Source organism: Aquarana catesbeiana, linkage group LG01, assembly GCF_042186555.1.
Source record: "Aquarana catesbeiana isolate 2022-GZ linkage group LG01, ASM4218655v1, whole genome shotgun sequence".
Lineage (NCBI taxonomy): Eukaryota > Metazoa > Chordata > Amphibia > Anura > Ranidae > Aquarana > Aquarana catesbeiana.
Genome location: NC_133324.1, coordinates 628615336 through 628746090, shown reverse-complemented (window position 1 = coordinate 628746090; position 130755 = coordinate 628615336). Strand labels below are relative to the sequence as shown.

The 130755-nt window shown below is 42.4% G+C and overlaps 1 protein-coding gene across 2 annotated transcripts; it reads left to right on the top strand.

Annotated features, from left to right (window-relative positions):
- Nucleotides 1–38801: 38801 nt before the first annotated feature.
- Nucleotides 38802–109792, top strand: PPEF2 (protein phosphatase with EF-hand domain 2). 2 transcript variants are annotated; one of them, XM_073600965.1, is made up of 19 exons: nt 38802–38984; nt 41415–41486; nt 45293–45310; nt 52170–52193; nt 54433–54560; nt 55654–55708; nt 56753–56928; nt 59191–59305; nt 66319–66365; nt 71811–71977; nt 72065–72101; nt 78937–79086; nt 80721–81122; nt 83066–83251; nt 90355–90497; nt 90633–90739; nt 92921–93084; nt 102393–102480; nt 109334–109792. In XM_073600965.1, exons 2-19 carry the CDS (start codon nt 41423–41425, stop codon nt 109534–109536), a joined length of 2274 nt encoding a protein of 757 aa, XP_073457066.1. In that variant the 5' UTR covers nt 38802–38984; nt 41415–41422; the 3' UTR covers nt 109537–109792. The 2 variants fall into 2 exon arrangements, with proteins under 2 accessions (XP_073457066.1, XP_073457071.1); XM_073600970.1 differs by lacking the exon at nt 45293–45310.
- The last annotated feature ends 20963 nt before the right edge of the window (nt 109793–130755 follow it).

The following is a 130755-nucleotide window of genomic DNA, read 5'->3' as shown; positions in this document are numbered from 1 at the left end:
TGCTTTCCTATTAAAAACTGACCACACTAAGCAGGAGAGCACAGCATGGTCGGTTCTCTAGCTATGCTGGGAACTCAGCCTGCTCTCCTCCAATATTCAGACTTGTCCTGACACGCCCCCACTGCATAGCCATTCACTGGGAATCTCAGTGTGCTACTGCTTCTCCTCCCCCACTTTTTTATGCAGCTGAGAACAGAGGTAATGTGATAACTTATTAAAAAAAAGGGAAAAAAAGTATTTATAATTTTTTTTTATATCTATAGAAAAATGTTTGGCCTTTCATTTCTATTTTAAACTGAATGTGTTGTTCTACAAGATGAACGTTTACAATCACTTTCACTGCTCTGTAGGGGACATTGCGGTGTTTAACCACTTGCCGATCGCTTCACGACGATATACATCGGCAGAATGGCACGGGCAGGCAGAATCACGTACCCCCCCCCCCCCGGGGCCAGAGGCGGACGGCATTTGTTCCCGGGCAATCAGAGGTGAGGGGGAGGCCATCCATTCGTGGCCACCCCCTCGCGATCGCTCCCGGCCATTGAGCTCATTCCTCTGCCTCTGTAATGTAAACAGAGGCAGAGGAAGTGATGTCATCTCTCCTCGAGCCGGTCTTTTGGTTCGCGCCGAGGAGAGAAGACATCAATGTGAGTTTGCACAACACTACACTAACAGTAGAACACGCCAGGCACACTTTTCACCCCCCAGTCACCCCCCGATCACCCCCCTGTACCCCCTGTCACAGTGACACCAATAGCAGTTTTTTTTTTTTTTTTTGCATTAGTGTCAGTTTGTGACAGTTATAAGTGTTAGGGCAGTTAGGGTTAGCCCCTTTAGGTCTGGGGTAACCCCCTTTAGGTCTGGGGTACCCCCCTAACCCCCCCTAATAAAGGTTAACCCCTTGATCACCCCCCCGTCGCCAGTGTCACTAAGCAATCGTTTTTCTGATCGCTGTATTAGTGACACAGGTGACGCTAGTTAGGGAGGTAAGTATATAGGTTCGCCATCAGTGTTTTATAGTGACAGGGACCCCCACATACTACCTACTAAAGGTTTTAATCCCCTGATTGCCCCCTAGTTAACCCTTTCACCAGTGAACACCGTATAACTGTTACGGGTGACGCTGGTTAGTTAGTTTGTTTTTTTATAGTTTATTATAGTTTTAGGGCACCCGCCGTTTATTACCTTATAAAGGTTTAACCCTCTAATTGCCAGGCAGTGTGATATAAGTTAAGTTTTTAGGGTCAGATAAGGTCTGCGTCACCCCAGGCAGCGCCAGGTTAGCGCCAGTACCGCTAACACCCACGCACGCAGCATACACCTCCCTTAGTGCTATAGTATCTGAATGGATCAATATCTGATCCGATCAGATCAGATCTATACTAGCGTCCCCAGTAGTTTAGGGTTCCCATAAACACAGTGTTAGCGGGATCAGCCCAGATACCTGCTAGCACCTGCGTTTTGCCCCTCGGCCCAGCCCTGCCCAGCCCACCCAAGTGCGGTATCGATCGATCACTGACACTTACAAAACACTAAGCACACATAACTGCAGCGTTCGCAGAGTCAGGCCTGACCCCTGCGATCGCTAACAGTTTTTTGGTAGCGTTTTGAATCAGTCGCTAACAGTCAGGAGCTTTTTTGCCTGTGAGTCTCACTAGTGTACCCCTAAATTTAGAGCCCAAAATGGCAAATCGAAGGTACACTAGTGAAGAGGCCTACACGTTTCTGAGCATGACAGATAGTGAAGAAGAAGTCACTCATCTGTCAGATTCAGGCTCAGAATACAATCCTGTAGAGGACAGCGGCTCCATGGCAGATAGCTCTGATGACGGAGTTGTGGTCCCTGCCAAGGTCAGGCGTACCAGACCCCAAACTTCTTCTTCTGTCCTTGATGTGCAAGAACCGCAGGTCCCTCATATGGAGCAGAGCAGTACTAGCGCCGCTATTCCTTCTGGTGAACTGGCAAGCACCAGCGGCCTAGTACACCCTGGTCGTACATCCAGCACTGCAGTAGCACTTGGTGACGTGGTGAGTCCCATAAGTGCAGTTCAAGCTGGCGAGGTGGCAAGCACTAGTAGTGTCTCGCTGCCACCAAGAAGACGAACACAGGCCCATTGTGCCCATAGTGCCCTTCCTGCTGCATTCGCCAATCCCAATTGGGAACCCACCACTTCTGCAGCACCCGTACTTCCCCCATTCACTGGCCAACCCGGAATTCAGGTGGAAACAGTTGATTTTACGCCACTGGATTTTTATTCACTGTTTTTCACCGAAGATCTCTATAGATCTATTGTGGAGAAAAGCAATTTATACGCTGGTCAACACATCTCCACTATTTCCCAGTCCTCCCTTGCCAGAGATTGGAGACCAATTACGGTCTCCGAATTTAAGATCTTTCTGGGCCTTTCCCTCAACATGGGCATAACCAAAAAGAGTGAGTTGCGGTCATATTGGTCCACTGACCCAATTCACCATATGCCCATGTTCTCTGCCTCCATGACCAGGGCACGATACAAGCAGATTTTGCGGTTCATGCACTTCAACAACAATGAACTCTGTCGTCCTCGTGGAGACCCTGAATACGATCGGCTCTACAAAATTCGGCCCCTCGTAAACCACTTCAACCAACGTTTTGCAGACTTGTTTACTCTCCCTCAAGTTGTCTGCGTTGATTACATTTTCTGGCCGCTTGTCATTCAAACAGTACCTTCCCAGCAAGCGTGCCAGATACGGGGTCAAGATGTATAAGCTCTGTGACAGGGCCACAGGCTATACATGTAGTTTTATGGTTTACGAGGGCAAAGATAGTCACGTAGAGCCAACAAACTGCCCTGACTACATAGGAAGCGCTGGCAAGATTGTGTGGGACTTGGTGTCACCCTTATTCGGAAAGGGGTACCACTTGTACGTGGACAATTATTACACGAGCGTGCCACTTTTTACTCACCTTTTTGATCAACAGATTGGAGCATGTGGTACCGTGTGACCTAATCGCCGGGGCTTTCCTCAGCGGCTTGTAGATTCCCGTCTTAGGCTGGGGGAGAGAGCCTGCTTGCAGTGTAATAACTTGCTCGCTATGAAGTGGAGGGATAATAAGAATGTTTTCGTTCTTACCTCCCTTCATGCAGACACGACGGTCCAAATTTCTATGGCGACTGGTGTTGTGGAGAAACCCCTCTGTGTCCACGAATATAACCAAAATATGGGAGGGGTGGACCTCAACGACCAGTTGTTGGCGCCGTACCTAGTTGCTCATAAGGCCAGACGCTGGTACAAAAAAGTGTCTGTTTATTTATTTCAATTGGCTTTGCTGAACGCTCATGTGCTATACATAGGGATGAGCCGAACACCCCCCTGTTCGGTTCGCACCAGAACATGCGAACAGGAAAAAAGTTCGCTCGAACACGCGAACACTGTTAAAGTCTATGGGACACGAACATGAATAATCAAAAGTGCTAATTTTAAAGGCTTATATGCAAGTTATTGTCATAAAAAGTGTTTGGGGACCCGGGTCCTGCCCAAGGGAACATGGATCAATGCAAAAAAAAGTTTTAAAAACGGCCGTTTTTTCAGGAGCAGTGATTTTAATAATGCTTAAAGTCAAACAATAAAAGTGTAATATCCCTTTAAATTTCGTACCTGGGGGGGTGTCTATAGTATGCCTGTAAAGGGGCGCATGTTTCCCGTGTTTAGAACAGTCTGACAGCAAAATGACATTTCGAAGGAAAAATTTCATTTAAAACTACCCGCGGCTATTGCATTGCCGACAATACACATAGAAGTTCATTGATAAAAACGGCATGGGAATTCAACACAGGGAAACCCCGAACCAAAATAAAAAAAAAAAATGACGTGGGAGTCCCCCTAAATTCCATACCAGGCCCTTCAGGTCTGGTATGGATATTAAGGGGAACCCCGGCCAAAATTTAAAAAAAAAATGACGTGGGGTTCCCCCTAAATTCTCTGGTATGGATTTTAAGGGGAACCCCGCGCCAAAAAAAAAAAAAAAAAACGGCGTGGGGTCCCCCCAAAAATCCATACCAGACCCTTATCCGAGCACGCAACCTGGCAGGCCGCAGGAAAGGAGGGGGGGGACAAGAGTGCGCCCCCCCTCCTGAACCGTACCAGGCCACATGCCCTCAACATTGGGAGGGTGCTTTGGGGTAGCCCCCCAAAACACCTTGTCCCCATGTTGATGAGGACAAGGGCCTCATCCCCACAACCCTGGCCGGTGGTTGTGGGGGTCTGCGGGCGGGGGGGCTTATCGGAATCTGGAAGCCCCCTTTAACAAGGGGACCCCCAGATCCCGCCCCCCCTGTGTGAAATGGTAAGGGGGTACTTACCCCTACCATTTCACAAAAAAACTGTCAAAAATGTTAAAAATGACAAGAGACAGTTTTTGACAACTCCTTTATTTAAATGCTTCTTCTTTCTTCTGTCTTCCTTCATCTTCTTCTTCTTCTGGTTCTTCTGGCTCTTCTGGTTCTTCCTCCGACGTTCTTGTCCAGCATCTCCTCCGCGGCGTCTTCTATCTTCTTCTCCTCGGGCCGCTCCGCACCCATGGCATGGGGGGAGGCTCCCGCTCTTCTCTTCATCTTCTTCTTCATCCTCTTCTCTTCTTCCTTCTTCTCTTCTTCATTTTCTTCTCCGGGCCGCTCCGCACCCATGCTGGCATGGAGGGAGGCTCCCGCTGTGTGACTGAGTCTCCTCGTCTGACGGTTCTTAAATAACGGGGGGCGGGGCCACCCAGTGACCCCGCCCCCTCTGACGCATGGTGACTTGACGGGACTTCCCTGTGACGTCACGGGGAATGCCACAGGGAAGTCCCGTCATGTCCCGTGCGTCAGAGGGGGCGGGGTCACCGGGTGGCCCCGCCCCCCATTATTTAAGAACCATCAGCTGAGGAGACGCCGTCACACAGCGGGAGCCTCCCTCCATGCCAGCATGGGTGCGGAGCGGCCCGGAGAAGAAAATGAAGAAGAGAAGAAGAGAAGAAGGAAGAAGAAAAGAGGATGAAGAAGAAGATGAAGAGAAGAGCGGGAGCCTCCCCCCATGCCATGGGTACGGAGCGGCCCGAGGAGAAGAAGATAGAAGACGCCGCGGAGGAGATGCTGGATGAGAACGCCGGAGGAAGAACCAGAAGAGCCAGAAGAACCAGAAGAAGATGAAGGAAGATAGAAGAAAGAAGAAGCATTTAAATAAAGGAATTGTCAAAAACTGTCTCTTGTCATTTTTAACATTTTTGACAGTTTTTTAGTGAAATGGTAGGGGTAAGTACCCCCTTACCATTTCACACAGGGGGGGGCCGGGATCTGGGGTTCCCTTGTTAAAGGGGGCTTCCAGATTCCGATAAGCCCCCCGCCCGCAGACCCCCACAACCACCGGCCAGGGTTGTGGGGATGAGGCCCTTGTCCTCATCAACATGGGGACAAGGTGTTTTGGGGGGCTACCCCAAAGCACCCTCCCAATGTTGAGGGCATGTGGCCTGGTACGGTTCAGGAGGGGGGGCCGCACTCTCGTCCCCCCCTCTTTTCCTGCGGCCTGACAGGTTGCGTGCTCGGATAAGGGTCTGGTATGGATTTTTGGGGGGACCCCACGCCGTTTTTTTTTATTTTTTGGCGCGGGGTTCCCCTTAAAACCCATACCAGACCTGAAGGGTCTGGTATGGAATTTAGGGGGAACCCCACGTCATTTTTTTTTTAAATTTTGGCCGGGGTTCCCCTTAATATCCATACCAGACCTGAAGGGCCTGGTATGGAATTTAGGGGGACTCCCACGTCATTTTTTTTTTAAATTTTGGTTCGGGGTTTCCCTGTGGGGAATTCCCATGCCGTTTTTATCAATGAACTTTTATGTGTATTGTCGGCAATGCAATAGCCGCGGGTAGTTTTAAATGAAATTTTTCCTTCGAAATGTCATTTTGCTGTCAGACTGTTCTAAACACGGGAAACATGTGCCCCTTTACAGGTATACTATAGACACCCCCCAGGTACGAAATTTAAAGGGATATTACACTTTTATTGTTTGACTTTAAGCATTATTAAAATCACTGCTCCTGAAAAAACGGCCGTTTTTAAAACTTTTTTTTGCATTGATCCATGTCCCCTGGGGCAGGACCCAGGTCCCCAAACACTTTTTATGACAATAACTTGCATATAAGCCTTTAAAATTAGCACTTTTGATTTCTCCCATAGACTTTTAAAGGGTGTTCTGCGGCATTCGAATTTGCCACGAACACCCCAAATTGTTCGCTGTTCGGTGAACTTGCGAACAGCCAATGTTCGAGTCGAACATGAGTTCGACTCATCCCTAGCTATACAGAGCTTCAGGACGGACTGGATCCTTCCTTAAATTCCAGGAAGAGATCGTCAGAGCTCTTCTGTATCCAGACAGTGCTCCACCTCACCTTCCCCAACCAAATGCAGTAAGCTGGCTGCATGAGAGGCATTTTCCTTATGTCCTGCCGAGTACCCCTACCCAACGATCCCCCCAAAGAAGATGTTGTGTCTGCAGCAAGCGCGGATATAGGCGTGACACCCGGTATTATTGTCCCTCCTGTCCTGACAATCCTGGTCTATGCATTGGTGAATGTTTTGAACGCTACCATACACTAGTTGAGTTTTAGCGTAGGGTACAGCATTGCACAGACTAGGACACACTTTCACAGGGTCTCCCAAGATGCCATCGCATTTTGAGAGACCCAAACCTGGTACCAGTTACAAAAGTTAAAGTTACTAAAAAAAGTGTAAAAAAAATAAATAAATAAATAAAATAAAAAAAAAAATAAAAACACAAAAAAAATATAAAATAAAAAAAACAAAAATAGTTGTCGTTTTATTGTTCTCTCTCTCTCTATTCTCTCTCTATTGTTCTGCTCTTTTTTACTGTATTCTATTCTGCAATGATTTATTGTTATTATGTTTTACCATGTTTGCTTTTCAGATATGCAATTTTTTTATACTTTACTGTTTACTGTGTTTTGTTGGTAACCATTTTTTTGTTTTCAGGTACGCCATTCAGCTGCAGAGCGGATTTATTTATCTTGACAGCAACAGCGTTTGCTCCCACGATACATAAAGCCGTGACTCCAGCGCTGTCGGAGGTGATTTCACCACTACAGTTACATACTTCAGCATATATGCCGAAGCGTGGGGGCAGCAGTGGGTGGAGGAGCGATTTGCGTCTGCCTTTTGTGAGAGGATGCCCCCATGCTTCGGCATATATATATTTTAGGCACAGGTTGCGTTAAATGTTTTATTTTTTACTATGTTTTTTTTGTATTTGCTCTGCAGGTATGGTAAGTCTTACTGTTATACTGTAATGTTACTTTGTTTTATTGTTAACCATCATTTGCTTAGCAGGTACGCCATTCAGTTGCAGCGTGGATTTATTTATCCTGACAGCAACAGCGTTTGCTCCCACAATATATAAAGCCGTGACTCCAGCGCTGTCGGAGGTGATTTCACCACCACAGTTACATACTTCAGCATATATGCCGAAGCGTGGGGGCAGCGGAGGAGCGATTTGCTCCTAACTTTTGGGGGAGGATGCCCCCATGCTTCGGCATATATATACGGTGCATGTATGCCCATCATTAGAAGTGGGTGGATGAAGGGAGGTATTCTAATGGTGGGCATACCCACCGATCAATATCTTTTTTTTGTTCAGCCCACAGGCTGCATGAAAAAAAAGTTTACAATAAATGCCCAACAAGAACCAGCAACGTACTGGTATGTTGCTGGACTTTGAGTGGTTATACCAGAATGATGCCTGCAGGTTTAGGTATCATCTTGGTATCATTCTTTTCAGCCAGCGGTCGGCTTTCATGTAAAAGCAATTCTAGCAGCTAATTAGCCTCTAGACTGCTTTTACAAGCAGTGGGAGGGAATCCTCCCACCATGCATGTGAGGTATCACCGCGAAGGTCAGATCAAGGACAGTAATTTTGGCAGTAGACCTCCTCTGTAAATCTAAAGTGGTAACCTTTAAAGGCTTTTAAAAATGTATTTAGTTTGTCGCCACTGCACGTTTGTGCGCAATTTTAAAGCATGTCATGTTTGGTATCCATGTATTCGGCCTAAGATCATCTTTTTTATTTCATCAAACATTTGGGCAATATAGTGGGTTTTAGTGCATTAAAATTTTAAAAAGTGTGTTTTTTCCCAAAAAAATGCGTTTAAAAAATCGCTGCACTAATACTGTGTGAAAAAAAAATGAAACACCCACCATTTTAATCTGTAGGGCATTTGCTTTAAAAAAATATATAATGTTTGGCGGTTCAAAGTAATTTTCTTGCAAAAAAAATTATTTTTTCATGTAAACAAAAAGTGTCAGAAAGGGCTTTGTCTTCAAGTGGTTAGAAGAATGGGTGATGTGTGACATAAGCTTCTAAATGTTGTGCATAAAATGCCAGGACAGTTCAAACCCCCTCCAAATGACCCCATTTTGGAAAGTAGACACCCCAAGCTATTTTCTGAGAGGCATGTAGAGTCCATGGAATATTTTATATTGTGACACAAGTTGCGGGTAAAAGACAATTTTTTTTTTTTTTTTGGCACAAATTTGTCACTAAATGATATATTGCTCAAACATGCCATGGGAATATGTGAAATTACACCCCAAAATACATTCTGTTGCTTCTCCTGAGTATGGGGATACCACATGTGTGAGACTTTTTGGGAGCCTAGCCGCGTACGGGACCCCGAAAACCAAGCACCGCCTTCAGGCTCTCTAAGGGCGTACATTTTTGATTTCACTCTTCACTGCCTATCACAGTTTCGGTGGCCACGGAATGCCCAGGTGGCACAACCCCCCCCCCCCCAATGACCCTATTTTGAAAAGTAGACACCCCAAGCTATTTGCTGAGAGGTATAGTGAGTATTTTGCAGACCTCGCTTTTTGTCACAAAGTTTTGAAAATTGAAAAAAGAAAAAAAACATTTTTTTTCTTGTCTTTCTTCATTTTCAAAAACAAATGAGAGCTGCAAAATACTCACCATGCCTCTCGGCAAATAGCTTGGGGTGTCTACTTTCCAAAATGGGGTCATTTGGGGGGTTTTGGGCCATCTTGGCATTTTATGGCCTTCAAAACTGTGATAGGTAGTGAGGAGTGAAATCAAAAATTTACGCCCTTAGAAATCCTGAAGGCGGTACTTGGTTTCAGGGGCCCCGTACGCGGCTAGGCTCCCAAAAGGTCCCAAACATGTAGTATCCCCATACTCAGCAGAAGCAGCTAAATGTATTTTGGGGTGCAATTCCACATATGCCCATGGCCTGTGTGAGCAATATATCATTTAGTGACAACTTTGTGCAAAAAAAAAAAAATGTGTCACTTTCCCGCAACTCGTGTCACAATATAAAATATTCCATGGACTCAACATGCCTCTCAGCAAATAGCTTGGGGTGTCTACTTTCCAAAATGGGGTCATTTGGGGGGGGGTTTGTGCCATCTTGGTATTTTATGGCCTTCAAAACTGTGATAGGTAGTGAGGAGTGAAATCAAAAATTTACACCCTTAGAAATCCTGAAGGCAGTGCTTGGTTTTCGGGGCCCCCCGTACGCGGTTAGGCTCCCAAAAAGTCCCACACATGTGGTATCCCCATACTCAGGAGAAGCAGCTAAATGTATTTTGGGGTGCAATTCCACATATGCCCATGGCCTGTGTAAGCAATATATCATTTAGTAATAACGTTTTGTAAAAATTTTTTTTTGTCATTATTCAATCACTTGGGACAAAAAAATGAATATTCAATGGGCTCAACATGCCTCTCAGCAATTTCCTTGGGGTGTCTACTTTCCAAAATGGGATCATTTGGGGGGGTTTGTACTGCCCTGCCATTTTAGCACCTCAAGAAATGACATAGGCAGTCATTAAAAGCTGTGTAAATTCCAGAAAATGTACCCTAGTTTGTAGACACTGTAACTTTTGCGCAAACCAATAAATATACGCTTATTGACATTTTTTTTACCAAAGACATGTGGCCGAATACATTTTGGCTTAAATGTATGACTAAAATTGAGGTTTTTTTATAACAAAAAGTAGAAAATATCATTTTTTTTCAAAATATTCGGTCTTTTTCCGCAAAAAAATAAAAACGGCAGAGGTGATCAAATACCATCAAAAGAAAGCTCTATTTGTGGGAAGAAAAGGACGCAAATTTCGTTTGGGTAAAGCATTGCATGACCGCACAATTAGCAGTTAAAGCGACGCAGTGCCAAATTGTAAAAAGTGCTCTGGTCAGGAAGGGGGTAAATCCTTCCAGGGCAGGGCTGAAGTGGTTAAAGAGGAGTTCCACCCAGGGGGGCCGTCAAAAAAAAAAAAAAAATTAAAAGTCAGCAGCTACAAATACTGCAGCTGCTGACTTTTAATTGGACACTTACCTGTCCCTGGGTCCAGCGATGCGGGGGATCGAAGCCCCGCTCGTCCCCCCCCTCCGCTCGTCGGCGCCGGCATTTCAACTGTGGGCGCCGGTCTGTGGCTTCACAGCCTGGCACCCACTGCGCATGCGCGAGCGGCGCCGCGCGCCGTGATTGGCCGCTCAATCACCTGGGACCTGTAATGGGTCCCAGATGATTGACAGGAGGGAGGGAGCAGAGCGGAGCCCTTCCTGTGCCTGGGGGGAAGTGATGTCACCAGCCCAGGCAAAGGAACAGGCAGACTACGAGGGACCACCTAGTAACAGGCATTTAGAGGTAAGTGAAAAAAAAAAATATCCAAATGTTTTTTTGTTTTGTTTTTTAAAATTTTTACAGGTATTTTTGTTTTTTGGATGGAACCCCACTTTAAAGACTCTGTGGATAAAAGTCTGGAAGCCCTTTCTAAGGCCTTGTTCTCAATTGCCGGTGTCTTATCGAATTCAGTCCCCTATCATATAGTGTCCTCCCTGTACTGCGCAGGCGCAGTACGGAGGACAAAAGAGACGCCGAAAGTCTCCGAAGTTCAACAGCTGATCGTCAGCTGTACACGGCGCCTGCGCATTTATTCTTACCCTATGTCCAGGATCATTCCCTACTATCCAAGTGGACATAGAGTTAGAATAAATATTTGCCGAGCGCAGCGAGGCCGTGCCCGAAGCGTGGCGAGCGAAGCGAGCCCGCGAGGGGCCCTCTTACACAGCCATCGCTAACAGGTGCCCGAGCGCCGTGTACAGCTGATGGTCAGCTGATCAACTTCGGCCATTTTCGGCATCTCCTGCTCCTCCGTACTGCGCAGGCGCTGCGCCTGCGCAGTACGAGGCGGACACTATCTGATACGAGGACAGTATATGGCAGAACACCGGCCCTGCCCTGCAATCTACCGTTGTGACCATGTCCATCTGCCAAAAACATGTCACAGGATCCTGGTTCAATCCTGACATACCCTTCCCTTAAGGTAAAAAAACCTGTTATGTGCAGCTCCCCCCCGCAGCCACCCCTAAATACTTAACTGAACCCATTCTCTGTCCATCGCTGTGCACATCTGCAGCATCTCTTCTCCCCTCTCCCCCCTCTCACAGGCTTGAATGAAAGCAGTGGAAGCCATTGGCTCCTGCTGCTGTTTGTCAAAACCTGTGAGCAGAGAGGGGGGGGCAGGGCTGAGCTGGGCTGTGTGTCTGCATAGACACAATGAGCCCGGGTTTGGAGCGAGCCCACAGAATTGCCGCCATAGGAAGTGGGGGCATTCAGCAGAGCGGAGGAGCCAGGAGAAGAACCCGAGAAGAGGAGAGTCGGGGCTGCTCTGTGCAAAACCATTGCACAGAGCAGGTAAGTATAACATGTTTATTATTTTAAAGGAAAAAAGGAAGCTGTACAAACATTTCACACCTTTGTTGCTAATTATCAACCTGATGCACATCCTTCCTCCTTCCTCTAAAACTCCTTCCTCGCCTACTCCGCAGGAGATGGAGGCATTCTGGTGATTCTCATTGCACCAACTGGCCTAGGAGGATGTGGTATCTGGAACTCATCAGGCTCCTGGCTGACTCCCCGTGGGCCCTCCTGAAAAGTCCAGACTTTTTGTTTGCCACCTTGTTTCTCAGTGGCTGGCTTAAGGCCACGTTCACACCATATGTGCATAAAAACTGATGGAAAAAGACATGCAACTTGCAGATTTGACTTGCATAGAATAATATGGGTTTGTTCACACCATGTGCAGAGACATGTGTATTTCTAATGTAGGTCTCTGCAAGGGCACAAAGAAAACAATTGTTTTCTATGTATCCTGTTCACACTACAACACTGTTGACAAAATATGCACATGATTGCCAGTATTGTGAGTAGTGAACAAGGCACATAGAAAAAATTGTTTTCTTACATAAAAACCCACATTTCTGCACAAGGTGTAAATAAAATCTTGACCTGGCTGTTGAAGCCCAGGTCTTAAGGGACAGGGGCCTATCAGATTTAGTGATTTCTACAATCTTGAAGGCTAGGAAAATTACTTTTCCCAAAGTCTATTATTACATTTGAAAGGCATATTTCTCAGCTCAGCGAAGCTGCCTCCCTACAATCAGCACAAATAAAAACTCAAGTGTGTTTCTTTAGTGCTACGTTTGTGCTGTTTTGTGCGTAAAATTGTTTTTTCCAGACTATGACATCACCTAGCCCCTCTACAACAGCCAAAGGACACGAAACCGGGCTGGTTGGTTAGTGCCGCGTTTGTGCTAGTTTGTTGTTTAATTATCTGTTATTGTTTTTGCATTATTAATGATGTATTAAAGGTCACCAAAGGTCACTCAGCCCCCTTACAACACCCAAAAAACACAAAACCGGGCTTGTTGATTTGTGCTGGTTTGTCATATATGCTGTTATGTTTTTTTTAGTTATAAGTTTTTTTTTTATCAAGCCCCCCTACAATCAGCACAAATCAGCACAAATAAAAACTCAAGTGGGTTTCTTTAGTGCTATGTTTGTGCTGTTTTGTGCCGTAAAAATGTACATTTGTGCTGCTTTTATTTTTATGATATTAGCAATTGTTTTTTCCAGACTATGACATCACCCAGCCCCTCTACAACAGCCAAAGGGCACAAAACCAGACACATTGGTTAGTGCAGCGTTTGTACTGTTTACATTTCTATTCTATCTATTATAGTTTATGCGTTATTAATGATTTATTAAAGGTCACCTATTAAAGGTCACCTAAGGTCACTCAGCCCCCCTACAACACCCAAAAGACACAAAAACTGGCTCTTTTAGTTAGTGCTGCGTTTGTGCTGGTTTGCGCTGCTAAAATTTTCATTTGTGCTGCTATAATAATTTAGTTATAACAGTTTTTTTTATCAAACTCCGCCCACTTTGCCTCCCTACAATCAGCGCAAATAAAAACTCAAGTGTGTCTCTTTAGTGCTACGTTTGTGCTATTATGTGTTGCAAAATTTACATTTGTGCTGCTTTTATTTTTAAGATATTAGCAATATTTTTTTTGTAGATGATGACATCACCCAGCCCCCCTACAACAGCCAAAAGACATGAAACCGGGCTGGTTGGTTAGTGCTATTTAAATCTCCATTCTATCTCTTATCGGTTTTGTGCTGCATTTGTGCCTGTTTGTGCTGTTAAAATTATTATTTGTGCTGCTTTGATTTTTTAATTGTAACAGTTTTGCCCCGTACACACGGTCGGATTTTCCGATGGAAAATGTCCGATCGGAGCGTGTTGTCGGAAATTCCGACCGTGTGTGGGCTCCATCGGACATTTTCCATCGGATTTTCCGACACACAAAGTCTGAGAGCAGGCTTTAAAATTTTCCGACAACAAAATCCGATCGCGTCAATTCCGACCGTGTGTGGCCTGTTCCGACGCACAAAGTGCCACGCATGCTCAGAAGAAATTCCGACACGGAACAGCTCGGTCTGGTAAACTTAGCGTTCGCAATGGATACAGCACTTTCGTCACGCTGCAATGTAAAAAATGGTTTAATACAGCGCACTCTCTTCTTCTTTATAATGTGAGAAGAATTAAAGGGGTTGTAAAGATGTTTTTTTTTTTTTTTTAAAATAACAAACATGTTATACTTACCTTCACTGTGCAGCTCGTTCTGCACAGAGTGGCCCCGAACCTGGTCTTCTGGGGTCCCTCGGCGGCTGTTTCAGCTCCTCCCCGCAAGCATTTACCACCTTCATGCGAGCTCCCTCGCACGGTGGTGAGTGCTTGCGGGCGCGCTCCCGTGATACAGCCGGCGGCTATAGCCGCTCGCTGTATCACTCGGCCCCGCCCCCCGGCGCGCCGCGTCATCGGATGTGATTGACAGCAGCGCGAGCCAATGGCTGCGCTGCTTTCAATCCATCCACTGCAGCCAATCAGCGACCAGGCTGAGCTGCAATGAAGCTGACGAGGACGAGGAGCGAAGATTCGAGGCGTCAGGTAAGTAAAACAGGGGGGCTGGGGGCGGCGGTACTGTCAAAAGTTTTTTCACCTTAATGCATAGAATGCATTAAGGTGAAAAAATTTTTACCTTTACAACCCCTTTAAGTAGTTTTGCTGCTCATATTCACACAGACTTCTCACAAACTTCTTTCTTTATTATTTATCGGGATTCCCTCAATATATTTTGATTTGTCACATCTGACAACATTATTTTGGTGTTGTATTCTTTTTTTTTTTGGTTTTAAGGCAGATTAGTTATTTTTGGTTTGTATTTTTTTCAAGGCTGATTTTTGTTGTTTTGGATTTTTATTTGTACTCCAGAAAATTTTTGTGTGTGTTTTTTGTGTCAAGTTACCACAACACCATTGATATGTTGTTCTATTTAATCTGTAGGAGATTGTTTGGTGTTGTTGTCTCTTGTTAATTTCACATTGTATTTTAGAAATGTACCTGAATCCTCACCAACAAACTGTCCTTTTTGGATGAAAACACACATAGGAGGGTATACATTTTTTTAAAAAAAGCATTTATTAAGGGCTCACAACTAAACAAAGAGGGAGGCAACGCTGGAGAAACAGCAGAAATGGGTGAAGCCTTGGACCCCCAGGGCACACATCAACTATTTTGAAGCAAAATTGGTGGCCTGAGGAGTCCTTATCTAAGGGAGTGCAGTCTGGTCCAGAAGTCCCAGAGATCCGGAAAGCAGCAGATGACATCTGTGTCCCCAGGCTGTGGTCATACAAGAGACTGCATCTTTTGTCAGACCAGACTGAACCCAGGGCCATCACTCTCTGGTCTTCTTTCCACGCTTCCTTCCACGCGGTGGCTCTGGTGGTGGAGTTGTGGCAGCAGGAGGTGGAGGATGGTCCAACTCAATCACGTCGGTCTTGGGTGTTAGTTCCCCTCTCACCCCCTTAGTTAGGACTTTATAAAGCAGATCTTCACATAGCTTGCGTTGACCCTCCTGCATGCCCTGCAGTTTTGTGGCAGCCATGCAGGCAAAGGCCTCTTCAGGAGTGGGTAAGGCTCGGAGGGATGCAGAAGCCTCCTGAATGAGCCTGAGTGCTGAATCCTGCATGGGAGTCGTCTTCCTCGCTCTTTTGTATGGAAGGCGGAGGGAAGGAACCTGCGATTCAGTCAGGCTGTGACTGGTCCCAGGCTTCTCTTGGCTGACACTTAGCCCCGCCTCCTCCTGGCTGCAACTTAGCCCCGCCTCCTCCTAACTGCCACATTCCACAACCTCCTCCTGGCTGAGGTCTTCCTGTGTATGAAAAAGGGACATAGTTTTAGTTTTTTTATTCATCAATCACACACAATTGTCACCTCCTGACTGTTGCAAATTGTATGTTATCAAATATAACAGACTATCCTTCTGAGCCCAGGATTTTTCATTCTTGTCCCAATTTTGGGTGCCCACTACTGTCTATTGATATGTAAAACTATTTTTTCAATCAGCAATTAGTGATCAATAATTACATCTAGTAAAAATCATGTATTTATTGACCAGAAATCTGTAGAAGAATGCTATACCTGACTCCAGCTGGGCTCCTCCACTTCTTCCTGGCTGGAAGGCCCAGGTTGGACATTGGAAGCCTCATCTGGGGTGGAAGGAAGAGTGGAAGGAAGAGTGGAGAGGGATTCCCTGACTTCAGTGTGGTCTGACAGAAATCGCAGTCTCTCATAGTACCACAGCCTGGGGACATAAATGTCATCTGCTGCAGCTCCGGACCTCTGGGAATCTGTGACCTTCTTGCGCTTCCTAAGATAAGTGCTCCTCAGGCCACCAATTTTGGCTTTTAAATAGGGGATGGTTGCTGTGGGGACCACCGGCTTCACCAACTCCAGCAGTTTCCCCAGCGCTGCCTGCCTCTTTTGTTTATTATTGTAATGGGGATGTCTCACCTGCCACAGACAGGGCAGCTCCCTGTATTTGTCTATGAACAGGGGGAGGAAATTGTGGTCGTTGAACCCATCCATTTTCTCTGCAAGACACAACACAAGACAAACCCTAATGTCAGGCCAAACTCCCCTAATCTTGTTACAATATAGGCTTCCATTTCGAAGCAGCATAGGCCCAAGTTTAGATCTTACCTTCGTTATCACGATCGGCGCCTCCGATGCTCCTTCCTCCACTCACAGATTGTACGTAATACGCACGCGTGTTACGCTTTATACACACTGCGCATGCGTGTAACTCCGCCCGCCCCTGACATTCTTTCTAGTCTATTCCCCACCCCTTTTCGTTCAGCGCAGTGGGGGAAGAGCACATGGCGCAGGAACGAGGAGGAGGAAAGCCCGGAGCCGGAAACGTCCCGATCCAGAAGGAGATTTAAGGCCTCAAATATGTCCTTTGGGGAGATGTTGGAGATGGTGGACATCCTGAAGAAGGCCGACTATGATGGAAAGTATGGACCTTACCCCAACCCCAATGTCAGAAAGGCCAAGATCATGGCGAAAGTGGTCAGGAGTCTGCACCGGCATTTCGGGTACGACGATCGAAAGATCAGCTCAGGAAACGGTGGTCGGACCTGAAATTACGAGAACATGAGCAGTACAGAAAGATCCGGAGAGTGCTGAAAAAAAGTAAGTAGTTGTCCTGTGTTCCTATTCTTTATGTTTCTTACGTTCGTGCTGCTCCATGTGCTTTTCTTCCAAGTGTACATTTTTTAAATGGTTCATGGGCACATTATTCGTTCGTATCAAACATTTTTCTTTCGGCCTATAAAACACCATTATTTAGGCCATATGCATTTGGCCACAATTTTTACACCCTACGTGTCTGAAACTATTTTGGTTGTGTAGATGGCGTTGTTACTAGAATGAAATGCAAACTATATTCTGTGTAAGGAGAGGACACTGAGCAGCTGTTTTCACATCTGGACACTGGAGCACTAGTGTGGGACACCAGAACACCATTTTTATTAGGGGGCCCACACAGGTGCTCCAGTGTATACTATAGGGGGGTCTCCATCTGTGACGCTTGTACCAAACAGGTAAAGTATTGAAGCTTGACAAACGACACTAAAAAAGCTCCATTTTGGAACTCGGCCAAAATAGACAATTGACCCCACTTCCAAGCAATGTTTCAGATTTATAGTTCTGCCATCAAATATCTGTGTGCTAATTATACCATTTTTGTTTTACATAGGGGAGAAAAGACTCGGAGGACACCCCTCTTCCGAGGAGACCACAGACCCCCCACCTCTGGAAGAAGGGGAAATACCCCCAACCCAAGCAGAGCAGGAGGAAGAAGACGTGGTGGAAATTGTCACCACAACAGGTGAGTGTCTGCGACCACAGGCTCAGGTAAGAGATGGATGCCAGCATGTTTTTGATACCTTTTTTTTTGGTTTCTCTCTTTTTAGGTGATCGTGATGTTGTGGATCCAGATACTTTCACATCAGAAAGTGCCCAGATCCTGATCGGGGAGATCATGGGGTGTAATTTACAATTGGAAAACCTCAAGAAAAACATCAATGATGTTATTACAAAAAATAAAAACATCATTGATGTTTTGGGGCGAGTTTAAAACCCCTCCAAATCCCTTTGTTTTTTGGTGTGCTACAATGTTCTAAATGTTTTTGCGATTTTTCAAAAAGCCAAATTTGGAGGATGCACACAGTGTGCCAACATGTGCTATCTGCCATCACGGGAGATCAATGGACGCGTTTTGTGGGTGCAACCCCTTCCTCAACAATAAAGTAGCTGAGAGGAAGGGGTTGCTCCCCCAAAACACGTCCCTTGATCCCCCGTGATGGCAGGTCGCACATGTTGACATTCGTAAATTGGTGTGCATCTTCCAAATTTGGCTTTTCCTGGGGTGACTTCACCCCATCTGAACGCAATATCAAACACAGTTCCTAAATACTTATGTCTGATATTGCCTTCAAGTTTTACCATATGTGAACTTTGTAAGTTCAAGATTTGTGTCTTTCTTGTTGGTTTTACAAATGCCTGTTTTATCTTAAATGGACATTTATATTTTTTATAATGCCCCCCCCAAAAATTGTTATACAACAAACACGTTGGTTTTTTTAAAAACCTTTTCTAAATGCACATGTGACTGTGCAGGTATTAAAAAGATTGTTCATCAAAAATGTGTGGATTATTGTCTCAACGCTACAAGACTTTTGTGGGGCTCTAATTGCTGCTTTCTGTGAAAATGGGGGTTATTTCCTAAAGGCAAATCCTCTTTGCACTACAAGTGCAGTTTCAGTGCAGTTTCAAGTGCACTTGTAGTGCAAAGTGTCTTTGCCTTTAGTAAATAACACCCAACAGAGCTTTGTATAAGGTTACACAATCACGCCATTTTCTGGACTCACCACATTTCTGTCAGAGTCATCTAAAACAAACACAAGCAGTAAATGTCAACAAAGATTTTCTTTTTTTTGTTTTTTTATTTGATAAAGGCTTCACAAATTTGCTGGCATATTGATGGCTCCCCTACCCGCAAAGAACTCCAGGTATCGTAACCGGACATCACGGGCACTCAGGGAGGGCAAGCCAGGACGGCCACTTTCAAGCGCCGTCAGTGTTGTTTCATGTATCATTCCGGCCTCAGGCCCAACTGAGCCAGCATAGTTGGCCGAATGTTGGCGTAAAAAGTTATGGAGAATACAGCAGGCCAGGATTAGATGATTAAGTTTATACTCCGCCATATGGATGGGTGTCAGAAATAGGCGGAACCAGCTGGCCAGAATTCCAAATGTGTTCTCCACCACTCTTCTGGCTCTGGCCAGCCGGTAATTAAAAACCCTCTGTTCCGGGGTGAGGGTCCTCATCGGGAATGGCCGCATAAGATGGTCCCCCAGCGCAAATGCTTCATCCGCTACGAAGACGAATGGGAGTCCTTCCACATTGTCTTCTGGAGGTGGCAAGTCCAAGCTGCCATTCTGGAGATGCCTGTAAAACTCCGTCTGGGCGATGACTCCACCATCGGACATCCGGCCATTCTTCCCCACGTCCACATACAAGAAGTCGTAATTAGCCGACACCACCGCCAACATCACAATACTATGGAACCCCTTATAGTTGAAATAGTACAACCCCGAGTTGGGTGGTGGGACGATGTGGACGTGTTTCCCATCAATCCCCTCCGCAGTTAGGAAAGTCCAACCGCTGGGCAAAGTTGGAGGCCACAGTCTGCCATTCCTGTGGCGTAGAAGGAAACTGTTGAGGAAAACAAAAAAAAATTTTTGCACATAAACATGGAAAGCAGATTAGAGACACAAACATTCTTGGCCAACATCCAGATAACATTTATTAAGGGGAACTTTACAACACCAAAGTATAAGGTACACCTATCATATTCCCCCTCCCCCCCGCTCATGGGCCATTTCTAACATTATGCGGGGGGGGGATCTTGGACAGGTAACCCTCTCCACTTCATTGAGAGATGAATGCCTAAATACAGGGTATTACTTGGAACAGCCCCTCCTTAGTTACACTATTGGCAGCCCACTGGACAGGTAAGAAGTGTCATAATACAAAGATATAAATACACATTGTACACATTTGAGCACATTTGGACATTCTGCTATTACCTAGCAAGATAATAATAGGATAGAAAAACTTTAAACAGTACCATTTGAAAGTATACAGGCAGGCCCTTGCACTACATGCTTTGGGGAATTCATCCATAAATCTGACCACAAAAGAGGTAGGTATAGTGTGTATGGGTTTGGCAAAGTCAGCAGATAGATGATTGAGGATAGATAGAGAATTGGTATCAGCTGACTTAGCAGTTGGGGGGAGGGAGGGTTAATAAAAATGATTTGGGCACACTACAAAAAAAAGCCTCTGGCCCTCTGCCTGAATTTAAAGCACAAATCAGATTTCTGAACATTTTAGGGGGTGTTTGGGGTAAAGCACTACTATGGAGCTGATAAAATACATTGTTAAGTGACTACATGAGGTGAATATAGGGGCAGGAGAGCATGCTGGGGAGGTTAGTGAAGGCAAATATGTATGAAGGACATAAATTTCCAGCATGCATGAGGACAAAGGGGACATTCACAGCATATTACAATCATGGTAATTAGGGAATGAGGAAAGAAATACAATATATTAGCAAACATTCAATACAATAAAATGTGATATTAAAGGATAAAAATCTTACCTTCATATACTCCTTCTGCAGGACCTGGATGATGGCAGAACAGGTCTCTGGGATAATGATCCCCAGAGCCTGGGGGGAGATGCCTGTCGAGAACTTCAAGTCCTGCAGACTTCTCCCTGTCGACAAGTACCGCAGGGTAGCGACGAGCCTCTGCTCCGCAGTGATGGCTTGCCTCACACAGGTGTCCTGCCTGCTTATATAGGGGGTCAGCAAAGCCAGCAGACGGTGAAATATGGGGTCTGTCATCCTGAGAAAGTTCCTGAAATCATCAGGATTATTCTCACGGATCTCACGGAGCAAAGGCATATGAGAGAACTGGTCGCGCTGAAGCAACCAATTCTTGGTCCATGAACTCCTCCCCACCCTGTTCATGGACTGGACTTGTGTCAAGGTCAGGACCCCAACACCAAGCCCCCGCACAGCACGAACTCTACGAGGAGTACGTATACGCGACATGGCTAGAAAACGGTCGGCTGCTCAGAACGAAGTAACAGAACGCACTGAAGAACAGAAAGGCCTGTGAAGAGCGACCTGAAAAACAGCAACGAGCGGGCAAGATCGCACAGAAAACTCCAATACGAACTTACTGCACGCACTGAAGAGCAGATACAAACCCACAAGCACAAACTGAACCGCAGAAAACGATCTGAAAGCCACGAGTCTGAAAAAGCGTGAATTGTCTCTCACCAAACTTTTACTAACACAAGATTAGCAAAAGGAGCCCAAAGGGTGCCGTGCTTGGTTCTGAACTGGCCTTTTCTAGTCTCGTCGTACGTGGTGTACGTGACCGCGTGGTTGGCGATCGGACAACTTTGTGCGACCGTGTGTACGCAAAACAAGTTTGAGCCAACATCCGTCGGAAAAAATCCTAGGATTTTGTTGTCGGAATGTCCGATCAATGTCCGATTGTGTGTACGGGGCATTAGTGTTTATTTGATCAAACCCCACCCACTTTGCATCCCATGTTATTAAATACTATAACAAATACACTATTCTTTTGTGCTGCGTTTGTGTTCATTTGTACAAAAATTAACATTTGTGCCAGTTTGGTTTTGAAGATTCAGGCAGTCCCAAACACGAGTTACAAACAAGATAGGTTCTGTAGGTTTTTTCTTAAGTTGAATTTGTATGTAAGGTGGAACAGATTATTTTTTTAAGTGTAACTCAAGCCAAAATTTTCTTTATAAGTTTTGGATAGCAAAGAGAGGGGTTAACACCCCTGTTACATTTGTTTTGCTGTTTGTGCCCCGTTCAGAAGATATCCCCTCTCTTTCTGTCCCTGTGACAATGTTGTGGAAACAAGGTTTGGTGATAAAGCTTCAGGGAGACACCCTTTTCCCATAGGAACTCTCACAGGAGTGAATTCCCTTCCTAGAGGTAGATTTCCTCTCACTTCCTGGAGGACTGCATGTATTACACATTATATTTAATCAAACCCCGCCCACTTTGCACCCCATGTGATTAAATCTAAAACCAAATATAGCATTTGTTCTTGCTGATTTATGTTGCAAAAATAATAATAATAATTTGTGCTGGTTTGGTTTTGGAGATATTTTGCATTATATTTGATCAAACCCACTCCACATGTGAGAATCACGTGCTAACCATTTTTCCTTCTGCTAACCATTCCCACTTCTTCAACAGTCTAAAACCATTCTTTCAGATACAAAATGAGAGTGCTATGTAAAACAAATAACTTTTTTTCCATGAATGTTTGAATAAATGTAAATTCCAAGTTGTACTTTATATTTATTAGTTTGCTGAATACAATATATAGAGGGCAAAGGATATGATAATTGGTGTCTTGTTGTTTAACCACTTCAGCCCCGGAAGGATTTACCCCCTTCCTGACCAAGCCCTTCTTTGTGATACGGCACTGCGACGATTTAACTGACAATTGCGCGGTCGTGCGACGTTGTACCCAAACAAAATTGCCGTTCTTTTTTTCCCACAAATAGAGCTTCCTTTGGTGGTATTTGATCACCTCTGTGGTTTTTATTTTTTGCGCTGTAAACAAAAAAGTAGCGACAATTTTGAAAAGAAAGCAATATTTTTTACTTTTTGCTATAATAAATATCCCCAAAAAAATATAAAAAAAACATATTTTTTCCTCAATTTAGGCCAATATGTATTCTTCTACATAATTTTGGTAAAAAAAATCGCAATAAGCGTATATTGATTGGTTTGCACAATTTTTTTTTTATTAGTAATGGTGGCGGACAGATCGGACACTTTTCACACTTTTTTTGGGACCATTGACATTTATACAGCGATCAGTGCTATAAAAATGCACTGATTACTGTGTAAATGTCACTGGTAGGTAAGGGGTTAACACTAGGGGACAATTAAGGGGTTAAATGTGTTCCCTCATGTGTGTTTCTAACTGTGTTTACACACACACATCCCCGTTCAAGCTCTCGTGCCTGTGATCGCAGGTGGCCGGCGGACATCGCGGCCGCCGCCCACACGCATCGGGTCCCTCGCCGTGCATTCGGTGCACACCTGCTATCGCCCTTAGAGGTGCCAACGTTTACCTACGACGATTCGTGGGATTGTGCCAACCTGCCGCAGTATGATTGGTCGGCAAGCGGTTAAGGATGCATGCAAACACGTGAAAGAGGAATGCTAGTTACACAAACACTTTTTGCTAGTCAGGAATTTTTTTTTTCTATACTGTAATAGCCATATTGTTATAATAGCAAAAAATGTTTACTTAGCGTCTGATTTACTAAAGGGAAAAGGACTGTGCACTTTGGAAAGTGCAGTTGCACTCTACAAGTACAATTGTGCCAGAGCATAGTAAATGAGCAGAAAGTCTGCTGGCTTCAATCATTCAATCATGTACAAGCAAGAATGCACTTTTTTTATTTTCCTTGCACGTGATAGGGTATTCTTTGCAAAGTGAAGCCTTACCTTGTTTACTAAGCTCTGGAGCAACTGCACTGGCAGATTGCAACTGCACTTTGCAAAGTGCACAGTCTATTTGCCCTTAGTAAATCAACCTCCTTGTCCCTTGCTAGGCCCCATACTCAGCCTGGAGTTTATTTTTGTAATGCTTCTCCTCTAAAACGGGCTCTGTAAGCACTGCACACAGTACCCTGGGGGAAGGCACTAAAACAGCCTCAAGCGTTGCTAAACCCAGGAGCCTGCATTCACTACATCTGGTTTCCCACACGATAAAGATTACAACGGATATACATATATACAGCACAAAACAGCACAAACGCGGCACTAACCAACCAGTTTCGTGTCCTTTGGCTGTTGTAGAGGGGCTAGGTGATGTCATAGTCTGGTAAAAACAATTGCTAATATCTTAAAAATAAAAGCAGCACAAATGTAAATTTTTACGGCATAAAAAAGGACAAACGTAGCACTAAAGAAACACTTGAGTTTTTATTTGTGTTGATTGTAAGGGGGCCAGCTTCGTTGAGCTATGATTCTCCTGGTGTGAGGCAAGGAAGTTGTCAGACTTGCACGTACCTGACTTACGAACCCGATATAGCAGGGGAAGGCCTCCCATACGTATCTGTTTCCCGGCCCCTGGTAGTGTAAACAGAAGGCACAGGAGCGCAGAGTGGTAAGAGAGCCTGGCGGGTGACTTGCGGAGGTAAGGCCCAGGATCCTGATGCGAATGGTCTGGAAGTCCTTAGCAGGCTGGGGCATAGGCAGCCGGTGCAGAGCAGGAGCAGAAAGGGCAGGTCCGGTCACAGGCAGAGTTGGCAACAAACGGTCAGCAAAGTACAGAGGAACAGGCAGGCTCAATGTCCAGGTCACAGGCAGGGTTGGCGGCAAACGGGCAACGTGGTACAAAGGAGCAGGCAGATTTGTGGTCAAGGAAAGCCGGGGTCAGGTGCAGGCAGATAGCAGAGAAGAATCCAAAGACAGGCCGGGGTCACAAAGAGATCAAACAAGCAAACAGGTAACAGGAACTCAGGAACTGGGAGCTGCAGATCGGACAGCACCGAGCAGAAAGTTCCAGCAAGCTAAATAGGGCGATTGGCGCCAAGCGCCGTGCGCACACCCCCAAACCTGGTTGCCAGGCTCCAGAATGAGTTCTCCACGCTTCTTCCTATCGAACATCCTTTTATTATATTCTTGGGTTTTAGCCATGGTTTCACGTAGGAGTTTATTGTTGGTGAAGAAGAAGTCCATTGTTTCGGAAGCTGTGGGAATTGGACACTCGGGTAAGGATTCAGGCAGGAATGACGGGTGAAAGCCATAACTGGCGAAGAATGGTGTCTGTTTAATAGCTGAGTGCACAGAGTTGTAAACTCTGCATATATGCAAACTCAGCAATAGGCAGAAGGGAAACCCAATCGTCCTGTGAGAAGGTGGAAAAGCATCTGAGATGTTGCTCCAGAGTTTGATTAGTTCTCTCTGTCTGCCCATTTGTCTGGGGGTGGTAGGCAGAGAATGGCAATTCAATTTCAAGGTATTCCCGAGTCTGGCTCGGGGTGGAATTTCAGGACCAAAAGCGGTAACCCCGAGCCAGATTCGGGTTTGCTTTGCAGGATCCAGGAAGAGCTTACTTACCTTGTCCTGCGATTTCTCCCCGCAGTGTGAGCGGCTCATCGATTAATTACGGAGCTGAGCTCCGTTCCCTGCGAGCGTTGCGACGCCCAGGGATGGAGAACGGCGCCAAATTCAAAAAGTGAAACGCACACAATACATACAATATACTGTAATCTTACAGATTACATTACTGTATGAAATTATTTCACATCCCCTTTGTTCCCAGTGGTTTCTCCAGTGCCCTGCATGCAGTTTTATATTATAAAAACTTCTTTCTGCCTGGAAACTGGAGATTGTCCATAGCAACCAAAACCGTTCCTTTACATCAAAAGTGGTTTTAGACCAGCTAGAAAACAGCGATAATAAATTAGAATCACTTGCAGAACTGAGCGATAGTGATTTGTGGGGAGATCCGTCATCAAACACTGAAAGTAATGACAACGACAATTCTGCAACTGAGCAAATTTTAGTGTTTTTGATTTGATTACATTATTGAATAATTTATTATTATTATTATTATTATATTATTATTTGGTATAATTATTTATAGTTATTTATTATGATATAATTTATGATTTTGTGTTTCAAACTTTGTCATACCCGAGATGTCTACTACTCTGGTTTGGACAGATTTAAGTGAGTTATTCCTAAGAATTACAGGCCTACAATATAAAACGCCAAATTTCCATGCAAAATAATAGTACCGCTTTCAGCATCAATAATATGAAATAATCATACCGCCAGGGAGGTTAAAGTGGTTGTAAACCTTTTTGTATGAGTTTTACCTATAGGTAAGCCTAGAATAAGGCTTACCTATAGGTAGTGGAAATATTTCCTAAACGTGCGCCGTTTAGGATATTTTTTTATTGTAGTCCGCCGATGTTGTCATCGGCGCATGCGCTGTGAAGAAACGGACCTCCTTGTCACCCAGTCACAGAGTCGGAGTCCGCGGCCCCCGGAAGGAAGAGGGATGAAGATGGACGCAGCCTGCACAGGGGACAGCGATGGATTCATTTGCAGGTAAGTGTCACATAATGGGCTAGTATGTGATGCATACTAGCCCATTATGCTTTTATTTTGCAGGCTTTGCAGGGAGCAAAAGAGGAAGTAAACCCTAAGGGTCACATCTCAGCCTTAGTGGGGTTTTTTTTTAAGACACTGGTTCTCTCACTCCTTGAGGGCCTTCATACAGATTGTTCCTCCTGTGTGTTCTTTTTGAAAATTTTTGCTACCTCTGTAGACCATACAATGATATAATTCACACAGATAAACCTGGGAGAATAGGGAATATATCAACAGGCCGAAAAACGGAAAAAACTTTGCTCGGGAGAGGTCTTTCACCTTCTGTATTTTTTAATATATGCAGGTTCAGTAAGAAGAAATTAAATCCTCTTCAAATTTCCACCATCTCAAATGAAAGGAGTGTCCCTGTCTCCCCTTATTTTATTTTTTTTTTCTTTATTTAAGACAAAATAATATGACAACAGCAGCATATTCAAACATGTTGAAAAGCAAAAACATATAAACTTGTGCAAAGTACCACCATGTAGTATGCAACATCATGGGCGTCCACAGAACTTTTTTCAGGGGGGGGGGGCATCATTTTAAGGTCTGGTCATGTGATCTTACCTGTGTCAGTCAACAGTGGCTGTAGGGGTGGAAGCGCTTGGCAACGGCTGATAAAGCCTGATTAGGTGATGTCACCCATAGGTTCCCATGTCACAGTCGTTATTGGTGCTCCCTCCTCTCCCCTGCATACACTGCTGAATCACACAGGTGAGATAACATGACCAGATTGGAGCAGGTTAGTCAGCATAGGTGTTAGGGGTAAGGGGGCAGGGGGGGCAGATTTTAAGGCTAGCACAAGCTGGAATTCTACTTTCAAACTACCCTCCCTATTGGTGGCTTGTGGCAGTGTTAAAGCAGAGCTCCACCCAAAGGGGGAAGCTCCACTTGTTTGCACCCTCCCCCCTTTTACTGCCACATTTGGCATTTTTTTTTGGGGGGGGGGGTACCTGGTTTTGCTTTGGCGATCTGAGCCACATGCAAAACCATGCAAAATATGCTGCAAGCGACCACAGCAAGTGAAGGTATAAATAAATATGCAATTAGGCAATCGATCAATTACAAAAAAAATACACCTGCAAGGTGCAGCATTGGCTTAAGCCAGGGGAGATTTTAATTTCTATATGGGCAGCATGGGCTTCCGCATGGGGGGGCAAGGGGGCACGTGCCCCTCCCGGAGAAAGGTGTCCGCACACAGAGCACTGAGGGCCCGATCCTGGGCGGTTGCCCAGGGTGCACCTCGCCCAGGCAGCGGCGTCGCTATGGGGGCAGGGGGTGCGGCTCGCACCTGGGTGGCACCCGTCAGAGGGGTGACACCAGTGAAACGGTGACAGACAGCTCTTTTCCCCACTCAGTCCACCAGTGAACACAAGCAGCTGCACTGTGACAGGAGAGAGGTGAGCTGTGGGCTGTCAGCGCATCTCCTCCGCTCGCCCCCCACCCTTTCTCCTGTCAGCAGTGGAGAAGAGCGGCTCTTATCTGGTTCACTGCTCAGCTTGGTGTCCAGTTTGCTTTCCTCCCCATTGGCGACACTGAAGGGCCAATCAGAAGAGGCAAGGGGGCATCATGGGACATGTAGTCCCGGAAGATTAGCAGCCCCTTTGTTGTCCAGAGGCAGCAGACGTCAGCCCCCAACATGCACTCTGCTGGGGGGGGGGATTGAGAGCTTAGAACCCAGGAAAAAGCTGAGTGACTGCTACAGGAAAAAGAGAGGACTGTGCTGGGGGAAGCCAGAGAGAGAGCCACACTGTACCTGCACCACCAGAGAGAGAGGGTCACGCTGTACCCGCACCACCAGACAGAGAACCACGCTGCTTCCCAGCACTACCAGAGAGAGAGCCACACTCCTGCCCAGCACCACCAGAGAGAGAGATATACTGCTGCCCAGCAACACCAGAGACAGAGCCACACTGCTGCCCCGCACCCCCAGAGAGGGAGAGCCACACTGCCCAGCACCACCAGAGAGAGAGCCACACTGCTACCCAGCACCACCAGAGAGAGAGAGCGACACTGCCCAGCACCACCAGAGAGAGCCATGTTGCTGCCCAGCACTGCCAGAGAGAGAGACACACTGCCCAGCACCACCAGAGAGAGAACCACACTGCTGCCTGTTGTGATTTAATATATACTGGGTGATATGATGTAGAGTGGGTATGATAATTAATTAGTAAGTACTCTTCCGCAGCAACCCAATTCTTCCAGAGAGATGCACTTTATTGACTTCCAACACAGAACAAAGTCCAAAGTCCACAGATGACAAAAAAATCCGGCAGAGGAAATATAATTCAGAGCCCCATGTTCCTAGGTCTGTGTGTCCATACACAGACAAGCCTCACCTAAAAACTATTGACTGAATGCCGTGTTATATTCACTAGATATTGAATGGCTGAGCAATTTGATTGGCCGTCTCCATTCAGGTCTTTTATATACTTTAGTCTTTCAGGGAGACAACAACTCCCAGCTGTAAACAGCTGCAGTCATAAACCACCCCAATTTGTACTCCCGCATATCAACATCAACAAGTCCCCTTAGATATGTGTAATTAGATTAGATTAACAGATACTACCTGAACACCCTTTGAGATGTTCAAATAGACTTGCATAAGATTAACACATCAAAGGGTCTTCAGCTGTCCCCTTGCTATGTTAAAATTCAGTTGACTTGGACAATTCAACTGAATTTCTGGTCAACATGGCACTCCAATACAATATTATACATAAATTGGCCAACATATTACAACACTGCCCAGTACCACCAGAGAGCCACGCTGCTCAGCATCACCAGAGAGAGCCACGCTGCTGCCCAGTACCATCATAGAGAGAGACAAACTGCCCAGCACCACCAGAGAGAGATAACCACACTGCCCAGCACCACCAGAGAGAAAGCCACGCTGCTGCCCAGCACCACGAGAAAGAGAGCCACGCTGCCAGCACCACCAGAGAGAGAGACACGCTGCTGCCAGCACCACTAGAGAGAGAGCCACGCTGCCCAGCCCCACCAGGGAGAGAGCTACGCTGCTGCCAGCACCACCAGAGAGAGAGTCACACTGCTGCCCAGCACCACCAGAGAGGGAGCCACACTGCTCAGCACCACAAGAGAGAGAGCCATGCTGCTGCCCAGCACCACCAAAGAGGGAGCCACACTGCCCAGCACCACCAGAGAGGGAGTCACACTGCCCAGCACCAGCAGAGAAAGAGCCACGCTGCTGTCCAGGACCACCAGAGAGAGGGCCATGCTGCTACCAGCACCACCAGAGAGAGGGCCATGCTGCTGCCCAGAACCATCAGAGAGAGGGTTATGCTGCTGCTAGCACCACCAGAGAGAGAGAGAGCCACGCTGCTGCCCAGCACCACCAGAAAGAGAAAGACTGAGCCACTGCCAGGGTACAGACATGCTACACTACTAAGCAGATTCGGCCTGGGAACTCCAGAGTGAGCGAATGTCCAGCCGGAGGGTCACTGCTGCTGTTTTGCTAAGTCTGGTTAGAGGGCATGTCGGCCATTATCCATTACTGCTCTTAGGGACTGAACCATTGGAAAGTGCCTAACCTGCTATCCTCAAGGACATATTGACAGCCGCAACACACGTCAACAAGCTCCAATGCTGGACTTCTGGCTGTGCTGCTGGCCTAAAAATAGGAGGCGGGTTAACACCATCTTTTCCAGCATCAGGTGACACCAACCCTAGTGCCGCCACTGTGCCCAGGCGCAACAGGCTGCCGCAAAAGGGGGGAGCCGAAGCTGTGGCAGTCACTTACTGTTACATTCAGCAGCAGTGGCAATGCCCCAACTCCCTAGACTCTCTTATTGTACTGTCCGCTGACCTCTTTGCTGCCCGCTGAACTGGTTGCTAGACTCGCCTGCCGCCTTTGCATCTAGCAACCAGTGATGTCACGCCATGAGGCCAAGGCGAGGCACCAGCATTCAGAGCAGAGGAGGAACTTCTTCCTCCTTCACACCTTGTAAATTTTGGCTCCACCCACCTCCTCCATCTTCTCTGCACGGCTCAGAGCCTGAGGGAAGGAGGGAGCACACCTGAAGAGCTGAGTGTGAGCTGTCCACCTGCACCAGCACCTGCCTGAGGTGAGCCAGCCGGAGTCCATGTTCTGGAGCTCAACTAACAGCACTATTTGTATAATTACGGTCAAGGTGTTAAATTAATTATTTCATGACAGATGTGTGGGGATAGGAGTAGCATCTATAGCAGTAATGGTGATAAAGAGTATGTAGAAAATTGTACCATCATTCAGAAACTTAGAGATAAAGAAGTCGGGAGCTTGGTCCCCAACCAAGCCTCCTTTGAGAACAGGGGCAATTGGACTATCTCGGTACGATATAAACTAGAGTAAGTTCAAGTATGTAGGCAGATATGTAAAAAATTGATATAAAGGTTTATTAATACAAAATTAATAACACATAACGAATAATCAGATACAGATTAAAAGCATGGTAACAATCCATGTGTATCACCAAGATAATGATCCCCAAACGGGGAAGATCACAGTGGGATAGTTGATATCAGATAACATCTCAACTAGTTGCACGGTATAATGCCACTTCGTCAGGAGGATATATGTAATTTGATTGACAAATGATCAATAACAGTACAATTGACCAGAATAGTAACAACATTTAATACAATAATGTCAGTAACAATATATATGGGGGGAGGAGCAGAGCTGCTTACCCAAAACCCTGGCAGGCACAGAACGTCACCAAAGTATGCCCTGCAGCAACTAGGGGGGACTTACAAATCACTGGACTCTTTTCCTCCTCTTCCCTCCTCTCCCCTCATTCCCCCCTTCTTTTTCCCTTCCCCACAACCCCCCCCCCCCCCCACCTTCTTTCCCTTTCTCTTTCTTTTCCCTGCCTCCTGTTCTGCTTTCTGCTGTAATTATCTGATTATTCGTTATGTGTTTTTAATTTTGTATTATTAAACCTTTATATCAATCTTTTACATATCTGCCTACATAGTGAACTTACTCTAGTTTATACCGTACTAAGATAGTCTAATTGCCCCTGTTCTCTAAGGAGGCTTGTTTGGGGACCAAGCTCCCGACCTCTTTATCTCTATGATAGATATGCGGGCGATATTATTGCTAACCTTCTAAAAATGCTTTTTACCTGGCTGTAATGCTGACCCGTGGGTCTGAATGCTTTCTAAGCCAGAGCCTGTATGCACATCAGAAAAGTTTAAGGAAAGTTAAAAATTCTTATCTGCATACCTCCTCCGGGTTAATGAATATAAATATTGGAACAACAAAGTCATGGTGCTGGCATTTTCAGAAAGAAAAGTCAGTAGTGGAAACCTCTGTAAACATAAAACCAGCTTAGAAGTTGCTATCAGACATTGGCAGCTTGATCCTTCTATTAAGCTTTTGCATCAGGTTTCTCAAACTTTTGCATGCCTGTGCTTTACGTGATAATGACTAATCCCCCCCTTCATTAAGGGGCGCATGGGTGACCTTGAAATGATGCACCCTTTCCCCCCGAAAGAAGTTCAGCAGATGCCCATGGCAGTGCACGTTAGTTGTGGTCATGTGCACCGCTCTATGCACACTACAAATCCCATAATCCCAAGACTAGTCCCTAGTTAGTCCATCTTGAAAGCAGGAGGGTGGCTTTGTTCATTCATACAGTGGGACAATGGAGAACGAACATAGTTACCTACTAACTGGAAGTCAGATCACAGCAGCAAAAAATAAGGGGGGAATTTTGAGATGTGGAGGAGCCTGAGAGTATAGACAATAATTTTCAGAGTTAACAGGAAAGATCATTTTTTTTAAACCAGGGTTTAGTGTCACTTAAAATTGTCAGAGTCAACTTTCTGAATGCAATCAAGGTCAATTTTGGCTAGTTATATCAAAATTTATAATTTAATCTAGATTGCTATTATTGCATAACAAACAGTATCAAAATAAACAATGCCATATAAAAAGTTTTAATTAAAAAAAAGGACAGCTGTATTTATGAACCTGTAGGTACATTCGGTGCTTGACCTTTTAGTATTAATAGTGTCTTAAGCACGGTTACCTGCTTACTCACATGATTTGCTTCACATGGATAAACAGATATTAAGACTGCGACCTAATTTTTTTTTTGAACACGCATCATCAGACAAGTAAATATACACTGTGAAGTGAAAGTGAATACTTTTCTTTAACCCTAGGGGTTCAAGTTTTATAGGAACTGGGTTTGTAAAATAACAAATCAGAAAACAGTTTTTATGACATTTCGTATACGAATGTACAGTATGTATATTCAAAAGTATTGAAAATAAGCCTGTAGACTAATATTAAGGGACTGTAATATGTAACACATGCTGCAAACTGACCAGAAATTTAGGTACAGGCTGATGGGCACTGTGTGTAACAGAAAAAAATGCATGTAAAAGTGAGGCAAAAAGGTGCACCAAAACTTTGATGGTTATTAATATTTTAATTTGAATTTCTAATTTCATATACAGGTATATGTAAATACAGTAGTATATATTTAAATCAAAAGAGAGCATAAAGGAGGAATTTCAGGTAGTATGGTAGTTATATAAACATAAGATACTATTTTATTATTAATCAAATGTCACCCACAACAATAAAAAATGTTGCATGTGGATCCAAAAGGCTACATAATTATACAATCAAAGGAAATCTGAAATTTGCTGCTACACTTCATCTTTATTGATCCTTCATGCAAAAGACATCACAGATAGTGCCGGCTACAGTAAAAGTTGACACATTTTGCGCTGTGGCTATCGCTTACTCACAACCTCATACCAAACAACAATAAAAAATCTTGCTTGTGGATCCAAAAGTCTACATAATTACTGGTATATCCTTTTCCTAGGCTATACCCTGAAATCTGTAATTAGCTTTTTAATAAAGGTGGTAAAAAAAAAAAAACATCCGTCAGGTAACAAATATATTGCACAAAATATAGCCTAGCTTGAAATCATGCTTATATATTTTTGAGTCCAAGAACCACAGTAGAAGACTTGAAAAAAGGATAAATATATGTGCATAGAGTATGTGGATCAAGGCAGAAGATAGCAGGGGTCACACCCATATCCCTTCAACCTCCTCTCCTGAATCTGTCATTGACTTTGCCCTTGAGCCAGACATCTTACCTGAGGAGAAATGATATAGTTGTTGATGATGACCCCATCTTCTGGGGAACTGGATCAAGATGACACGCATATAGCTAAGATTTCATCCAATCTTAAGGATACCATAGCTACCCTTATTGACATTTTTTGCTCCTGCTTAGCATTAGAGCAGCATGGGTCTGCTCACCCCAAGGTATTCGCCCTTTAAATGCCTAAACCAAATATTACTTTATGGGTCCACTCTCTGGTTGAGCCTGTATGGGACTGGCCTTATCCAGAGAGGATTTTTACTCCTCCAAATTGTTTCGCTCAGCCATTGTCTTATTGAAGAATGTTTTTTGTGTTCCTGTGGTAGATATTGTCATTTCTGGTTTTAACAGGACCTTCACAGCCCTTGTGAAACATAATCCTGTGTTTAAGGACCCAGCAGACAAGAGATAAGTGGCCCCCTTTAAAGCTCTCTTTTCTTTGGAGGGCCCACCAATGCAACCTATAGTTGCTTCTATGGCAGTAAGCCAGACAATTTCTGGACTAAACTCATGGCCCAACATTCCTAGTTCCATCCGAATGAATGCCTAAGTCCACAATCAATTAGACCTTTTACTTATGGCCCAATGCTACTGAGTGAATGACTTGGCAGACACACTTTGCTGGATCTCCTGTATGATTCTTAACCCCATCCACATGTGTAGGATCCTTTGGCTTAAACGCTGGTCACCTGAACTCCCATGCAAGAAGTGCCTTGAGTGGTTACCTTTTGAAGGTGAAGTACTGTATCAAGGAGATTAAAGTGGGTAAAAATACAGAAAAAAGTTCTGTGCCTTTACCAATAGGATTTCCACACTGCTTAAAAAGGTTCTTTCCTTTACTGTTTGTATTCAAGTTCCAAAACTAAGACCGGGATGTGCAATCATAAGAAGATATGGCCCTTCAAAACAGCCAAGTCTGTTTCTGAGACTTCTTCCCAGTAATAGGGCACCCCACATCTCAGAGTGGGAAGATGTCTATTGACCCTCTGGACAATCTACGACACCTATATCCAGAGTGCCATTTCCGGGGGCTATAAACTGCAGTATCACACTCTGCCTCTCATTTTCTTTATGCTTTCAAACTCACCACTCTCCCTTTTGGTGGGTGGATCTGCCTGCTGCTGCACAGCAGCTCCTGTCTCAAGGAGTCATTACCCCTGCATCAGCAGAATAATGCTTCACAAGGCTTTTACTTGAACCTTGTCACAATTACTATACCAAATGGAGGAGTCAAGCCCATTCTGGATCTAAAGACTCTCAATTTGTTCCTTTTTTTTCACATGGAAACTTCCAGGTTAGTCAGTGCTTCCCTCTCTCCAGGGGATTTTCTAGTCTCCACAGACACCCAGGATCCTTACTTGTACATTCCTATCTTTCTGGCTTATCAGCTCTATCTGTGTTTTGCATTGGGCAACTTGAATTATTAATAATTTGTCACCTTCCCCTTTCCATGACCTCCTGAGTTTTTACCAAGGTGCTTGTTTTCATCATGACTCTGCTCCGTGCTTAGGAAATTCATGTTGTTGGTTACCTGGATGATCTCTTGTTAAAGGACCAGTCCTTACTGTCTCTGTAATCCCACATTCCTCAAACAGTGCAGATTCTGCAGAGCTTCAGTTGGATCCTTAGTCTGAGGGAGTCATTGCTGGACCAATCTCACAGATTGGAGTACCTGGGTCTGACTTTAGACACAGTCCTTTGCAGAATCTTCTTGCCCCCAGACAAAGCTCTGTCCCTCTACCCTCATGTCTAGGCTCTCCAGGCCCAAAAAAAGCCCTAGCTTCATGCCTGCATGAGAATCTTGGGCTTAATATCTCACTTTGAGTCTGTACGGTACTCCCAATTTTATGCCCTAGCATGGTGGATTTCCATCCTGGCGCTGAGTTAGGAAAGCCATGGGAAAGTTAGGAAAATGTGGAAAGTACCCAGAACAGATGCCAGCCTGTCAGTCAGAGGCACAGTCCTGGAAGCCAGTCCTGGAAGCCCTCTTGGTGTAAGGGACTTGGTAGTCATCGGAGGGCTGCTCCAAGCAATTCAAATGTCCCTTCAACAATGGATTCCTCTATTGCAAAGGCACCTAACAAGAATCCAGCCAGACAATGTCCATGGCCCAAATCAACCATCAAGAAGGCGCCAGAAGTCATACCACTCAAAAAGATGCTGACATTATTCTCACTTTGTAACACATTCTGTCCCTATCTGCCATTCACAATCCAGGCTTGAAAATGGTCAGGTGGACTTTCTCAGTTGTCATCGTCTGGATCTGAAGGAATGGACTCTCTGTACAGAGATATTTCAAGCTCTTTGCCACAGGTGGGGGATGCTGGGTGTAAATCAACACCAAACTTCGTCACTAGGTCCAGGGCCCCCTCAGGCCATTCTGGTGACCCCCTGGGAACAGTTCAACCTGATCTATGTCATTCCTTCTATCCAGATTCTTTCACATATACTCCACAGGATCAGGATGGAGATCATTCCTGTGATTATTATCACACTGAATTGGTCCAGAAGGACAGGCTACTCAGACATATTCAGATTCCTGGCAGGCTCCATGGGCCCATTCAGATCTTCAGTTCCAAGGACCAGTGTTCCACCCTGCTTCTCGGTCCTTGAGTTTAATGGCATGACTGTTGAAGCCATGGTCCTGAAAGACAGAGGCCTGTTGGACTTAACATGAAATTGACTTTTGCAAAGTTTACCATCTCAGCTGGAAGACCTATTTTATTGGTGTAAGTACTTAGTTAGACCTATTCTGTCCTTCCTCCAGTCTGGTCTGGATCAGCCTCTAGCTTTAAGTACCATCAAGTCTAGGCCTTGTTCGTTCTGTTTCAGAGACTCTTGGCCCTCTCACTAGCAAGTTAAGGCTTTTGTGTAGTGTGTCACACACATCTCTCCCTTTAAACAATCGACTATATCTCCTTTGGACCTTAATATGATTCTCTTGGTTCTTCCTTTTGAACCTCTGAAGGATATTTCTTTGTCTGGCCTTTCTCGCAAGGTGGCCTTTCTTGCTGCTATCACCTTTGCACAGAGGGTCTCTGAGTTAGTGGCCTTAGCCTGTGAGGAGCCCTTGCTAAGCGCAAGGTTGTCTTGAGGCCTAAACACATTGACAAGGTTGTCTTGAGGCCTAAATCCTATCTTCTCCCTAAAGTGGACACTTCTTTTACCTCAACCAGGATACTGTGTTTCCTTCTTTATGTCCTCCTCCAAAAAATCCAAAGTAAATTTCCTGCCACTGTCTTGACATCGCACAGGCTGTGAGAGTTTAACTCTCAGCTCTTGTCTCTTTTTGACAGTTGGATTCCCTCTTTGTACTTCCTGAGAGTTACTGCAAGGATCTCCCTGCTTCTCAATCCACAATTGCAAAATGGATCAGAAAAGTTATCATTCACACTTACTGTATAGTGTGAAGAATAGAGTTCCTCCCTTTTCTATTAAGGCACCCCCTATTCAATCTGTTCAAGCTTAATGGGCTTTTCAGCATCCGGCATCTGTTTCTCATATTTTCAGGACTGCAACCTTTGATTCTGTTCATGTTTGTTACATTCTACCAGGGAAATGTGTATGCCTCCTCTGATGCCAGCTTTGAGTTTCAGGTGTTACAAGCAGCTCTCTGTGTATGGGTATGATTTTTTTTAGTACCCAGTAAAAACACATTTCTTAGATTACAGTATGAGACTCAGGTCCCTCCCCTTTGTTCTTATGATCTCCCTATTGCTTGCTACAAAATGGAGGCTAACTGAGAATGGGAGGGGTTATATAAGAGGATGTCCCTGCAGCCATTTTTTATTGCCAGTGTCTAATCACCTGAAGGTTGCTACATATAATGCAATTACAATGACTATAGATCCTTTGTCCTGGACTGCACTCCAAGAAACATATTTTACTAGTAAGTCAAAAATCCTATTTCTAACTTTCTTTAAATGGTATACTTCTGAAATTTCTCCTGTATGCCCTCTTTTGATTGGGGGAAAAATATCTGTAATTTTTGTTTATACAGTAGGTCTTGCATTTAAAGTATATCAAAAGCCAAAAATGTGTTTTCCACTCTGGATAAAGTAGAGTATGGTTGAAACCCCTCTTATGTTTTATATTGTTATCTGTCTCCAACTTGGGATATTGTTCTTTGTTTTCTGTCCTGTGGAAGCAGCAGAAAGTGAGAAAATCTCTCCAAAGTGAGGGGAAATAAAAACTTCCCAATACTGGCATTTACTAATTATAGCAGAAAACATCTAGCCCTAAGATTCTCATGGCTTTTAAGTTACCAATGTTTTTTGTACTTAATATGCTTTTTTAAATCAAGCCTACTGTCAGGAAATCAAAGGTCAACTTATGGTTCTGTTCCCCATCTCTCAATCACTTCTTTTTTTTTTTACACTTACCTTTCCCAGAGGTCTTCATATCAGGAGGTGGTCCTCAGTGATCCAGAGAGTGGCAGTGATGTGATTATATCAGCACATTACACTGTGGGAAAATACACGGTGGTAACATCCTATCAGGGGGCAGGTTCACAATGCCCTGCACTGCCATTACATCATCACTCTTTTGGGTTGGATAATCTTGAGTGAAGACACAGAATTACCGTGGGGACAGTGCCAGAAAGGAGATGTTGAAGCTAGAGTTGCATTTTTAATTTTAGTCCAGCTGGGGCACCTTTTGTGATATAAGTAGGAGTCAGGCTTTAAGCTTAAAATCAGTACTGCAGAAGCTTGAATTTATTTAGGGTAATGCAGTTATATACAATGAACAGACAACAACTTTTGTGTGCTGCACTGCCCTTGTGGCTTTCTCAAAGAGGTTAGTGACCCAATCTGTAAGGTGTGAATGAGCAACGCCACTTTCTACTGACCAGCAACAGTGGCATCTGGGGTTTTTTTCGGGGGAGGGCGAACAATGCACCCACAGTCAGTCACCTCCCCTCAATGAGTTGGGTCACCTGCACTCCACCCCCCCCCCGTGGGTCGGTCGGCCCCGCACTTACCCCATCTACCCTCTGGCAACGGCTTCTCCTGCATCTCCTCACAGCGGCCATGCGTCTCCTCCCTCCTCCACTTAGGCCAATAGGATCGTTTCACCTTTCGGCCAATCAGGAAACGGGACGCTTCATTCGCTATTGTCACACAACTGAGTGGGATCAGGGCGCAGTGCTCTGCGCCCCGAGCCCCAAGCCCATCCTTTTTTAAAGCCTATTAGAGCCTTTGGCTCTAATCACGTGCTTTAAAAAAAAAAAAAAACACCATTGGAATCCATGCGTTCCGCATGTAGATTAGGGGCCAGATTCATGGATATGGGCGGTGCCCCTGCACCCTGCATTACGGGCCGCCACTGATCAGCAACTATACACTCTGCAACTCTGCTGCAAGACTTGCAAGGCGTTAAAAGCTTAATATGTCTCTTATCTGATACCATTTTTTGTTAAAACTGACCAGCCAAATGATGAATGTTATCGTATGCTGAAATTACAGTTTTCTTTTTCAGCCATGCTTTTCTTCCATTACCAGTAGAAGCAACGCTTACTCAGTGTGGCACTACATAGCTATTAGAGAAAAGTCTGCAGAGTATTTGTTTCAGAGCCCTGTATAATCCTAATCCATTACAGATCCTTTCAGTGTCTTAAGAGTCACGTGGGCTAACATAGCTCTGCAGTTTTGTAAATAAACCAAAGGTGCACTTTGCATAGCAGATGAAACCCATAGTCTCAATAATGATGACTTTTTCAAGATTATGCTGGATATTTTTCTTTCAGCTACACAAATTTTCTCTTACAGCATTGGGGATCTTGAAAAAATAGTGCTGGTGTGAAAAAGCTTAAAGGAAGGTATGTTTTTTCTTGTCATTTATTTAAACACAGCGCTTGACAAAAACAGAATAGTTAATTGTTAAATTTATTAGGGCAATTTCCTTTTTTAATGCTTATGGGCTTATTTACACCAAAATCCCTGCTTTCAGTGTTCAGTTCCGCATGTGTGTTTACATGCATTTGTATTGTGTTTGCAGTGTTTTTTTGTCACATTTGCAGTGTATTTATTAAGCATTATTTATGATCTTTTTTGTACGTAGTGGCATTTACATGCATTTGTGGTGCGGTCAGGGACCTACCAAATCAGACTGTTCAAATTTCACACAATGAATGATGAACACTACATTTACAATAAGTATATACTAGATCAAACTACATTTTTAGTTAGTGTTCATTCGATTTACTGTTCTGTTCTGGATTTATCAGTATTTATTATATAGTTTCAATATATCATCTAGTAGATTTATATTATATTCAAAGGTGAAGTTAAAATCAATATGTATTTTCCAAGACATTTAGATGGCCTTGATTGGTTTAGAAACAACCCCAAGAAAACAAAAGAGCAACAAAATGTCCTGGTTTTGCTATGTCTTTATAAACAGAGTTTCACATGATATCATTTTTGTAAAATTTTTAAAAATGTATGGTGGTGTTCAACAGATAAACATACGCATTCATAATATATTAACATTGTTCTTTCAAAAATAAAGTATAATAATAAATCTAAATCTGTTGCAAATTTGTTTTTTAAGAGGATTAGTTCCCAAAAGAGAGAATTAAAAATAGAAAATATTCTATGACATTCTGAAGGGCTTCAATTAAGCAAGGTTAGCACTTGTTTGTCCATGGTCTCCTTGTAGCTCCACGGGCTACAGTACTTCTGCAGACTATAACTTAAATAGATATTAGGTTATTTCTTACCAGAATGAATAATGTGGGCAAAGAGAAGGTATTGGAAAAAAAGAAAAGTTTACCGCTTGTCTTATGTTGTAAAGGCTTTAACGTGGTCCACAATCGTAAATTAAGACAGAATTCATAGAACATACCACTAGTTAGTTCCCTTATAAATGAGACATATTGTAGAAATGTTAATTAGTATTTTACCGATTTTAATGCTAAAACCATTACCTATATACTGTAGCATACACTATATGGCCAAAAAATGATGTACACCGGATCATCGCACCTATAAAAGGCTGATGGGCATCCCCTTCCATAACCATGGGCATGAGCACAGAGATGGCCCCCCTTATAACAGCCTCCACTTTTCTGGGAAGGTTTCCAACAAGATTTTGAAGTGCGTCTGTGGGAATTTGTGCCCATTCAGCCAAAAGAACATTTGAGGTCAGGTACTAATGTTGGGTGAGTAGACCAAGCTTGCAATCTCTGTTCCAGTTGATCACAAACGTTTTCAGTTAGGGTGAGTTCAGGTCTCTGTGGAGTTTCCCAAAACTCATCAAGCCATGTCATAATGGAGCTGGTTTTCTGTGGTACCATCATGCTGAAACACAATAGCCTTAAAACTGTTGCCACGAGGTTGGAAGCATACAAGAGCTAAAATGTGTTGGTATGCTGTAACATTAACAGTAGTGTTCATTGAAAACACCTAAATGGGGGTGTCCACATACTCGAAACAACTGGAGGGGTGTCCATATAGATAGATGTGATTATCAAGTGTTCACAAACTTTTAGCCATATAGTGTAAACACGTGTTCATGTCAATTTGCAGAAGAATAGGTGCAAGAATAATACAATAAAAGCATAAAAAATGGTGAAACTTATTAGAACAGTTGACCATTTAAAGTGGTTGTTCACCCTGTACAACTACTTTTACCTAAAGGTAAGCCTATATTAGGGCTTACCTGTAGGTGCTTAAAATAGACCTCCACGGTTTAGGAGATATTTATGAAAGACATGAGCGCCGATGACTACGGCACATGCGTCAATATCATCGGCGCATGCGCACTTTAGAAAGGGCACATCATGCTATTTCTAATAGGGGTCATGCCATGACGCTGGCGCTGCCGTCACGCTGGCGGCTCCTGCGCACATGCGCGGGAGTGACATCACGCGACTCCGGCCAGTCACAGAGATGGAGTTCGCGGCCCCGGAAGGAAGGGGGGCAAAGATGGACGCTCCCTGCTAGTGGGGACAACGGTGACATCGCGGGCTTCGGTTTCAGATAAGTGACACATGCATAGTAGCCCATTATGCTTTACCTTTGCAGGGAAATAAAGAGGAAGTAAAACCCACCAGGGTTTACTTCCTCTTTAAATATCTAATTTTTTAGGAATTAAAAAAAAAACAATCTGGCTCTTTAAGGTTTAATGAATAAAGGTAACATAGTCGAATGTCATATAATTTCACTCTGCCATTACTATTTTCAAAGAGAAAATATATTCTGCGATTAAACTACAACTCATTTTTTGTTATTTGATGAATTTTTAGAAAAGACAATGGGATGTGGAACATCCAGTACCCCTCCCCCACACAACCACTCCATTCGAAAATCTAAAAAAGGTAAGCTTATATTATACTGTAAGATTAAGATTGTGGGTCAATTTATTGCAGGGCCAATGCAAGATGGTATAGCTTAATAACTTTGTTATGCTTCACTTTGAGTAGGTATCTACACAAATAGAAGTGATGCATCAATTTAAGAACGGTTGGACCTCACTCTTTGGTTCTTTTTATGTTTGAGAAACTTTTTAAGGAACAATTTAAATGGGATTTTTCAAAAAGACAACACTCACAAAATGGGCTTTAGGGTTTAATGTATATTGGGGTACTTAAGCATACATCTGCCTGTGGGTTATGTTGGTTTGCATAGGAAACACATGCAGAAAGTGAGAGTTTGGGACATACACCCACATGGATGTCAAAGTAGGAGCAGCGATTCTGTCCGTGCAGCCACTATGTCGCAAAAGACGCAAATGGAACTGCCTGCACAAGAATTTATAGGACACCTGTGCATCCCGTATGAGCAGACACAGCCCTTGCACAAGTGTATGCTTAAAGTAGAAGTAAAGGGAAAAACCTTTTTTTCTCATTTTGGTTAGAGCAAGGGAGGATTATAACCCCTGTCAGATTTTTTTTCTCCATCTGTGTCCCATTGGGGAGATTTACTTTCACTTCCTGTCCCATAGCCAAACAGAAAGCGAGAGGAGATCCCTGAAAATTTAGGGAATTTCTTGGGGAACCCCAAGTTTTAAAAACTAGTGTCCCCATGGGAAGATTTCCCCTCTGTTACTTTTCTGGGGACAACCCATAATTTGGGATTTTCTTGTCACTTTCATTCAATAATAATGATAAACGTTAAGTACACCTGTGTAAATGAGTCCTAAGATGTTACGTAAACCTATAGTTTCCCAAAGCAAGCAGTCATAAAAAAAATATACTACATTGCTGAATACTGGAATCTTTGGCTAGGTATGGCCTTTCTAAGTTAGCTTTTAGTGAATATAAACAACAACTACTGACTATTGGTTGGAACAGAGGCATTCATAATACAAAGAAGAGCAAAGCGTCACGTCACAGTTTTTGGAACCCAGCTGTTGCTTTTTGCAGTATATTGTTAAATGAAGTCAAACTTCTGTCCTTATAGCTTAATGAGAAAATGCAATGCAAAAGAAAGTCAACGTGACAGTTTCTAATACTATTTGTCATAAATCTGTCCAGAACACCAACATTTTTAGAATGCGCTGATCAGAATAGCCATTGTATCCTGTAGACAAGCCATCATTCCATAATTCATTTGTTTGCATTTTATATAGATAAAAAAATCTTTCTTAGAAGTATTAATATATGTAATATTTGAAAGGGCTATATGAATCAAAACTACAAATAGAACTTATAATACCCATTATCATGGAGGTATTTCATGATTATTTGTGATTTGTAGAATAGAAATGTCTTAGTAAGTGAGTAAGTGATACTTTTTTGGTACTACCAGGTACATGTAAATGTTATATTTTCTTTCAGTGGAGGACAAAGTCACCAAAGGGTCTTTGTATGAAAACACATTTTAGGCCTCCCTTTATCCTACTGACCAGGCACAAACACTTATTTACTTGATACAGTGGGGACGGAAAGTATTCAGACCCCCTTAAATTTTTCACTCTTTGTTATATTGCAGGCATTTGCTAAAATCATTTAAGTTCATTTTTTTTTCCTCATTAATGTACACACAGCACCCCATATTGACAGAAAAACACAGAATTGTTGAAATTTTGCAGATTTATTAAAAAAAAACTGAAATATCACATGGTCCTAAGTATTCAGACCCTTTGCTGTGACACTCATATATTTAACTCAGGTGCTGTCCATTTCTTCTGATCATCCTTGAGATGGTTCTACACCTTCATTTGAGTCCAGCTGTGTTTGATTATACTGATTGGACTAGATTAGGAAAGCCATACACCTGTCTATATAAGACCTTACAGCTCACAGTGCATGTCCGAGAAAATGAGAATCATGAGGTCAAAGGAACTGCCTGAAGAGCTCAGAGACAGAATTGTGGCAAGGCACAGATCTGGCCAAGGTTACAAAAACATTTCTGCTGAACTTAAGGTTCCTAAGAGCACAGTGGCCTCCATAATCCTTAAATGGAAGACTTTTGGAACAGCCAGAACCCTTCCTAGAGCTAGCCGTCCGGCCAAACTGAGCTATCGGGGGAGAAGAGCCTTGGTGAGAGAGGTAAAGAAGAACCCAAAGATCACTGTGGCTGAGCTCCAGAGATGCAGTCGGGAGATGGGAGAAAAGTTGTAGAAAGTCAACCATTACTGCAGCCCTCCACCAGTCGGGGCTTTATGGCAGAGTGGCCCAACGGAAGCCTCTCCCCAGTGCAAGACACATGAAAGCCCGCATGGAGTTTGCTAAAAAACACCTGAAGGACTCCAAGATGGTGAGAAATAAGATTCTCTGGTCTGATGAGACCAAGATAGAACTTTTTGGCCTTAATTCTAAGCGGTATGTGTGGAGAAAACCAGGCACTGCTCATCACCTGTCCAATACAGTCCCAACAGTGAAGCATGGTGGTGGCAGCATCATGCTGTGGGGGTGTTTTTCAGCTGCAGGGACAGGACGACTGGTTGCAATCGAGGGAAAGATGAATGCAGCCAAGTACAGGGATATACTGGATGAAAATCTTCTCCAAAGTGCTCAGGACCTCAGACTGGGCCGAAGCTTTATCTTCCAATAAGACAATGACCCTAAGCACACAGCTAAAATAACAAAAGAGTGGCTTCACAACAACTCCGTGACTGTTCTTGAATGGCCCAGCCAGAGCCCTGACTTAAACCCAATTGAGCATCTCTGGAGAGACCTAAAAATGGCTGTCCACAAATGTTTACCATCCAACCTGACAGAACTGGAGAGGATCTGCAAGGAGGAATGGTAGAGGATCCCCAAATGCAGATGTGAAAAACTTGTTGCATCTTTCCCAAAAAGGCTCATGGCTGTATTAGATCAAAAGGGTGCTTCTACTAAATACTGAGCAAAGGGTCTGAATACTTAGGACCATGTGATATTTCAGTTTTTCTTTTTTAATAAATCTGCAAAAATGTCAACAATTCTGTGTTTTTCTGTCAATATGTGTGTACATTAATGAGGAAAAAAAATGAACTTAAATGATTTTAGCAAATGGCTGCAATATAACAAAGAGTGAAACATTTAAGGGGGTCTGAATACTTTCCGTCCCCACTGTAAATAGGTTTATAGTATGTTATTCACAAACCCATATAGGCAACAACATTTTCAATGTGAATATGGATTAACAAAAGCTATTTTGGTCTCAGACTGTGTAAAAGCTTTCATTTCCGTGTGTGACATGTAGAGTTTTTGCATACTCCCAGGATAAAGGTAATTTTTTTTTTCATGGGATGTTTTTCCAGGTTGTGTGGTACAATCATTTTTACATTGCCTTTGGCCCACTTACATGTTAGAGAGATGTTTTTAAACCTTGTCTCAAAGACAAAATGTAACATATGCAGCTCTTTCATTATAATTTACGTATATTACTCCTTAAACCCATAACTATAGATTTGTTAGAGGTTTAATATAATAGGAGCTGCCTGTGTGTGTAATTCACACATTTAAAGTCCATGCTCCAGCACTGTGAAGTTCCTTTAGAAATCTCTCCCCTTGCTGCTTCTCTCCTCTCTATTACTGAATTCAGTTTGAGTGGCACATAACTCTGGTGTGGGAGAAATTCAGCAGGGGAAGTTTTGAATTAGACAGGAATCATTTGAATTAAAGTTTAAAAAAAAAAGAAAAAATCTATTGTGTAAATTCTTATGTGTAAGTTTTCTTTTCTGCCTTTTCCACAGTTCAATCCATCAATCAAGGTATGGATATTTGTTACTGACTATAAGCATGTTTTTAAAGGGCAATGTCCATACATATACTGTAGATCACACAGTGATTCTCTCTACTTTAGTCCGAGTCAAATGGGCTATTTATCTGCTTGCATGCAATGCAGGACAAAGGAAGGGTCACTGAACAAAACTCCCCTCTTCCCAGTAGACTATAGAAGGGAAGGAAAGCCCTGTGCAAGCTGCAAACTGACTTGTATGAGCTTACACAGGGCTAGGGAATCCTTTCTTGGACCCATGTGACAATGCTGGGCCAATCATGTGACACCTAGCGCTGGCACAGGGGAAAAGGAAAGTCAGTCACCTACCGACCCATACCTGGAAGTACCTGGTATTTCTCCACTGTTGCCAAAGCACAAAGAAAGCAGCACTGGAGCAAGAAAAAGTGAATACATGCTAGTGGGGATAGGGGGTAGACAAAAGCAAGGTTCACTATACATGGACAAAAGTAAGGTTCACTCTAATGTAAATTATAAGGCAGCAAAGAGGTAGTCTTTTTAATGATATCCTTACTCAACCTCCCAACAGAATGATTTCCTTTATACAGCTTTACACAGTGGATATACAGAAAGCTGCATCAGGAAGGGGAAGACTACTTCCTGTGTTCATTCAATGAATACACAGACAGTGGACAGGCTCGGGGAGGAGGATGGAAGGCAAGCATAAAATCCACTCATCAGGCAGGGGCAAAATCTACAGACAGTCACCACACATCAAGTCAATAGGGGAAGCTCACAAACAGTCACTACTGAGCCTGGTAAGGAGAAGGTTTGCAACTTGATAGCAAACCAAACTGAAGTCCAATTGGGGGGGGGGGGTCTTATTTTACAATTCTGACAATTTCTAGGACTAATTCAAGCCGGCACTGCCATTGGAGGACATGTAGCAATGCTAATTTTTTTTTTTTTTTTAAAAACAACATCTCTTCCTACACAGAATTGCCAGCTCTCACTAAATGCTCCAACAAACACAGACAATATGGCTGCCATGAGCCCGTATTTTTAAGAAACATGGGCTGAGTTATCTATTCCTTCAAATTGTTGGCTCTTGTGACTCAGCTGACAAGGACAAAAACTTTTCATTGCATTAAAGGTTGTGGTTTATTGCTGGTGGCGAGCCTGCAATGTTTTCAGTTAAACATTTGAGATTTGTGAACTTTACAAATCCCAGGGATTTGTAACGAACTCTTGGTACTGTAAAACCCTAACTGCATTCCTAGTCAGGAAGAGGGGTGAGTAGAGACAGAGTTTACAGTCACTCATCAGGAAGAAAGGTGGTGGGGCAATGTCCACAGACATTCAATTCAGAGAAGAACAGGAAGGTGAAGGGGGAGGGGCACAATAATCCATTTTGTGAGAATATTTTATGCATTGTTGTGGGGGTGCCATTGAGGACCTAGTAAATGGCCTAGTAAATGACCTAGTAAAGGGCCTAGTACCTTACTTCATTGTGGTATGTTAATGCATCTATGGGCAACAGAAATTAAAGATGTATATCTGATTTCTCTCCACGGCAGTAACAACTAAGGCCACATTTACACTTGCACTCCAGCATTTATGTTGCTTAAAATACTATATTTTGATAGGTATCTTTTTGGTGACTGAGTTGCATGCTGATGTGATTTTTTTAGAAAAAGTGGGATAGGTCTGCTTAACTCTTGTGGCCTTTGGTTGTTTATCGTGTCTCTTTTTTCTGATTCATTCTAGCATTACAAATTTAGCAGTTTGCCTTTCGGTGACCTGTTTTTTTGCACAGAAAACATTGTTGTGTTTAATGCTGCAGATTCTGTTGTAGGAGCAATGTCATTGTTTGCAGTTTCTGTTTTTTGCCGATGTTCATCCACAAGCTTGCATAAACAAGTAAGCTCATCATCTGGGCAAGCATCATGCCATCGGGGACTGGTGTTGTGGAAGAAAATTTTGCCAAGGACCGAGGGGTCCTTTGGCTGTTTGGGGGCCACGGCCTTGGGTGATTTTTAGGGGGAATGGCAGGTGTTAGCGCTTCAATCATCACCACACCATGGTTGATATGGTGCCAGGATGATTGAAGCACATTATTTCTATTATCACATTGTAAAATAAAATAGCTCAACTCACCATAATGCACAATCAGTGGGAACCCTGAGTGTGTCACTTGCCACAGTCACCTGCCACCATGTCACCAAATGTAGCGTGCCATTTGCCACCATCGCCTGCCACCAGATGCAGCTGTCATTTGCCACTGTCTCCCTCCACCAGATGCAGCATGTCACTTGCCACTGTCGCCTGCCACCAGATGCAGCTTGTCACTTGGCACCGTTACCTGCCATCAGATGCAGCGTGTCACTTGCCACCCCTCGCTTGCTACCAGATGCAGCGTGTCACTTGCCACCCCTCGCCTGCCGCCAGATGCAACGTGTCACTTGCCACCTGTCGCCTGCCGCCAGATGCAGCATGTCACTTGCCACCTGTCGCCTGCCACCAGATGCAGCATGTCACTTGCCCCTGGTCGGCTGCCACCAGATGCAGCTTGTCTCTTGCCACTGTCGCCTGCCACCAGATACCGCATGTTACTTGCCACCATCGCCTGCCACCAGATGCAGCGTGTCACTTGCCACCCATTAGCTGCCACCAGATGAAGCCTGTCACTTGCCACTGCTGCCTGCCACATGAAGCAGCATGTCACTTGCCACCATTGCCTGCCACCAATTGTAGCTTGTCACTTTCCACCGTTGCCTGCCACCAGATGTAGAGTGTTACTTGCCACCGTTTCCTGCCACCAGATGCAGCTTGTCACTTTCCACCCGTCGCCTGCCACCAGATGCAGCTTGTCACTTTCCATTCGTCGAATGCCAACTGGATGCAGCAAGTCGCTTGCCACCTGTCGCCTGCCGCCAGATGCAGCATGTCATTTGCCACCTGTCACCTGCCACCAGATGCAGTGTGTCACTTGCCTCCGGTCAGCTGCCACCAGATGCAGCTTGTCTCTTGCCACATTCGCCTGCAACCAGATGCAGCATGTCACTTGCCACCATCACCTGCCACCAGATGCAGCATGTCACTTGCCACTTATCGGCTGCCATCAGATGCAGCTTTTCACTTGCCACTGTTGCCTGCCACCTGATGCAGCATGTCACTTGCCACCATTGCCTGCCACCAATTGCAGCTTGTCCCTTGCCACCGTCGCCTCCCACCAGATGCAGAGTGTCACTTGCCACCGTCACCTGCCACCATATGCAGCTTGTCACTCTCCACCCGTCGTCTGCCACCAGATGCAGTTTGTCACTTGCCACCCGTCACCTGCAACCAGATGCAGCATGTCACTTGTCACTTGTCACCAGCCACCAGAATGTCACTGTAACCTGCAACCAAAAATATGAATTTAAGGCCAATTTGTAAGGTTTTTTTTCTGCAGGGGAAGAACTTACTCACTCACACCCTCTTCTTGCAGCCTCTCCCCATCCCGTAGTGACAGAGTTGCTACTGTGTTCCGTCCTCTCCTAGAGTGAGAGGGCAAAACAGCAGTGATGCGGGGCAGGGGTGGTGAGAGATGTCATCTCTCTGCTTCGCTGGCCGTACCTCGATCAGCGCAGCAGTTATAGTGTGTAAATGTAGATAAATAAAGTACCTTCTTGTAAACAGAGCTAGTCTCAAAACTTTTTGATACCACCTTGTATGTAACTCGCATATTTTCAAAATAAATTAATTATTTCTCAAGCATTGAGATATTCAAATAATTCCCTTGGCTTTATGCTGACATCTAGAATTATAACTTTATAGCACGGATATTAAATACTGTACAAATAAGGATTCCTGCGCTTATCCCTCTACCACTCACAATAAACCAATTAATGTAAATGGGTTCACAAAAAAGCTGCAAACAAATAAGTCCGAAAACAAGACTATATAGGTAATAATTAAGAAATTGGTGCGCTAATCTGATACCAAACAAATAATAATGGTGATAATCAAAAAACAATGATTGATAACTTAACCATACATGACTAAACTGGTAATCATTATGACATATGTGAATAAAAATGAATATTGAACACAAACACTCTGTGAAAAAAAGTAATAATCTTTCAAGAAAAATGTGTCCATACATAAGTCCAAAAAAACTCTTATGAAAAAAGTTAATAATATCAACACCCAATTCTGTGATAGGAAAAACTGTGATGAAATATCAATATTCCTAACGCAATCCAGATAAACATGGTGTTCAGATAGATACCATCACCACAAACACTCGCCTCTTACCAGAAATAGTGGATCTCAGGTAATAGAGATCAGATGCTCTTGTTTAAATTCCAATGGACTCAGCAGTCAGGCTGAAAGAGAGATCTGATTCACGGGTGGTGATGGTAGTTACTCCAAGGTAACCAATGCTTGGGAATCCGGTAGCAATACTCCCAATATGTGCAGAGAGGAGAGGAAAACCTCATAGTGTCATTTGTTTAAAACATTTACTAAAAAATGTAGTATACACTTATAAATAAGCAGCCTAAAGTCAGCATAAAACAAACACAATGGTGGTCGGCTCCAGCCTGTGTGGGATGACGTCACAGATAGTGGCTCCGTCTGACGCGTTTCCACGTAACAGACTTCAACTGGGCAAGGAGACTCATCTCATCTTGGACATCAGCCATCCACATTTAAATACAAATAGATGCGGGCGGCCCCGGAAGTCACAGGTATCTATGTGTTCATATCCATGTCACCACTGACTCGTAATATGCGGTGAAGCAATATATCTAATCAATATTAAACAAAAAATGATGCCCAAAAAGATCAGTACTGATCATACATATCTTAAAAGGATCAAATAAATTAATTTTAATTAATCGGACACATAAAAATGAAAAGACTAGTCGGTCATAGGACTATACAAATACAATTCATAAATTACGCGTTAAATGAATCAATGATACAAACACAGTACATAAAAATCTAAAAAACTTTAAATCAACCCCCCCTCCCCCCCAAAAATTGGGAGAATGAACAAAAAAAAGTCCACTTAAGTACCAATTTACCTTGTTTCTGAATAAAATAGAATTCAAATTAACTTTCAAAGTGCCAGGTATCATGCAGCAAGCAATTTAAATTGAACCAACTCATATCTCTCATTGGATACTAAGCAGAAGATTAACTGTTATCAATGTAACAGTTAAAGTGGAGTTCCACCCACTTTTACAACTCTTCAGCATCCGTCACTAACCTGTGCACTGTGAACGAATTGGATATTTTTTAATTTTTTTTTTTCTCAGCACCTACTGTATATCTGCTGTATTCATTTTTCACTTCCTCCTCCCTGGCCGTGGCCCATCGCCTCATTTCCTGTTTGCAATGCCTTCTGGGAAGGGGCGGCAACTTCTTCTGACACTGCCGTTGCTATGGAAACCTGACCTGAAACCTATTACAATGCTTGTGCTGCACTGAGCATGTGCGAGATCTGCAAGGATGAGATCCAGGAAGAAATGCAGTCTGGCTTTAGATGCCCACACTTAAGATGGCCACGGCCTACTGTAAGTTTATAAAATAACAAACTACTGCTATAAACTAACAAAACAGACTTTAGTTTACAGACTAACTTTACTAGAATACATTAAGCTTGTGTATTATAGGGGTATTTTTATGTAAAAAGTTTAATTTCGGCCGGAACACAACTTTAATATCCCATTCTATGTTGAGCTCCAGTGGTCTATAAGTTTGTAAATAATAAATCCACTGGGTTTCACAACGGGATATAGATTTTTTAAGCTTACTCCCCCTCCAATGAGGGGCAAACTTTTTAATGCCTACAACCTGCAAAAGGGAAGGGTTCCTATTGTGGCATTGACGAAAATGCTTGGACATGCTGTGTCCTACAAACCCTTTTTTAATATTTGTAAGATGTTCACCTATCCTCATTGAGTGCCTGTGTAGTTCTACCGACATATTAGAAGCCACAAGGGCACCTAAAAAGACCCTAACATAACCCGAACTGTCCAAAATGAACTGTTTATGAGATGGAGTCAACCTGTTGTCCTTATCCAGAAAATATTCAGCCGCTTGGAACCCCCTCTGGCGGGGTATGATAGTGTACAGCGATGAAACATCGGCTGTCACTAATAATACATCATTCTCAATAGTCAATGCAAAGGTTTATTTTGGTATTTGCATAGTATCACTTAAAAAGGCTGGAGTATTGTTAACCAAGGGCTGTATGAGCACATCAACATATTTACCAATCCGCAAGGTGACAGTTAATCCCACTAACAATAGGTCTCCCGGGTGGATTATTCAAACTCTTGTGCACCTTCTGCAGATAATAAATGATGGGAATCCTGTGTGTCACCGATACCAGAAACTCCTTTTCCTTTTTGTTTATCAGGTGGGAATCACACCCCACTGCTAGCAATGTAGCATTGATTTTGCTTCTAATGTAGATATAAATATCCAACTTCCATACCACGGTTTCAAGGCTGGTGGCTGCCATAAGAAAACTAGGCACAAATATTTTTGATGTTGAGGTATTGGGGAAACTACAGTATCTTTTTGCACTATTTCTTTATTTGTTTTTACCTTCTTATTTAAGTGGGTGCTGCAACTTAAAACAGATTCGATTTTTTTTTCTTTAAAGGTTTTCCACTTTGTCCGTGTTTTAAAGTTGATCTCCAGACAAATATAAAAGACAAAAATCATTGCAGCTCTATATTCATAAATACAAAATTAATGAAAGCCGCGTAATTACCGGAATCAACTTGATATCAGCCTCTTGTATTCCCTTGTACAATAGAGCTCAGCTTTAGTTGATTGAATACTGAAACTAATATTAGACAAAGTAACACGTCTTTTTATCAATTGCCTTACAGGTTCTATTGCACCGGCAGGAACTGGTATGTTTTCAGAATATATTATAGAGAACAAATATAACAAACATGTTTACCAAAGATATAGCAGCTGATGAGCACAAGCAGATAATGATTCGTAGGTTCTGCAATTTAACCTGCTGCTTGCTCTCTTTTTTTTCTGATATTTTTCATCCTTTGTAGTTGTAAATATATTCATGAAGATATTTTATTAAACCTAATGCAATTCAGCAAGATGTATCTACTATGCAGAGAGATCAAGTAAAATGATTAGACTTAAGCCTGGAACATACTACTAGGTTTTTTTTCGTTCAACCCAGCGGGCTGAACAAAAAAAAAAAACTGACAGCTTGGGAGGAGCCTCCGTACTAGCATTGGATTGATCTCCCCCCGCTAAGCTTTTGTGTTCTGACAGAGGGGGACGCCCCCTGCTGAGCTATTGTGTTCTGACAGAGGGGGATGCCCCCCCGCCAGAACACACCATTCAGTGCTCTCAGCCATCAGATGTCGATTGGCAGACCTTTTTCAGTCATGCCCCTTCGACTGAAGCTGGCCATTCAGTCTGTCAGACCGGCTGCACACACGGGCCGAATGTCAGCCGGTTTCTATTGAACCGACCGATGCTGCCTAACATCCAGCCCGTGTGTACTAGGCTTTAGGTGCTGCAATCTTTTGGCCCACCTGAAGGCAAGGTGCAATGAAGGTCTAAATGGAAAATGTGTTCTTTGCTCATCTGCAGGAGAGGAATATGTAACTTTACTCAATGGGCAATACTGATCTGTATAATGTATAAGTATTTACGGGGTGCTCTGTGACCAATATACAGTATATGATTCAATGTTCAGGTTACATTTTTTAAAACTAAATTTATAGCTACAATATGTAGCATTTTAAAGAATTTGCAGACAGTTTACAATGCCAATGCTGGACTGGGAATTAAAAGCAGCCTTGAGAGCTCTAATAACTAGCCATACTAGGCATGGTGGGAAAGTGATGTCTGGCAGCTTTAGAGCGGTATTAAACACAAAACCAAAAATTTAACAAACTGCAACTTTCATTCATTAATTGTGGTGGCTGCAGCAGTTTTCTTTTTTCAGTCTTCTTTATATCTGCTTTTACCTGGTGATCTGGCCAGTAACACACCTCCTTTATTAGGGCCGGTTCAAACCACAAAAACGTACTCCAGATCTGTTTCCGATGCATTTTTGCATGCACTTTTTTAACGTGTTTCAATGCGTTACGGTACGTTTTTGTAGTTATATTGTGCATTTTTTATAGTGGTATACTAATACTACTAATAGTTAGATGAGATCATTTATTTTCCATGAAAATATCTTCTTGGTGTGCTTATTATAGTATATAGTCTCTGACAGGTGTAGGCAACCTTAAAGAGGCGGAGATCTACCTGTACAACATGAGAGAAGTCGAACATCAGCAAGCACAGTGTCACCTCCTCACACCTGATTTAAAACCTCTAATTGCTGTACTACTGTATCGCAATCGCATGCATTGCACGGCAATCATGGGTTTAAATCGGCTTCATACTGATCTGAAGATCTCTCCTTTCCTGCTGCTGGCACCACTCTGGAGACCGCTAGTCGGGATAACAAATGGAGTGCAGTTGGTATCACTCTGCATGGGACAGGAGCCAGTACTACAGAGGAGGCATCGGCTTACGCAGCTCTTGCTCCCTACTACAGCTCCAACAATACAAGTAATTCCTCTGCATTGCACTCTGTTCGATGCTCTGGGATGGTAGGTCAGGAAACCCAGACTGTGATCTATTAGTCACCTGGCTGCAATCTACTGGTTGCTGACCCCCGGTCTATGAACACTGCATAATACTGTGGTAACTATTGTAATCCCTACTTGTGTTCATGTCTATTCCTGTTTTAAAATGAAAATATATGCATAGTCAATGTTTTTCCTTTAGTTTCGAATATAGGATGGAAGTGTTAGAATCCCTGCCAGTTTATATTTTTCCTGTCTGTGTCCCATTTGAGAGATTTCCTCATACTTCCTGTTCTGTGTGAGTTGTCACATGAACAGGTGTCCCTTTTGGAAGATTTCCCTCAGCTTTTGTTCTTGTGAATTCCTGTCTCCTTGACAATGGGCAGAGGGAATCTAGCAGAGATAAACACAAAAATAAAGGCATGACAGAGGTTGCACACTTCCACACTCCTATACACCTGTATAGTTTAGAGGGAATATCTAGCTGTGATGCTCCAGTATGAAACTTTTTAATGGGCATTCTTAAATTGTGAAGCTTTCAAGTCGGCTGTCCTCATCCAACGTTGGTACCGGCGTTATGTGGCCCAGTTAGAAGTCAGAAGGAGATGTACTTGGAGTATCTTCCAGTCCATAGAATACACAGGAGAGCAAGACCAAATCAAGGTAATAGAGAAAGATCTATTCGCTGAGCAACTTGATTCTGTTAAGCGGAGGTGTCCGTGTAAAAGGGGCCTTACTTTCAAAGCCAATATGATAATAAAATATCCTAAATCAAATACAGATATGCCTATATGATTATTTATTTACTTTCATATGTCTATATTTTATGTAGGACCACTCACTATAAGTATACTTTTGCCCTAGGCCCAGATATTTGTGTGATCTAGGAAGTAGACATGCTAAGGTGAATGTGCCTGCTCACCTTATCATTATCATTGTTTACTTAGCAATAAGCCTTATTAATGCCTTGATGACCCAGATTTCCAGGTATGATTCATTCAAGAGACTTTAATCTTGTCAACACACTTCTGAGCTCAGCCAAAGCTGGTCATACCCTGTTCGAAATGTGGCTGGTACACCTGGGACTAGCCACATTTCAATCGGCGTGTGGCCATGCCCACTCAACAGAAAGTGATCATTGAATGACCTCTGGGACATGTTGGAAAAAAAAATCTATCACCCATAGCTGTGGGTCCTGCTGTCAGAATACAATGTCACGGTGGGAAGGGAGGATTCCTCCAGGATGGAGGAATCTGTTGGCTGAACAGAAAAAAATGAGTATGGGCAGGTTAAAATAAATAAAGATGGCTTAGATTAATGTAATGTATATTATTTCAATATGAAACCCAGTCCCTGCTGTAGAGAATAGCATAAATGTGAAAAATAAATGTGAAAACGAAAATAAGATTATATACTTTAATGTTACATTGCTGCTGCATTAAAAACCTCTAATGTAAAAAACATAAATGTGAATAATAAATCCCCACACAATACATTGCTATGTGTTAAAAATAAAATACAAAAATGCAAACATTAAAAAAATTACATACCAATCTCAGTACAATGTTTTTAAAGTGTATTATTTTTTCATTTTTATTATCAATATTATTATTATTTGGTAAAGCATTAAGATAAGTACTAAATGAACTATGGAACTTATAAAAAGAGTTAGGTTAGGCATGTGTCTATATTCTAGTTCATGTTATTTTTTTTCCTTCCTGCTTGTTTTCTCTAACTTTTGTTTTAATTTTTGCAGCTTTATGATTTCTTCAACTTTCTCATGGACCATTTTACTCCAGATAGCAAGGAGAGTAAGTTTCGAATCAATTAAATTGAAGTGTATGTGACTGTGACAAGCAAGAAATTTTCTCCCCAGATCTGTTAAGTAGAGGGTCCCTGCAGAAACCTTTGTGAATTGTTATATGCTTTGTGGGAAAAATCTTTTATTGGAGGCATTATACATCTGGCACCTCTTGCAAATGGCTAGCCTTTCGAAAAAAAAAATATGTAGCAATAGCTTTATGTGCTCCATGTAATATGGGTACATGTGGGGATGGGGGCTCATATATAAAAGCAGAGATTGGTGTGAATGCTTCAATATCCTCTAATGCCGCGTACACACGACTGGACTTTCCCTCAGAATAGACTACGACGGTCTTTCCGACGGAGTTCCGACGGAGTTCCGCTGAAATGGACTTGCCTACACACGATCACACCAAAGTCTGATCGTTTGGAACGTGATGACGTACGACGGGACTAGAAAAAGGAAGTTCAATAGCCAGTAGCAATAGCTGCCCTTGCGTTGTTTTTGGTCCGTCGGAATAGCATACAGACGAGCGGTTTTCCCGATAGGAATTGATTCCGTCGGAAAGATTTGAAACATGTTCTATTTCTAGGTCCGTCAGAATTTTCGAAAGGAAAAGTCAGATGAGGCCCACACACGATCAGAATGTCCGACGAAATGATTCCGTCGGACCTTTTCTGCCGGAAAGTCCGGTTGTGTGTACGCGGCATAAGAACTCTAGGACACTGCTGATTATGCTGTAGCTATAGGAATATTTTCAACCGATGAGAGGGAAATAATAAGCTGCCATGCAACCATTTTAAATTGTGCATGGTTCTTGTATATATTGAGCTTTATTGTGCTTCTAATGCTTGGATCATAATCCAGTAATCAACAGTGAACTCTTGTACACTCCCATCTTCAGACATATGGGTTGATAAATACATTCTAATTAAAAATAACAATGAGACTTAAATAAATGGATAGCCAGAATATTTTGTGTATTATTGTGCTATCCTACCTTATTACACCCTTTTTTTAAATTGTTATGTGACATTCTAACTTCCTAAAGGGAATTTTATCTGCCGTATGTTCACTGAAGAAGAAAACTTGAAAGACACTGAGTTGGAGAAATATTGTGATTATGAATCTATTGAGGTGCCAGAGTCTTACACGGGTCCTAAACTGACCTTTCCTTTAAAGCCAAGCCATGCAGCGGCCTTAGTGGAGTCTTTCAAACAGAAGCAAGTAAGTATAACTTGATCGCTTATTCTAGTGCATCTCAGAATGCACCATTTCAACATTTATTTGTATTATTCTGTATAAATTATTGTATAATACATTAAAGGATACAAGATCTTTGAAAGCTAAGTTACCAATCTCACAAGGGGTTACTTTAGCCTACTCTAATAGTTCAGCTATGGATGAATGGTTGCAGTCCTCCAATTGCAGCATAGGAGGACTGCAACCGAACAGATCCTTCCACTTAAAGTGCTACTAAATAGTACACACAACAGTAAATTCAGTCTGTATATGCAGTAAATTATATATAAAAACAACCGACTGCTGCACTTAAAAATTCCCTGAATACTGGAAAGTAGGCAAAAATAAAAATGTGCGCTGTTAGTTAAAATATGTCAAACTATATCAAAATTAAAATGTGCGTTGTCAGTTAAAAGATATCAAACTCTATCAAAATAAAAATGTGCGCTGTCAGTTAAAAGATATCAAACTCTATCAAAATAAAAATGTGCGCTGTCAGTTTAAATATATCAAGCTCTATCAAAATAAAAATGTGTGCTGTCAGTTAAAAGATATCAAACTCTATCAATAGTGACCACAGTTATAGTCAAATCAACGTGGTGAATTATCTTGCTCAAACTAGCAAATTGGTAACAGTGAATAAGAACAAAAAATAAAACAAAAATGTGTCATCTATGTAAAATGTGTCACCTAGTGTCCATATTGTTCATTACTCAAAATCTACTGTGCAATATGTTTCAAAGACAACAATGTGATAGATCAACATAAATGTCCAAAAACAAATAAAAAAAAAAAATTGTGTCCAGACGATTTTTCAAAAAACGACAACCAGATGAGTGAAGGTGCACTGTTCCCAGTTTTCCTTAATAATGACATCCAATAAAGTGCTTCTGTGTTCCACCAGTGCTCTCCAATCCCAGATGTAGCCTTATACGGGGAAACGCGTCGGAAGGAGATAGGAGCTAAGATGTTACTGTGCTTCGTACTTAGTGGTGTAAGCCGCAGTCGGACCCCTCTCTCTAACGCTTATTTTTTATCTAATTGCTGTAAGTGCATTTATTTTATTAAACAAATAATTTTTTGGACGTACTGCATGTCATCCTTCTTTTTAATTTCATTTGATTTGGCAAGAGGCCATTTTTTCTATTTTTGAGCACTGGTGAAACACAGAAGCACTTCATTGGGTGTCAATGTGAAGGTAAACTGAGAACAGTGCACCTTTACTCATATGTGTGTCTTTTTTTTTTTTTATTGGTTTGGACACTTTTTTTTTAATGTTTTTGGACATTTATGCTGATACATACATTGGCGTCTTTAAGACATATTGCACAGTAGATTTTGAGTAATGAACAATATGGACACATTTTATGTGGATGACGCAGGTTTGTTTTATTTCTTGTTTCTATTCACTGTTACCAATTTGCTAGTTTGAGCAAGATAATTCACCCTGTTGATTTGACTATCAATGTGGTCACTATTGATAGAGTTTGATATTTTTTAACTGACAGTGCACTTTTATTTTATTTTTATTTTTGTATATGCAGTAAACCATGCTTGTTTTACTCACTGTGGAACCTAAGGGGTTAATCCTTTGCATTGTGTAAAAAAAGGCTGTTTATCCTGTCTTCTCTGCCCCCCTCCCCCCCCCCCCCCTTTTGCCATAGTCCCTAAGTTTTTTTTCTTGGGAGGGTACATGTGATCAGCACAGGGCCAATCAGCACTGTCCAGACAGAGGGTCAGGGGAACTGCAGCCTTATAGGTCAGCCAGAGTAGAATGAAAACTCCTCCTGCAAGCTTTACCCAGACACTGATAGAAGTCATAAGACTGCTCTAACTGCTGATGAAAAAAAGTTATTTAGCAGTTTGTACTTACTAAAACTATTGCATTTCCATGTTCTGTGTACTATTGGATACCAGATATAATGAACGCAGGGCCCTGAGTTAAGTACCAGTTTAAGTCCCAACCTCTATATTGAGATATCACATAGCACGTACTGCTTCACTAGACATATGGATTTTTTTCCTAATGGTAAATTGCAAACTCCAATCAAAACCTAAAAATACATTAAAAAAATTCTTTGTGAAGTAAATTTTCACTTCACTAAGCCAAAGCAAAATTCCCTTGTAATGCGAGCAGCCAATTTGCCTTTAGTAAATCATTTACCTCTGAAATCAAGTGTTTGAAACTGAGAAACTGTTTTTGGTTGTATTGTTATTATCTGATTCTCTAACTTTTCCTCCTAGTAGCAGCTCCACGCTCGTTATGTGCTACATCTGTTAAATGAGACAAGAAAGCATCTCAAACAACTGCCAAATATAAAACGCATCATGACAAGTTACAGCAAAGAAATAACTATTTGTGGTAAGAAAATATTCTTAAAGATTGCTTTTAGTATGCTTGCTCAGCTCAAGTATTAAAGTGGAGCTAAAGTCCACGATACTTAGTTCTCATTCAACAGTCCAATGTTCCTCGCCAACATCAGCATCTTCTACCCAGCTTCTTCTGGGTGGCAGGCTGTGGCCTTCTTCATTGGCCGGCATGGAATGACGTCACTCCTACACATGTGCTAGAGTACAATCATCCCGAAACATGGGTGCTGTGCCGGAATGTAAACTGCAGCTCAGTGTACATTCCAAAGCAGACCGTGAGCAGGCAGGTAGGTGTCTTTTATTGTAGAAGAGACATTGGGGGTTATTTACGAAAGGCAAATCCACTTTGCACTGAAAGTGCACTTGGAAGTGCAGCCGCTCTAAATCTGAGGGGTAGATCTGAAATGAGGGAAAGCTCTGCTGATTTTAACATCCAATCGTGTTCAAGCTAAAATGCTGTTTTTTTTTTCCTTGCATGTCCCCCTCAGATCTATAGCGACTGTACTTCCAAGTGCACTTGTAGTGCAAAGTGGATTTTCCTTAAATAACCCCCATTGCTTGCCTCTTCTGCAATAGAGAGCCTGCCTGCTCACTGTTATTGAAAGTGGTGCTTAGGCCCGCTGTCAGTATAAAAGATGGTTACAAACATATGCTTCTTTATATTAATTTCACTTTTACCTATTACAACTGTCGTTGTTCTACAAAAGGGGGGGGGGGGTGTTTAAGGTGTATTACTACTTTTGCAGTACTTGATTTGATTGTAGTAAATTTTACTACTTTTGCAGTCAAATTTGAGAACCCCCCCACTACATGTTTATGTATTCACACAGCATGGCTAAAAATAATTAAAAAAAAACACATTTCATACCTTTCTTGTTATTTCTTTGGAGTAGGATTATACATAGTATTGCAAGCTATTCTGAACAATTTTAGAGGGACAAAGTGGGGAAAGAGTCGGTCACTTGAGTCCCCAAGCCTTTTTCTCTCCAAATACCCTTGAGTCCCAGAGCCGTTTTTTTGTTTTAGCAATGTCTTGGTTTCACACATTATACCTTTTAACTTTTGCATTTTACCCTAATGTAGTATACATAGTTTTTTTTGGGGGGGGGGGGGGCAGATAGGCTTTCATTTGGTAGCAAATTTGGATAAGTATATACTTATTTACTTGGTTTTTATTGTGAATGAATTGGAATAGAGAAGAAAAAATGTATTTTCCTGTAATTTTTCCCAATGCAACATTTACATAATTTGTGCACCCCCATATAGTTACCACAAAATATATTCAGCAAAGTCTGCTGATTAAATGATATCATATTAGTGTGATTTTTTTTATGTAACATAGCAGAACTCACAGAGAGCGTATGTGTGTTACAATGTATGCATAGGAGAAAAATTGGTTTTCGTAAATTGTCAGCATAATATTGACATAAACTTAAAGTGTTACTAAACCCAGCACCCTGCATTCACCATACCTGGTCTTCCACAATACACAGAACATAGAAATGCAATCGTTTAAGTAAATATAAACTGCTAAATACCCTTTTTCATCAGCAGTTAGAGCAGTCTTGCGACTTCTATGAGTGTCTGGTTAACGCTTGCAGAAGGTGTTTTCATTCAGCTCTGACTGTTCTATGAGGCTGCAGGACCCATGACCCTCTGTCTGGACAGTGCTGATTGGCCCTGTGCTGATCACATGCACTCTCCCAAGAAAAAAAAACTCTCTAGCAATACACACCAAACTGAGCAAGTGCAGTTTGTACCCTACCCTCTGTTCAGGAGATGGATTGGGGACAGTGGAAGAAAGGGAGGATCAGAGAAGACAGGTTCAAACCTTTTTAAACAATGCAGAGGATTAACCCCTTGGGGTGTTGTGTTAATGGGGTGTTGTGTAGCAAAATTATAATTAAATGAGATTGTTTCAAATCCTGCGCTTATGCCTGGTACACACGATTAGATTATCGGACGAATGATCTTCCACTTTTTTTTTTATGTTGCATGCTAGCCTCATATCGAAAATGAAGAGTATACTACATTTATGACAATTCTTGTATGACAGAATAAAAATTTGTAAGTGATGTAATGTGTTGTAGTGTATTTGTATTGCATTTTTGAATGACAACTGTACTGATTAAAATCGTACGATCTGGTATTGTACGAGAACATTTTCTGTGTTTGTACCATCGGATACTTTTGCATGAATTGTCATGATTGGCTCTCGAAAGCTATGTATTAACAATCTGATTATTGTTCAATTGCTTCGAAAACCATATTTTTCATCCGATTTTCTGATTGTGTGTACAAGCCATTAGCATTGGACCCCAGCTATCACTGACTGTTGGCTGTTCTAGCACTAGACCCACAGGACCCGCTAAGTCGAGTGTTATTTTAGATCTGCACCAGGACACATGGCTGCTGTCCCTGCAACATTTAAAACAGTGCCCAGGATTCAAGTGGTTAAGTATTTGATTCACAAATGACTATGGTTTATTGGACAGTAATATACAGTTAGCTAAAAAAAACATTTGACACTTGAAAAACTGGTCCGCCGGCACACTCGTGGCTGCTCCTTACAGAGCAGGAACGGGGATATGTGTGTGTGTAAACATGTCCTGTCAGGGGAGAGAAGACAGATCGTGTGTTCATTTGTATATTAGAACATCGATCAGTCTCCTTCCCCATCCCCCTTCAATTGGAACACACACAGGGAACACATTTAACCCCTTGATCGCCCCCTAGTGTTAACCCCTTCCCTGCCAATGACATTTATATAGTAATCAGTGGCTGCATAAATGTCAATGGTGCCAAAATAGTGTCAAAAGTGTCCGATCTGTCTGCCACAATGTCGCAGTCACGATAAAAATCACAGATCACCGCCATTACTAGTAAAAAAAATAATAAAAATGCCATAAAGCTATCCACTATTTTGTAGACCCTGTAACTTTTGCGCAAACCAATCAATATACACTAATTGCGAAGAATACATATCTGCCTCAACTGAGGAAGGAATTTTTTTTTTTTTAATTTGGGATATTTATTATAGCAAAAAGTAAAAAATAAGTAAAAAATGCAGAGTTTTGACATTGACATTTTGTTTGGGTACAACGTCGCACGACCGTGCAATTGTCAGATAGAGAGACGCGGTGCCGTATGGCAAAAAATGGCTCAGGAAGGGGGGCAAATCCTTCTCAGACTGAAGTGATTAAGGGGAAAAAAAAAACTTTGCCAATGGACTAACCCCAGGGTCGGCACCCCGTTGATCTCAGGCTACCTGTCAACCGTGGATAGGTGACAGGAAGACTGGGAACGGGTCTGCGCCACCGACTCCTGCCTGCTCTCTCTCCTTCCTCTGCCTGCTCCTCTCCCGGAGCCCACCTCTGCCTCCACCGCTGTCTTCAGTGAACAGCGGAGAGCGAGAACCAGCAAAGCTCAGGACAGAGGGCAGGGGGGAGGAGCTGGCCAAGTTAACTTTTCAAGCTAACCCGCAGGTGATTGGTTGCTAGGTCTAAGCAACCAATCACCAGCTTGTTAATATGAAAGGTCACTCTGCCAGCTCCTGCTCCCACCCCCTGTTCAGAACTGTGCTGCCTCTCGGTTTCCTGTGTGCACAGGTAGGATGCAATGGGAAGGATCCCTGAATTCTGAGCGCAACGCACTCCTGATCCCTGCATTTTGAACGTAATGCACTCCTGATCCCTGCATTCTCAGCACAACGCACTCCTGATCCCTGCATTCTGAGCGCAACGCACTCCTGATCTCTGCATTCTGAGCATATTGCACTCCTTAACCCTGCATTCTGAATGTAATGCACTCCTGATCTCTGCATTCTGAGTGTAATGCACTCCTGATCTCTGCATTCTGAGTGTAATACACTACTGATCTCTGCATTCTGAGCGCACTGCACTCCTGGTCCCTGCATTCTGAGAATAACGTACTTCTGATCCCTGCATTCTGAGAGCAACACACTCCTGATGCCTGCATTCTGAGCATAATGCACTCCTTATCTCTGCATTCTTAGTGTAATGCACTCCTGATCTCTGCATTCTGAGTGCAACGCACTCCTGATCTCTGCATTCTGAGCGCAACGGACTCCTGATCCCTGCATTCTGAGCGCAACGCACTCCTGATCCCTGCATTCTGAGAATAACGCACTCCTTAACCCTGCATTCTGAATGTAATGCACTCCTGATCTCTGCATTCTGAGTGTAATGCACTCCTGATCTCTGCATTCTGAGTGTAATACACTACTGATCTCTGCATTCTGAGCGCACTGCACTCCTGATCCCTGCATTCTGAGAATAACGTACTTCTGATCCCTGCATTCTGAGAGCAACACACTCCCGATGCCTGCATTCTGAGCATAATGCACTCCTTATCTCTGCATTCTTAGTGTAATGCACTCCTGATCTCTGCATTCTGAGTGCAACGCACTCTGAGTGCAACGCACTCCTGATCTCTGCATTCTGAGCGCAACGGACTCCTGATCCCTGCATTCTGAGCGCAAAAACACCCCTGATCCCTGCATTTTGAGAATAACGCACTCCTGATCCCTGCATTCTGAGAGCAACAAACTCCCAATCCCTGCATTTTGAGCACAATACATTCCCAATCCCTGCATTCTGAGCGCAACTCACTCCCGATCCCTGCATTCTAAGCGTAACACACTCCCAATCCCTGCATTCTAAGCATAATGCACTCCTGAACCCTGCATTCAGAGTGTAACGCACTCCCAAACCCTGCACTCTCTTATAATACTTTTTTTGTGTACACTGCGTTTGCGATTGACATTTGGGGTTAAAAATGTATCATCCAAAAGTTTTGAACATGGTGCAGGAAACACACATGGAACATGCCTTTCTGGCATTGCGTTCTGGTGTGAAGCGGCCCTAACAACAGAATACCATGCCCTGTGATCTTCATCAGTGTTGTTCAAGTAGATCTCCATCTCTCTAAGGTTGCCTACCACTGGTCTAACCCTTTCCCACTCTATTCAAAACTTAAGAAAAGTTGCTTACCATACACTTTAGGGGTTTTGAGGCATTGTTAGGGTAACATTTAGAAAATATATCTTAGTGCAATAGGGCCTGATGAGCAAATTAGGATAGCTAGTTAACTTGTGGTGTGGTGGGCCAAAGGAACCCATACTTCATAGCAAAGATTTCTTTTGAATTTCAAGCATTCCTGAGAATCTAAAAAATAGCATGTCCCCACCAGGAACTTCTGCCATAAACTATGGATTTTGCTGTGTGATGCTTCCAGATTAGAATCTTCAGTTTCCTCACTTGCAAAAGCTTATATAGGGACCAAAGGGCAAAGCCAAACATCCCTTCCTCCTCTACAAAGCTCCATAGAGCCTTTAACAGAGAGGGAGACCTTACTACATTGTACATTATATACAGTGCCTTGAAAAAGTATTCATACCCCTTGAAATTTTCAACATTTTGTCATGTTACAACCAAAAACGTAAATGATAAATGGTTTTTAAAATGTTTGACAAATAAATGTGAAAAGTGTGGCGTGCATTTGTATTCAGCCCCCCTGAGTCAATACTTTGTAGAACCACCTTTCGCTGCAGTTACAGCTACAAGTTTTTTTGGGTATGTCTCTACCAGCTTTGCACATCTAGAGAGTGACATTGTTGCCCATTCTTCTTTGCAAAATAGCTCAAGCTCTGTCAGATTGAATGGAGAGCGTCTGTGAACAGCAATTTTCAAGTCTTGCCGCAGATTCTCAATTGGATTTAGGTCTGGACTTTGACTGGGCCATTCTAACACATGAATATGCTTTGATCTAAACCATTCCATTGTAGCTCTGGCTGTATGTTTAGGGTTATTGTCCTGCTAGAAGGTGAACCTCTGCCTCAGGTCAAGTCTTTTGCAGACTCTAACAGGCTTTCTTCTAAGATTGACCTGTATTTGGCTCCATCCATCTTGCCATCAGCTATGACCAGCTTCCCTGGTCTTGCTGATGAAAAGCATCCCCACAACATAATGCTGCCACCACCATGTTTCAGTGGATTTAGGTGGATGGCCATGTCTTGGTAGGTCTGCAGTTGTGCCATACTCTTTCCATTTTTGGATGATGGATTGAACAGTGCTCTGTGAGATGTTCAAAGCTTGGGATTTTTTTTATAACTTAACCCCACTTTAAATTCTACACAACTTTATCCCTGACCTGTCTGGTGTGTTCCTTGGCCTTCATGATGCTGTTTGTTCACTAAGGTTATCTAACAAACCTCTGAGGGCTTCACAGAAAAGCTGTATTTATACTGAGATTAAATTATACACAGGTGGACTCTATTTACTAATTAGGTGACTTCTGAGCGCAATTGGTTCCACTAGATTTTAGTTAGGGGTATCAGAGTAAAGGGGACTAAATACAAATGCATGCCACACATTTCAGATATTTATTTGTAAAAAAAAATTGACAACCATATATCATATTTCACCCTCTTCAATAAAATACATTTACTTTTCGGTTGTAACATGACAAAATGTGGAACATTTCAAGGGGTATGAAGCGGCCGCCCGCTCCTTAACAATCAGGAAACATCATGGTCAGGCCAAAGCCAATGGAAGGCCAAAGCCAATAATCACAAGATCCCTCCCTCCTCTACAAAGCTCCATAGAGGCTTTAACAGAGAGGGAGAGCTTACTACATTGTATATTTATCCAGTATGTGTATATATCAGTATATGTGTATTATGTGCATAGGTACACTGTATATTGTAATTGGGTGTAAGTTATGTCTCAGATACAGATACAAAGGCAAATCATACCATAGAAAAATATTATCACCAATTCTTGAAATGTTTTCTGCATTTAATCTTTCTTTTTAGAACATTAACTCATTAACTATAAAATTTCTAAATGATGGGTAAGGAAAAAAGCATAATATTGTATTGTACAGATTTATTATTGCTTAATTCAGTATTTGTAACAAAAGAAACAAAAAAACAAATTCCTTCATCCTATGCATGTTAATTTTAATGTTCTGTTTTTTCTCAAGGGGACCTGCATGGGCGTCTGGATGATTTATTTTTGATATTTTACAAGGTGTGTGGTAAAAATAAGCATTTTTATGGTACTGTTCTAAAATGTGCTTTATCGTTGAGCTCACACATAGGCACACAATGTTCCAACCCATTCTTGATTATAAATTACCTTCTTCAGCTTTCTCGATTCACTTCAGTTCTCGTACCTGTATACCCCTTATGGAGCTATTTGAAAAAATGACTACCACTATGGGAATTGTTAATTTTTTTCAACAAGCATAAGCAAGCAAGCATAACATTTTTATTCAAGCAGTGTCACTGTCTACAAATAAAGGTGATCTACCAGAATAAAAATAGGAATAATATTTGCCTTTTCTAACATTTATTTAATAAATATAATTATAGAAAGAATAGGAAATGAAAGAAATAAAGACAAAAGAAAGTTAACAGTAAGACTTTGCACACTTTTTGTTCTTATGCACCTGGAAGAAAGGGAAGGGATAGAAGCGTGAGGACAGTTGCTGAGACTGGCCAAACATATACTCCAACTCACAAAGTTTTGTGGTGGACTATCTCGGTACTGGTACACAGAAAAATAAATCTTGAATAAAAATGTATTCATTTATTACAGACATACATAAAAAAGACATACATAAATCACATTAAAAAAGTTTCAAAAAACAATATACAAATACTCAAAGGTTTTCCCAAGACATATCTGTTGATGGAGTTTTTCATAGATTAACCAGTCTACTGGTTTCACGATACATAGACCACTTAATAATCTATAATAATCTATAAAACAAATAATCAAAAAAAACACAAGAACAATAAACATAATTACAAAAGCATAGTGTATACAGATAGAGCTCAGCGGTAACGTTGAGAAGTTGCTTACCCAACAGGTCAATCGCCAGGTACAAAGCCCAGCTGTTCAAAAAGCCCCTCCCCCCCGCGGCGGACAAGGGGGATTATGCGGAATTGAACCTAAATAGGGGTAGGAATAGATATATACAGAGCAGTCGCTCAGATTTTAACAATAAAGGGATTTATAGTGAAAAAAGTGTTGGAAGAAGGGTGGGTAGGTTGTTGGGTGAGGATGTGAGGGGGGGAAGAAAAGGGGGGGAAGAAAAGGGGGGGTGAGGGGAATGGGCAGTGAAGAAGAGGAAGTGCATATATACCTAATAGAAAATCAAAACCTACCTGCATCGATATCTTTAAAGATCTATTCAACAAATATGTACAAAGCTCCAGGGGGGAAAAGAAGAAGGCATGGCAGGCAGAAAGAGAGAATGCACCATATATAAGGTATCTCAGATGGTGGTGGCTGGAATATGTTGTAATCCTAAATCACCAGTGGGTAGTTGCAAGCTGAAGGTTCATTAAACATGAACCAAGCGCCTGGTAAGGGGTCCCTCTATCTGTGGCCAGGCTAGAGCCTATAAGCGTCAGACGGGTCTGTAAAAGTAAAACGAATAAAAAGTTGATGCAAGAAAGGGGCAGGGAGTAAATCCGCCAAGGCTTGGCCTCAAGGATCCCAGTGACGGGGGCATGTGACATCATCGGGTCTGGCTCCCCGCACTGCACAGGTGCGAATTAACATGCTACTGCGCAAGCACGCGCCGTCTATGTCAAATGGGCTGGAAAGCCCAAAACTCAGGCAGCGCAAGAGAGGGGTGGTTCCCACAGAGGGAAACCATCCTCACCAGGGGAGTCACATGTCCGCCGCTGGGGAGAAAAAACAAACAACCAGGGAGAGACTGGCTAGGTGTGCTGGGGAAGCAACAACCCAAATTAATTTCATCAAATGTACACAACAGTAGTGCATAGAAAAAACACATTAATTACAAGAAATAATGAGGGGCTAAATAGTCCCAAATCTATAATAGAACTTTATTTAAAAATAAAACATTTTGGAAATTTGACTATTACTGACCTAGTTCAAGGGCAGTTATGGACAGCCAGGTAACCTGAGGTGTAATAGGCCAGTAGAGAATTGCTGCAATGGTTGACAGAGGTACACAAAGGAAACCCATAGGATAGGGGTGGGAAGGATAGGGAGGGGAGAGGGGAATGGGAAGGGGAAAGGGGGACGGAATAAGGAGGGGGGAGAGAAGGGAATTGCAAATAACCTACAAGAACGGTTTATAAGATATCATCTCGTTGAGGCCTGGGGGGGGGGGGGGTAGCATTGAGACGTTCGATCCACAGAGTTTCTCTCTGTAAAATCATCCTATCCCAATCACCCTCTCTAGGGCTCTGTTGGACTACTTCAAGGACCAAAAATTTGACAGCCGTAACACCAAGGCGGTGGTGCAGTCCAATGTGTCGGCCTACGGTGGTCAGTTTACCATTGACGGAATAGAATACTGTAGGTGGTCCCCGATTCTCTGTCGGAGTTCTCGTATAGTTTTGCCTACATAGAAGGCCTTACACTTACACAGCATAAGGTAAATCACCCCCATAGTGCCGCAATTGGAAAAGATACGAGGTGAAAGAGTCTCACCATTGGGTAACTGGAACCTCCTCCCCTCGAGAATGCAAGAGCAGCAGGGGGCAATCCCCACATTGGAAGGTTCCACTGGGTTCTGCAACAGATCACTTGGATGGTTGGTAATGGCTGTTAGTCAAATGGTCTCTTAACGAAGATGCTCTCCGGGAACACCAGTTCTGGAGTAGATCTCACATGTCTGCTCAGGACATGGTGGTCCGTCAGTAAATGCCAATGGTTCGATAGTATCATTCTAAGTTGTTGATGATGGGCAGAGTACTTAGTGATGAATTTGATTCTATCTGTTGATGGGGGTTTGGGTGGAGTATACAGTAAAGAGCTCCTGGTGCGTGCTAGTGTTCGATTAAACGAATTTCTTAGCTTAGTACGTGAATAACCTCTGAGTAACAGACGGTCACGTAAAGCATTGGCTTGAATCCTGAAATCTCTCTCTAGAGTACAGTTTCTTCGCAGGCATACAGAATGCTCCACACTAGTGGACGTGGATGGGCACTAGACGCATAAAGAAGTGTATTACCAGCCGTTGGTTTGCGGTACAAGTCTGTGCCTATTGTACCGTCCTGTTGTTTGATAATAGAGAGATCCAACAAGGGGATCCGACTATTGTCAAAACTAAATGTAAATTTGAGGTTAAAACTATTGTCGTTCAAGGTCTGAATAAACTCCAACAGTTTATCTATGGTATCGGTCCATACTATGAACAGGTCATCTATGTACCTGTACCATAACAGGACATATTCAAGGAGATGTGTGTAATGATCGTCAGAAGCTATATGTCTCTCACGCCCCTTGAGTGAGGGGAAGATGGCCCCACCCGTCCCCATATCATTAAAGGGCGGAATCGACGTGCCCCTTATAGCATACTTGTATTTGTGTAGCTTTTTTAAACAGTTTTTCCTGAGCAGAAGCCCTCCAAAAAGGGTCTAAAGCTTTCAGCTTGGCAAAAGGTTGATTCTGCATTAACGCAGATCTTCAGTCATTTTTTCATCTTTCCATCTATTAAATCCTCTGCCCTTGTTGTTTTAACTTTGGATAGTAAAACATTTTTTTTTCTGCCAGTAAATACCTTACACAGCCCACTTCCTCTTTCTTGTCTGGTCATTAGCCTATGCTTATGACATCATGCACAGCTCTCTCTCTCACTCTTGTGAGAGTTTGCCAGGAAGGGAGGGGAGATGAGTCATAAGAAGGCCAATGAGAGCTGCAGAGCTGGAGGTGTGTGTCTGTGTAAATCCAGAAAGTGAACAGGCAGCAGCTTCAGCTGCCCCCAGGTAAAATGGATGCAGCCAGGCTTAGTAGAGGGAGATTTCTGCAGCATAATTGACAAGTACAGAATCACATTAAATATAACATAGTATGCAAAGTGGTTGGAGGGAAGCTTCAGAATGGCAAATATGTTTTTATTACAAATTATGTGAAACAAAATCAATGTATGAGTGTGGAGAAGGACAGAAAGGGGAGAGGTTTGGGAGGAGTTCTGTAGTCCAGCCAGCAAGGCTGACACTAGCTGAGATTTGAAAAGTGGACAAAGTGCATCCAGCAGTGATCACCGCAGGTAATCGGTGCCTGTGTAGAGAGCCCCGAATGGGTGCGGCTGCTGGCAAACTGTCATTGTAGTGAAAGGGGCTGGCAGCTGCAACTACCTGCTGAGAGCCGCAGGAGGAACTGCCACTACATTTCGCACCAGCCCTAATCGCCATTGTGCATGTATCAATTGAAATCTGGGGGGGAGGTCTGACCATGCAGACCCCTAGGTCTGGCTATGCAGTATTTACTTATCTGTCGCCCCCATATTCCCTGCTGCCGGTGCTATTGCACACATGACAGTCCCGGCATCCCTCCAGGCGTGCATTTTCCAGGCTTGTCAATGTAAGCTGCCGTGGCTGCTCTGTTTGCAGGCATCCCTATACACGTGGGCTTGTCTGTATCGGCTTCTGTAGCTGCTGTGCTTGTATGGCATCTCCAGCGTCTCTCCAGACAGGCCAGGGCTGCATGCTAAACTCTCTGGGGCGGCAAGTGGGCCATGGGTTGGACACCCCTGAATAAGAGCCATATTTAAAAGTAGATCATTAAAGCGATTGTAAAATTAAATAATAAACATGTTATACTCATCTGCTCTGTCTAATGGTATTGTACAAAGCGCACAAAGCGGCCCCAATCCCGATCCTTTTCTTGTCAGGTCTCCAGCCAGCACCGTCGGCTCCTCCTCTTCTTGGTGCCCCAGCATAGGAACCTGCTTCCTATCCTAATGGGGCGCACCTACGGGGTTTGCTCCGGAGCCAGGCTGTGTTTGTTTCTATTGAGCAACTTGCCCCCTGCTCCCTCCTCACAGGATCGGACTAACAGCAGCAGGAGCCAATGGCTCCCACTGCTCTTACTGAGTCCTATAAGGAGGGAAAAAAAGAGAGCAGCGCTGCTGCACTCAGGCACAGCACTGGATCCACATAGGTCTCAGGTAAGTAGTTAGACCCCTGGCAGCGCCCGGCCGTTAGCTCTAAAGCGCTGCTCGTTTTTGCGGCGCTTTGATGCTATTTCAGCCACTAGAGGGGAACTTTTTACCCAAAAAATGTGAAAAGTCCAGTTTTGCGGCACTTTGGAAGCGCTGCCCATTCATTGCAAAGAGCAGGACGTTTTGGGAGCGCTATTTTCAGGGCTCCCAAACCGCCCCAAAGATGCTGCTTGCAGGACTTTTCGTAACCTCCTGCAAGCGCAGAGCCCCAGTGTGAAAAGTCACACTGCAATGAATGGGAGGCGCTTTTCAAGCGCTTTTCAGAGGCTATTTCTAGCGCTAAAGCGCCTGAAAGAGTGAAAGTAGCCTAAGGGAAGTGAGGGGGTGATATAGCTAATGGGACATTTTTTATCCTAATGCAGGGAATGCAATAAGGTAAAAAATGCCCTGCCTTTAGAACCACTTTAAATAAAAAATGTTCGGAAACTGTACATAAAAGTGTTTTGTGTTGTTACCTAAAAAAAATGTTCTCTTGGTGTTTTCAGAATGGTCTCCCATCAGCAGAGAAGCCTTATATATTCAATGGGGACTTTGTAGATAGAGGCAAACAGTCGATTGAGATCTTGATGATCCTTTTTGCATTCCTGCTGGTCTACCCAAAGTCTGTCCATTTAAACCGAGGAAATCATGAAGACTATATAGTCAATTTAAGGTAGGGTCTACAAAACATTAAATCAGTATTTTATGCCACTGATATATGTATTTGCAATAAAATAGTGATTTATATTGTGTTTTTCAGGTATGGATTTACAAAAGAAGTCATGAAAAAATATAAGGTATGCATGTGAAACGTATTACATTTAACAACTGTACCTTGCAGTAAAATGTAAGGTCCACATATACTGTCCAAGACCCCTCCCCCTTTGAAAATCACTTGATGTTCCTAAATGCAAAATGTAACTTTAAGGCTGGGTTCACTCCTATGCGAATTGGATGTGGGTATTACCGCATCCAATTCGCATAGCAGGATAATGTGATTAGCTCTCTATGGAACCGGTTCACATATCTCCGGGGCAGCTGCGGAGCGCACTGCACAGAAACGCTGTGCGTCTTTGGCTCCGTTTCAGGGCCGAATTCAGGCAAAGATTCTGCTCTGATTCGTCCCTGAAATGGAGAACAGGGACGGACAGCGTTGCTGTGCGATCTGCAGCCGGTTTAGGTGTGAACCGAGCCTTAAGGAAAATGGCGTCACACTCCTTCCAGCAAGTTCCCGGGGAATACACAGCAGCCAAAATCTTGCGAAAAGACACTCTTGCAATGAACTGAAATGTTTTCTCACAGGATTTTTCCTGCTTTGCATTCCCCCAGTAATCTTCCAAGAAAGCCAATGTTATCATCTGTACTGCAAGATTTGCTTTATTAAAGCAATTGTTACCTCAACATTTCATATTCCTGATATGTGCCTGCTGTACCATGTACTTATATGAGAAAGTATCCTGGTCTCCTTGTATTGCTTCCTTTATGTGAAATTCCTGGTGTTCCTGCCAGTCCATCTGCTTTTCTATTAAATACTGACCACACTAAGCAGGAGAGCACACTGTAATCAGCTCTCTAGCTGGGAACTCAGCCTGCTCTCCTCAAATGATCAGACTTGTCCTGACATGCCCCCCTTGCACAGCCTTTCACTGCAAAGCTCAGTGTGCTGCTGGTTCTCCTCCCCCAGCTCTTATGCAACCGAGAAGAGAGGCAAAGTACTCACTTATTAAAAAGGGTATTTATAATGTTTTCTTTCATATCTATAATTTTTTTGCTTTTTACTTCTATTTTAAACATAATGGTTTTACAAGGTGATCGTTTACAATGACTTTAATGTGTTAATGAATACAGAGCTGCATTAACCACTTGCCGACCGGCTCACGCCGATATACATTGGCAAAGTGGTACGGGTGCGCAAAACAGTGTACCCGTATGTCGCCGAGTCATCGGCGGCTAGCGGGTGTGTGCGCGCCGCTGGCGGTATGCGCGCGCTGCAGGAGCGTGACACAATGTCCACCGATGGCCCGCGATCATGACACGGATAGGCAGAACGGGGAGATGCCTATGTAAACAAGGCATTTCCCTGTTCTGCCTAGCAACATGACAGGGATCTACTCCTCCCAGTGATCGGGAGCAGTGATCTCTGTAATTTCTAGTGAGCCCATCCCCCCTACAGTTAGAACACGCCCAGGGAACACACTTAACCCCTTGATCACCCGCTAGTGTTTAACCCCTTCCCTTTCAGTGACATTTACACAGTAATCAGTGCATTTTTATAGCACTGATCGCTGTATAAATCCCAATGGTCCCAAAATAGTGTCAAAAGCGTCCGATCTGCCCGCCGCAATGTTGCAGTCACAATAAAAATTTCAGATCGCCGTCATTACTAATAAAAAAAGTTAATAATAAAAATGCCACAAATCTATCCCCTATTTTGTAGACGCAATAACTTTTGCGCAAACCAATCAATATACGCTTATTGTGATTTTTTTTTTACCAAAAAATATGTAGAAGAATACACATCAGCCTAAACTGAGAAAGAAATTTGTTTTTTTATATATTTTTTGGGGATATTTATTATAGCAAAAAGTAAAAAATATTGCTTTTTTTTTCAAAATGTTCGCTCTTTTTTTGTTTATAGTGCAAAAAATAAAAAAGCGCAGTGATGATTAAATACCACCAAAAGAAAGCTCTATTTGTGGGGAAAAAAAGGACGTCAATTTTGTTAAGGTACAAAGTCGCACGACCGCGCAATTGTCAGTTAAAGCGACGCAGTGCCGAATCGCAAAAAAAGTGCTCTGGTTAGGAAGGGGGTAAATCCTTCCGGGGCTGAAGTGGTTAAAGCAGTATTAAACCAAAAAGCTATTTTTTTTTTTACGTTGCATTTTACCAATTCTTGGATGTGATAGTTGTATTTATTTTCTTTTTGTAGGCTTTCTTTCCTTAATTTTCATCTGGCGATCCAGCCAGCAAGTCTGTTGTTTTTTTTTAAAAGCACAAGCTCTCCAACAGAATGTATCAGTTTACATGGATGAGACAAACCACTTAAAGTATAACTAAAGGCAAAACTTTTGTTTTCGTTTTGGATGGAGTTAAGAGGGATTAGAACACCTGTCAGTTTTTATTGCTGTCTATGCCTGATTACGTAGATTCACCCTCTCTATTTGTCCTGTTTACCATTATCATTGAAAGTAAAGGAAAATCACACATTTTGGGTTGTCCCCAGAAACGTAATACAGAAGTCTTACAATGGAGACACTAGTTCTGGGGACTTGGGGGTCCCCAAGGAATTCCTTTAATTTACAGGGATTACCTCTCACTTCCTGTTTGGCTATGGGACAGGAAGTGACTGTAAATCTCCGCAATGAGACACAGATGGCGAAAAAAAATCTGACAGGGGTTGTATCCCTCCCTAATGCCTCGTACACACAAACAGATAATCATACGACTTATCATTGCATAATACTAATATCGAACTCAACAGTGCATTTTGCGCTCTGCGAAATTTACGCTTTTTTTTCGTATGATTCTGGAAAACCTTCCAGTTTGCGTAGCTTCGTAGCGGAAATGATGTCAAATACGTGTGGACCCCCGTGTCTACCACTCCTTTTGGCTATTTCCGCTCGTATTGTAGAGGCATATTTCTGATAGGCTGCAAACGATTTTCTGTTGGTATGTTGGAGCATTTTCGCGGTATGAACATGGTTTACGTTCTCCAATCTCCTTCCGGGTTATTTTCGTGTTTCCGATTGTGTCTGTCTATCAATTTTTAGCAGACACATTACACTGTACTGATTAAACAATTGTCGTTCGCTGGGCTATCGTCTGATCAAAGTTTTCGTGTTTGTCCCTTCGGATATAGTTGGGCGAACTGATCGGCTGTCGAAAGCTGTGTACTAACGATCAGACTATCGTGCGATCAATCCCAAAGCAATTTTAATCATCCAATTTTCTGATCGTGTGTACAAGGCATTACTCTAAAATGTGAAAGAAAGTTTTGCCTATAGTTCTACTTTAAAGTGGTTCTACAGGCTGAAGGTTTTTTTTTATACCTTAATGCATTGTCTGCATTAAGGTGAAAAACCATCTAAGTGTAGCTGTAACTGATTATTAGGTGTGAGCCGGAGTTTGGCTTCAATGGGTTAAGTGTATTTAAATATGCTAATACAGTGGTTCCCAACCTTTTTGGCACCGGGGACCGGCTGCGTGGAAGAAAATTGTGCCAAGGCCCGGCGAGGGGGGGGGGGGGGGGCTTGGGGGGATGTACGCACACGCGGGGGGAGTAAGCGAATTTCGCAATTTATCAGGGCAATAGCTGGTGTTCTGCTGTTGGTACTTCAATCATCACAGCACCATGGTTTGTATGGTGTCAGAATGAATGAAGCGCATTATTTCTTATATTACATTTTAATATAAATGAAATAGTTCAACTCACCATAATGCAGAATCAGTTCTGAGTCCTGAGTGTGTCACTTTCCACGTCGCCTGCCACCAGATGAGGAATGCCACTTGCCGCGCTGCCTGCCACCAGATGAGGAATGCCACTTGCCATGCTTGCCTGCCACCAGTCGAGGAATGCTACTTGCCACGTCACCTGCCTGTGCCACCAGATGAGGAATGCCATTTGCCGCGCTGCCTGCCACCAGATGAGGAATGCCTCTTGCCATGCTTGCCTGCCACCAGTTGAAGAATGCCACTTGCCACGTCACCTGCCAGTGCCACCAGTTGAGGAATGCCATTTGCCTTGCTTGCCTGCCACCAGTTGAGGAATGCCACTTGCCACGTCACCTGCCTGTGCCATCAGTTGAGGAATGCCACTTGCCACGTCACCTGCCTGTGACACCAGTTGAGGAATGCAACTTGCCATGTCACCTGCCTGTGCCACCAGATGAGGAATGCGACTTGCCATGCTGCCTGCCACCAGATGAGGAATGCCACTTGCCACGCTTGCCTGCCACCAGTTGAGGAATGCCACTTGCCACGTCACCTGCCTGTGCCACCAGTTGAGGAATGCCACTTGCCACGTCACCTGCCTGTGCCACCAGATGAGGAATGCCACTTGCCATGCTGCCTGCCACCAGATGAGGAATGCCACTTGCCACGCTTGCCTGCCACTAGTTGAGGAATGCCACTTGCCACATCACCTGCCTGTGCCACCAGATGAGGAACGCCACTTGCCACCAAATGAGGAATGCCACTTGCCACGCTTGCCTGCCACCAGTTGAGGAATGCCACTTGCCACGTCACCTGCCTGTGCCACCAGATGAGGAATGCCACTTAGCATGCTGCCTGCCACCAAATGAGGAATGCCACTTGCCACGTCACCTGCCTGTGCCACCAGATGAGGAATGCCATTTACCACGCTGCCTGCCACCAAATGAGGAATGCCACTTGCCATGTCACCTGCCTGTGCCACCAGATGAGGAATGCCACTTGCCACATCACCTGCCAGTGCCACCAGATGAGGAATGCCACTTGCCACATCACCTGCCAGTGCCACCAGATGAGAATTTTCACTGCATTGGTGACACTGGTTCAGTGACATCCTTGAGTGAAGGCAGGAGAGCAGAGATGCGGGGCGGGCGGTGAGAGATGATGTCATCTCTCTGCTCCCCGCCGCACCTCCGACATTCTGTATGCTGTGAGGGCAGAAGAGCGGTAATGTTAGGCGGGCAGGGAGAGATGATTTCATCTCTCTGCTCCCCGCCGCACCGCCGACATTCCTCACGCTGTGAGGGCGGAAGAGCGGTGATGCTAGGTGGGCAGAGAGAGATGTCATCTCTGCTCGCCAGCCCGCTTCCCTCACTGATCCACCGGTGACTCAAAATGTCATGCCGCCTGCCGCGGCCCGGCTGCAAAGATGCTACGGCCCGGTAGTGGCCTGCGGCCCGGGGGGGTTGACGACCCCTGTGCTAAAACACTTAACACTACCCTCCCCCTGACTGATAATGCTGCTGTCTCTGCTGTGCCTCCTGTTCTCATTCACCCAGAGTTGTGTCTCCTTAATACAGGAGGTGTGTTACTGGTAGGGTTGCCACCTGTTCGGGATTCACTCGGACAGTCCGGGTTTTGAATCATAAGTCCGGGTTTCAGGTGGCCTGAAACTCGGACATATTATTTAGCTTAGGTTGTGGCTCCCCAAGTAACCAAGATAGTCGCACACATCCGGGAGCTGCGGGCGGCTGTCTGGGGGCAGGGCGACGATATTAGCAAGAGCAATCTGGCCACTCCCACTGCATTACTACTCTTATTGAGGCACCCAAAGGTGTCCCAGGCCAATAAAGTGTTCGGGTTTGGCTTAAAAAAAAAAGGTGGCAACCCTAGTTACTGGCCAGATCATCAGGCGAAAATAGAGTCGAACAAACAAAAGAAAGCGGATGCAGCCACCACATCTAATGACTGTAAGCTGCAATACATTTTTGGTTTTGGGTTTAATACCACTTTCATTTGTGTCTTTTATATCTACCAGGAGATGAGCTTTAAGCACACAGTGGGCAGCAGTCAATTCTGCTAGTTATTTGTTCAGGGTGACCAGAATGTGCTCAATATTGATGTGGAACCAAATTTAAATTGACAGAATCTTTTGATTACAGATACAAATGTGGCATGCCAGAGAAAGAAGAACAAAAACGATTAAATGTACTTCTAACAGTTAGGCTCCACTCACACCTGAGCATTGCGCAGCGACAGCTGCTGCAGCGTGTTTTCTTTAGGTTTTTTTTCTGGAGCAGCACCATTCATTTGAATGAGCTTCCCTCGTCTCCAAAAACATTCCAAAGAAGCTCATGTACTAAATCTTGCCACAGAGCCAGGAGCGTTTGCGGTTGCAATTTTTTGCTGCAATTGTAGCACGGTTTTTCGCTCGACATTTGCAGCAAAATCGCACATTGTTTGGGGTGTCATTAGGACATAATGGCATCGCAAATGCATTCTGCATTTTGCCGTGATTCTGGAATCACGGGCAGGATCAAAGCCATTCTGCCCGCGATAAAAATCGCTCAGGTGCGAATGGAGTCTTACAGTATTGACTGTATAATGTTAATAGTTTATTGCATTTTTTTTTTATTTGTAGAGTGTGTTCTGTGTAGGTAGTAGAAGCAACATACACTATATTACCAAAAGTATTGGGACGTCTGTTTTACACGCACATAAACTTTACTGGCATCCCAGTCGTAGTCCATAGGGTGCAATATTGAGTTGGCCCACCCTTTACAGCTATAACAGCTTCAACTCTTCTGGGAAGGCTGTCCACAAGGTTTAGGAGTGTGTCTATGGGAATGTTTGACTATTCTTCCAGAAGCGCATTTGTGAGGTCCGTCACTGATGTTGGATGAGAAGGCCTGGCTCGCAGTCTCGACTCTAATTCATCCCAAAGGTGTTCTGTTGGGTGCAGGCCAGACAAGTTTCTCCACCCCAAACTCGCTCATCTATGTCTTTTTGGACCTTGCTTTGTGCACTGGTCCAAATTATTTGGTGGAGGGGGGATTATGGTGGTGGAGTTTTTCAGGTGTTGGGCTTAGTTCCAGTGAAGGGAACTCTTAAGGCATCAGCATAATAGTAATATTATGTATGTTTGTGCTCCATTATTGCTATGTAAGTACAGCAATTACTTATAACTTTTCTTTGATATTAAAGGTTCACGGGAAAAAAATCCTCAAAATGTTGCAAAGTGTATTTAGCTGGCTTCCTTTAGCAGCTATAATTGATCAAAAAATATTAATTACCCATGGAGGATTGTCAGATTCTACTGACTTAGAGATGCTATCTAAAATAGAACGACACAAGGTAAGATATGTACACTTTCTATTTATCACTATCTGAAAAATTACTAATTGCACTATGACCATTGCCACAAACTACTGGATCCCATAATTGCTCTTGCTGTTCCCCAAACTATTCAATGTATCAGACGATAATGCTTAAGCTGTTGGAGAATTCTATCTTCTTTTTACCCTTTTTTAATGCAAAGAAAGAATCTTATTTGGAGACAATGGATAGGTAAATGCAACCTAATCCTAATCTAGTCCACCCAAAACTGATAATTCTTTATTTGGTACAGGATTTATTGGCGATTTGAATACCTACCCACTGACTTTGTTATCTCTCTAGTGGGTTGCAACTGGCTATACCTGTAGGGGTGAGATCTCTGCTCCCCAGTTTCTTAGGAGAAGTTTCTATTACAAAGAGGTTTAACTCACCTTTTCCTTACAATATAGAAAATGCAGCTGAGTGAAATTCCATTGTGTGAGGTTACAAGAATGCAAGCATGTACAGTAGGTCTCACTAACGGACAGGGTTCATTCACACTAGCCTGCAAGCTAAAATGGGATGTTTTACATGTAGGCAGGGGTCCATTATTTAGGGGTGGTGCCTCGTTTTCTTACAATGCAAGGAATAGTTTAAAAAATATATATTTTTTTTTAATTTCAATAACTTCTATACACAACACGTTTTGCATTTTTATGCACCGCATCGCAAGCCACGGGGCACATTCACGGTATATATAAAATAATATGCAAATTGGTTGGAGGGAAGCTTCAGAATGGCAAAGATGTTTTTATTACAAATGATGTGATAAGCTGGCCATAGATGGTTCAGCTCTCTGCCAGTTCAGCAGGGACTGGCCGAGATTCAAACCATGTATGGGCAGACTGATTGTACCCAAGTTCATTGATCAACTTGGGTACAATCAGCATGTCAGATGTTTAAAAAAAAAATCTATGGCCAGCTTTACACTTTAATGTCTTGCTAGACTTTCTTTAGAATTCCAGTTGTTTTTATTATAGCCAAAATGTAGTCAGTTTTATTTATTTATTTATTTTGGATAGAACAAAGAGGGACTTGAACAAGTCCAATTGAATGTGAATACCTAATACTAGCTATACCATAAGCTGGATAAATTATAACCTTCACAAAGAGAAAGAATTAGGAATGTTTTTTTTTATATAATTTATGACCTCATAGCAGAAATAGCCCCTCACTTCCTGTTTCTGTGACACCAGGACAAGAAATGGGAGGTGTGGTTGTCACTGGGACAATAAGGCATAGGCAGCAGTATTGTTAGAATGTATATCCCCTCCCAAATCTACAATAAATATATTGTATGTTTCACTGTTGGAGACATTTCTGATCAGGTCTTGAGATGAAGTCAGGAGAAAATTGACCAACAAGGCCACAGACAGCAATAAAAACAGAGGCTCTATCCCTTCCTATTTAAAAATAAAAAAGGCATAAGCTTGATTTGGGCTTGAAATAGCCCAGTAAAAAAATGTCATTGATGTACCTCAATTTAAACTAGAGCAATAGTTTAAAATGATATACTGTACCATCATAGTGTGAGAAAAAGTAAAATATGATCATAGAACAATACAGAAAAGAAAAAAAAATACATAAGTGACTTTTAAACTGCTTTTGTTTAGTTTGCATCTACTTTGCGGCCTAGAAAAAAGAAAGACAAGATAAACAAGCTAGAAGAAAAGACTGATCAGGGTAAATGTACAAATGGAGAAAACACGCTAACAGTGGCATCGCCTTGGCAGCCCCCGAGGAGTGGTTCTTTCTCCTATAGCTCCAGTCCAAGCCTCCTACCCAATTATAAGGGGAAACGATCAGCTAGTAGCCCCACCACCATGACAACTGACAGAAAAGAGATCTCTAAACGAGTGAAGCAAGCTGTGGACAAAGAAATAGTAAAATGTCGAAGACAAGTGGGTTTCACTGAGACCATTCGTGAGCCAGACAGTCCAGTGTCTGTTTCTGATTCTGAATCAGAATCCGGAGAAATGCAAGAGTTTGACATGGACAATGAAGAGAGAAAGCAGGTAAATGTAGCTTATTTCCACTTATTTTACAATTCCTTTTAAACAGAAGATAGTTTTAGTTAGGCTTTAAATCATCAAATAAATGTGATGTTTTATAGATCATCCCTGACCATAACCCCTATAGTGCCATTTATACCCTATTGGCACCAAAAGATCAGATTTATTAAGGAGCTACACAAGCAGGAGGTCAGCATAGTCTGAAACACATGCTATGAAGTCTGATGTGTATTATTACATAGTTGCAGTATTATTTGAATAAGATATCACTGCCTGGACAACGCTGCTAGATAAGGCTTTATGTACACTGGCATACATTTGCCATGGCCAATGGTCAAAACGTTCCTATCCTGAACGTAATTCTTCTGTGTTTAGGAGAGGGAGGTTGAAGCTTACCAAAACATGGAACTCCTAAACTCTGCTAAAACCCTATATGTACATTGACATTATGGAGTTGAGTTTAGTAGGAGCTTTGGCGAAAAAACACCAAAAGCTCCTAAACTCAAGTTTCAGAGGTGCCAGTGTAGGCTAGTGTACATGACACGTAACAGTGTTGTTACCTCTTTTTTCATGAATTAAACTCTCTGCTTCATTATTTAGAATTGACTTCTCAAGTTACTTTTATATGATATATTATTAAAGAATTGCACCAGGCATGGGTATGTTATACATAGTTACATTGGTCGCTTGGACCAATGTAACTATGTATGCACCATACATGGCCAACACTCCTTGAAGTTGCTTCAGTGATCTTCACTTGCTTCGGGGTCCCGTCCTGAGTGGCTGCCCTGCTGCATTCTGAAGACACTGAGCACGGGTGCCATTCACATTTTCTGAATGAATGCAAAGTGCTCTTGGATTGGATGAGGTGGGGCAGTAATGTCACACCTTGTCCAATTAGAGAACACTTTGCAGTCATTCAACAAAAAAGGCAAAGCATTCTGAAGGGCATAAGCATAGTGGCCCACCTTCTGTGTTCACAATGCAGGAGAGCAGCCACTCGTTGCAGCACCAGTAAGCAAGTGATGATCACTGGAGTAGCGGTGTCTATTTCAGTGATTTCCAATTTCCCGGGGCATTGGCCAGGTACACTATATACAGAGTTACATTGGTCCAAACTAGACCAAAGTAACTATGTATAACACACCAATGCCTGGAATTATTCTTTAAGATGTTAAAGACGCATTGGGGCAGATTTGCCAAAACTGGTGCATACAGAGTGCAGCTCTGCATAGAAACCAATCAGCTTTCAGGTTTTATTGTCACAGCTTTATTGAACAAGCTGAAGTTAGAATCTGATTGGCTATCATGGCTGCACCAGATTTTGCACTATCCAGTTTTAGTAAATCAACCACATTGCATGCTGTATGCCCTGCATCAAGATTCAATATAATGCAACTTATCAGTCCCTAGATGTAATGTCTGCATTTGGTTTCTTATTTAGCGTTAAGTATATTTCACGCAAGTACAGAAAAATACCTATTGATCCTGCCAGAATTCCAGTGTTCTTGTAGCTACCTATAAACTAAACCAAAATCTCAAACAATGTTATAAGCAGGGGATGTCTTTGACCACTCTGTGCAGACGCTTCTATAAGATTGAACGGTGCAGCTATGGACATGCCCATCTCTTAACCACTGCAATATCACATCTATAGACTCCCTCCCCTAGACATGCGCCTGTTTTATCAATACGTAGCAAGGCAGCTTGACAGGAGCCAGTACTTGAGCAGAAGTTGAAGCCAATTAATGGTAAAAAATTACTATTGGGGGGGGTGACATATTTTATTAAAAACACTGGTCCAGATTCATAACATTATATTTTCTAGATGGCTACAGTTCAGCATTTATTGATTACTGTATACTGTATTTCTATTTCTTTGCATTTGTATAAGCAGTCCATAAGGCTACACGAATGCATTTGATAACTCTTTAACCCATGAATAGATTGTAGATATTTTGTGGAGCGATCCTATAGCTCAAGATGGCTGCAAGTCAAACACAGTACGTGGAGGAGGATGTTACTTTGGTCCTGATATAACTGAAAAAATCCTGCGAAAACATGGATTACAAATGCTGATCCGCTCTCATGAGTGTAAGCAAGAAGGATATGAGTTTTGCCACAATGGAAAGGTAAATTACAAATTATAATTATTTGCATATAATTAAGAAGACTTAAAAAGAAACCAATATATCTTAGTATATACAGACACACAATCCCTCCTCCTCCTCCACGATTTACCCCAAAAAATATTCAAAGCCCAAAATCCTTACCTAAATCCATGAGTCTGAGGATCCATCTTTGAGTGTCAGTGATGTGATTGGATATTGTCCATTGCTTGTCCACAGCAGGGACAAGAGAAAAGGGTCTGGCCAACCAAAATCAGATGCTTGAAAAGCTGTAAGGATTCAGGAAGACTTAAAAAGAAACCAATATATCTTAGTATATACAGACACACAATCCCTCCTCCTCCTCCACGATTTACCCCAAAAAATATTCAAAGCCCAAAATCCTTACCTAAATCCATGAGTCTGAGGATCCATCTTTGAGTGTCAGTGATGTGATTGGATATTGTCCATTGCTTGTCCACAGCAGGGACAAGAGAAAAGGGTCTGGCCAACCAAAATCAGATGCTTTAAAAGCTGTAAGGATTCAGGTGGCTGGTAAACTACAACGAAGCAGCTAGATCCTATGCAAAATCTAATGTACCTGAGAGTTCGGTTTGATGGAATGATGGGAAGAGTGTATCTTCCCCAACAGAAGACAATTGTAATTCATCAAAGGAGTCAGTCCCTCCTGTCAACCAGTCATTGTCTATATATATATATATATATATATATATATATATATATATATATATATATATATATGTATATTATATATATATATATATATATATATATATATATATATATATATATATATATATATATACAGTATCTCACAAAAGTGAGTACACCCCTTACATTTTTGTAAATATTTTATTATATCTTTTCATGTGACAACACTGAAGAGATGACACTTTGCTACAATGTAAAGTAGTAAAGTAGTGAGGGTACAGCTTCTATAACAGTGTAAATTTGCTGTTCCCTCAAAATAACTCAGTATACAGCCATTAATGTCTAAACTGCTGGCAACAAAAGTGAGTACACCCCTAAGTGAAAATGTCCAAATTGGGCCCAATTAGCCATTTTACATCCCCGGTGTCATGTGACTCATTAGTGTTACAAGGTCTCAGGTGTGAATGGGGAGCAGGTTTGTTAAATTGGGTGTTATCACTCTCTCATACTGGTAACTGGAAGTTCAACATGGCAAAGAACTCTTTGAGGATCTGAAAAAAATAATTGTTACTCTACATAAAGATGGCCTAGGCTATAAGAAGATTGCCAAGACCCTGAAACTGAGCTGCAGCACGATGACCAAGACCATACAGCAGTTTAACAGGACAAGTTCCACTAAGAACAGGCCTTGCCATGGTCGACCAAAGAAGTTGAGTGCACATGCTCGGCGTCATATCCAGAGGTTGTCTTTGGGAAATAGATGTATGAATGCTGCCAGCATTGCTGCAGAGGTTGAAGGGGTGGGAGGTCAGCCTGTCAGTGGTCACACCATACGCCGCACACTGCATCAAATTGGTCTGCATGGATGTCGTCCCAGAAGGAAGTCTCTTCTAAAGATGATGCACAAGAAAGCCTGCAAACAGTTTGCTGAAGAGAAGCAGACTAAGGACATGGATTACTGGAACCATGTCCTGTGGTCTGATGAGACCAAGATAAACTTATTTGGGCCAGATGGTGTCAAGTGTGTGTGGCGGCAACCAGGTGAGGAGTACAAAGACAAGTGTGTCTTGCCTATAGCCAAACATGGTGGTGGGAGTGTCATGGTCTGGGGCTGCATGAGTGCTGAGTGATGCCAGCATTTGGGAGCTACAGTTCATTGAGGGAACCATGAATGCCAACATGTATTGTGACATACTGAAGCAGAGCATGATCCCCTCCCTTGGGCCGCAGGGCAGTATTCCAACATGATAATGACCCCAAACACACCTCCAAGATTACCACTGCCTTGCTAAAGAAGCTGAGGGTAAAGGTGATGCTCTGGCCAAGCATGTCTCCAGACCTAAACCCCACTGAGTATCTGTGGGGCATCCTCAAACAGAAGGTGGAAGAGCACAAGGTCTCTAACATCCACCAGTTCCGTGATGTCGTCATGGAGGAGTGGAAGACGACTCCAGTGGCAACCTGTGAAGCTTTGGTGAACTCCGTGCCCAAGAGGGTTAAAGGCAGTGCTGGAAAATAATGGTGGCCACACAAAATATTGACACTTTGGGCCCAATTAGGACATTTTCACTTAGGAATATACTCACTTTTTGTCACGTACCTGGTGATGAGCCCGGAATGCAGAAAGAGACCTCTCTTGCTTCCCTGACTCGCGGCCCCTGATAGAGGGAACAGAGAGCATGGGAGTCTAAGGTAGCACGAGTGTCTGACAGGATCAACAGCCAGTGGATGGATCAGGAAGCCTTCAAGAAACCGTAACAGAATCAGCAGATCTTATCAGCAGGAGACAGGAACCAGCTGGAACCAGGAACACACAGGAGCAGGTAAGTAGCACTGGATGCGGTGCACAGGAGAGTCAGGCAAGCCGGGTCAAACCAGACAGATGATGCAGGTACGGATGCAGCAGACAAGGACGGAGTGACAGGGCAGGCCGGGTCGGTAACAGGCAGGTACAGATGGACCAGAGGATAAGTCAGAAGCAGAGTTGTAGACAAGCCGGAGGTCAGAGGCAGGCAGCAGGCAGGGACGGTCACAGGTCAAGCCGGGTAAACACTGTATCAGATCAGGTAAACAAGTAAGGCACAGGAACGCTGTAGATCAGGCAGCACTTGTCTGAGTGAAGAGCTGTGTTTAAATAGCCCGCAGGCGCCAAAGGCTGTGCACTTCCGCGCGCACCCGCACAAGCAGGTGAGGGACCACTGTTCCCAGCCAGTCTTTCCTGACATTGCCCCCCCCCAATAGGCAGCCTCCGAATGGCCAACCGGGCCATCATTTCAGTATGGGACCTCTTGAAGGACTGGATCAGATTCCTGGCATGGATGTTACCTTCAGGCTCCCAGGAATTTTCCTCGGGACCGTACCCCTTCCACTTAATGAGGTATTAAACACGGTCCTCTTCCTGCAGTCCATTATTGCCTCTACTTCAAACTCCTCCTCACCATCAACTACTATAGGAGCGGGGGGACCTGTGGCTCGTCCTGGGAAGGGATTGGAAATAGCAGGCTTTAGGAGAGAAACATGAAAAACGGGGTGTACACGAAGTGATTCTGGCAGTTCCAGCTCGTAGGCCACCTCATTGATTCTTCTCTTTACTGGGAAGGGACCCAAAAATTTAGGGCCCAATTTCTTTGAAGGGCAAGCAAGTCGAGGATTAATTGTAGACAGCCATACCTGGTCTCCCAGTTCCAGAATCAATTCCCCCCATCTCTTCTTATCAAAAGTCTCTTTGTTAAGGCTTTGTGCTCGGGTCATAGTCTCTTGCAGCAATTTATTATTCGTGCTGAAAAAATCCACAGTCTTGGTAACAGCTGGTACAGAACATTCGGAAACAGAGTTGGGCAGGAATGATGGGTGATAACCATAGTTGGCGAAGAACGGGGTCTGCTTGGTGGTAGAGTGGGTGGAATTGTTATAGGCGAACTCGGCCAATGGCAACATTGGCCGAGTTCGCCAATGTTGGATCAGATTCAATAAAAAGGAGGAGGTTTGGGGGTAGGGACTTTCAGGAATCCATGGCCTGGTGAGGTCAAGTATTTCCATCCCTAGGGACTTTAAATGACATCATGGCCTGGTAAGTTCATAGATGTCCATCCCATTGACATCTAGAGGAAAGGGTTAATTAACAGAGAGTTAACTAACAGGGAGGGTGGGACTTTGTGTGAAGCAAGTGGTAGCAAAAAAGGTAATTGGGTGAACATACCAGGATAATTGTTAATAATAATTTATTATGAGCTAAATTGTAACCATACATAATTCTGGTAATAAAGGTATAGGTAACATACATAATGCATCTTGGCACAAAGCACCATACATACATATATACATGTGACAATAATAACAATAGGTAAGACAGTAACAATAAAATTGGTTCCTCATAAAATAACCACACAGAATATCCTAGTTCATCACATGGAAGATAGGTTGAGAATGATTCGTACGGAATGCCCGCAGGACCTGCGGCCTCGCTGGACCTGTCGGGTTCATAAACTAGTAACTTGGATAATCAGGTAAAATTGATAAGGACATGGCAACCAGTAGCTCTACGCGTTTCGTGGCTAAAAGTGCCACTCGTCAGGAGCATGCGCGTGTGGGATCTGTAAATAAATGTTTGTAAAAATGAGCAAAAAAGTAAGAAATAAGTAAGGTAGGGTAGGAGGTAGAATAGACCTCCTAAACCAAGGCTTACTTGTAAAAGTTGAATGTGTCAATGGTGTAGTGGCAAGGCATCACAAGCAGTCCGGGGGGATCTCCCACCGGGAGCTGAGGTGGGGTGACGTCCAGGGCGGGCACGGCAATGGGAACCTTCAGGGGGATAAGTAAATAAATTGGTGAACGAGAAAAAGAGAAAAAGGGAAGGTCACAGGTCAAGCCGGGTAAACACTGGATCAGATCAGGTCAAACAAGTAAGGCACAGGAACGCTGTAGATCAGGCAGCACTTGTCTGAGGGAAGAGCTGTATTTAAATAGCCTGTCTGGCGCCAATGGCTGTGCGCGCGCACCCACGCGCTCCCGCGCACATGCGCGCGCCCAAACGCCCGCAGGCGCGCACAAGCAGGTGAGGGACCACTGTTCCCAGCCAGTCTTTCCTGACGCTTTTGTTGCCAGCGGTTTAGACATTAATGGCTGTGTGTTGAGTTATTTTGAGGGGACAGCAAATGTACACTGTTATACAAGCTGTACACTCACTACTTTACATTGTAGCAAAGTATCATTCCTTCAGTGTTGTCACATGAAAAGATTTATTAAAATATTTACAAAAATGTGAGGAGTGTACTCACTTTTGTGAGATACTGTATATATACTGTGTGTGTATATATATATATATATATATATATATATATATATATATATATATATATATATTGGGGTTTCTAGCAGCTACATGAGCAAAATGGCTTCACTGAAGATTCCAATTGAATTTTCTCCATCAGAGAGAAAGAAAGACCCTTTTCCACTCAATTTAAATCTCAGCTCAGGCAAAGAACAACCTGGCATGGTGGATCCTGCTGTCCTTCAACCCAGAAGACTGGATTACATTCACTTCCAATGACAGTGTCTGGGTATCATTTCCTGTGATCAAACAGTACAGGAAAAATGGTGGGTACCCCCAAACACATCCTCCAATGTCCTCAAAATGACCCTTCTTACCTTTCAGCATTTTCATCCTTTTATTCAATGGAAGTGAGTCAAGTTACAGCTAGACAACACCACGGCCATCACTTATATAAATTGCAAAGGGGGCACTCCTAGTCTGAATCTTCTATTGCAATCAGTTTTGATTTCAGTGGGCAGAAAAACTACTTAATCAATCTGTCAGCAAACCACATTACTGGTATGAACCACTCATTAGCAGTTTCACCGAGCCACAGTTTTCCAGATGCAAAGTAATGGTCACTGAACACTAAGTACTAATTATTTACTTCACCAGAATGTATGATTCCAATGCCCTAGGGAAAGACACATTGATGAAGGAGTGGATTTTTTGACTAGTTTACGTATTTTCTCCCTGGTGCCTCTGATCTTAAGAGATTGAGAATGTGCAAATGATTGCAATCCTTGTATTTTGGCCTCACATGGCATTGTTTTTGCTATTGTGGAAGATGAACAATTTGGATCCTTGGCCAAATCCTTTTGTGAAAGACCTTCTTGTTCAAGGGCAGGAGGTCTATCAGATTTTGTAATAATCACATTACTACAAGCCAGGAAAGTGTCAACACACACACATACGGATAATATGCCTCTAAAGTTAAACTAACCCTTTAACTGATGAAGCCTTCAGACATACAGTACATCTTAGCCAGCTGTGATTTTGGAGCGTGCCTGTGGGAAGTCCCGCTTCTCAAATTATGTTTCAATGCAACATAAAGTGGTTCAATAGAGTTGAAGTCAGGGCTCTGTGCAGTCCCTCCACACAACTTATTAAACTATGCCTTTAGGAACTAAAAAAGCCTTCCCATAACTGCAGTAGGATTAGCAGTAACCCTCACAGTAAATACCATAACTCAATAATTTAAAACGGTGCCTACAAACCTTTGGATACAGATGCAGTAACTAGACATCAATCAGAATAAATAACCAAAAATCAGTCTGTGCAATCAAAAGCCGATGTACCCAGGGTTGCAAGCTAATGCTAAAAAGGTAATCTGGCTACACCTCCACAATAACAAAATAACAAAAACAGTGCAGTCCTGCCCACAAATATACATGTATAAAAATCCTAAGTATTACACAGGTGTAAAATAAAATTACCAGCAATCAAATTGTACAAAGCTAAAAAAAATGAAAAGTTAAAAACGAGCAATAGATCTCCAGTTCCAAACAGTGCAGTCCTTATCTGATAACAAACAGGTGTTATATATAATATGCAAAACAATCCACAGTGATCAGATCCCAATCAGAGTGAATCATCCTTGATCTTCGGTCCAGAATTCCTACTGTGTGATGTGAAGAAACACTCTACCCAGTGATACCTAAATCTGCTCACCTCAGGGTAATGACCTCAATAATAATGGGAGGTCAACATAGCGTATTCCCCAGCAGGGATTGATGTGGTGGTCTGGTCTTCACTCTCCAAAAAATAAGATCCCCAATTCATATCACCGTATCTACATGATCATATACAGTACCATAGATACATAAAATGGAAAGTGAACTTATAGTGCTCACTGATAATATTTAGAACACTCACAAAAAAGGTAATGGATACAGCGCATCCAAGTATATACTTCCACAGGTATAATCCGGCATATGCAGACAGACCGCTTATCGAAATGTGTCCTTACTACTACAAGCTTGATGATGTCATTAGTAATATGCTTTCCCCCCTCCATACGCTTTAGTAGAAGTCGTTCCGTTGGCAGGTGTCCATTGCATATTTAAGGCAATTACCTCAGCCATTATATAATCAGATTTAAAAACTTTGAACATAAAAATGTTTGTCCCTTTATTTTTTTCAGGTTCTGACAATATTTTCCGCATCTAATTACTATGAAGTTGGCAGCAACAAAGGGGCATATGTGAAACTAGGGCATGACCTTGTCCCACATTTTGTGCAATATCAAGCAAACAAAACTACCAACACTCTTACCATGAGGCAAAGGTACTGCTTCCTATATGTTATGCATCAGACAGTTCTTTTTGCACCCAAACTAGGAGTATTTTGTTCCAAATGACAATTCAGGGGAGTTGTCAGCTTTGGGTGAGTTCTTACGGCACCTGTGTCTCTTTTTTCTAGAGTGAGCACTGTGGAAGCATCCGCTCTGAGGGCCTTAAGGGAAAAACTATTTGCTCATAAATCTGGGCTTCTTAATGAATTTAAAAGATATGACAACAATCAAACAGGTAAGTAAAATATGAATTATTTTTTTGTTTTATGTCTGAATATTTCCATCAGGTTAACATGTACAGTACAGTGGTGTGCATAATAAGTGTGCACACCAGCCATTTACTGTGAGCACCCACCTATCCCATTGGCTAAATCCTCACAAATGCCAGGGTTTCTGTTTTCTGAAAAAATGTAGGTAAATGTAGAGCATGAACTGGGATTGAATAAACAGAAAAAGTGTGAATAGTAAGAAGGTCTGCCCAAAACACAGATAAAAGTAGGGGGAGGATGTTGTTGCATTTGGCAGGCAGCACTGCTCCAAAACAGGACCCCTTATGTGAATCAGGCCCCACCGAACATGGTGGTGCAGGTTCTTCAAAGTTAAAACAGAAGGTGAGGAGTCATCATATTGCTTCCCAGCTGCCTGTCAAGCGCCTTCTACCACCTCACTGAAAAGCATTCAGCAGTGGATTGCATCTCAATGGCTGCCCAAAGTGTGAACAAGTCATAAGGGATCCATCCGCTCGAAGACCCAGGTAAAATCTGATTGGGTTGCAATAAAAGTGACATACTACCATGGATATAGTGTGACTGAAGTTTCCACTGTATTTTACAGCACCTCTATAATTCAGAAGACAGGCTCTGTAAAATGTGTGACACAGTAGTGTATAGTCACAAGGCATAGTCAATATTGGGGTTAATTTACTAACACTGAAGAGTGCAAAGTCTGGTGCAGCTCTGCATAGAAACCAATCAGCTTCCAGATTTTCTTGTCAAAGCTTAGGTTTTTTATTTTTATTCTTTATTTATAAATTTAGCATTCAGACAGGAGTAAATGGTTGCTGTACATAAAGGCATAGAAAGGCAGCCCACAAATGCCAAAATGGTCAAAGCTTAATTGAACAAACTTAAGTTAGAAGCTGATTGGACACCATGCACAGCTGCACCAAATTTTGCACTCTCCAGTTTTAGTAAATCAACCCCTATGTGTCATTGAATTCAAGGAAGTAAACGTGTCGGGATTCTTCAAAAAAAGTATGTTTTCAATCTTCAAGATCATTCAGGTTAAAGAATGTTACCCAACATTTCATATTCCTGATATGTGTCTGTCTGTCTGTCACTAGGCAAGAGAGCACATCCATCCCAGCGTGGTCAGTTTTCTGGCTGTGATGGGAGAACAGCCTGTCTGTCCTCCAATGGCCAAGACATCGGCTGACACGAACCCTGCACGGCCATTCACTAGGAAGATCGGTGTACTGCTGCTTCTCCACCTCCACCTCTCTGAGCCCACTAGTCAGAAAAGAGATTATGTGAGACTTTAATAGGAGTAGACTAGAAATAATTAAAAATAAATTTGGAAATTAATATTAGATTTTAAATTTTGAATACACATTGTTCTAATTTACTTGTGGAGAATTGTTGTTTACATTTAACTACAGTGGATTACAGGTACCTCAAGTATTCTGAGGGATGACTATCAGGTCCATTTGCAGGGTCTGAGACTTGGATGATCTTTAGGCTAGGTTCACACAGATGTGGCTCTGCCTCCTGAAAGCAAGGAAAAGGTCCCTGTTACATTTTTGGAATTGCAGCCCGCACGGGAACTGCAAGTGCAGTGCAGTTCCCAGTGTGGGTGCAATTTCCAGTGTGTGCGGCGTGCCATTTAGGATTAATGGCACCTGCGCACATCTCCTGTATTTAACTGTGTGGGTGGTTGCGGCTGTGGGAACAGGTGCAAACTCGCAGGGGAACCACCTGCACAAGTGTGAACCTAGTTTTAGAGATCTCCTTATTTTGGACTGAGAGATGCAGAAAAGGGAGAGAGAACCCCATACCATCATGTTTCATCCTCCATATTTAACTTATTGGCCAATAATACCTTAGCCCTATTTTCAGTAGACAGCTGGAAGTGGTTACTGGCCCAATAAAGCCTATTTTTTTTTCAGCTTTCAAATCAGTCTGTCAAACCTGTAGCTCAATCTACTCTCCAGAAGTAGACTTCAGAAACTGTTCCTCTAATTCTGCTGCGGCTTTATGTCTGCCAAACAAATGTGAAGGATCTTGATGAAAATAGTGGAAACCTTCAGCTGCCAGATAGTGGCGTTCTCAAACCACAGAGGATGTGCAAGCTAGAGGCAGGAAGGATGGATTTTATGTTATCTCAAGACATAATTACATTTCTTAACTTTTCTATACAGGATCCATAACATTAAATGACTGGGCAACTGCACTAGAGTCTGTCTTAAAACTAGGACTGCCATGGAGAATGCTCAGGCCACAACTTGTCCGCAATGCTACAGATGGTCTACTAAAATACAAAGAATGGTTTGATGAACTCTCTGTGTGTCAGCCAACTCGAGAGGTAAAGCTTTTAAATATGTACTGTATATGTAAAACAATTACTACTACTGGTTTAGCACTTCTCCCTGTGAGGGACTGTATATTTAAAGACATTTAGCTTCTTTTAGCAAGCATACTTTGTTGAACTCTAGGTAATCTTTATTGCATATTACTGTACACTGGTCCAGCCTGGTAGTTATGCACATCTTACATCAAAGGGACATTATGGAAATGGATAACACTGTAATAAGAGTGACAACAGTGATTGCCACAATCTTCCAGGTGCTGCATGTCACTTCTCTTCCTCTCCACCTCATCCAATCAGAGTCAACAAGGGACCAACTTGTGGTCAGTGTGCAGTGGGGCAGCCGCACAACACCTGGAAGATTGCAGTGATTACTGTAGTAGCACTGATAACTACAGTGATTGTCAGCTTCCCTAGCGCCCCTCAGGTATAAGATATGCATACTTACATTGGTTCAAGTCGGACCAGTATAAGTATGCAGTATAAGTATTTTTTTTGGTAGCAAAAGAATGCTTTAACATTGCTGACCTTTTACACTTTAAAATGCTAGTTGACTGGCAGTTATACTGAACCTTTGGCTTCAGTATTTTCCTTGTCAAAAGAAGTTTATTGAGTATACAATGTTATAAAGATGCATAAAGTAAGTTTACAAGGATCTATAAAGTAAGCTCATTGTTTTACAGTAGGGTTTATATAGGTAAATATCATGAAATTTCAAATATTAAACATTGGGTTCGCGTAAACCTAAATTAAAGATATATATCATTTCCTTAGTTACTTTTGTAGGTATTTAAATGATTTATACCTACTATACATATTGTTTACAAGTAGAGTGTATATAGGTCAAATAAATTCTGATAATGAGCTTTAATCGTAAGGTGGAGAAAAGGAAAGAGAAAGAAGAAAAAGGGTTGAAAGGTAGAGGTATGGTCCACAAGGTTGTCCCACTCGTCAGTTTATTATTCTTTTTAGTTCTCTTTGAAGCCTTAGAATGGGTGTCTCTGTAAGTCATTTAATCTGTTACCATGGCAAAAGGGCAGAGTCATTGAAGTTTGACAGGAACTGTTGTTTTATCCAAGGATGCCAAAGTTTTTCAAATTTTGGAATTTGATTTTGATCGATGGCTACCATCTTAGCATGGGACATTGTATTATTCATTCTGTGAATTGTTTCTGCTAGTACCAATGTAGGAGATTTCCATGCCTTGGCCACTGTTTGTTTTGCAGCCGTTATTAGTTGGATCATAAGTTTGAATTGAGAGAGTGTTAACCATTCCGGTTTTAGATTAAGTAAAGTTAAATATGGATCTGGTTGTATTATTTTTTTAAATATTTTAGATGCAATCACAAAGACTTCCTTCCAGAAGGTTTGGATTACTGGGCACGTCCACCATATGTGTAAATATGTGCCTATTTCTGGGCATCCTCGAAAACAAAGAGTTGAGGTATTAGGTGAATATTTTGCCACTCTAGCGGGTACAAGGTACCAGCGAGTTAGGACTTTATAATTTGTCTCCAGTGCTAAGATGTTGGGTGAAGATGACTTAGATGTGAGCCATATGTTAGACCAGTCCGTGTCTTCTAAAGTTCGTCCCAGGTCCTCCTCCCACCTCTGAACGTAAGAGGGTCTATTAAGATTTGCTACTCCATATAATTGATTATAAAGTGATGAAATTGTACCTTTAGCAAATGGATCTTTTGTACAGATTGATTCAAAAATGGATAATTGGGATAATGGTGTATCCCCCTTTAGGAATGGTGTATAGAAATTTTTGATTTGGAGATATCTAAATATCTCAGAGTTTGGTAGATCATATTTTTCTCTAAGCGATGGGAATGAAAGGAATGATTTAGATGCTATGAAGTCATTTAGTGTCTGAATGCCTGATGTTGTCCAAGCTTTAAAAGAATTTGGGTAGATCCATGCTGGATAAAAGGCCGGATTTCTGATAAAAGAAAGGAGAGGATTGTGTGGAGATTGTAACTGATATTTGGTTTTTAGTTTATCCCAGAGAGATAAGAAGTGTTTAGTTATGGGATTATAAATTTTAAAGCGGTCTTTAGGATCAAGCCATAATAAATTTGATATTAATAGAGGGTCATTTTCTGAAGCCTCTATAAATACCCATAATGGGATTTCCTGTTTTGCATGGTATTTGGACAGACTGGCCAAATGTGCTGCTCTGTAGTAGTTAGTAAAATTAGGGTATCCCAGGCCTCCTTTATTTTTGGGAAGATGTAGTGTGTATAGGTATACGTGGTTTAGAAGAGCCCCATATAAACGAAGTTGCTCTTTTTTGTACTATTCTCAAAAAATAGGAAGGAATTGGAATAGGGAGGACTCTGAATAGATAAAGCAATTTGGGTAGAATAGTCATTTTGATTGCATTAATCTTCCCTATCCAGGATAAAGGAAGTTGCGACCATTGTTTTATTAGATTTGTGATCTGTCTTAATACAGGAGGATAATTGGTTGAGAATAAGTCAGAATGAGATGCTGTTAAATAAATTCCAAGATATGGGATTGATTTTTCTGCCCATGTGAATGGGAGTGCAGCCCTAGCCGGGATCAATTCCATGTTTGTGAGTGAAATATTAAGCACTAGGCATTTCTTAGGATTAATCATAAGGCCGGATAGGGCTGCAAATCCATCAAGAGCTGGTATTAAGTTAGGACCAGAGACCTGTGGTGATGATAGAAAAAGTAATATATCGTCTGCAAATATACATAATTTGTGTGTAATACCTCCTACTTCAATGCCAGTTATAGTTTGGTTTGTTCTGATGTATTGGGCCATGGGTTCGAGTATAAGGGCAAATAATAAGGGAGATAATGGGCAACCCTGTCGGGTACCTCTTTCGATATTAAAGGCTTCAGATTTGTATCCAGCATATTTTATATAGGCTTTGGGTTTATTATATAATGCTTTGATCCATGTTAAAAAGTGGGGTCCAAAACCCAATTTTTGTAATGAATATTGCATATATTGCCAGGATACTGTGTCAAATGCCCTCTTAATATCGAGAGATAGAAAACATAAAGGGATTTTCCGTTTTTTAGCAATATGTGCCAATAACACTGCCCTGCGTATATTATCGCCTGCCTGTCTATTTGGCATGAAGCCTACTTGATCTCTATGTATTAATTTTCCTATAATGCTATTGAGGCGTTTTGCTATTATTTTTGCTAATAATTTAATATCGAGGTTTAACAGAGAGATAGGCCGATAATTCACACAGGAAGTATCATCAGAAAGGGGTTTTGGGATCATACAAACAATTGCCATTAGTGTTTCTTGCCGAAAAGAATGTCCATCTAGAAGTTTGTTAAAAGTTTCAGTGAGAATGGGAGAGAGTATTTCTGAGAATGTTTTATAGTATAAAGCCGAGTAGCCGTCTGGGCCTGGTCTTTTGTTAAGTTTTAGGTCTTTTATGGCGTTAGCAACTTCATCTATAGTTATAGGCTCATCCAAACTGCTTTTTTGATTCTGAGATAACTCAGGTAAGGTTATTTTTGAGAAGAAGGATTCAGCTTCTGTAGGATTAAATTCATTGTTTGTCTTGTATAAAGTTGCGAGATGTGAGTGAAATTTATGGACTATTTTAACTGGATTACAAGTGTAAACATTTTTTGATAATTTCAAACGTATTGGTTTGAAAGATTTGTTAGTTGAATTTAATGCCCGAGCCAAATATGTACCTGGTTTGTTTGTATTCATGTAGAAATTGTGTTTGGAGCGTTTGAGGGATTTATCAACTGACTCAGTGAGAAATAGATCTTATTCCAATCTAGATTTTTCCAGATGAGATTTTGTACTCTGAGATGGATTATCTTGAAATGATATGTAGGCTGCATTAAAATTGAGTTCTAGTTTTTTTGCTAGATTTTTGCGTTCCCGTTTAAATAGTGCCATTTGTCTTTGTATTGTACCACGCAAGACAGGCTTATGAGCTTCCCACAGTGTTATTGGGGAGATGTCTGTTGTATTATTAATTGATATGTATTCCTTTAAAGCTTGTTCAATGGCCATCTGATGTAGTGGGTGTTTGAGCATTATGTCCGGTAAGTACCACGTTGGGTCATGCGCTTTTGGTATGGCTGAGGCTATAGTAGTGTATACTGCATTATGGTCAGACCACGGAATCGGAATTATATCTGATGCAATAATTTCTGGTATCATTCCTATTGTTAGAAAAATATGATCTATTCTGGTGAAGGTTTGATGAGGGTGTGAGAAATAAGTGAATTTCTTTTTCATTGGGTTACTTTCTCTCCATGAATCTACCAGATTGTATTTGGAAAGAAGTTGAGAAAAAGGTAATCTAGAGGTTATTTTGGATGGTGTAAAAGGTGATTTATCTAGAAATGGGAGGAGGACCTGGTTCGAATCCCCACACATTATCACTGTTCCTATTTTGTGTGTATTAATCACTTGTAATATATGTGAGAGGAATGGTGTAGGTTGTTTGTTAGGAGCGTAGTAGGAAATCACCGTGATTGCTGTATCCATTATATAACCCATGAGTATCAGGTATCTACCTTCTGGGTCTTTAATTTCTGATAATAAGGTGAATGGTGTGGATCGGTGAAATGCAATTAGAGTTCCCCTTTGCTTGGTACAGGCAGAAGCCGTGTAAATTTGTTGATAAAAAGGAGAAATATATTTTGGAGTAGAATTTTTGGTGAAGTGTGTTTCTTGGAGGCATACTATGTGAGCCTTCTTGTTATGGAAAGTACGGAAGGCTTTGGTCCTTTTTTGAGGGACATTTATTCCCTGAACATTCAGGGAAAGTATATTCAGTGGTGCCATGGCAATAGATCAAATAGTTTTGACTTACTTTTTGTTATGCAGAGCTGACTGCGCAGATCAACCTGTGTGGACTGAAGAGATGAATAGATAGAAAAGAAACCAGTGAATTCTGGAGTAAAGAGTAAACAAAAAACATATGAGATTAGATGATACATTGTATAAATTATTTTTTGCAAGTAATCACAATTTACCCATGAAAGAGAATAAATATCTCTCTCAGGGGAATAAGTGCCTTCGTCACACTCCCACATAATATGGTTGGGAGAATGAGGAGGGCTAATGGGGGTACACGGATCTTCCGCTTACAGGAGAGAAGTGCTATGTCAAAAGACATCAAAATGATGTTTCATTAATTGGAGTGCAGAATATAGTTTTTGTTGAAATTATTTATTCCAGGGTGGTTGTATATGGTTAGTCTTGCCCTAGGCTAAATAATTCAGTTAGAAAGGTACTGTTAATAACTTTGGTATTGATGAAGATAGTTTGAATTATTTTGGGATTTTAACCCTTTTAGAGTAAACAATTACATATTTTATTCATATGCAACTGTTTAGATATGTTAACTCATAAAATTGAGGTTGTATTGCTTCAGATTAGAATAAACAAAAACATAATTCTAAGAACTAGTTAGGTAATAATATATTTGTTTTAAGAAAAGAAAGAAAAAGCTTCCATTACTTCTGGATTATTGAACATATTTGTCCTAAAAAGTAATAAATCTATTGTTATTACCTGATAATATATAACTGAACAAGAATTTCCTTATTTCACTTATATATTCTAAGGCTATATGAATCAGAAGTAATAAGAAATATAACTGGAATGTAACATGATCCCACACAGTGTGTGACTATCAGAATGCAGTTACATTCAGTTATAAATATAGGTTTTTTATAGAGAACCATCTCTTAGTATAATAAATGAAGAGATATCAGGAATTAGGATGTCAGTCCATTGAATCTTCTTGGTCCATGGATGATGTGGCATAACGGCCTCTTTTGTGAGAATGATGATTCCCATTTTGTTCTGAAATTTTCTGGGTGCTGCCTGAAGGTGAAGATGACGCCATTCTTCTGAGTGTGGGAGTGTTGCTGCTTGTGGGTTCTGTCAGATTTAATTTTAAAAGGGTTTGTTGTAGTTCATCTGCTGATCTGCTTCTGTAAATTGTACCTTGGTAGTTAAATCTGACTGAAAAGGGGAAGCCCCATTGATACATAATGTTGTGGCGTTGCAGTTCCATTAGTTGGGGTTTCATGGATCGTCCGTCTTTTAGTAATAGTAAGTTGGGATAGGTCAGCAAAAATGTGATAATTGTGTCCTTGAAAATTAAGTTCCTTTTTTTCTCTTGCAGCAATTAGTATTTGTTCTTTCGTTCTGTAATAATGAAATTTTGTGATTATATCACGTGGGGGTCCATCTTTCTTTTTGGCTGTGAGGGCTCTGTGTACTCTGTCCAGTTCTAAACGTTCAATAGGGATATCTGGCTTTAGTTCTTGTAATAGAGCAGTAATAGTAGATTGCAGGTCTGTCACAGTTTCAGGTATTCCCCTTATGCGCAAGTTTGAACGTCTGGCTCTATTTTCATAATCTTCGAGCTTAGTTTGAAGTATTAAATTCTCTTTTTTTAATTGTTCCAATTCTGTTATATTTTCTTGGGTTGTAATTTCAATTTCATCCATTTTTATTTCTAAGGCTGCGGTGCGGTTTCCCAGCTCTCTTATTTCTTTGGTTAGGCTTTTTGTTATTTGGTCTGAGGTTTGTTTTAAAGCCTTATGAAGCATCTTTTCAAATTGTAATAATATTACTGGGGATACTGAGGAGGCTTGTGGAGAAGTTTGTGAGAGGATTTGTTCTGTATCTGACTCAAATGGAGAGTCTTGCTGTGACATTTTCTGTCTGTGAGAGCGCCCTGATGCTGTATCTTGTGAGGTGACTGGAGCTGCTTCAGCTGCAGTGAGTGCCTGTGAGCTCTTTGTGAGGTGATTTTTATTTCTGCCACGGTTTCCTCCCAGTACCATATTTCCTGCCCAAACTTTCACAGTTTGTTCCCTGGGGCAAAAAGGTTCAAATGGATACCTTTTGAGCCTGCAGGCTCCGCTTTGTCCTTCTATTTTCTCCTCAGCGGTGTGGAGCTCTAACAATGCATGTCTGCTCTGCTAGGCTCCGCCTCCTGCCCCCCCCGGCTTCAGTATTTTCAAACGAACAAAGCCATTAAGAGAGGTATGGACTCCAGAGAGAGAGAGATATCATTTTGCCCATGTTCAAATCATTAGTAAGACCTCATCTGAAATATGCAGTTCAGTTTTGGGCACCAGTTCTCAAAAAGGATATCAGGGAACTGAAGAAAGTGCAGAGAAGGGCAACCAAACTGATAAGAGGCATGGAGGAGCTCAGCTATGAGGAAAGATTAGAGGAACAGAATTTATTCACTCTTGAGAAGAGGAGAATAAGGGGGGATAGGATCAACATGTTCAAATATATAAGGGGTCCATATAGTAAACTTGGTGTTGAGTTATTCTCTTTACGGTCAACACAGAGGACAAGGGGGCACTTTTTATGTCTAGAGGAAAAGAGATTTTATCTCCAAATACGGAAATGTTTCTTCACAGTAAGAGCTGTGAAATTGTGGAATAGACTCCCGCCAGAGGTGGTTCTGGCCAGCTCAGTAGATTGCTTTAATAAAGGCCTGGATACTTTCCTAAATGTACATAATATAACTGGGTACTAACATTTATAGGTAAAGTTGATCCAGGGAAAATCCGATTGCCTCTTGGGGGATCAGGAAGGAATTTTCTCCCCCACTGTAGCAAATTGGAGCATGCTCTGCTGGGGTTTTTTGCCTTCCTCTGGATCAACTGTGGATATAGAATGGGGTATATTGGATTGTACGATATTTTTTATTTTATTTATTTATTTATTTATTTTTATGGTTGAACTGGATAGACTTGTGTCTATTTTCAACCTGAATAACTATGTAATTATGTAACTGTGAATGCTGCCATACACTGTTCGAATTTTGTCTGTGTTACTGATGAACCAAACCTAATTTTGATCAGTGGGTGGTCCTGTCGTCCACCTCCTGCCCAACTTTCCTAGATTTAAAAATCAAAGAAGCAGGGTAGAAAGTTGGCTGAAGAGCGGCTGCATCCAATAAGATGCAGCTGCTATTCGGGTTCAGCTCACTGGGCAGCAGGAGCTTTGTCCATGCATGCTATATCGCGTGGATAGAGGAATTGTTTCTGATGCGGCAAAGCATGGTGTCATCGTCAACACCATGTAATAGAGGGTTCAGAGGCCAGCTACTACATAAGAGAGAGTGGGGTTTACAAAGGCAAAGCAAGATCTTAATCAATACACCAGATGCTCTCTACTATCACCCCATGACAGCAGTGGTGGATAGCACCTATATATTCGAGGGCCATGCTATTTCACTAATGTGCACCACTCATAATGCTCCCTCAATCAACAGACAGGACCTCGTCAGGCTTCTTCCTATCACCAATCCACTAGTACCTCCTAAGGTCAGGCAGCAGGAAGTAGGGGGGGAATCCTGATGCTTACACAAAAACGTCATCGGATTTAGCCAACTGCATCCCCACTGGAATTGGGACCTGGATGGCCGCGAGGAAGATGCTGTGGGTTCCAGAAATCGCAGTGGGCAACCCTGCGGCAACACGACTGGATGGATGCCCCCACGGCCGCACCAGCAGTGTCATTGCCCTCCCCCCCACCACACCAGCTCAGCTGCACCCGGGCGGGGAGGATTTAGTGAAGCTGCATTGTCACTCTAAATGCAGAAGGCGGGCATCTGTATTAGAAGTGACAGCAGCAGTGAGAGGAAAACACAGGGCTAGCGGCAAAAGTGGTGGAATTCTGCCATGTTCCAGCTGAAAAAAAGCCCTGCCTCCGGAACCCAGGACCCTCGCCGCTCTCGGGATGGTGTCACCCCTCTGGCTGGTCCACACCCCCAAAGTGACGCCACTGTTGGACAGTCTATAGTAGAGTAAATCTTCACATTCTGTTTGAAACATGAGGCAATCAGCATGGCAGACTAGTTCTGGTCAAGGTGAAAGCAATCAACAGAGCTTACCATGCTGGGAGAAATGTGTTTGTTTCATATAACATTTGTGATACAACACAGAGAAATAGCTAGACATGCATGTGACCCAGAACAAGAAGTTGCTTGTCTGCTGGTGAATAGGGACAAGGCAGATGAATTATTGGATGGACATAGGGGAATTGATCAGCCAAGACACTACAAACTTCAGCCACAACATGTGAGCCCATCATTACAAGGAAAGGCAAACAAACAACAGAGAAATATAACTATAATAATACCTAGTAAAATCAATGAAAACATTTGAAAAGGTACAATACCTTTAATGTTCCTTTTTATGGGTAAGAATTTATTTGTTTTCTATTTTTGATTTCAGGTATTATGCCTTTAAACTAAACATGTCAATTGTATAATTTTCTCTCTTTTTATCGCTTGTAGAATATACAGTCAAGTTTATTAGAAGCCCTGTACAGAAACCGATCAGATTTGGAAACAATATTTAGGATAATAGACAGTGATAGCTCAGGTAAGTGCAGTTAAATTACACTGAAAATGAACAGCAAAAATAATAATTAACTTTTAAAATGTCTATATTCAATAAACCCTTTAATAAAGCTAAAAAAAAGGGATTCATTATTATTGATCATTGTAGCCAGCAAAATAAATATAATGAAAGCCAGGAATAAATGCACATGTAGAGAAGGTAAAACATTTGATCAATGTTCTTTTACTGAAAGATACTGCTTTGACAATATTTTTTTTGCCTTCTCTACCTCTGTATTTTGCATTATAATTGTTATTGTTGGCACACACTCAAAATAATCATATAACACATCAGCATTTAAGTGGAACTACACTTAAATTGTCCAAATTAGTTGTGCAGACAAGACATACTATGCCTGCTCGCAGTCTTTTATTGAATGTACCCTGAACTGTGCATGCTGTGATGTCATCCCAAACCATGGGGTTCCCCCTAAATATCTTGTCTTTGATGAGGATCTGGTATGCAGTTAAAGGGGGATCCCATGAAAAAAAAACACTGATATACAATGTTAATTCCGGCAATGAAAACATTTTCCTCAATGAAATTAACACTATGTTAATCGACTAAAATACGACTAAAACTAAAACAATTCAGATGACTAAAATACGACTAAAACTAAAATGGTGTTTTGGTCAAAAGACAATGAGTAAAACTAAATTGAAATTTGACATCAAAATGAACACTGGTTATATATCACAGCGGCTAAATCTGTGTCTGTATTGCATGTTCAAACCTTAATACCATAAATAATAACACATTGTTAGATTTTTACTCCAGGAGTACATAATGAGTTTAAAAATTCTAGAGAAATGCTTAAATAATGCATTACAATTTAAATAAACCCATCAGATTTTAGTAGACTAAAATGAATTTAGTCAACTAAAATTTACTGGAAATTTTAGTCTACTAAAATTAAAACAATTCAGATGACTAAAATACGGCTAAAACTAAAATGACATATTAGTTAAAAGACGATGACTAAACCTAAATATAAATTTCACGTCAACATTAACACTTAAGGGGCTGCCTGACGCAAAAGAAAAAAATAAAATTATGTGGGGCCCACCTTCAAAATCCATACAAATCCCTTTTCCAGTCATGCAACTCAGCCAGCCAGGAAAAGGGGAGGGGGGTGTAGCTCAAGCATGTGCCCCTATCTCTTAAAAAAAGAAAAAGTCCCACAGTGTGAATTCATTGTCAATCACATCATCCAGCAATGAGGATTCACGTCAAGCCTTATGACAATGCTGCCCACTGAAAAAACAAAACAACCTATAATACAATCCACTCCTGACAGATACTCACCACAAATGACAGATTCCCAGCTGACAGGTCAATGTAAAGGGCAGGTTTAGTGACTGCTGCCATTGGTCATGGCCATTTTTGGTCAGTGATGTCAGACCCCCCTCTCGCCTTTGTTTACATTCATCCATCAGCCTAGAAACCTTGGTTGACAGCTAAATAAGCTGGGTGGGGATACGTCACTGGTTGTTAGGAAGCCGCTAGTAAAGGTACAGGTGCATCTCAAAAAACTAGAATATCATCAAAATGTTTAATTTATTTCAGGAATTCTATTTAAAAAGTGAAACTCATACAGTACATTATATAGATTCATTACACACAGAGTGATATATTTCAAGCATTTCTTTCTTTTCATTTTGATTATTATGGCTTACAGCTAGTGAAAACCCCAAACTCAGTATCTCAGTATTAGAATTATACATAAGACCAATAAAAAAAGGCTTTATTAATACAGAAATGTTGGCTTACTGAAAAGTATGCCCATGTACAGTATAGTTTGCATGGATTACTGCATCAGTGCGGAGTGGTATGGAGGTGATCAGCCTGTGGCACTGCTGAAGCGTTATGGAAGCCCAGGTTGCTTTGATAGTGGCCTTCAGCTCATCTGAATTGTTGGGTCTGGTGTCTCTCATCTTCCTCTCGACAATACCCCAGAGTTTCTCTTTGGGATTTAGGTCAGGAAAGTTTGCTGGAAAATCAAGCACAGTGATACCATGATCATTATACCAGGTATTGATACTTTTGGCAGTGTGGGCAGGTGCCAAGTCCTGCTGGGAAAAAAATCAGCATCTCCATAAAGCTGGTCAGCAGAGGGAAGCATGAAGTGCTCTAGAATTTCCTGGTGGAGGGCTGTGCTGACTTTGGACTTGGTAAAACACAGTGGACCAACACCAGCAGATGACAGGCATCCCAAATCATCACTGACTGTGGAAACTTTACATTAGACCTCGTGCAACTTGGATTATGTGCCTCTCCACTCTTCCTCCAGACTCTGGGACCTTGATTTCCAAATGAGATGCAAAATTTACTTTAATTCGAAAAGAGGACTTAGGACCACTGGGCAACAGTCCAGTTCTTTTTCTCCTCAGCCCAGGTAAGACGCTTCTGATGTTGGTTCAGGAGTGGCTTGACAAAAGGAATGGACGGTTGTAACCTATGTCCTGGATACGTCTTTAGGTGGTGGCTCTTTAAGGACTGACACCAGCCATAGTCCACTCCTTGTGAGTCTCCCCCAAATTCTTGAATGGCCTTTGCTTCACAATCCTCTCAAGGCTGCAGTTATCCCTGTTGCTTATGCACTTTTTTTTATCCACACTTTTTCCTTCCACTCTGTGAACAGCCAACCTCTTTAGCAATAACCCTTTCTGACTTACCCTCCTTGCGGATGGTATCAATGACTGTCTTCTGGACAACTGTCAAGTCCACAGTCTTCCCCATGATTGTGTAACCTACTGAAGCAGACTGAGAGACCATTTAAAGGCTCAGGAAACCTTTACAAGTGTTTTGAGTTAGTTAGCCGATTAGAGTGTGACACCATGAGTCTACAATATTGAACTTTTTCACAATATTCTAATTTTCTGAGATACTTTATTTTGGGTTTTCACTAGCTGTAAGCCATAATTATCAAAATTAAAATGTTTCACTCTGTGTGTGATGAATCTATATAATATATGAGTTTCACTTTTTTAATTTAATTACTAAAATAAATAAACTTTTGATGATATTCTATTTTTTTGAGCCGCACCTGTATAACTCCGCTGCAGCCAGAAGTTGAGCTCCCAAAGGGGAGGGAAAACGCCCCTATTAGTTCACCCATTTGTGGAACAGGGAATATTTAGACCAAATTCTTGTACAGTTCAAATCCAAAGATTTTTCATAATTCACTCTGTGTGTTATTGCAATGTGTTATTGTGTCTTAAAGGCAGGGCTTCACTCATTTATATAACATTGTATTGCATTAAAATATTCTAACAATTAAAAAAATAATATAAAAAAAAAAAAATTATTTTAACCACTTGCCACCCAAGCCAATTCTGGCCTTCCTCTCCTAGATGTAAAATTACTCAGAACCCCCAAACATTATATATATAGATACATATATACAGTATATATACATATATATATACATATATATATATATATATATATAAATCTATATATAGATATATCTATATCTAGATATAGATATATATAGCTATATCTAGATATAGCTATATATATCTATATCTAGATATATAGATATTTTTTAGCAGAGACCCTAGGGAATAAAATGGCAGTAGTTGCAATTTTTTTATGTCACAGTAAAACAATTTCATTCATTAAAAAAAAAAAACTGATGATGTTACACCGAGTAAACAGACACCAAACATGTTACGCTTTGAAATTGCGGAAAGGCGCCAAACTGCAGTACTTAAAAATCTCCATAGGCAACAATTTTAAATTGTCGAACGATCACAGTGATACCTCACATGTGTGGTTTAAATACAGTTTACATATGCGGGCGCGACCAACGTATGCGTTTGCTTCTGCATGTGAGCACGAGGCACTTCAAAATGTTTTTTTTTTTTTTTTTTTATTGTTTTATTTATTTTAATTTTTTTTACACTTTCCCTTTAATTTTTTAATTTTTTATCACTTTTATTTCAATTACAAGGAATGTAAACATCGGCTGTAATAGGAAAAGGGCATGACAGATCCTCTTTACAGTGAGTAAGCCTATAAGTCCCCAGATCTCTCCTCTTTGCTGGAAAGCCTGGGATAAAAAAAAACAGAAAAAAATCGATCTCGGGCTTTCCAGCAAAAAAACGGCTTTACATTTGCAGTAATGTCATGACGTTGCTTCCGGCACCTGAGGGTCAGAGGTCTATGGAAAACCACCGCCACCTTCATTTTCCGGCTTCCTGCACGGAAGAGACTGGAGAAGCACCAGAGGGTGGCAGGAGGGGGATAACTACCGCCTCCCACTGCCTGTAAAAGCAATCAAGAGGCCAAATAGCCGCTATGATGGCTTTTACATTGCAGGGAATCGCCGGCTTAAAAAAAGATACCTGGATGATGCCTGTTGCTGTAGGCATCATTTAGTTATCTCCACTTCAAGTCCCCGACATCAAATTACATCAACCTGGGGGAAGTGGTTAAAAAAAAGAGTATAGCCAAAGCTATTTTGGCTATACTTCTGTAGGCACAGGAGTGCAGTTTATTCTGCACTCCTGTGACCCATTTTCAGCCAACAGCGGACTAAGGTCTGCTGTCGGCTGATGTCACTCACCTGGCCCAGGTTTAGAAAACATCACAACCATATGGTCAGGATCCACCCAGATGCCTGGACTGGCACCAGGCTCAGCCTCTAAGTCAGGCATGTCCAAAGTCCGGCCCGCGGGCCAATCGCGGCCCGCGGTCCGGTTTCGGACGGCCCGCCTGGTAATTTTGACATATATATCTTTTGTGGCCCCCAACGAATCCCCGAGCGCCGGGGGCCATAAAAGATAGATATGCTGGCTGCCTTGGAGGGGGCGGGACAAGCGCCGTACAGGATACAGGAGAATTTCCTGTTTACACGGCGTCCTGTGTAAAAGGAAGTCCCGTCTCCTGCGCTGCCATTGGACAATTGTTTTGTCCATCATAGGAGGCGGGACTTTCAATTAAAGAGGCCGCCGTGTAAACAGGAATTTCTCCTGTATATCTGTTGGCGCTCGTCCCGCCCCCTCCCTGTCTCCTCCAAGGCTGCAGATGGACATGAATCAGGCTGCACTGACAGCAATGGTGAGTCTGCATTCATGTCAATGTGGTGGGGGCTGCCGTATTTATGTCAATGTGGTGGGGGCTGCATTCATGTCAATGTGGGGGCTGCATTCATGTGAATGTGGTGGGGGCTGCATTCATGTCAATGTGGGGGCTGCATTCATGTGAATGTGGTGGGGGCTGCATTCATGTGAATGTGGTGGGGGCTGCATTCATGTGAATGTGGTGGGGGCTGCATTCATGTCAATACGGTGGGGGCTGCATTCATGTCAATACGGTGGGGGCTGCATTCATGTCAATGTGGTGGGGGCTGCATTCATGTCAATACGGTGGGGGCTGCATTCATGTCAATACGGTGGGGGCTGCATTCATGTCAATACGGTGGGGGCTGCATTCATGTCAATACGGTGGGGGCTGCATTCATGTGAATGTGGTGGGGGCTGCATTCATGTGAATGTGGTGGGGGCTGCATTCATGTCAATACGGTGGGGGCTGCATTCATGTCAATACGGTGGGGGCTGCATTCATGTTAATGTGGTGGGGGCTGCATTCATGTTAATGTGGTGGGGGCTGCATTCATGTCAATACGGTGGGGGCTGCATTCATGTCAATACAGTGGGGGCCACATTCATGGCAATGGAGTGGGGGCCGCAGATGGGCACTGATTAGGCTGCATTGATGGGCACTGACCCTTATTTTGCTTCACAGTTCTTTATTTAAAATTTAAGATTTTTTTTCCTGAAACTTCATTTTTAAAGTGAAGGTGCGTGTTATAAGCAGATTAAATCCGGTATATCCAAATAACACGCCCAAGCTCATCTATTCACCACACACAGCACAAAGGCAAGAGAATTCTTGTTGGGCCGTGTATTAGTGCTCGGATGGACACACTTAGACCAAATTTTAATGGTTTAAGAATGTCAGGCAAAATGGTCGGCCCTCAAGCATGTTCTATTCATCAAATCTGGCCCTCTTGGAAAAAAGATTGGACACCCCTGCTCTAAGTGATCTGCTAAAAGTCTGAGCCAGTCTCTCCACAGCCCAGTGCTCCAGTGAGCACTAGAGGGGCAGAGCAGAAAGCCAGTGACTGACAATCACGGTTCTCTGCTCAGAGCAGAGGAGGAGAACTGAGCGATTAGGGTGTTTGATCACTTAGTTCTGACTCCAAAGCTGGTGGAGGACAGAAGCAGCATTATATTGATTCTGCATCCACCTAGGTGAGTATAAATATATACAGTATGTAAGTCCATACTTCTCTTTTAAAATTTTAAAAGTCCTTTTTTAAAAAAAACAAAATAAATAGCAGAAACAATGCACAGTGTGATCGCTGTACTACAGGAAAAGTTTGAATAGTTTATCTAATGGATAAAATAAATGATTGTGCATAGTTTAACTAAATACAATACATGGATCGATATTTGGCCTATTCAGCATTGACCACACAAATTTTGAACCATGTATGAGCTGGCTGGTTTTTACCAAGTTGATCGACTTGTATACAATCAGCGGCACCTGTTACAGCTGGCAACACTAATCATTGTATTCTAAAGGCAGGGAGGGATCCCCACTATCAGAATACAATACCATAGCGAGAGTTTTTACCTCAATCACCTTGAATGTGTGGATGGGGGAATTGGCTATTTTTTTTGTTCCACCTGCTGCTTGAATTATAATAATCATGTATGGCCAGCCTTACAGTAAATACTCATATATAACTGATAACAAAAGCAATTAAGCATCATATTTAGACTTGCTACACTATGATTAGGTTATTTTATTCTTTCTGTTTCAGGCCTCATTTCATTTGAGGAGTTTCATCACACTTGGAAGCTACTGAGCTCACACTTGAAAATAGAGGTTAGCGATGATGCCATTGCTAACATGGCCAGGAGCATAGATTTTAATAAAGATGGCAACATAGACATCAATGAGTTCCTGGAAGCCTTCCGATTAGCAGACAGACCTCATACTGAAGATAAAGAGCCAGATTTGTGATACAAGCTCCTTCGCATGGAAACCCTGTCATACAATTCAGAGCCACATTAAAATGGAAAACCAATACAATCTGTTGACTCTAAAAGGATACAATATTCTATATGGAGAAAAATTCAGAGTGTACAGATTCATCATGATTAACCAAACTCCCATCAGTACATTATAAAAATGTATGTATTATAATATGAATGTAAATATGAAAAACATAACCTGTATTTTACATAATATATAAATAAAATTACATGCAATAGACATCAGAGGTAAGAAGGTAAGAGTCCATTATTGCAATTCATGATGTGTTTCCTTCCATACTTGACTATCATTTTGGACCAATATTATAAAATTAGCCTTTTATGGCAATTATATTATTCAGCCAAGGCTGTCTTGGCTGGTGCCTGCTATCGGTGCTGGTTTGAGTCTGGGACACCTCCATGACATGACATTACATGAAGACATACCTGCCCTCGAACTAGTATTGGGGACATGGTAGAAAACAGCATCTACAGGGTATCTTAAAAAAAAAAAACACCAAGGAAAGCTTCATACAATAATAAAATAGATCACATTTATTGTATGTCACATTCTTAAGTCTTTAACTATTTTATTTCACATACAGATCAATACATAATTGTATCTTAAGTAAGCAAGCCATGATCTTAAATTAATCTATTAGCACTTTATCTCATATACATTGCGCTCTTATATTTTCTAATATCATGAGGGAAAAATATATTTTCTATATTTTCCGCCTACTCTGAAATGAAAAGAAAGCTGTACTGAGAGAAATGCAGACTGCCACTGCTTACCATCTTATGAAAATGTTACCTGGCTGACTGAGCAATGAAAATCTGACCTCCCAATGTGCATACCTGCTCCAATTAGGCCCCATTCACACTTTGCATAGTAGGAACATGCGTTCCCACTTGTGTTTTTGTGCCTTACATTCAAGTGAATGGGCTGCCCTATGTGCAACAAGCTTAACAAGGATAAAAAAAAAATATTAAAAAAAAATATATATAGATTACAGCGCTCGCAAGCGTGCAAAATTACCTCATCAAAAAAGTGTACAATTGTGCTCTTAAGCTTCAAATGAATACATAACATTTGCAACAGTGTACAGGTTGTTACCAATAGTATATATAAACAAATCAAAAAATGATGGTAATAATAAATCAAATAACGTCCCAAAAAACTGCTCTTATGCTCCAATCTTCTACATAGTGCAACATGCTCCAAATTTCCACTCTGTGGTGTGACACACTCCCCTTCTGTGTCCCCATTCACCAGATCTATTGGACCCCTAGCTTTTCAGTCTAATGCCCTGTACACACGGTCGGATTTTCCGATGGAAAATGTATGATAGGACCTTGTTGTCAGAAATTCTGACCGTGTGTAGGCTCCATCACACATTTTCCGTAGGAATTTCCGACACACAAAGTTTGAGAGCAGGCTATAAAATTTTCCGACAACAAAATCCGTTGACGGAAATTTCGATCGTGTGTACACAAATCCGACGCACAAAGTGCCACGCATGCTCAGAATAAATTAAGAAACGAAAGCTATTGGCTACTGCCCCGTTTATAGTCCCAACATACGTGTTTTACGTCACTGCGTTCAGAACGATCGGATTTTCCGACAACTTTGTGTGACCGTGTGTATGCAAGACAAGTTTGAGCCAACATCCATCGGAAAGAATCCTAGGATTTTGTTGTCGGAATGTCTGATCAAGGTCAAACAAGCAGAAATCCAGCAGTGGCTGATGGCTTGAACAGGTCCATTAACACATCTCCGCCAGCGCAGCAGTGTATAAATGGAAAGAAAGGGAACTATTAGTGAAGTACTAAAATAGGTGTTTATTGCACAAACATTGACTCCTACTTACAAAACTCCAAGATCAAATAGGCATGTGTATTACTACAAGAATACAATCAGGAATGCTGCATCCAACATGCGTTCCACCCAGACTGGAAGTGACGTCGTATGGACTCAGCACTGGAAATTACGTCAACTCGTTTCGCCCTCCCACAAGGCGTCATCAAGGCGTTCCTGGATTGTATTCTTGGATGCAGCGTTCCTGGATTGCATTCTTGGATTAATACACATTGATCTTGGACTTTTGTAAACTAGTTCACAAGTTCACATTAAAATGTACTAGCTATTCGAAACTTAGAAAGGATAAAGCTGTAATACAATCTTACATATATCGATTTCCTACTGTCACCACTGTTCTTTTGCATTGCCAGTATTAAAACTCTTATAAAATTTATAAGTAAATGGATGGTGCTGCGCTAATCCTAGATGCATGAACCAATATACCTTTAGTAATGAGCGTTGCTTGCTTAAATTAAATAATATGTAAAAAAGTGTACAATAATGATATTAATAGGACTAATAGAGTGACTAAAACAGTGGTACTTATAATACAAATACCAACTATAATCTTGACATGAATATGGATATAAAAGGTAACAGAAATGTTACTGAAGTGAAGACCATATACTGAAACGTAAATAGCAGTGATAATAAAGATTGCTAAAAACATCGGTAACTGACATTGATGCTAAATAAAGTGCATACCAGTTGAAACTATGTGCATCCACAGCTTTGGGATATTGATGTGTATGGTGCAAACATAAGGTGCAATGTGAAAGCCTTTTAAACAGTGAGGTAGTGATTGACTACTTTTTCCATAAAGTGCATAGTGTGCAAATATTCTTCAAATAAATAATATATAAGTGTCCCAAATCTTGGAGAATAAAAAAACCATATAAAAAATCATATAAAAAAATCATATAAGAAAAAACTTTCACAAGAAAAAAAAGTCTGTTGGATTAAAAAATGTGACAGCAACGTCCTGGCATGCACACGTTGCAATTAAAGTGCTAGAGTGTATCACATCCAGTGTTTCTTCATGTGCAGACACTCAGGTGGGTAATGGCCCCTTACCTTAAGGTAATAGGGCAAAAGCATGTAACCAGGAGAGCTTTTTTAGGATCCGCCTATGGGCTCCAGCCCGTCCCTCACCAGCCTACGTCCTAGGATGAAGTTCCCTCAGATGTAGTGCGGGGGGGGATGTAAAAGATAATAGGCAGGAAGAAAGCCAATAGTGTAATCCCGTTTGATAGATTAAACCTCTTTTTATTGAAAATTATAGGTACTCACATTAAGATAAATAAAACAGCAAATTCGGTCCGACGAGCGGCGAGCTCGTATGCCTCTGTAGTGTATGCAGCCTGTCTCGTCCCTACGCGTGACGTCACACCACACGTGACTTCATCATTATTTATCTTAATGTGAGTACCTATAATTTTCAATAAAAAGAGGTTTAATCTATCTAGCTTTTGCCCTATTACCTTAAGGTAAGGGGCCATTACCCACCTGAGTGTCTGCACATGAAGAAACACTGGATGTGATATATTATTTATTTGAAGAATATTTGCACACTATGCACTTTATGGAAAAAGTAGTCAATCACTACCTCACTGTTTAAAAGGCTTTCACATTGCACCTTATGTTTGCACCATACACATCAATATCCCAAAGCTGTGGATGCACATAGTTTCAACTGGTATGCACTTTATTTAGCATCAATGTCAGTTACCGATGTTTTTAGCAATCTTTATTATCACTGCTATTTACGTTTCAGTATATGGTCTTCACTTCAGTAACATTTCTGTTACCTTTTATATCCATATTCATGTCAAGATTATAGTTGGTATTTGTATTATAAGTACCACTGTTTTAGTCACTCTATTAGTCCTATTAATATCATTATTGTACACTTTTTTACATATTATTTAATTTAAGCAAGCAACGCTCATTACTAAAGGTATATTGGTTCATGCATCTAGGATTAGCGCAGCACCATCCATTTACAGATTTGCCTATAAGGTCAGGTGTTTACCTTTATCGGTGCATGCAGCTGTTCCATTCTTAGCCGCTTCCATACTTTATAGCGCGGGAATAACCCACACTTATATCTTATAAAATATAATATACTGTTCTATCCATTAGCCATTTATACAGTGGCAAGAGAAACACCCCTTCAACACGTTTTGCACAATTGTGCTTTCTCCTGTAGTCCCCAAGTAAACAAAATTGTCCCTGGTGGGGCAGTTCATAGGGGATATTATATTAAACTTTCAATTTGGAACATCTATTCAGCAAAATGATACTCCTTCATAGAGAGGGACGGGGAGGCAGGTAGGAAAAAATCCCTCCTCAGTCCGGCATCCATGACAGCATTTTTCTCTGATATGAGGATTTAAAAAAAGTTCTATTGACCATGAAGATGTGTATTTCTTTTTACGCATGAATATGAGAAAATCACATCCAGCATTAAAGAAGTTCTATAGTGATGGCATACACTTTCATTTTGCACTATCATAGTAATAGTAAAACAAACAATAGTTAATTTTGACAATCTAATATAAGGTTATTTGAAAAATCTCCTTTGTTGCCTGTGCTGCCTGTCTGCTGGTGATCTCTTTCCACAACTTATTGGATTCCCTGCATGCTTCTCCTCTGCCGTTTTCATTTTCTAAATACTACATTTACTATTGTACCTTGCTGCCTGCAAGAAGCCGTTCCTGTACTGACTCCACCTCCTGAAACTCCTCTTCTCAGCACCTCTGTAGTTCAGAAGGCAGGCTCTGTGAAATGTGTGACACATCAGTGCCTAATCACAATATGTGTCACAGAATTCAAGTAATTTGCGTGGAGATCACATAGCACGTTTACAAACTTATAAGATCGTTCAGATTAATAGGAATATGCAGAAATAACTGAAATTCAGTATGGAAATCAATGATTTTAAATGACCATAGATCACTAATACTTCCTGCTCTACCAAATTTTGAGTACCCCTTGTGGGACATACCTTACTTTAGTACTTAGTATGGTGGATCATAGGCCCAATTTCAGTAGTCCTGCAGGCTTATGATCCACTAACAGTACCAGGGGGCTTGCAGTGGACATCCAAAATTACTTGACTCCAACAGCACAGACCACTGTCTCCTGCCCAAGTCACAATACTCACAGTGGTTCTCAACGCCTTCAGGAGTGCTTGCCTCCTCTATTATTCAGAGGAGGCATTCTGTGATACTGTGCCTGAATTTATGGGCAAAAATTCAGCCATGTTTGTTTACCGAGAATGCAGGGACAGCAACTGTGTACCCATGCCCTCTCCTCCAGAGTCCACTTTTGATTACCTTGTGACTGCATCTGCACAGTCAGCTGAGGAATGAAGAGGAACGTACTCTTGTTTGATGAATTAGTACATGAAGATTCTCAAGTCTGTTGCCACGTCTGTGATCTTAGGTGTTTGTCTGAGGATATATCTCAAGATCACTTTGTCCACCAACAACTGGAACTCATGCCTGTGGCCCTACTCTACTGTGCTGATGGGTTAGCAAATATTATTTGCCTAATATCCAGAATCAGTCTTTCAGTATACATGCTGAGGACCAGTCAGTGATACCTCCTCAAACTTCAGTTTTTCACAGGAAAGAGTTAACAGTGGACGGTGTAGTCTCCAGCCAGTCTGTTAGCTTGAAAATAGGAGGGGGGAGAAACAGGGCAGTGCCTTGGATACTAGGCTGTATGTTTCTATTGACAAACACAGCGTAGGTAAAGAAAACTCAAGTCCCTGCAAGCAAGGTGGCTCCAAAGATGCTGCTAGAGAAAGGAACCACCATGAAACAGGAGACCTGGAGCAAAGATCTTAGCATCTGCTTAAACTGAAACATAAGCAAGTATTAAAAAGATGATGTTATCAAATAAGCTGCTAAAAGTGCTTAAAAACTGGGGGTTTAATATCACTTTAAGGTTGCCCCTATTGAAGGTACACTGCAACACCCTAGAACTGTTAGTGGATCAGAAGCTGGCAAGGCCCACAGGATCGCTTTCCTTGCACCTATGATCTGTCATACTAAGTATAAAAGTGAGGGATTTCCACAAGGGGTACTAATAAACACTCAGCAGAAGCACGAAGGGTTAATGCTGGATGTGTCTTTGTCACTGTAAGGCAGCAGGGATTCCAAATAAACATCCTGGGGGACACTGGCATGGCTGAGTAGATGGTGGGAAGGCTGATGAGGTGTCCTGAAAAATGGCAAAGTTACAAAAAGACATCTCAAATGGAGACCACACAGACTCAGTAGAGGCCCACAAGTGGTGGTCCTAATGCCGCGTACACACGGCCGGACTTCCCGACAGGAAAAGTCTGATGGGAGCTTTTGGACGGACATTCCGACTGTGTGTATGCCCCATCGGACTTAGATATAGAACAAGTCCGCTCGTGTGTAGGCGGCATAAGACACCCTGCTGTCCCCTTCAAGCTGGAAAAAGGTAGGAACCAGGGGAAATGCCCCATCCAGATAGCTTCAACCCTCCCGTTGGGGATACTCCCTAGGGAGTTTTCAGGGACAGGGTTCCACTAGACAGGTGCACTGTGGCCAGGGATCTGTATATCACTTCTTGGCTAACCACCAGTTTGGACAAAAGGTGTCACTAGTAGAGCACCTCAGCAGAGCCCAGTGCTGGACCCCCCCCCCCCCCCAACTGATTTTTGTTCTAAGTATTGACATCTGTGGATTAGCATGCTAGCCAGGGAACTTGTATTTTACAATGTCAGTCTTCAAGTTTCTCATGGCAGGTAAAGCATGGGTAGACATGGGCGCGCAGCCCTGCTTTGTCGGTGTCGCCGTGTCCCCGGGACACAGTGCGTCACCGACAGGGGTGAACAGCCATTGGGCATGGCTGTTCACCATGTGATCGGCCGAGATTACGTCACGGCCGATCACAAAGGGGTATTCCCCGCTTTAGACCGCGCATGCGCGCGATCGGGAGCGCGCAGCGCAGTCACGTCGGTGGTGCCGTGTTCCCAGGAACACTGGTGGTCACCAACAAGGGTAAACAGCCAATGGCTGGTGGCTGTTTACCACGTGATCGGCTGTGATCCATTCACAGTCGATCACTAACTGTAAACAAAGACCGGTTACTAGCTGTCACTGCCTCTTCTCTCCTCACACACCGTTTCCAGTGTGAGGAGAGAAGAGCCAGGAGCAGTGAGTTACCGATCTATGTGTGTTCTGTAGTGTACTGCACCAACACCACAAAGAGAACCTGTCACATCATCCCCCCCCAATTACAGCTGTCACCCAACAGTCACCACATCAGTACTTATAAAAGTGCACCTGTCACCCGTCAGTGCCCACAAAGTGCACCTGTCACCCGTCAGTGCCCACAAAGTGCACCTGTCAGCGTCAGAGACTGCCGTCAGCGGTGCACCTGTCACCCTTCAGTGACCGTCATCAGTGACCGTCGTCAGTGACCCATCCATGACCCTCATCTGTCACCTATCAGTCCCATAAAGTGCACCAGTCACCATCAGAGACTGCCATCAGTGACTGTCACCCGTTACCTGTCACCCACCAGTGACCGTCGCACGTCACCTGTCACCCATCAGTGACCGTCACCTGTCACCGATCACCTGTCACCCATCAGTGACTGTCACCTGTCGCCCATCACCTGTCGCCCATCAGTGACCGTCACCTGTCACCCATCACCTGTCGCCCATCAGTGACCGTAATTTGTCACCTGTCACACAGCCCATCAGAAAAAATGTCCAAAAGATTCTATACAAGTGAGGAGGCGTTCCAGATCCTCTCCATGACTGATGAGAGCAGCGGGGAGTTCTCATCAGATTCAAATGCCAATTCCGATTGTGAATCAAATTCAGCATTTGAACCGATTGAAAGTAGTGGATCGGCAAACGATTCAGAGGAAGAATGGATCCCTCCTAAAAGAGCACGGCGCTCTGGAAACCAGGCAGCCACCAGCAATATACCCCAGGATCAAATTCCCAGGCCCAGTACCAGCGCTACTGCCAGCGATAGACCCCAAAACCAAAGGCCGAGTCCTAGAGCTGCCGCCAGCGAAAGGCCACAAGAAATGCCTAGTACCAGCACTTCCGCAGCATCACGCCCAAATGCCAGCACAAGAACTCCAACTACCAGCACTGGAGTGCTACGTCCCCCAAGAGCCAGGGCCGCTACATATCTCCCAGATGGTCTTGCCAATCCAACATAGCTGCCTTCCGACTCAGGATCAGCAAGAATTCCCCCTTTCACCGCACAGCCAGGTGTGCAGGCCAATACCCCAAATTTTTCTGAAATTGATTGTTTTAATTTATTTTTGCCCAACACTTTACTGCAACTCATCGTGGACCAGACCAATTTATATGCCCAGCAGCATATTGCCAACAACCCCCAATTTTCTTACGCCCATCCATTCGAGTGAAGGGATTTGACTCTGGAGGAGTTCAAAATGTTTATGGGCCTCACCATAAACATGGGGCTTACAAAAAAATGAAGGACATGCCTATTGGTCCACCCACCCCATTCACCACATGTCCATTTATTCTTCTGTAATGCCCAGGTCCCGATACGAAATGATAATGCGCTTCCTTCATTTCAGTGACAACACCCAGTGCCCTCCCCGCAATCATCCAAATTACGATAAATTATATAAACTTCGCCCACTCATTAATTTCTTTTCCCAACGATTTGCAGAACTCTGTGTCCCCGATAAGCATATATGTGTAGATGAATCCCTGGTACCCTTTTCAGGCCGGCTAGGAATAAAACAATACATTCCTAGCAAAAGGGCCAAATACGGAGTGAAATTTTATAAGCTTTGCGAGAGAGTCACGGGATATCTGTATGCGTTCCGCATATACGAAGGAAGAGATTCCCAGCTCCAGCCCCCTGAGTGCCCGGCCTACATGGGCACAACTGGTAAAATTGTATGGGACCCGGCCTACCCAATGCTGAAGAAAGGTTACCACATATACCTGGATAACTTTTATACAAGCCTGCCCCTTTTCAAACACCTATACCTCGCACAAACCCTGGCCTGTAGAACCTCCAGAAAGAATAAGAAGGGCTTCCCACAAGCCATAGTAAACAAGAAATTGCGAAGGGGAGAAAGAGCAACTTTGAGATGCAACGAAGTGCTGGCCTTGAGGTGGAAAGATACCAGGAATGTGTACATGATGTCCACCATCCATGACGACACTACAGTTGAAGTTCAGAGAAGACGAGGTCCCATTGTAAAGCCAAAATGTGTACAAGATTACAATCTGTACATGGGGGGGTAGATTTCAATGACCAAATGCTTCAGCCCTATTTAGCAATAAGGAGGTCCCGTTTCTGGTACAAGAAAGTAGCACTCTATTTAATTCATTTGGCCATTTATAATGCCTACATAATTTACACCAAATACACCGTAGGTGGACCAATAGGCATGGAAAGCCCTGCCCACTTCCTAAAATTCATTGAAGAAGTTGTCACGTCCCTCATCTACCATCAAAGACCCCCCCCAGAAAACCTTCGCTCTGATGCTGTTAGCCGACTTCATGAACGCCACTTCCCAGACCACATTTCCCCATCTGAAGCAGGCCGAAGACGCCAAAAAAGATGTCAAGTATGCAGCAGTAAAGGATTTTGAAGAGATACCGGCTACCATTGTCCCCAGTGTCCCCTTGAACCCGGCCTTTGCATTGGTGAATGCTTCAGACTATATCACACATCCCTTAAATATTAGCCCATATTCTTAACCACTTCCCCATTTTCATCATCTGTGCTGACCATTTCCCATGCTTCCTCAAAAAACCATTCCACTGCCTTCTACGTGAACTGACCATGGCCTGTTTTTTGACTATGCCTCTGCCAACCGTTTGGACTGTTTACATGTGAACCGACCCTGGCCTATTTTACCAACTACGCTTCTGCCTACTGTTTGGACTGCTTTCATGTGAACTGACCCTGGCCTGTTTTACCAACTACGCTTCTGCCTACCACTTGGACTGCTTACATGTGAACTGACCATGGCCTGTTTTACCAACTACGCTTCTGCCTACCACTTGGACTGCTTGCACGTCATCTGACCCTGGCCTGTTTTATGGACTTTGCTTTTGCCTACCGCTTGGACTGATCTGCTGCCCTGCTACTGTAGGACACAGGGGTCTCACATGTGAGGGGCTCCAGAAATGTTTTGCCGGATGGAGAAAACAATTATTTTTGTTGTCTCCGGGTTTCGTAATTTCCGGATTAGGGTCTGGAGTCCGGAGGCTTCATAGAGATTTGGGTGGGTCGAAGCCTCTACCCCTGTGCCCCTGTGCACAGGTCTTACCTGATTGTGGCCCTCAGCCTGCTGCTGACTTACTGCCGCCATACCCCTGCAGCATAAACTGACCACACCTCTGCCTGCTACCTGGACTATGGAAATAATTAGCTGTAGCAAGAGGCAGTATGTTTATGAAGGGCTGGAGAGCGGTACAATAATGAGTGCAGGGAGGTAATGGTGTACCAGGACCAATATTATGGCTGTGTTGGCTGTCTCTGCCTGGACAATTTCTATGGACAAATGCTTTGGCTGTGCTGATGATATCCTTGTGCTGACTACAGACAATATTCCTGCCTGCTGCCTGGATAATTACTATTGTTGCTAAGCACATCCCTGCCTGCTGCCTGCACTAATTCTCTCCTCTGGGGACACTACTAAAACCACAGGTAATACTTTTTTTTTACCCTTTCTTCAATAGAATTTATTTTGGAGTGTAATTTTTGGTATGTAAATGCAATGTGTTAGAAATATAAGGGCCTTCAAAAATAATAGGTTGTCAGGAAATTAGATGTAATTTATGCTTGTAGAACGCCTGAAGGTGCTACTTCAATGGTGGGCCTCTGTATGTGGTCAGGCTGTGTAAAAGTCTGACACATGTAGTATCGCCATACTCAGGAGGAGTAGCAGAATGTATTTTGGGGTGTCATTTTTGCTATGTACATGCTATGTGTTGGAAATATCTTAAAAATGGACAACTTTGTGGAAAAAAAATGCGGTTTCATTTTTTTTCCACATTTTCCAAAAACTTCTGGAAAAAAATGAACTGTTCAAAAGACTCATTATGCCTCATAGATTATACATTGGGGTACCTGCTTTCCAAAATGGGGTCATTTTGTGGGCGTTTCCATTGTCCTGGGGCTCCAGGGCCTTCAAAACTGTAATAGGTGGTTGAGAAATGAGATGTGTAATTTATGCTTGTAGAATGCCTGAAGGTGCTACTTCCCCGGTGGGCCTCTGTATGTGGCCAGGCTGTGTAAAAGTCTCACACATGTGGTATCGCCATACTCAGGAGGAGTAGCAGAATGTATTTTGGGGTGTCATTTTTGCTATGTACATGCTATGTGTTGGAAATATCTTCAAAAATGGACAACTTTGTGGGAAAAAAATGCGTTTTCATTTTTTTTCCACATTTTCTAAAAACTTCTGGAAAAAAATGAACAGTTCAAAAGACTCATTATGCCTCATTGATTATACGTTGGGGTGTTAGCTTTCCAAAATGGGGTCATTTTGTGGGCGTTTTCATTGTCCTGGGGCTCCAGTGCCTTCAAAACTGTAATAGGTGGTTGAGAAATGAGATGTGTAATTTATGCTTGTAGAATGCCTGAAGGTGCTACTTCCCTGGCGGGCCTCTGTATGTGGCCAGGCTGTGTAAAAGTCTCACACATGTGGTATCGCCATACTCAGGAGGAGTAGCAGAATGTATTTTGGGGTGTCATTTTTGCTATGTACATGCTATGTGTTGGAAATATCTTCAAAAATGGACAACTTTGTGGGAAAAAAATGCATTTTCATTTTTTTTCCACATTTTCCAAAAACTTCTGGAAAAAAATGAACAGCTCAAAAGACTCATTATGCCTCATAGATTATACGTTGGGGTGTCTGCTTTCCAAAATGGGGTCATTTTGTGGGCGTTTCCATTGTCCTGGGGCTCCAGGGCCTTCAAGACTGTAATAGGTGGTTGAGAAATGAGATTTGTAATGTATGCTTGTAGAATGCCTGAAGGTGCTACTTCCCTGGCGGGCCTCTGTATGTGGCCAGGCTGTGTAAAAGTCTCACACATGTGGTATCAGTGTACTCAGGAGGAGTAGCAGAATGTATTATAGAGTGTCATTTTTGCTATGTACATGCTATGTGTTGGAAATATCTTAAAAATTGACAACTTTGTGGAAAAAAAAATGCGTTTTAATTTTTTTTCCACATTTTCTAAAAACTTCTGGAAAAAAATGAACAGTTCAAAAGACTCATTATGCCTCATAGATTATACGTTGGGGTATCTGCTTTCCAAAATGGGGTCATTTTGTGGGCGTTTCCATTGTCCTGGGGCTCCAGTGCCTTCAAAACTGTAATAGGTGGTTGAGAAATGAGATGTGTAATTTATGCTTGTAGAATGCCTGAAGGTGCTACTTCCCTGGCGGGCCTCTGTATGTGGCCAGGCTGTGTAAAAGTCTCACACATGTGGTATCGCCATACTCAGGAGGAGTAGCAGAATGTATTTTGGGGTGTCATTTTTGCTATGTACATGCTATGTGTTGGAAATATCTTCAAAAATGGACAACTTTGTGGGAAAAAAATGCATTTTCATTTTTTTTCCACATTTTCCAAAAACTTCTGGAAAAAAATGAACAACTCAAAAGACTCATTATGCCTCACAGATTATACGTTGGGGTGTCTGCTTTCCAAAATGGGGTCATTTTGTGGGCGTTTCCATTGTCCTGGGGCTCCAGGGCCTTCAAGACTGTAATAGGTGGTTGAGAAATGAAATGTGTAATTTATGCTTGTAGAATGCCTGAAGGTGCTACTTCCCTGGCGGGCCTCTGTATGTGGCCAGGCTGTGTAAAAGTCTCACACATGTGGTATCGGTGTACTCAGGAGGAGTAGCAGAATGTATTTTAGAGTGTCATTTTTGCTATGTACATGCTATGTGTTGGAAATATCTTAAAAGTTGACAACTTTGTGGAAAAAAAAATGCGTTTTAATTTTTTTTCCACATTTTCTAAAAACTTCTGGAAAAAAATGAACAGTTCAAAAGACTCATTATGCCTCATAGATTATACGTTGGGGTATTAGCTTTCCAAAATTGGGTCATTTTGTGGGTATTTTTACTTTCCTGGCTTGTTAGTGTCTCAAGAAGTGAGATAAGTCTTCAGTACATCAGGTGTGATCAGGTGTGATCAATTTTCAATGATTTGCACCATAGCTTGTAGACTCTATAACTTTCACAAATACCAAATAATATACACTAATTAGGGTTATTTTTACCAAAGATATGTAGTCGTATAAATTTTGGCCAAAATTTATGAAGAAATATTACTAATTTGCAAAATTTTATGACAGAAACAAAGAAAAAGGCATTTTTTCACCAAATTTTCAGTCTTTTTTTATTTATAGCACAAAAAAATAAATAACCCACTAGTGATTAAATACCACCAAAAGAAAGCTCTATTTGTGTGAAAAAAAGGAAGCAAATTTCATTTGGGTACAGTGTTGCATGACTGAGTAATTGTCATTCAATTTGTGAGAGCGCTGAAAGCTGAAAATTGGTCTGGGCAGGAAGGGGGTGAAAGTGCCCTGTAGGCAAGTGGTTAAAGCAATCTACTGAGCTGGCTAGAACCACCTCTGGAGGGAGTCTATTCCACATTTTCACATCTCTTACTGTGAAGAAACCTTTCCATATTTGGAGATGAAATCTCTTTTCCTCTAGGCGTAAAGAGTGCCCCCTTGTCCTCTGTGTTGACCGTAAAGTGAATAACTCAACACCAAGTTCACTATATGGGCCCCCTATATATTTGTACATGTTGATCATATCCCCTCTTAATCTCCTCTTCTCAAGAGAGAATAAATTCAGTTCCTCATAGATGAGCTCCTCCATGCTTCTTATCAGTTTGGTTGCCCTTCTCTGAACTTTCTCCAGTTCCCATACATCCTTTTTGAGAACTGGTGCCCAAACACTGCGACAGTTAAATGGTAATTTTGTCTGGGGGATTTTAATAAGGTAAAATACATAACTCCTCACTTCCACAGGCTTCCTATTATTTTAAGATCAGGCTCATGAAGTTACTCATCTTTGGTCTTCATCTTGTGCAGCTCTCTATACAATTCAAGACCAGTGGTATTGCGTTGCACTGCAGACACCAAGGGGGTGGAGGAGAATGCCAATTGCTGGAGGAGCAACAAATAAGGTAACTATTACCCTATTCATGATCCCTTAGAAAACAATTTGCTTTGAACCTTTGCAGTGCAGGGGAAAACCAACTGCAATGGTAAATGTTTCTTCAGACCCGAGTCCAGCTTTAAACCACTAAAATATACTGCAATACAAAATTCACTACTGGCTATCCAGAACCAAATGACTTGCATAAATGATACCTTATGAAGACAACTTGTTCCTATCTAAATTTTCTGGCTAATACCTTGACCATTTGTTTAGTAAGAGTAATCACAATTACTTCAAACTCTTGCTCATAGCCACAATAGGGGTACCAACGGCTGCAAGCAACCAGCCTCTACAAATGCGAGAAGCAAACAAAAATGAGAGCCTGTAACATAGTTAGGAGTTTGAAATTTGCCTAATAGAAGGGATGGCATAAGGTCATGTCACCTTTCATAGATTTATTTTTATTTATGCATAAAGTCATACTTCTGAAAACCTAACAGAGCTAATCATTCAGCCAACATTCATATTATTTCCATATATATGCAGTTTATCTACAGTGGCAGCAAAAAGTATGTGAACCCCTTGGAAAATTTCTGAATAAATGAATTTCTGCAGTATTCTGCAGCAAATTTAAACTGTTATACAACCTGTATACTCTACTTTACATTGTAGCAGAGTGTCATTTCTTCAGCGTTGTCACATGAAAAGATATAATAAAATATTTACAAAAAGGTAAGGAGTGTACTCACTTTTGTGAGATACTGTATATATACTTTCAGACTGGGGTGTTGTGTGCGTCAGCAGTAAAGCGGTGCTATATTTAGGGCCGCTTTACCGCCATTTTAGCGGCGCTATTCGCCCGCTAGCGGGTCAGTTTTAACCCCCGCTAGTGGCCGAAAAAGGGTTAAAACCACCCACAAAGCACCGCTGCAGCAGCGCTGCCCCATTGTTTTTAATGGGAAGGGGCGCTTTAGGAACGGTGAATACACCGCTCCTCTAGCGCTGCAAAGATGCGGCTTGCAGAACTTTTTTTCCCATCCTGCAAGCGCATCGCTCCAGTGTGAAAGCACTCGGCTTTCACACTGGAGAGGCTCTTTACAGGCACTATACAGGCGCTATTTTTAGCGCTGTAGTGCCTGTAAAGCACCTCAGTGTGAAAGTAGCAAAAAACATTTCTTTCACTCATGGTTAGTGTTTGGCTGAAGCCATTTATTATCAATCAACGGTGTTTACTCTTTTTAAATCATAATGACAACAGAAACTACCCAAATGACCCTGATTAAAAGTTAACATACCCTGGCAATTTTGGCCTGATAACATGCACACAAGTTGACACAAAGGGGTTTGAATGGCTATTAAAGGTAACGATCCTCACCTGTGATCTGTTTGCTTGTAATTAGTGTGTGTGTGTGTATAAAAGATCAGTTTCTGGACTCCTGACAGACCCTTGCATCTTTCATCCAGTGCTGTACTGACGTTTCTGGATTCTGAGTCATGGGGAAAACAAAAGGATTGTTAAAGGATCTGTGAGAAAAGGTTGTTGAACTGTAGACAACAGGAAAGGGATATAAAAAGATATCCAAGGAATTGAGAATGTCAATCAGTAGTGTTCAAACTCTAATCAAGAAGTGGAAATTGAGGGGTTCTGTTAAAACCAAACCACGGTCAGGTAGACCAACTAAGATTTCAGCTACAACTGCCAGGAAAATTGTTCGGGATGCAAAGAAAAACCCACAAATAACTTCAGGTGATTTACAGGACTCTCTGAAAACGTGGTGTGGCTGTTGCACAATAAAGAGGCACTTGAAGAAAGATGGGCTGCATGGTCGAGTCACCAGAAGAAAGCCATTACTACGTAAATGCCACAAAGTATCCTGCTTGCAATACAACAAACAGCACAGAGACAAGCCTCAAACCTTCTGGCACAAAGTCATTTGGAGAGATGAGATTGAAATTGAGCTTTTTGGCCACAACCATAAACGCTACATTTTGAGAGGAGTCACCAAGGCCTATGATGAAAGGTACACCATTCCTACTGTGAAACACTGAGGTGGATCGCTGATGTTTTGGGGATGTGTGCGCTACAAAGTCACAGGAAATTTGGTCAAAATTGATGGCAAGATGAATGCAGTATGTTATCAAAAAATACTGGAGGAACATTTGCATTCATCAGCCAGGAAGCTGCGCATGGGACGTACGTGGACATTCCAACATGACAATGATCCAAGTCGCCCTGTCATTCGCTACAGCAGAATAAAGTGAAGGTTCTGGAGTGTCCATCTCAGTCTCCTGACCTCAGTACCATTTAGCAACTCTGGGGAGATCTCAAATGTGCAGTTCATGCACGACAGCCCAAGAATTTACAGGAACTGGAGGCTTTTTGCCAAGAGGAATGGGCAGCTTTACCATCTAAGAAGATAAAGAGCCTCATCCACAAATACCACAAAAGACTTCAAGCTGTCATTGATGTTAAAGGGGGCAATACACGGTATTAAGAACTAAGGTATATAAACTTTTGATCAGGGTCATTTGGGTAGTTTCTGTTGTGATTATGATTTAAAAAGAGTAAACACATTTGATTGATAAAAATGGATTCAGCCAAACACTAACCACGAGTGAAAGAAAAGTTTTTGTGTGATCATTTATATTCTCTGAAAAACGGCCAAGAAATCATAAATTCTGCCAGGGTATGTAAATGTATGAGCACAACTGTAAGCCTTTAAAATTAGCACTTTTGATTTTTCATGTTCGTGTCCCATAGACCTTAATAGGGTTCGCATGTTCTGGTGCGAACCGAACCGGGGGGTGTTCGGCTCATTCCTATCTTATGTACATCTAATGAACAGCCAACAGCGATCTAATTAACAGTACACATGCTGTCTGTCAGGTGTTTGGCTTTCACTTGTGTAATCTGTCCACTACAAAAGTTATCATAAGAAAAAGTGTAATTAATTTATCTTCATAGATTTTTTGAGGGAGATTGTTGATAAATATTTCTGTCCCAAGTGGAGGAGTTTTTTTAACCCAGTCTGCAGGAGGGCCACCATATTTCCTCTGACCATTCACCTGTACATGATTATTACACCTTTCCATCCACTCCAGAAGGGAAGCTTTATTGTCTTTATTCAAAGAATATATCAAAGCCTCACTCTCAGAGTTCATCATGTTGTTATCCATCATTCGAGAATGATCTGCTCTCTCCACGGGATGAGGCTGAACTGAGCTCTTTTCCATGCTCTGATCTGGGGAAGCAGACAAAATCCACGGTCTCCTCCATCAGCCATAATCAGTGGGTAGAAGGCTAACCCCTAGTACCCTCCAAAAGCTCCTGTCCCGGTTGGGTTTGTCACAACAGTTATGTGAGTACCTGTCCTTTTCTATTAAACTAGCATATAAAGCTACTACACTATGGAATGTTTCTTTATCCCTTTTCCCTACTGAGGGATATGAAATACTGGGGACTGGCAATGGTTGTTTGAATGAGAGTAGCCCGATTCATCCATGCTCAGGGATCCATACAGAAATTATTGAGTGCTGTTAGACCCCTATGGTTGTGAGATCTTATGGTAAAAAGTTTTCTGTGTAGGTGGAGGAGCACCAAAAGGATGGTGTGCACAGAAGCAGCACATATTTGTGGACTATATTTATTTACATGGCACTTTGTAAATGGAGCACCATGATGTATGATAAAGTTGACAGAGACAATGCACTTGAGATGCACTGAAGGATTGGAATTCTTTCGAAATGTGACAGAGTGACAGAGGAACACATTTTGCTTGTATACGTTATAATTATTTTGGTATCCAGATAATAGTCATGGTGGCTGTCCCATTACACTTATTTGATCTTTTTGGCAACTTTTTTTTTGGTTTATTCTTTACTGAACACACCCATTAAACATTCAAAATGCTGGAGGAAAATGTGAACCCATAGATTAAATTACTTCAATGAAAGCTAATTGGAGTCAGTAATTTGTATACCTGGAGTACAATTAATGAAATGAGTTTGGTGTGTTTTAGAGCTACTTTGATTGATAAGACACTCAAACATTTTAAGATTGCTGTTCATAAGAAGCATCAGCTCATGTGAACGAATACCTTGAAAAAAGGAGCTCCCCGAAGACATACAACCAAGAGTAGTTGATTTTCATAAGACTGGAAAGGGATACAAAGCAATCCCACCCCTCCAAGGGGGTGGCTGAAAGTAGTGATCGAATGCTGGCTTTCCAGCATGTCATAGTTACATAGTTGGTGAGGTTGAAAAAAAAACACAAGTCCAACCTGTGTGTGTGCTTTTATGTTTATATTACATTGTATATCCCTGTATGTTGTGGTCGTTAAGGTGTCTATTTAATAGTATTTTTTAATTATTAATGCTCCCCGCTGAACCCACTGCTTGTGGATGAGAATTCCACATCCTTACCGCTCTAAAGCCTTGTACACACAATCGGATTTTCCACAGACAAAACCTCTGACTTTTGTCCGAAGGCGTGTGCCTGGATTTTATCTTGCATACAAACGGAAAGGAATTGTTGGCCAACAAACACGAATGTAGTGACGTACTACTTGGTTTTTCAGCTCTTTAGCGCCACCCTTTGGGCTCCTTCTGCTAATTTCATGTTAGTTATTTCATTTGGTGAGTTTTGATTTGCGCTTTTCAGTTCGTTTCTGGACAGCCATTCGTAAATCAGACGTTGCAGAATCGGAGGAAATAACGTGTTATTTATTATTGGCCTTGGAGTTATTGCTTTGACCCAAGTACAGTCCAGGAAAAGGAGGAGGAGGATTTCTTGTACCAAAAATTGGTTGCTTTATTAATCGTGACCAATTGGGGGCGTGACCGGAAGCCGATCCTAATGGACGCCTGATCTCCCTGCTCTCCAAGCCCTCAGCATACATGGCACTATTAGGGACGATCCACTGCAGATATATGGGCAAATCGAGGACCACCCGATCCTCCAAACACGGGGGCATATCACAACCCCCTCCTGGTGCTGCCACGGACCTCTGTTCCTTCTTCCTCCAGGCGGACATGCCACAGAACAGGGAAGACAAAATGGCGCTGGACACCTCTGGGTCCAGTCGCCGGAGCTCCACACAGACACCGCCACCTCCTCCCATCTCTACAGAATCCCCGCTTGAGGTGACGGTCCCCACGGATCCAGACACACGAGCCGGAGCGGTGAGTCCCTCCATCTACCCAGACCCACAGGCTTCACAGCCGCCAAGGCCGCAGCTTGCCATGCCGCCCGCCCCCACACAGCACTACACACAGTGCTTGGTGGTGTTTCCGAGGCTGATTAGAACGGCTTCAGATCCATACCTACAGGGGTCAGATCCAGCATCCCCAACACCCTCGGACTTTTTACAGGACTATCCGGCCCTGACAGACCCTGCATGTCCACCCGGGGGGGGTCCATCATGAACCTGGGGAAGAACGTGGCAGCTCATGGGCCATGGTTGCCGCCTCCCCCCCTCCTAAAGCACAGAGGCTGTCCAGATCCAGAGAGCCCAGTGCCTCCAGGCACCAACTAGCCCCTACTCCTACATATGCACAAAAGGCCAGTACCCCGGCCCATCTTTCAGCAGAACCCACCTCAGCGAAAACTCCCCAACACCCACAGGCCTTGATGTGGTCTGAACCCCGGGACCCCTCGATGGCTGGACCGTATCTAACATCTGAAGCGGGGTCATTCAGCCCACGCTCTCCGACGCCTGGCCCATCCTCGCCCCATCAGCAATTTGGTCTGATACAGGCACCCTCTTTACCCCCTCAATGGCACGCATATTTACAAGCTATGCCCACTAAAGAGGACTTCCGACAGTTAATAGAGGATGTGCCGCACAGAAAATTCAAGTACTCCAGACAGGTCTCAAACACCTGGCAGACAGAGTGGAAATGGCTGAAGAAGAAATCCAAGAAACTAAATTGGCAGTCCATAGAACACAACTCCAGGGGGCAGATCACTGTTCTCTTCTTAGGGACATGCAAAGGCACGTGGAGGATCTTGACAATAGGGGGCGCCGAAACAACATTCGGGTGAGAGGTATCCCGGGAATCAGAGGGCACGGAGTACCTGCAATCAACTCTACAAATCATCTTCAATAATTTACTTGGAGAACCACCCACAAAACACATAGAAATGGATAGAGCCCATCGCGATCTGCGACCCAAGGGAACCACCTCAAAACCGAGAGATGTTATCTGTAGAATTGCCTCCTACTGCGAGTGCAGTACAGTACAAGTTATATAGTGAGGCTTAAACACGACATATGCTGCAGTACAATACGGTACAAGTTATATAGTGAGGCTTAAACCCGACATATGCTGCAGTAAACAGATCAGGTTAATATATAATAATAGTCCCATAGGCTTTTATCTACATCAAAACTAGAACATCATCAGGGTGACTTTGGTGCTTAAAGATGTTTTCAGGTGACTTCTGTGCTCCCCCTTCAGATTTCCTACTCACCGAATCCAAGCACCCCTGCAGGGGTTTTGGGCATATAGTGCTTTATATGGAGATCACTGCTCCCTGTTGTCTGCAGTGGATGCCCCTGATATGTCCTGGCTGATTGGTAGATGCTGTTATCATCTAAAGAGCTCTTTAGATGATTTTGAAATCGAAGGTAGTCTGTCTGAAGCTCTGGAACAAATCAGGATTATATCATCCTCCTCGGTGTATGAGGGCATAACAGCATCTACCAATCAGCCAGGACATATCCGGGGCATCCACCGCAGACAACAGGGAGCAGTGATCTCCATATAAAGCACTATATGCCCACTACCCCTGCAGGGGTGCTTGGAGTCGGTGAGTAGGAAATCTGAAGGGCGAGCACAGAAGTCTCCTGAAAACATCTTTAAGCACCAAAGTCACCCTGATGATGTTCTAGTTTTGATGTAGATAAAAGCCTATGGGACTATTATTATATATTAACCTGATCTGTTTACTGCAGCATATGTCGGGTTTAAGCCTCACTATATAACTCGTACCGTATTGTACTGCAGCATATGTCGGGTTTAAGCCTCACTATATAACTTGTACTGTACTGTACTCGCTTGGTTGATTCTCTGTGGCTGATCTATTTATGTAGATGTGACAGTATACATTAGTACATATATATTGAAGCGTATCTGCCTATACATTATACCTATAT

Coding starts and splice junctions, on each gene's coding strand:
- PPEF2 (XM_073600965.1), top strand. CDS start 41,423: ATGGGATGTGGAACATCCAGTACCCCTCCCCCACACAACCACTCCATT. Junction 52,194..54,432: donor TATTGCACCGGCAGGAACTG/GTATGTTTTCAG, acceptor TAAATTGTGAAG/CTTTCAAGTCGGCTGTCCTC. Junction 102,481..109,333: donor AATAGACAGTGATAGCTCAG/GTAAGTGCAGTT, acceptor TTTCTGTTTCAG/GCCTCATTTCATTTGAGGAG.